Raw genomic sequence first — 144179 nt, 5'->3', positions numbered from 1 at the left:
TCATTTTTATCTATGTCTATTTTCACCATATTTCTTCTTTACTTGGCTATTAAAAGCATTATGATCCACTACTCCTTCACTAAACATTATGAAATAGATTTGCTTTAATTTAAAAAATATCTAAATAAAAATTCATCACATGTAGAGAGCGCATGTGTTGAAGCATAAATTACAGTAATCCAATAAGATTAGTATTATAAATCATGTTATTATTATGATTCAATTTTGATTTCTACTCATGGTCTCTCCTTATTGCAAAATATGATATGATTTCTAAGACTATTTTTGCCATATCTCCTTGTTCCGGCATCAAAATGCAGTGATCCAAGAGTCGTTCTTGGGGTTTTGAGGTGTGCCGAACGCATCTATGATATCAAAAACACTAAATTTCAATCATAAAACTATTGGAACAACATCATACAGTCCTAGAGTCTCTTGTACTCTTATCTTGAATGTAATATTATATTTTTGGACCAGTTCTTTAATTATTAATTAACATTTCAATGCATTCAAGCACTAAAATGACTAAAATGAGATTATTCTTAATTGGCCATAATAACACAATATGAGATATTAGACCCCATGGATGTCCTGTATCTCATTGTTATGGTCATTTTTATATAGAAATAATTATTATAAGATAAATGGTTAAAAGGTGGTTTCTTTAATGTAACTGGATTTTTTGAAGAGTGGTGTACATTCCTTTCAAATGATTGTACTCCAAATGTGTTGCAAAATTTAAGTCTTTTACAACTCTAGTTGATTTGCTTTGTGCAATGTAATAGCCAAGCAATCCTTGGTGACCATCTCCAACATATCTGATTGATGAGGTCAAATTAGAGAATGGAGATATGAAGAAGTCTAGAGGATTTATTGGATAAGCAATCCTTGGTGACCATCTCTAATATATTTGATCGATGAGATCGGATTAGAGAATGGAGGAGTGAATGAGTCTAGACAATTTATTGGATACATATATCCATTGCACCAAAGGTCTATATGCTTTGAACCTAAAACTCTTATTTCATTCTTTTCTCTTAAATTGATTGAAATGGGCTTATTTATTTTCTTCAAAGGGAGCATAATCTTCTTAAAGATCAATATGTATATGATATGGCTTCCTTTTCTCTTCCATGGAAACTTGATCAAATATGCAAGTAAGTGTAAAATGAAATGAGAATTTAATGGACATCAAGATTAGTGTGTTGGCTAAATGATAAAATTGCAATAGAATCGGAGAGAGAAAAATCACTTTAACAAAAATGCTTTACTAAAGAGGGAAAAATCTTTTCATGTAGTGCATTGATTGAGAGCTCGTTTCCCAATAGATACGTTGGAGTCTAATTATTCCTTGGATATTTATTACATACAAGGAACATTCTACAATAACAAAATATTCTCTTTTATTCTCAAGCATTTAAAAACACGCCGTCGGAGTAAGTATCAACTTGTTGATTCTCTCTCTACAAAAACACAAAAAAATGAGCCAAAATTTCTTCATTTTTTCTTTTTTTGACTCACAAAAATAGGATGACGTGGATTATCTTATAGGGCCTGAAAATGAGTCCTGTTTTTCCCTAATGCCACCCCTTTCTAGGACTGGTGGGCAAGGCCTTGGGCCCCTCTTGGCCCCTTGGGGTGGCTCAAAGCCTGCCCCATGCCCACTGCAAGAGAGGACTCCCTCTTATGGGGTAGCTTTCTACATGCAACCTACATGGTTCTAGACAGATGCATGGCATCTGGTTGCAAACCAAATACACAGGACACTTGACATCTTTCCAAAGGACGACTCAGAGTACGAACTGGCACTGCTTCACGTGCAGGACAATGCACAAGCGACCTCGGATGCGTAGAGTGGAACCTTGGCTGACTCATCCTGGATTGGGCTCATATGGGACCATTTTCCACTCCAGGTCCTGCACCTTCTTGCTGAGATATCTCTACGTGGCATCCAAGTGCGGGATGCACGCGACACTTTCATGTCATGACAAAGCACATTGAAGTGCTTTTTCCTGGCACACATGACAATGTGGCAAATCTTTCATGTCTCTCTTTGTCATGTCTTTCACGCCAAAACAAAGCACATGGAAGTGCATTACCACTATGTTAGAGAGAGGCTCCATGTAAGAGAGATCAATTTGACCTATTGCAGTACACATGACAATGTGGCAAATCTTTTCACTCTATATTTGTCGCACAAGGCTCAAAGATTGCATCTATCTGCTCTTGAAGAGAGTGACCATTCATAACCACATTCCACATTTTACCCAAACTCCCGAAACATTTTGCATGAAACGAGGATGGCTGGTCTACTATCTCAATACATCAACATTATGTTGCGAGAAAACCTCCCACCCAGTAGACCTGAGAACCATCGCATAGAGGTGGTTCTTGGTTCACATCCTCCCAACAAGTTCCCCTATCACCTTTCTAAGGCATTGGAGAGCAAGCTGGATCAGCAATTATCCCAGCTACTCTGAGCTAGATTTATCAATATCCTTATCTTTTGAGGGACCGTAGAGTCGCATTAGCGAGATGTGGCAAAAGTTTGACAACTCTTGTAGGACAATGAGTTATTTATCAATGCCAAAAGAGTGAGTTTGGAGTACTAGAAACACATTATCTGGGACACATCATTAGCTCATCACGTATTAGCCTCAACCTTGAAAAGATACATGCCATACTCAATTGGATATTCCTAAGCTAGACCAGGATATCCGCTCATTTGTGGGTCTTTGCCATGCCTACAACACCTATATGGACAAGTTTTTCTAACCTTGCAGCACCTCTCATTAGACTTGCTCAAGGACGTGAAGACTCATCGCCCAACAGTCTTAAAGTTGGTATCATGGGATGATCCTTTCAAGGTGATTACGGATGCTAGTAACCTAGCCATTAGAGATGTTTTTCAACAAGATGGTAGGCCAATGGCCAATTACAACCGCAATCTAAATGCCGCCAAAAAGAATTATTCGGTATATGACAGAGCTTTTAGGGGTGATGACAATACTTAAGCATTGGAAACATTTCTTTTACAAGAGAGATTTCACAATTAAGACAAATCACCAAGCACTTAAATGGTTGCAAAACATGCCCAGTGCCAATGGAGTGCTAGCCAATCCAAATGGAGTCAATTGTTCGAATAGTTTGGGAAAATGATTGAATACATCCCTGATAAGAATAACCCCGTTGCCAATGCTCTTAGTTGTAAAGGCACAGACATTGCAGGAGTCCATTGTGCTGGAAATTCAAGGAAAAGACTTGAAAAGCATAAAGACGCAGTATCAAGAACCGCTTATGTATACTCAAAGAAAATCGTCAAGTTTTTCTCCGTGATATCCATGATTCTCTTGTCAGAGGTCATGGAGGTATCAACATACCCTAGAGAAGTTCGAAATATCATTTTATTGGCCCAAAATGTGACAAGATGTCTACCAACACGTTCAAGCATGCCAGATATGTCAAAAAGTGAAACTTTCACATACAAAACAAGCAGGGTTACTTTCGCCTTTACCTATTCCAGAGGAATCTTTTCACAACATCAATATGGACTTCGTAGGCCCTCGTCTTGCACCATCTGGATCTAGAAACACACAGTGCATGACTATTGAATGCACATTCAATAAGTTATGCGTGCTCATTCCATGCAAGTAGATAGCCACAACTGAGGACATAGCTCATTTATTCATTCGATTTTGGTACCTCATTGGTGGTTTGCCACGAACAATCACATCAAACAGAAATCCTAAGTTCACGTCCCATTTTTGGAGAGCGTTGTTTAACAACTTTAGGACTAAGTTAGAGCTATCCACTACATTTCAATCCTCAGAGACAGATGACCAAACAGAAACATATAATCAATTGGCCTCTGACATTCTCAAATCATACGGCCATGACCAACAATCAAAATGGAAACAATATCTTCCATTGATACAGGCAATCCTAAGTGATACTCTCATTCATCGAGTATTGGTCGAACGTCGTATGAGGTAGCATTTGGTCGCTGCTTCTCATCTCTTTTGACAAGATAGGTATCACCATCCCTAGAGACCAACAAGACTACCACCGAACTCATTGAGTCACTTAAGGAGCGCCTTGCCAAAGCTCAAGAATCTTATACCCGGCAAGCCAACAAATCCAAACAAGATGTCAATTTTAAGGAAGGGAATTGGGTATATCCCCAGATCATGAAGCAACAGCTAAAACAAATGAGCAACTGTTGTCCTAAGTTTTCATCCTGTAGTTCCGGCACTTTTCCAATCATTTAGAAGTTTTGTGATGTCTCTTTAAAGTTTAGCCCAATGTCTTTCATGTTTCTTGGTTGAAGTAACATGTAGATCCAGCATTGCCAAATATATCGGAAGAGCAACAACCATATATGATCGACGAGACAGAAGCCATAGAACCAAAACAAATTCTCCTCCACAAATGGACGCATGGTTCCGGTCGAAGAATAAGACAATTTTATATGAAGTTCAAGGACCAAGGAACCCATGATGTAGTATGGCTCGATGAAGAGTTCTTTCAGGAGTACCCCCAATTATTGGCGGACTGCTTGGAAGCCCTGAACCTGCCGCCAAGCTAAGCAAGAGGAAATGTCACGTGCACCCTACACTGAGGTACCCAGTGAAGCGTTGGCATCATCATCAATGCAACATTTGTACAGAAGTAATACCTTTTTTAGAAATATATCTACCCCATTGTGAGCCCTCAATCCAACAACACTCAAGCACAAGCTACGTATGTCATTGATGTCAGTCTGGAGTCAGTCCTCTTAACCCACTTGGAGAATTCCTAAGGTAAGTGCATGTAGTAGTCAACCTTATAGCAGGAGGTGTGCATCAGAAGCATTAACAAAAGCATTGCATGCCTATGGGCCAGCCCATGGCTACAACAGCCTGTCCAAGGTTGTTCACAGCCCTAGACAGCATCTAGGGCCAGCCGACAGCAGTAGGGAGCACCATGCTCCAGTCGGCCAGCAGAGGACATCACAGGCAGCAGGTCAGGGTTAATAAAGCAGTGGGCCAAGTATAGAGAAGGATAGCCAAGCCTGCACAGCATTAAATGTTTTTTGCATTATTTGTCCACAGCAAAACTGGCTGACAGCCCTAAGATTGGCCGACCGGCAGCCTTTGTCCATATAAAAGCAGACACTGATATTCAGCTTCAGTGATAAAAATTCAGCATTCAGTTTTCCTACCTCTCCATGCAAAACCCTGAAGCTCTCTTCAGCATTTCAACCAGCATGTGCAGTCCTACAGCTATCCTGGACTTGCATAAGTGGCCCCGACGAGTCTTCTGCAGTGCCCTTGGATTGGTGGACACTCAACCAACGTATGGTCTTCCCCGTCCTTGCGTTGGGCAGTCATATCGCTTGTTCTCGAGCCTTGAACAGCAGTTCGCCAAAGAAGCAATATAAGCAAATACTCCTGCTTGCAAAGGGGGCCCTTCAATGGGTATTTGAGACCCAATACTGTGTTGTCTACTTTCTCTTCAACAGACATGGTGTCCCCGACACAGCCAAATGCCACTAAGACCACATTTTATAGAGAGCAATCCTCCATTTGACTGAAGATGGGTTCATCCGGCCACCAGGTTACCTATGAATTCATCTCACACAATTTGGTATCCATGGGCCAACTCCGAACATCATCTCATTAAATTGGACTAGAGATCAAGGCCACCTGACATCATCATGAGGTGAGACTGCACCTTATGCAACATGCAAGAGGTAGGGGTTTCAGGACATGCCTGTAGTCATTCACCACCAAGAGCAGCAATGCGCTACTCTCCTTGTGTTCGAGCCCATGCGTTTCAGACGCACACTCATGCAACCGGCACCTAACAGGAACATAGAAAACTCCTGTCTTGTTCCTCGGTCCTCACAAAAACCTGCAAATGTAAAGCACCTGCTCAAGCCCCTCCTCACAACTCATTTGCAACACATGAAATTCCTCAATGTGCAAAAACTCATTGAGAAACCTGTAGCCAGAAACACTCAGGTAGCCAGCGTGATATCTCTTAAAGATCATCTCTAGAAACTAAAAGCAATCCATGACATGAAGCCGTTTAGATGCTTCTCCTCAAAGCCTTGGGCTCATTTTTCCAGCCCCATCTCCAGACCCATTTTGCGCACCCTTCAAGCCCATTTTCACCACAGTTCAGTTTTTCTTGCTCATTTCCCCCACAATTTCGATCCAAATTTAAAACGACATTCCGGGGAGCGAAGAGTGTAATGGTTAAACAACCAAAGCGTCATTGCAACAATCAAGGAAATTAGAAAAAGACTTCAACATACATCAACTTCTTAACCTTCAAAAAAGGTTGTTAACAACTTCTAAAGAAACACAAAAATTTATGTGCGTACATATATACATGGCATCAATTTGTCTAATTTTAGTACATGCATTATAGGAGCCAGGTCCTCTAGTTGCCAAAGCAAACATATTTTGTGGAATGTAAGCCCAATCTCAGCACAGGGCAGTCTCCAAAGTTCACATTCATACAACAAAGAATTCTTTAAAGTGGCTCTCACTGAGTTACCTTGTGATCTGCTTACCTAAGATCTATCACAGAGGAGAAGCGCCTGCAGTTCTAATTTGCAAATGCCCCCCCTACCGCTTCCCTCTGTGAGCTGCAGTAATAAAAAAAATTACCCATAAACATTTTGGTGATTCACTCATGTCTGTGTTCTCACCTTCAGGAAAATCTCATCAACGTCAGTGCCCGAATCTTCATTTGGCTGCTTTGGTAGAGTTTTGTTTGTAACATCCCCGTGCAAAAGTGATCCATGGCTATTGGTGGAGCATCCCAACCCCATGGTCACTTCTTCACTGTTACTGCTTTCAGTTTCAATCGATGAGTTCAGCTCGTTCAGCTTAGGTGATTCAGAAATAGTGGCAGAAGTGGTTGGCGCATCATTTTCCCCCCTGCTCTTCCCACTTGGTTCAATAGAAACCCTCTCAAGGGCTCGAATCCAATTGGCACTCACTTCACGGGCACGTGCTCCAATATCATTCATAGCATTGTTTCGTGCTCGAAACTTCTCCTTGAATCCACGGGTTGTCTTTGAGAATGTTTCCTTGTACCTATGCAAATGGCCAAAACAGAACCAGTTTAACTCATTAAGAACGAAATGTTCAACCCTCAATCAATGTGGAAACTGCCCCACACCTGGATGAGGCTGCAGCCCAACGAGACTTCAGGGAGTCTGAGAAGGAAAGCAGCTCTGAAGGTCCCACTCCTTGTAGATTCTCTTCTGGAGACTCAAAACCTGTGTTATGCCTACTGTGGACAACACCCAACAACATAATTCCCAAACAACATTGGCTTATTAGCCACACAATTAAATCCATAGTGATAACTTGATATGATTTAAAAGAACAAATGATTGAAAACAAATACCTTCCCTGTTACATGTCCCATATTGACAGGCTTTTCCTAGGGATCGGTGCATATTTAGGGAAGACTACACCAGCAATTAAGGTAGTCAATGTGACGAGAAAAGGCCTAGGGAACTCCCAAAGTCATTAATTGAATAATTTAGGTGAAAGGCCCAAATGGGTTTAAACCATAGGGAATTTATTGGCCACATGGCAAGTTCTGAGCAAGGGGTATGTAGCCTAGCATGTGATACAAGCCACTGATTGTCAATTGGGGCCTTCAAGAGGAAGAGTCATGCAACAGAGAGGCCACACATCGTTGGAAGGTCAATTAAGAGAAGAGCCATGTGCATAATCTAGAGAACTAATTTTGTTTATCCTGCAATTGGCTGAGACTAGAGTTTGTGGGCTGCATACCGGTGAATAGGAGCTGGAATTGATGTTGCATTCTGTAAAATTCCCTGACTAATAAGGTCTGTCTCGCTGCTCATGATACGCCCAGTATGTGGTGAAGAAGCATCCATTGACCCAACCAGTTGTCCTAAGTGCTCCACTGGTTGAACTCCGCCTCCAAGAGGGGCAGACTGTGTTGGCATCATCATAAATTGCGGATGCTCTTGAACATTGGATGACCTGTTGCGCATCAACTCTCTCCTAGCAAGATGGCGTGCTCTGGCAGCAGCTGCCAGATGCTGCATAATCTGCTCCTCAAAGTCCATATCATCCGCATAGGAAGGGATCTAATCAAGTCAATAACTCCACCACATTGGTTTCAATCCTGCCAAAACTACATATGTAGTCTTGCTAGCTATCTGACTTGTCAAGACCAAGGGTAGCGTTGTTGTACCTGATGAAATTCGAACTCCTCCATTGAGCCTCTCGACATGAGTCGAGGCATCTGTCTATGGAATCGGTAGGGCCTCTCCCTCTCCACAGCGTCTAACAACTCTTGGCTGGCACATTTTCAAGGCATCAGAGGTGTCAAGGTGAGGGAAGGATACAATGAGGTCTGAGTGGAACAACGCAATACCTGGTGGGATCTTTTAAGCTGAGGGGTTGCCAACACATGGGGCAATCTTTGCTTCTTTGAGACCTGATGGACATGCAAAGTGTAAGGCAGAGGACGATTACCATGGCATTGGGAAGTAATACAGGAGGGCATGACGCTAACCATTCGAGGATGCATTGGACGTGGTATTCGTGTTTGCAGGATGTCACCTGAAAAATCAGAAGAAGAAGAGAATAGGTCAGGTTTCGCAGAGCACCCAGTTTGTTTGTCTGGATCTGGAGATGGAAAGGCGGGCGTGTCAACTTGAGAAGAGGAAACGTACCGTGGCAGGATTGCTGTCGCAGAAGGGCTCGAGGCAGATGCTGCACGAGTCCTCGCAAGCCTCCTGCACTCCCCCTTCCACGAAGGCAACCGCAGATGAAGAGTCCGAAGCTCCAAAGCTGCTGCTCTCCATGCTCACTCGCTCGTGCGCAACGACAGTAACCCCCACACAGATACACGCGCGGTTCCAGGAGACAGCAGCGATGCCGGCAACCAAGGGTAGCAACCTCGCAGAGGCAGAGGCAGAGGCAGAGGCAGGGTACTCTTTTTGGAAGATCACCCGGTCAAGACTACATTTGACTTGAGACCATTAATACTTAACAAACCCAAACTTAGATGAATTCATCAATGTTCACCTTACAACACTATCTATAGACTATAATAGGGGCAGATAACGAGCGGAAAAGGGTTATTCATTAATTAATGAAATAGAGGAACTCCCAAACCTTAGGAAAAAGGCTTGAAGGTTATAATGTTGAAAAAATTAATTTCATTAAGGTAAGGAATCGATGAGGAATAGCAACCGATGCCTCTGATTTTCGCTTTCTACATCGTCTCTCTGTCGACCTCCTTCGGCCTGTTCTGCACGCTAGTAATCCTTGCCGCCTCTGCACGATCTCCTCCTCTCTCTCTGTCTCTCTCTCCCTCAAGCCTCGGCTGGCGCGTAACTGAACAGCCTTCGCAAACATTCGCTAAAAAATCGCAGCCCTTGGATCTTACTTCATTGCCCTCCTCCGGCCTGTTCTGTTGCTTCATCATGATGGCCATGTGTTTGAGCGCCCCATCCACCTGGTCATTCGCGTTGATGGCCGCCCAAAACAAGGCAATGGCTCGATCCGGGTCTTTCTCCAACAGCTAATCAGCGCACTATCCACCCGATCATTCGCGTTAATGGCCGCCCAAAACAAGGCAATGGCTCGATCCTGGTCTTTCTCCAGCAGCTAATCAGACCACACCATTCATGATTAAGGCCTTACAATCAACATTAATTACGGTGTGCTGATCCCTCCATTACATTAATTAAGTATTATTAAATAATCTGATTTTCGAGGCTTGTCTGTGCTGCGTGAATGGCAGTTTTTGTTTGCTTATGCTGTCGTCTTCTTCTTATTTATTCGCCATCTCTCTATACTTACATTTTTCTATTTTCTTATTAAGATGACGAATTTGAAAAAAAAGGACACGAGAATTTGGTAAATTCATTCCCACTCAATCGAGCACAATTGAACAGTCTAATGATTCCCTGAAAAATGATCATGAAGTAAAAGCAAGAGGTCGCCCTAAGAAGAAGCTTCCGGTGAATGAAGAAACTAAGGAGAATAAAAACATTAAGCAATTTGTGTTTAGTGTAACTATATCTATTGGAGGATGTGATGTGGATGATAAGCTATTGGTAAATTTAAAAGATTTTATAGAGAAAGAGACAATCGCAACAGGTACATGCTCTCTAGAGAGAGGGGGAACAGTCTTTCATCTTCACTTTCAGATGGTGATCAGAATCCTAGCATCATCTATTATTCCGGTGAATAGAAAAATAAAGAATTACCTACAGGAATGTAAATGGTATTCCTCGCGCCCAATTTGGAGATGACTTCATCCCCCTATTTGAAAGACATAACTCGAAATTCATCATTAATTAATGTAGTAGAAGTTAGTCATGATTCAAGATGATTTTGAAAATTGTAAAACCAGTAGATTTTTCTTTGTCATAAATAAAAAATATATGTGGTTCTTGTTTGCTCAAATTCTTTTTCTCCTAGAAGGTGCATTTTTTTAAAGCATTAGGAGCCATTAGTCAATAGGGCTCTACGATGAGTGAAAAATGCAAAATCATAAATTACTTTTGCAAACAGGTGTTAAAGAGTTATTTGCTAAGGTTGAAAACCTTGGCTTTTTATCCATAAATTAACCACAGAGTCGTGCCTGTTTTGATGGTCTCTCATCGCAAAACTGCATCTCTCTCTCTCTCTCATATAAGCTAGTCTCAATATATGGGCTTTCCAATCCCAAGTACACCCAAGACTTTCCTATAAACTATCTATCGAGACTAAAATAAATGGTGAACTATCTTGAATCCTTAAGTATTTTGCACATTAATCTCATCTTCTCTTAGATTCCCCAATGCCCATAGTACTACCACTTTTGATGTGGTAGTAGGAGAGAGGGTAGCTCCCATGGACTTCTAAGTAATGAAACTTATTAACATATTAAATACTTTGGTGTTAGCACACAATGCTAACTTCATAGCCTAGCACAACCACTTTTAATAGCATAGTCCCATGAGTTTTTTTTTGGGTCATTTTCTCCCTAATGGGCAAGCATCATGTAGACGATTTGGGTTTGGTTCTTAAACTTAACTGCTTTCTTTGACTCTTTCTACTACTTAACTGCTTTCTTTGACTCTTTCTACTACTTTCTTTAACATTTTCTTGACATATCTTTTCTGGGGGAGTCAAGATGATTAGATTGGTGATGTAGGGTAGTTGGCTTTTCCCATAGCTATAATGGAGCTAGGTGGCCTTTGAGCTCAAGGGATTCGGCATTGTCAAGCACTTAAGATTGAGGCAGTGTGGAGCAGTGGTTGGTGTGGTCAAAGACGAAGTTACAGAAGATACCTACTAATTTTAGGAAGGTCTAGGTGATGGGTCATACCATGGGCCAGGCTTGCATCCGCCATGGTCCCCCCCATCTAAAAACATATTTGGAGAGTTGTCTCGGTGATGAGGCTTAATGCACGTTCTAAGTGAGTGGTGCCTATGTGTCTATTATTTATAGGTGTTATGCATGGACATCGGGCAAACAGTGGACCTGTGGTGAAGCTCCTTCTATGGAAAACTATAGCATACTGCTTTCTTCGACACTTTTGAATTCTAGTTTCTTCGACTCTTTTTTCATGCAGCTTGTGTGTGGCACCCCTGGATGAGGGTTTTGTACCGAATGTAGGCCCATAAAGAATGTGGAAAGTAGTAGACAGGGACTGGTAGGGATGAGACTTACCAACCTGCATATCGGTTCCAAAGATACCACTGATCTTATAGAAAGACGTGACAAAGGGCTTGCGGGAAAGACATCAACCAGATCGGCACATGATCTCAAAGGGCTTCCAAAAGCCAGTATCATGCTTTCAAAAGTGACCAATCTATGGGGCCGTGGAAGTATTTGACCATGCCGTAAAGGTCTATTTGCTGGTAGAAGTTTGGAACTTCATTAAGATCAAAGACCATCCACTCTTTGCTTGTTCATTGGTTCTTGGGCACCTCCTCAAGGATGAGGATGATGAGCTGAAAGAACCAGGATGTGGTGACAATAGCGAGGTCTAGCACCTTAGTGTAGTAAAGATCATTGAAGTTCTTTATTCGAAGCTGCATCTTTATGTGGTGAGGGGTGTGGGGCCATCTATGTATGGGAAGTTATAGGACCCTTTTCCTTTGCATAGGAACTTTTTCCAGGACCACCTTCTTTTGATTGTCATCTACTTGGGGTCAATGCAGACTTCTCTGGGTGCGCAACTATGTATTCCTACCACATTTGGTGATCACTAAGGAGATCAGGTGTGTGCCATTACAGATGGTTGATCTTCCACTCGATGATCCATGTATTGATTCATCATATGGATTTTGGCCATGTCGAAGGGTGTGTTTAGGTGATTATGGGGCTAATGAGGGTAAGGGTATCCATGAGAGATGGCTCATGGTTGGCAAAGTGTCGAGGTCAATAGCCCATGAGAGAAGCATGTCGAGCTTCCTTTGGTCGCACCCTTCTAGTGGAATATCATTTGAGGCAAAGGGTTTCCATCTTATGAATTTTAGCATGATCATGGGTGATGAGGGCTTCTTTGTGGTGGAGGAGGTCTTGGTAGACTACTTCCCGAGCGATCGTTTTGCTCACTGTGTGATTGTACTCCTCATGGAATGTTTGTTGGCCTCATCTGCTATTGTTGTGCGTGAGGGTAGCATCACACTCCTTTGCAAATTGATTAGCTCCATGGACCACTTGGGCCCCTGCTTTAGCTTAATTAAGCTCATCCAGGAGTTGGTCTTCTTTGGCCTTCATGTTCCTAGGTTGCCGCAATCTTGGTTGTCTTTAAGGCTTCATTTTATGTTCTTGGGCTACTGCTGCCACAATCTTGACGATATCTAGGACTTGGTGTATTGAAGTCGGAGGGCATCCATATCTTGCTTGTGAGTGTGTGGCTTCAGCTGCTCAACGAGCTCATTCTAAAGATGACAAATTTCTTGTGTGGCCTTCTTTAGCTCAGCTTTGAGCTTTGCATTCTTCTCATGGGCAGCCTAGAGAGCAATTATTGTGGGAATGGCTAAGCATTTAGCACTCTTCCAAGATGTATGAATCCTGGCTCTTGATCTCTTGGAAGTTTTGGCTACATGGCTAATAATCTCAACCCACCAATGAGTGTGCTGGTGTCTGATTGTGGGTTGCCTTCTGGTGAGTGTTGATGTCTGAAGTACTAGGGCAAAATCATGGGGGTCAGTTTCGATGGAATGAGATGGTCCATGAGAGTCAAATACATGGCATCCTTGAGTATGTTGCAGAGTGGGTATGGGATGGTATCAAGGGCGAAAGGCCGACTAAGCAGATGTGGTAGAGGTGTATGAGTTGGTGATGGATTTGGGAAGGGTGGTGGGAGCCGGCTCATGGGTCACTTGGTGACTCTCTTGATTAGCATCTTCAGAACACCTCTCCTGAATGTGGGCCAAGTGTGAATAAGTCCTGAGGGTGGTAGGAGTTAGCTCACGGGTCACTTGGTTACTCTCTTGATGGGCATCTTCAACTTGGGCCCCACACGCATATCACTTATGGAGCCGAGAGGATCTTCCTCTTGAGTGGACTAGGGAATGGGGATGGTGGTAGTAGGCAGGAGGTTTAGGTTGCAGTTGGGCTAGAGCCAACCACGTGTGTACGGTTGAAGGTTCCTCCATGTCTAGATTTGGATGGGTTGCGAGATATCTCTCATTTATGTTTCTTTGGAAGGGGTTAGGGCTTGGGGGTGAGACATTGCACCATAAGCCACAAATGGGGTGGGCGAGGCACAGGGGTGGAAACTCTTTGCCAATGGCATAATGAAAGATCTTTGTGAGCATATGTATGCAATGGACCTTGCTTTGGCAAGTCATGTTGTTGCAAAAGCTTTGGAGCTTAGTAGGGTGACGGCCCAATTTGTCGATTGGCTAGAAAGAAACTTGGCTATAGGATGGTGAGGAAGACCCTGTGTCCTAAGCCTTCTAGTGAATGAGCAAGGTGAGCACATGGGCTAGTGGCACCCATTCTAGGACTACTATGTTGATTGGCTCGAAAGTAGCTTGGTGGTGAGGAACACCCTATTTCCTAAGCTTTCTAGTGAGCAAGGTGAGCACACGGACCAATGGCACCCATTCTAGGACAATTATGTCCTCAAATTTATCCCCATAATTGAGGCCATCGTTTGGTGATCACGTGCCGAACCTTGGCTCCCTTCCCACTAGGGAATTTGGACGCATGGGCCGGGAGGTGAAAGGCTCGTTGCGCACGACATCCTCGGTGAGTGAGATCAGACAAAGTGGCCCATCCAACATCTCAACCTTAACTGCCCTTATTATGGTAGGACTCAATGTATTGTAGGCTAAGAGGGAATCCGGGCCCCATGGTGATTAGTTACAAAAGGCCATGAGTCTGATCTTGTTGAGGTAAGGGGCTCCTTCGAGTAACTGAAACATGTTAAGACATTCTCTACTGATCGGTAGGTGACCCTAAAGATGTTGCGAGGGTTTTTGACTTGGGCATGAATGAGGCATCCTTAGACAGTGCTAGCATTTTAGGATCAAGGGAGCAAGAATCATCCTGAATGGTAAGGGACATTTTGGAGAATGAATTTGGGAGATTTAGAGGTTCTTTCTAGGCTCTTTGTGCAGAGGGTGATGATGTGGATGTGGCTCCATCAGCCATGCTCCCTTCCCACCATGGAATTTAGATGCGTGGACTAAGAGTTGTAAGGCGTGTTACATGAGATTCTCAGTGAGAGTGAGATCAGACAAAGTGGCCCATTTATTGGCATCTCAACCTCAATTGTCCTTATTATGTGGTAGGACTCATTGTACTATAAGGTAAGAGGGAATCTGAGCCCCATGGTGATTAGTTACAGAAGGCTATGAGGCTGATCTTATCAAGGTAAGGGCCTACTTCGGATAAATGGAACACGCCAAGACATTCTCTCCTGAAGATGTTGCAAGGGTTTTGATGTCAGATAGAGCGGAGCATTTCAGGATCGAGGTAGCAAGAATAGTTCTGAATGGTGAGGGACATTTCAGAGAATGGATCTGGGAGATCCAAAGGTCACTTTCTAGGCTCCTTATATACAGATAATGTGGATGTGTCTCCATCAGCCATGACTCCCTTCCCACTATGGAATTTGGATGCATGGCCTGGGAGGTGTAAGGCTCATCGCATAAGATCTCCTCAATGAGCTCGATTGGACAAAGTGGCTCATCCAGCATCTCAACCTCCATTTTCCTTATTGTGGTAGGACTCAATGTACTATAGGGTAAAAGGGAGTCCGGGCCTCATGGTGATTAGTTAGAGAAGGCCATGAGGCTGATCTTATCAAGGTAAGGGGCTATGCGGGTGAATGGAACAAGTCAAGACATTCTGTACCAAGATGAGTAGGTGACCCCAAAGATGTTTGCAAGCGTTTTGACCTAGGCATGAATGAGGCATCCTCAAATAGTGCCAAGATCGAGGGATCCCAAATTGTGAGGGGCATTTTGGGGAATGGAGTTGGGAGATCTAGAGGTTTCATTCTAGGCTCCTGCATAGAGGGTCATGATGTGGATGTGATCCCATGAGCCATGGTGTGTGCATGAAGGTTCCTTGCGCAATGGATTAAAGTGCACGATTGTCTCGTGTGAGGCTTTATGCCGACGATGATAATTTTGCCTTATTGTTACAGGCATTCGGGTGTCGGGCCAGTTGGTCGCGTGCTTTTCCAGTTATCAGGAGATTCTTTTAGCTTGCCAGTGGATGCTTGTTTGTTGGGAAGGGTTGTTATTTTGTGCGTGCTTTGCCGATTGTCATGAAATGCTTTAAACTTGATGTGACCAATGCTTGTTTTGCAGCAGGGAGGGGTTGCCTGTTTCTTAGCGACCTTGTAGGTTCACCGGGGGCGGCGTTGTTTGTGAAGCCAAGGCCTTGGTTGGGATTTCTGGTGACCTTTCTTACCGGCCACACCGTTGGGGGGTGGTCATGGTGGTGGTGTTGGAGAGCCGTTGGGTGTTACAGGAGGTGTTGTCAACAAGGAAGGTCTCTCTCTCTCTCCTTGTCTCTCTCTCTCTCTCTCTCACTATGCTCCACACACACTACTCTCTCACACTTTAACATGGTACTCAAAAATTACATGCTATGGTCTTGTGTTAGGGCATGGTAGCCACACAACAAGCAGCATGTATTCTAGATCTATTAGATGGGATATATATACATCCAATCAATAGGGTCTCAAAGCAAGCAACATACATTCAGATTTGGACTAGCAAACCCTAGCTTTGGCTGTAGGATTTTGGAGAGAATAATGTAGATTAGTTCAAATATCTCTCTCTCTCTCTCTCTCTCTCTCTCTCTCTCTCTCTCTCTCACACACACACACACACACCCCACTCACTCTCTCTTGCTACCTCTCTCCCATGCTACTTGATGGCAATACGGTTGTGCCGATGGGCTTTACCATGCCTTTAAGCCTTGGGACCACACCAGCACACCCTCCATTCTCTCCATTGTGGCTAATGACTTTGCGCTATGGCCAAGAAGGCTCTAGATTTAGGGCCCAACCTAATCATGGTACCCATGGTGGAGACTGCCTCAAATGCGGCCAAGGCCCTCATAACCACCCCTCGCGCGAGGGCCTCGCAATTGAGGGGCCTTCGTGTCCACCCCCCGCTATTCGCCTACAGATCGAGGAGAGAAATCCATCTTGTTATGTGAGCCAAGGGCCTCGCGGGGCTAGCCCCCGCTATTCACCCTGCAAATTAAGGGGAGCAACCCATCTTGTTCTGTGAGCCGCCATGTATGACATTGTCATAGAGGGCTACCAGTAGAAATGCGAGAGGAATGAGCTTTTAATGATGTTGCAGATAGAGTTAAAGGGAGTTATGGAGCATATTCCAAAGGTTGTGGCAGTTGAGGGCCTGGACTAGGTGGGAGGGGAGGTGGTGACGAGAGCTACAGTAGGCAAGAATGGCTCAAATAGAGGGCCGGAGGGATTGCATGGCCATGAGGGGGTCTTGGGCCACCCAAAAGGGGAGGTGCCGTAGTGACCTGCATGGCCAAGGGCACCAATGGCCATGTGGTAATTTTGGCATTTTTTCCCCTTTTTTTAGAAACATGAAAAATAAGGAGGGGGTATATAAAAAAGAGGGGGGGGGGAATAGAGAAGAATTCTTTTTTTTTGGGGGGGGGGGGTGTTGGAGGGGTTTTGTGCATGCATATGTGGGTGGATAGATGCACATTGTGCAAATGAGTGTGCACATGCGTGTGGTGCACATTATGCAAATGTGTGTGCACATACAATGTGCAAATGTGTAGCATGTGCATGTGGAGCACACGAGCGATGTGTAAATATGTGTGCACATGTGTGGCATGCACGTGTGTTGTGTAAGTGTGTGTGCACATGCATGTGGTGAACACGCGATGCATAAATAAGTATGCACGTGCATGGGGTACACATGCAGTGTACAAGTGTGTATACACATACATGTGGTGTTGCACACGTTATGCAAGTGTATGTATGTGTGATGCACGTGTATTGTGTGTGTGTGGTGGCATGATGTGCAAATGCGTGTGCACGTCAGCAGATGTGCAAATCCATATGTGCATATGTGTGGGGTGCACATTGTCTGTGGGGTTGGCTGTGATTTTGATGAGCCTTGCTGTTCCTTTTTAGCCTCGACCTCGGTCTTCTTGCCCTTTTCTTTACCTTTCTCTTTCTCCTTCTCGACTTCTTTGTTTGTCTCAAGCTATCACCCAGACTCAACTGGTGATGTTTCCTTGCTCTCATCGATAGCCATTTTTTGCTTCTTGGGAGGTGGTTGTTCTTACTACTACTCCCCCTTGTCTTTCTTGTCCTTGGTTAGTGTCTTTAGTTGGGCACCAGCACCTGTTGCTGTTAAAGGTGGTGGAAGCTTATCCAGGGAGTCTGTGGCTTTATAGATTAGCTATTTTGAGGTATGGTTCTTTTTTGTTCCTCAATGCACACACTTGCTTAATATCTGCACAAATAAGCTCAACCCAGTTTTCTTTTGCTTGATTAGGATTTGGGCATAAATGAGCTCTGTTAAAATGCATGAGCAGCTAGCCCTACATCCACCTGCGTCGTGTGATGTGTCTTGTAAAAAGAGAGGTAGGTGGAGTATAACCTACAAGGCATGATGATATGTGGAAAATTTGCATCTTTGTGCTTGTCTATCTTGAAGCAAGATGCCTTTTCTGTAGGTTTATTGATTCTCTTGAAATCCCATTCCTTGGTGAAAATGGGTAAGTTGTCACCATTCCTTGGTGACAATGGGTAAATTGAAGGACTATCGAACTAATTCTTGTATGAGTTTGACAATCTTCCTTTCATTGTCTGGTGGTCCTAGTGGTTGTATAATGAATGACCCTGTGTTGTCAAATGAATGTATGGCTTGACAACATGTGACTAGGTCCATTCCCCATGTAGGTAATTCAGAAAAGGGCAGCAACCCAATTTTTTGCACCAACAGCCCTCCAATGCAAGCTTACGGCATTATGGGTGGGGACTACCACATAGTAATGTGTGACGATTAGTGGATTTGTTAAAACCCTAAGATCTCTCTAGATAATCATCATGCATAAACTAGGCATAAACTCATCCACCCGACCACCCCCGAGCCCAAGGGTGCACACATAAATACAATGAAGTACCACATACCTTACCTTGGTGTCCCTTCTTCTCCATTCCAACATTCTCTCTCTCTTCACCTCCTCCTTCTCTGTTTTAACAGAGAGGAGAATTAAGGTTTAATTGATTTTTGATCATAATTATAACTTAATTATGATTAACATCAATCAAAATATGCCTTTTAAGAGGTGTTCGCACACGCGGGAGAGAAAAATAGAAGAAAATTTCAGTTTTGAGAGGAGAAAAGAATCCCATGCACACGGGAGAGAACTCAATGCATCAATTGGCTGCTCCACACTGCATTTCAACAGAAATTTAGTAAAAAGTTGATAGCATCTCCACGGAAAACTCGCCAAAATGCATTAAAAATACATTTTTAACCATAAAAATGCTCCAAAATTTTCTAAATAATTAGAAAAATTTTCCAAAATTGTAGGAATTCAAGGAATTTGTTCTACCATGAATATCCACAATAAAATGTGCGGTATTTTGGTAAAAATATCATAAATGCTTATTTTAAACAAAAAAATTTAGAAAAAATAGCATTGAACTCACGAAATTCCCCCACAACATCGATTCGTCCATTGAATAGAAGAAACACGCGTTCCAACCACCATATCTATGATCCACGTGTGTAATCACAAAAATGAACCAACAAAATAACATTTTTATTTAGTAAATATTAAAATTTACTTTAAAAAATGCTAAGAATTGGAATAAGAAAGAAAAACAACAATTAACTAGAGATTGCTCTGATACCATTGTTAAAACCCTAAGATCTCTCTAGATAATCATCATGCATAAACATGCATAAACCAGGTATAAACTCATCCACCCGAGTCCCAAGGGTGCACACATAAATACGATGAAGTACCACCACATACCTTACCTTGGTGTCCCATACCACTAAGAGATATGATATTATTCTAGCAACACATAGCTCTAGTGTGAATTGGCAAGAGAGTAGATACCATGCTCTACACAAGAGGACATCCCTTGAGTGTGCCCCATATCCCTATTATATAGGAGGGTCCTCAAGTGACTTGACATCCCTTGAGTGTGCCCCATATCCCTATTATATAGGAGGGTCCTCAAGTGACTTGACTCTCCATTTCCCATGTGTGACCCTTGGATGCTTGACCCTAACCTCAACCCTTAAGGTTAGCCCTAACCCATGCTCCACTAGAGCTTGCTCCCATGCTCACAAGCCTAATGTGGGTTAGCCTCCTAGTATATGCACATATAATGTGCACATAACAAAAGTAAGATCTCTCTAGATAATCATCATGCATAAACATGCATAAACTAGACAAACTCATCCACCCGACCACCCCCGAGGCCAAGGGTGTACACATAAATACAATGAAGTACCACATACCTTACCTTGGTGTCCCATACTACCAAGAGATATGTATTATTCTAGCAGCACATAGCTCTATTGGGAATTGGCAAGAGAGTAAATACCATGCTCTACACAAGAGGACATCCCTTGAGTCAGCCCCATGCCCCTATTATATAGGACCCTCAAGTGACTCTTGACTCTCCATTTCCTATGTGTAAAACCCTAAGATCTCTCTAGATAATCATCATGTATAAACATGCATAAACCAAGCATAAACTTATCCACCCGACCACCCCCGAGCCTAAGGGTACACACATAAATACAATGAAGTACCACATACCTTACCTTGGTGTCCCATACCACCAAGAGATATGATATCATTCTAGCAGCACATAGCTCTAGTGTGAATTGGCTAGTGTGAATTGGCAAGAGAGTAGATACCATGCTCTACATAAGAGGACATCCCTTGAGTGTGCCCCATGCCCCTATTATATAGGAGGGCCCTCAAGTGACTCTTGAATCTCCATTTCCCATGTGTAACCCTTGGATGCCTGACCCTAACCTCAACCCTTAAGGTTAGCCCTAACCCATGTTCCACTAGAGCTTGTTCCCATGCTCTCATGCTCACAAGCCTAATGTGGGTTAGCCTCCTAGTATATGCACATATAATGTGCACATAACATATTTTCATGTTGATAAAGTTTGAGAGCCTTTAGGAACTTTTAAATAAACCAACGCTCCTGGTTTAAAAGACCGAGGTGAGTGTCCTCTATCAACATAAAACAGTGCCCTATCTTGAGCACTCATGATAGAATCTCAAGCTTCGATCAGCATTTCATGCATATCACGCAAGAAATCCCTCGATGCATCAAGCTCAATGTCTTTTAAGACTGACATCAATAGGTGCCCTAGGTTGATACCCATACATAAGCATGAACGGACTAAAACCAGTAGCCGTATGTTTAAAATTGTTATAGGCAAATTCTATCATTGGAAGATATTTTTCCTAACTCGATGGTTTTCCAGAGACATATGCTCGAAGCATATCCTCTACGATCTGATTCACATGCTCTGTTTGCCCATCACACTTCATCTCAAAGTAGTTTCCTCATTGTAAACCATTCAGAATAAAGTAGGAAGACATGGCATTATAACGGCAGGAACCAGGGATCCATCGGCGGCCCGATGTACCCACATTTGAATAGGGAATTATCAGCATCCCGAGTTACCCATATCAACATAGGGAGTCATTAACGTCTTGATAAGTCACATATGTACATTTGTAAACCATCAGGTGGACTCTATAAATCACCTAAAGGACGGAACTAGAGAAAGAAATGCCAACAAAGGAAGAATCAAAATTTCCTTATTCCAAACACAACAAGATAAACTCGTTCAACTCTAAAGAAAGAGATTTCAACAAGAGAAAATGCCGATGAGATTACACTCATCAAAATATGCAAGCTATAGATAAAAGAAGTTTATCTAGAGAACGCCTACACTACAACTTCAAGTGAAGTCAAAAAATGAGATTGTCTTTGAATGTTGGGGTCAACATGCCAAGTGATGTAAGTAAGACAATAATCCTGAGCCCAAATTATTCGATAAGATAATATATGTGAGGGATCACTAGCGTCCCATACCACCATGATACCACCCATACATACCTTACCAATTTGGAACTCCCTAGTATGCCGTCTAGGAAATACGAATAAAATCCTTCATAAACGGAATGAGATGGCCTTATCCCAGACTTTCACACACCACATGCCAATCACCAATCCCAAATTTTTTAAAAAATTAAAATAACCTGTCTAATTTTTCACTAATTTTTAATAATTTTTAAAAAAATTTAATTTATCCCGAATGCATTAGAATACGAATGGTCCAAAAATTTCAAAATCCCAATGGTCTTCCTGGAATACGAAAAGCCAACAGTTTTGGAAAAATAAAAAGACAAAAAAAATCAGAATGTTGAAGGTCAAAAGTTTCCGAAATCCGAAAGTTCAAAAGATCCCCGGAATTCGAAAGGTCAATAGGTTTCCAGAGAAAACGGAAAGCCAAAGGGCTCAAAGAAAAAAATTTCAGAGAAAAAAAAAATCAGATAAGAAAAAAAATCAAATCTCTTTTTCTCTTTTTTTCAAGCTTTTTTAAAAAAAGTTTTGAAAAAAACTCTTTTTAAAATATTTTAAAAGTTATTAAAGCTTATAAAAAAATTTAATGGGGGGGGCGTTTTTTCACCCGGTGGCTTGCAGCGTAGCCCCCCCTACGCACGCAAATTGTGAGAGAGAGGGAGTAGGGAAAGCCTCTCTCTCCTCTGTCCTCCATTCCACTTTCTCTCTCTCTCTCTCCACCCCCCCTTCTCTGTTAACAAAGAGGAGGTTGATTAAGATTTTAATTAAACTACTTTAATCATAAGATTTTAATTAAACTACTTTAATCATAAGTATAACTTAATTATGATTAATATTTAATCAAACTATGCTTTCTAAGAGGCGTTCACACATGCAAGAGAGAGAAATAGAAGAAAATTTCAGTTTTGAGAGGAGAAAAGAATCCCACGCACATGGGAGAGAACTCAATGCATCATTTGGCTGCCCCACACTACATTTCAATAGAAATTTGGCAAAAAGTTGATAGCATCATAGCGGAAAACCTGCCAAAATGCATAAAAAATATATTTTTAACCATAAAAATGCTCTAAAAATTTTTAAATAATTAGGAAAATTTTTCAAAAATTATAAAAATTCAGGTAATTCACTCTACCACAAATATCTGCAATAAAATGTGTAGTATTTTGGTAAAAATATCATAAATTATTTTAAACCAAATATAACCAAAATAAGTCATCAAAATAATATTTTTATTTAGTAAATATTAAAATTTACTTTTAAAAATGCTAAAAATTAGAATAAGAAAGAAAAAACAACAACAATTAACTAGAGATTACTCTGATACCACTGTTAAAACCCTAAGATCTCTCTAGATAATCATCATGCATAAACATGCATAAACCAGGTATAAACTCATCCACCCGAGTCCAAGGGTGCACACATAAATACAATGAAGTACCACATACCTTACCTTGGTGTCCCATACCACCAAGAGATATGATATCATTCTAGTAGCACGTAGCTCTAGTGTGAATTGGCAAGAGAGTAGATACCATGCTCTGCACAAGAGGACATCCCTTGAGTGTGCCCCATGCCCCTATTATATAGGAGGGCCCTCAAGTGACTCGACTCTCCATTTCCCATGTGTGACCTTTGGATGCCTTACCCTAACCTCAACCCTTAAGGTTAGCCCTAACCCATGCTTCATTAGAGCTTGTTCCCATGCTCTCATGCTCACAAGCCTAATGTGGGTTAGCCTCCTAGTATATACGCATATAATGTGCACATAACAAGATCCCATAATTGGAATTTGAGGATCGCGCCACCCACAAAATTCACTACCTCAGTGTTAGCATCAATTGTCATGCATTCCTCTTGGGCAAGTACAGTTTGCAAATAGACGACCAATCTTGCTCAATTAAGGTTCTGTTTTCTAGAATCGCTCGTGATTGTGAACTCAAATTGTGATGATCCTACCCTAGTCTAGCGATCCCACTTTGTCAACGATGCCACTTGATTAATCGATTTGACTAAGACTGTAATGTGCAAGGAGTATATTGCCTTTCCACCAAGATAACTTACTGCACCTTAAGGCTATCAATAAAATATGCAATCTTCTGTGCTTTTTGAACAAGAAGACTGCACACAATGTAAATGGAAAGAAATTTTGACAAACATGCAATGCAAGGACCACATCGTGGTGCCTACCTTGGATACAAGAAGAGTGCACGTAGTGTAAATGGAAAGAAGAAGACTGCACACAGTGTAAATGGAAAGAACTTTTGATAAACATACAATGCAAGGACCATAGTGTGTTGCCTACCTTGGATACATAAATTATAGTCGAGATGTGTGGCAGCTGAGAAGAGAATGTGATGGTTGTCTGCACCATGTCTTCAGTAAGCACTCAACCATGAGCTCTGAGTGTTGTACTGTAGGGTTGGATCAGTGTCGAGTTTTGTTTTATACCCACTTGAAGATGTGGCAAAGGTGGATTAAAGTAGGCTCGAGTGATCACACTAGTCAATCCCAAAATTATGCAATGTAGTGATTCAAGAAGTTGGATCATGGTGATTTGAAAGGTAGGATCATCAACCCGTGATCGAGATGATCCATGATGACAGTTCTAGACTTTGGCAATTTTATAAGATAGCAATCTTAGAGTTGATCATGATCCAAGAAGTTGAACATTGGATTAGCGATTCATGAAGTTGAATCGTTTCATTTCAAGAATTGAAGTAGGATTAGCGATTCATGAAGTAGAATCATCTTGAGAGTTGAATCGTTTCATTCCAAGAATTTGCTTTTGGAATTTTATAAGTGCTAGTGCATGGGTCACAACAACTTTTTGTGCCTAATGTTGCACCATGTAATGTCACTTTTGTCATGCTGTGTGAGACACTCAGTGAGGGTCCGTGAACTTTCGATACTAAGGTTTTGTAACCTACGTGTTCTATGCGTGAGGGACGTGATATTTCACAAGTTCTCAAGAGATCAGAGAGAATAGAAGTGTGCATGTTGCTTGTGTCAGTTAGGTGTGACACCTAAATGCTATGAAAAGAATGTTAAGAACAACCATGCAGCAATGCAAGCAAAGTTGTGAGCAAAGGGTCTTGGGCTTTTGATGTGGCAAGGTTCACTAAAAGTGTTCCTACTACGTCTCCTAATGTGTCTTTTGTGTATTTTAAGGACATAGCTTTGTCACTCCTCTCTTGAATTAGCTATGAACTTGAATCTTATGTCTACCGCATCTCGCATAGGTGACTCGACTAAACTTTTATACTTGTCTCTCTAGCACAAGCAACTTGACTTGTACAATATCAATTGTGTTTATGTGTATGAGTGAGGTGAACCTTTTTAGGAATTACACTTGGACGTGTTTTGGCCTTTTGCAATGCAGCTCTCGACTCTTATCCCTTGGTTTTTTTTGGACCTTAGCGACTTAACTTTTGAACTCTTATGCCATTGGCACATTTTGGCCTCCAGTTTGGCTCCCTTTTTTATTTGGTTTGATACAGGAGAGAGGAGAGATAAAAATATCACAATTTTTTTGAATTAAAAACCCTTCCACACATGTGAAATAGGCGCCTACCTCAAGATTCCCCCTCTCCTTACCAAGGTGTCAAAAATGCATCATTATTCCAAAATATCTCATTTTTTAGTAATACCTCATAAATTTTACCTAATAAACCTTGTACTTAGTCAACTCTTCAACTTATGTGAGTATTTACTCATTTTTGGATATTTTCTTTTATTCTCTTGGATTTATCTCATCCCAACACTTGGATTAATCCAATTGGCCCATTGGAACCTTAATTGGACCATAATCCAAAGATTTATGAAAATGTAGACCCTTAGGCTAAGGTCCATTATACACATTTTCAATTAATTCCAAATGCACATTGGAAAGTTCATTGGAGGATTTTTATATCCAAAGATATCTCAATTTTGGATTATCTCTCTAGGCCAAACAGGGTAAAACAAGATCTTTCTCCTATTTCAGAGAGGGGAATAATTTCAAGAACAGAAGGGGAGGTTCTTATACCTTTACTCCTCAAAAGCTGGAGGGAGGAATCTTACAACTAACATGCAACAATCCAATAGCTTACAAGTAAGCAACATTAGAGAAGAGAAGAGTTCACATAAGTGATCTATTCTAAGAAGGGAATGAATGTGTATTGCTTAATGTCACACTAGGTGGAATAAATCTTAAAAATGATCCATTGGCACTAGTTCGAGTCCTGAGCACTTACGTACACATGAAATAGATCACTTTCCCATTTCGCATTATGCCTAAGCAATATTATGCCTAAGCACTACTGGCTGCACGAGTAAGAAGGGAGTGATTGGAGTTTGAAATTTATCGATCTTGCCTTAGAAAGAGAGGCGAGCAACTTCTAGGTGAGAAACCTTAAGACAATCCTTGTTGCCAACTGTGCTGACGTACTTTGTAATAATATAAATAGGACACTCATTATCATTCATTGCTAGGCTTTTAGTTATTGAATCTCATGCCTTTACTCCATAATCATGAGATTCTTTGTAATATAGTTATATGCATCTTTCACAAGTAATATAATGAAATGTTATTCAATCTACAAACTTGTCTCTCGTGTGTGAATATTATCAAGCTTAATAATGTTAACCATGACATCTACGAATAGATTCTAAGTAGTGAACTACAATAACTCCATGAGTAGAGTAAACGTACCTGAGTAGTATAGGATTGGCATACTAGAGATGGTAGTTGCAAGCTACCCTAGAACCCTATCAGGTACGATGGGGTAACTCATAAAAATGGCTCCAACCAATTTGAAATATTTGAGAAAATTCATTTTGGAACAACTTATTTATCCCAAACAAACTCATCGAGCCTAATCAAGAAGTACCTAACTAATTTCCTAATGTAGAGTTGTTCACAATAAAAATAATTGATCCAAAATGGTAGGAGATAATGAGATAAAAGAATTGCCCCATAAGGTCTAACAAAGAACCTAAAAAAGCTATTATTATGCTAAAGTCATGGATATATACGGTGGTGGTAGGAGTGCTATGTTGCTCTAGAGCAAATATGGTACTCCAAAGATGCTTTATCATCATTGGCATTAATGCCCATCACCAAGGGATTTATTACCACCCAATGCCTTAGCTTGGAAATAAAGGAATGTAGATGTTTTTTTTGCTATGTTACTAGCATGGAAGAGAGTGTGCTTACTATGGTTTAGTCTGTCTTTAAAAGGGCAAAATCCTAGGCAATGTTACAACTACACAAGACCTTGACTCTCTTAATGATTAAGAATATTTCTTTGCTTATGAAATAAGAATTACTACGATCACATGCAACACTAAAAAACTTAAAACGATCAATATTCATCATCATAACTTTTATTCTAAGCCAAAGAACCTATACAAGAATCCCTAGATTTTGAAGGTATGATTATAAGTTCAAAGGGCCATGTGAACATATTGATCCTCATATCTTTATTCTAAACCAAATAACTTATACAAGAACCCCTAGATCTCAAAGGTATGATTATAAGTTCAAAGGACCATGTGATCCTAAACCATAAATCCTAATGTGCAGGACCCAAAAGACATTATGGTCGATGATGTTCTTCCAAACGGAGCAAGGTTAAAGAAAGGTTGCATAGAAAATTATAGCTCACGCTCTGGATTTAGGTGAATTAGGCAAGATGGAGCTAATGTTGAAATTTGGACATTATGGTCGATGATGTTCTTCCAAACGGAGCAAGGTTAAAGAAAGGTTGCATAGAAAATTATAGCTCACGCTCTGGACTAAGGTGAATTAGGCAAGATGGAGCTAGTGTTGAAATTTGGACCTTTTCCCATCGCATGCTTCAAATGTGGGGGCTTCGATCATATTGCTATAGGAACTATATTAAAGGGAGTCTGGTGAGAGCAAAGGCGAAAAACAAGATTAATCAAGGGGGAGGGATTAAAAGCGAGGAAAAGGAAGGCGATAAGGGTAAGGGGGTAGAGGATAAAGGTAAGAATATAGAAGAGAACATTGGGGACTCTGTTGGTGAAGGGGACTGGAAAACTGTAAAAGGGAAAATGAGTGTGAGGCAGGCCAAAGATGAAGCCAGAAAGAAGGCAAGTGGGGGGGTGTTGGGAATAATCAAGGGAGTAAACAGTCTCGTAGTTTAAGCTCAATAATGTACTCACACATGAGAGAGAGAGAGAGAGAGAGAGAGAGAGAGAGAGACTCTCTCTCTCTCTCTCTCTCTCTCATTCTTATACACACACACAAAATCTCTTTTCTTTATGCGAAAGCTATTGACTAGCCAAAATATACACATATATAAATATATATACATGAAATTCTATGTATACATACATTTGGAGACAAAAATATAGAGATGCATATACATATACACATACATGCATACTTTAAGAACTGGCACACACATCAACATTATATATACATGAAATTCTATGTATACATACATTTGGAGATAAAAATATAGAGATGCATATACATACACACATACATGCATACTTTAAGAACTGGCACACACATCAACATTATATATACATGAAATTCTGTGTATACATACATTTGGAGACAAAAATATAGAGATGCATACTTTAAGAACTGGCACACACATCAACATATATAACATATATAACATATATGCCTACATACACATACATATATTTATGTTTTTGTAAATATATATGTTCACATACAAATATACATTATATGGATGCATTTATGTGTGTGTGTGTGTGTGTACATACACACACATAACAATATACCTATACATCCATACGTATCCATGCATAGAAGCAATCAAGTATACATACATGTATATGCATATTTAACTTATCCTTATGTAAATGCGTATATAAGTGGGTAAAGAGTCTATATTTGCACATATATGTGTACATGATGGTACTCACATAGACTACCTATACATATGAACAACATCTATCTATCTATCTATCTCTAGACATACACAAGTACAAACATAGCATACCTATACCTACACACACAAACACACACACACACTTATTTACACACTCACACACAAAGATACACACATTGGCACATCACATAGATATAAGTGTATGAATGAATGTTGTAACCCTTTTTTGTCTCTGTCTCTTTGACCCTCTCTTTGTCACACACACACACACACAAATACATCCAAGTCTTCTCTCTCTCTCTCTCTCTCTCTCTCTCTCTCTCTCTCTCTCTCTCTCTCTCTATATATATATATATATATATATATATATATATATGGGTGTGTGTGTGTGTGTGTGTCTAGTAAACATGTGTTTTTGCTTGCCTCATGCACACAAGATACATATACTCTTATAGATACATACATACATACATACATATAATCTTATATCCTCTCTCTCTCTCTCTCTCTCTCTCTCTCTCTCTCCCCCGATACCATAAACACATTGACATATATGTCTCTTCTCTCTAGCTTCTCTCTCTCTCTCTCTCTTTCTCTCTCTCTTTGTTTACTACAAACTCTCTCTCTCTCTCTAGAAGGAATTAAGTTAGCATCCTCTCTCTCTATCTCTCCCTCTCCCTCTATACTACATTTCATAAGACCTTAGGTTTTGTATCAACTCTTTTGTTGACATGATGGTTAAGGGCCCTTGTTGGTAAAAGCTTAATGAAGAGAAAGCATTGAGGGAAGCGGTATGTGTGTGTGTGCGTGTGCGTGGTTAGGTGTGTGTGTGATTGGGTGTGTATGTACTTATATGTCAATGCAAGAGGAAGTATAAGTAGAGTTTGTGTGTGTGTACTGCAATGTTACCCTTGCCCCATGTGCACTTTAATTTGAACTTCAAACACTCTCTCTCTCTCTCTCTCTCTCTCTTTCTATGACTTCTTCCCCCTTTTTTTATTTTTTCACAAAATGTTTCAAATAGAGCCTCCCTTGATATATAGTAAGTGACAACTCTTTCTTGTCATTTGACTAGCAAATAAAGCGAGAGTATAGTGACCTACATGGCATATTGAAATGCCTAAAAATTTTGACATGTGGTAGCTAGAAAAGTCAATGCACCTTCTGCTATTATGTACAGTATTCTCACCTTCCTCATTGTTTCGATCGTGACAATATACCCCATCACAGAGAGAGAGAGAGAGAGAGAGAGAGAGAGAGAGAGAGAGCTTGCCCTTATTCATGGCAAAGATCGATAGAGCAAGTTGGGAGAGAACTTGGGTGAAATGTGTGATTATAACTCTTGTTGGTGGGTGGTTCTTAGAACCATCTCCAATGGGGTCATGGAAATCTCGTTGTGGTGGGATCCAGGGCTTAAAATCGGGTGGGTAAGATCTGGGCTGTTGGATCAAAAAAAAAGTCTACACGGCCCATTTTGAAAACATGACCCATTTTTGTTAACATGGCCACGGCCACACGAAATAAGGATCTATGCAAAGTTTGTATAGGGGACCCCACAAGACATACTTTGGCGTAGCAATATGGTTTGAGAGTCGCAACACCAGGTTCAAAGGCCGATTTGTAAGGCAGCAGGGCAATGATTGACAATGATTTTTTCTTTTCCTCAGGCCAAATTATCAGATAGCCCAGATTTGTCATAAGTCAAAGGGCCGTGATTCCATGGCTTTTGACCCTCTTTCTTCTCGTTATCCCTGGTCCCTTCTCCCATGAACCCTAACCTTTCCGCCGCTAAATGCTCTCTTTGCCCCTTCACCCTAATAACTTGGTCTCCCAAGCCCCCCCCCCCCCCCCTCCAAGCCCTACTCCTCCACACCCCTTTGCCTCTGACCTCCAAACCCTACTTTGAATCGTGTAAAGACACAATCTGCTCGCGAGGATCTCCATAACATGCATATGCAAAGAGAGAGAGAGAGAGAGAGAGAGAGAGAGATCAGGACTTCATTAGAATAGGGAGAAGGGCTACATGTCCTCTCCCTATACACAACACAGTGCCCTATCTCTTCCTATACACACTGCATAGCACAGTGCCCTTTCTCTTCTTGTATGCACTGCATACATGCAAAGCTTTACTGTAAAGAGAGAGGGGGGAAAATTCAACCTTAGGTGCAGATAATGCAAGCCTACTCAATATATTGTGATGGCAAGAGAAAAGAGAGAATGTGAGAGAGAGAGAGAGAGAGAGAGGGAGAGAGAGAGAGATGCTCAGTGCAAGGGGGGAAAGAGGTCTTGTGAGCCGCATGTGAGGCTCATGAGCTGCATTCAAGCTGCAGCCCTCATCGTCCATCACCAAAAAAATGCGTCTACCTACCAAGTTGCCTGTTGCAGCACCCCTTATAGCAATAAGCGTTCATATCAGGGTATGGGTAGTAAGGAGGGCTATGTGTTGGATCTAGTGTGAGTGGTTTTGCTTTGAAGGCAGCCATGGAGAAGGAGAAGGTACTATTAGCCTCTGAGTGGCCGAGTGTGTGGGCAGTAGAGGATGCAGGTTCCTTATCCTCAACTCCTTCCGAGTCCCCTGTTGTTTTGGCTGAGAGCGAAGAAGGTGCTCTTGCTGAGGGAGACTTGATGTCTATAGAGGAGGGCTCGATGGAGATCCACGGCCAACCACCAGTGATGAGAGGAGGGATTGAACCCTTGAGGGGAGAGGCGCAACTTACAGCTTACAGAGGAGGCAGTGAACTATGAGAGGCTAACGGCTACCATAACCACACACATATCAAGCAATATGCTGCAAAGCTGTAGAGAAAGTGGAAGGCACTCGGTAGTTGGGAGCATTGCAGTGATAGCACTTCACGTAGTTGTCTCCTTCTTCTGCACCTGCGGGTGACAACACTTCTCACATTGTTGTTGCCTCCTCTGTAGATGCTCTTGCTGAGGGAGACTTGATGTCTATATAGGAGGGCTCCATGACCAACCACCAGCGCGCTGAGAGGAGGGATCGAACCCCTCAGGGGAGAGGCGCAACTTACAGCTTGCAGAGGAGGCAGTGAAGAACTATGAGACGCACCTTACATTGGTGTCCTGAAGCCCTGAGGGGAGAGGCGCAGCTTACAGCTTGTTGCAGAGGAGGAAATGAACTATGAGAGGCTAATGACTACCATAATCACACTAGTTAGTATCAAGCAATACGCTACAAAGCTGCAGAGGAAGAAGTACTGGGCAGACGTCAGAGCCTGCACCGCCAAATTGGCTCAAGTGAGCCGAGTTAGCATATAAAGAGCGGGACCACTGGTCCTATCTTTCGCCTGTCCCCTCCCCTCCTTTTCATCCATTCACTCTTCCAACAGGTAGCCACATCCCCTTTTTCCATTTTCAAAATTCAAAACCTTCCCACTTAAGTGGGTGTAAAATGTTTCTTTTTGCAGAAGAAATCATTCAAACGTTCCTTTTTAAAAGAAGACTATATAGGGAAAGCATAGGGTGTGCCTAAAAAACTCTCCATGTGGCATCGCTAAAAGTTAACGTGTGTTCCCTGGCTAGATATAGAAAGATGAAAAAAATATTATATATTTTTTCCTACTCCTTTACATCATGTCTTCAATTTAATCTATATTGCTTGTTGTTAATCCCATTTTAGATTAACAAATATGCTCCTCCATTTAAGGACATTAATAAGTGTCATGCAAAGGCACTATAAAAGTTGTACATTATAAGATATTGGCCACCCAATGCCTTAGTTAAGTAAGTTTTGGGCGCCCAAGTATGAATAAGGTCCAATTGTATATAAGTGTCATGCAAAGGCACTATAAAAGTTGTACATTTTGAGATATTGGCCGCCTAAGGCCTTAGTTAAGTAAGTTTTGGGCGTCCAAGTATGAATAAGGTCCAATTGTATATAAGGTATTTTCTCATAAAAATGAATGGACACAATCCCCTTTTGTGCTATGAGAGCTCTTTCTTTTGTCTTGAGAGAGAGATTGAGAGAGAGCATTCTAGCTCTTGTGCCTTCTCTATACTTGTATGTTGCATGCTTGTATTGAGGAGTGAGAGAGAGTGATTCCCTTGTGTAGTGGTGTGAGAAACTCTTGATAGCGTGGAGGTGGAGCTTCTCAAGTGAGCTTGGAGACCTCAAGGGACACAAGTTCAAAGCATTGGTGAGTGTCCTACGACAGTTGTGTTCTATTGCTCTTCCCAAAGGTGAATTCATTGAGTTCCCTCTTAGAGGTGTGGTAGCTCATAACATTTTTGGCGCCGTTGCTGGGGAAACACCTTTGTTTCTTCCATCCTCTTTGAGTTTCAGCTCCCATTACATAAGATTCATCATTGCCTTTGTATTTTGGTAGTGCATTGTATATGGAATGAATGGATAAGATTTGAGTGGAAGTGAAAAATTGTGAGAAATTGGTTGTTTTTATTGTGTATTTGAGTGGTGGAGTGGTCTTAGAAGAAGGCTCCAATGTTTTTTCTAGTCAATTTTTATGTTTGTATCACCATAATCGTTAACGTGAATGAGCAGGGTGATGTTCTGTTTTTCTTTCCTTTGAAAAATTTATAAAAATCGTAAAAATAAGAGCCATTGATTGTCTTGAACTCGTATTACATTCCTTGTGTGTGGCACAATCATTTTTGGAAGCATCTGGATAGGTATTTTGTACCCAAATGCATCTCAATTGACGGTGGAGATACTCTGCTACCCATGGTGGCAAGTGATACCTAGACGTGGAAAATGTGTAATTGAACCTTCCTAGGTTGGAGGTCTAGATTCAAGACTATCGAGAGGTTGTGGACTTACACATCGTGAACCTTATGTGGACGTGATCTTGGGAATGTCTTGGTTTTTTGATAGGAGCAAACAATGATGTTAGATTACTGGTCTTATAGGCTCTATTTGTTCATGACCGTGGCATGAATCATTTTTATTTCACAACGTGAACCATTTGTATTTCACGACGTGAAACTATTTTCCTTCACGGCATGAACAATTTTTGTAATTTCACGCCTTAATCAAATCTAACTCACGAACTTGGTATCGTCGGATTAAGGTTAAGGAAGTTCTTGAGACCAGTAAAAATTATAACAAGGTAACGTGGATTTTTAAGTCCAAAGCAAAATTTTAAACACTTGAAAGTACAGAAAATCGTTCACGACGTGAAAAGTTTTCTAACATTTCACACCGTGAACTGCACTTTGCAATCTCACGGCGTCAGAAAATAAGTCGACAATATCTTACTAGAATTAAATTTGGGTAGCAAAATAGCTTTTCAAATCATCTTCACATGTACTTGAGATTTGGAAAGCTCATCGAAGACGACCTCACTCCTGTGATGATAGTGCATCAAATCAACCAGGATCTTCCTATCAAAAGAGTGTGGGTTCAGGTCACTCAGTAAGCACTCAATTGAGTGTCTTAAGGAATCTAACACCGTCAAAACTTATAGTGAAGAATCCATGGAAGAAGGGCTGCGATACTCTGGGTTTGGGGAAGAGGAGAAACCACCCTCCTCTACCAAATCTAGCGGTATCATTGATATAGCTTGGGGATTTTTTGGTCTCCAAACCAGTAAATGATGAAGAGACGCAATCTGCGGGTATGCATCCGTCAACTAGGCTAGACTTGGTCCAAGGTAAGACGTACCTATCCAACCTTCAAATTAAAGGCTGTCAAACACTAGCACCCCCTGAATGAGAAGAGACATGGAAAGTGCAGCCCAGGACAGGTCAAGTATTCTTCCCAACCTCAAAGGAAGTAGAATTAGATTGGAAGAGGATTGAAGTAGAATGATAGCTAAGAAATGAGCTTAAGGAAACAAGAGCTCGATACTCGAAGGGCTAGAGCCGAACAAAAGGAGATGGGAAGTGTGAACTTACTTCAATCACGTGGCAGAGAGACGAAAATAGTCATGGGCAGGAGTGAGGGAGAAATTTCAAACTTAGAACCCATTAATGAAGAGCTAAGAGAGTGGAGGAAGGGTTTGTAACCCTAGATAAAGGGGATAATCTACCAAGAGAAGAGCGGGTGAAGTGGAAGACTTCATAAGAAGGACATCGAGCAGATGATTAATCATCCCACCTTCTTACAGGACATGGAGCTCTTAATTCTACAAAGTCGTATAGAGGCGACTAATGATGAGCCATTCTAGAATGAAGTGGCCGGCGGACCGTCCTATAGACCACAAATATAAGGTTCCTCCTCAATCACTAAAAGATGTATAAGTTCTCCTCTTAGTCCCGTGCAATCATCCCCTAATTCAGAATGCAAGAAAACATTGTTTTCTCTTGTTTTTGGTTTTTTTAGAGAGAGAAAATACTCTAGAGAGAGATAATATAGTTTGGAGATATTTTTGGATATAAAGTTATCCCTTAAATTTAAGATGAATTCCCTTGAAACAGAAGTTTAAAAAGAATTTTCTAATATGCATTAGAAATTAATTGAATATGTGCATTAGACACCTTAGCCTAAGAGTACCCATTTTCAGAAAATTATGGATTAAGGTTCAAAGAGTGTTCTAAAGGGCCAATGGGGTTAATCCAAGTGTTTGAATAAGAAAAATGCAAGAATGAAAGAAAATCCACCAAAAATGAGTAAATTCTCACATAAGATGAAGAGTTGACTAGTACTGGGATTTATTAGTAAAAAAAATAAATTTTGATACCTTTGGAGGGTGAGTGGAGCTTATGAAGGAGGCGCCTAGAATCTTATCATTTTTCCTAATTTTTTAATTAAAAAATGAGATATTTCATCTCTCCTCTCTCCTCTCTCCTCTTTCAAACTAGATAAGAAAAGTGGGCCTAACTTATCCAATTTGAATCCAACTGAAGGTGGAAGCCTCTAGATCCCAGTTGGACTTGGTTTTGGTAGCCTCCCTCTTGTTATGTACACATTATTTGTGCATATACTAGGAGGCTAACAAACATTAGGCTTGTGAGCATGGGAGCATGGGAACAAGCTCTAGTGGAGCATGGGTTAGGACTAACCTTAAGGGTTAAGGTTAGGGTCAGGCATCCAAGGGTCACACATGGGCAATGGAGAGTCAAGAGTCACTTGAGGGCCCTCCTATATAATAGGGGCATGGGGCACACTCAAGGGATGTTCTCTTGTGTAGAGGATTGTATCTACATTCTTGCCATCAATGTGTTAGTGGGAGGATGATGATTTGGTGAGTGTCTATCTAAATGGGCTTGGCAAAGAGTACAAGCCATTCAAGACCTCCATCGCACTTAGGAAATATATTCCCAACTTTCGGGACTTGATATCTATGCTGATCATAGAAGAAAAGGCTTTAGGTGAGGATTCTTCTTCACAAAGCAAGAACACATTGGAACATGCCTTCTACTCTAATTTAGGTAGAAGCAGAGGTAGAGGCCGTGATCAAGGCCAAGGTGGTAGCCGACAAGGAAATCAAAATTCTGGACAACAACAGTCCAATGATTCACATCAACAATCATACACAGGTGGAAGAGGCCAGTCTAGAGGCAAGGGGAGCTACTTTTGAGAATGGTTATGGTTTCAATCAAGACCTCTAGCATGCTCTGAGGTTCCCTCCTAGGTTCTACGATTGTCTCTAGTATAAGGTTTGGGATATGCTTAGGTGGGGTCAGTGATTCATACTTGACCACTTGCTCAAGATTAAGCTCTAACTCATCTTGCATCTTCCTTACTAGCTCTTAAGCTTTGTAGGTTAACATGGTTTCACTCGTCTAACCTATAGTAAGGCACTTTGCCATCTTACCTGGTTGAATAGGTACTTATCTTCTTTTGTTAGATAGCATTAGAACATATAAAGTGGTCTTACCCCATGAGCTTAATTTCAAATAAATAAACTAGAGCTAGAGTCCTTAAGAAGAAGACCTCAAAGAGGAAACCAAAATAATGTAATACACAATTAGTTGTTAAGATGTTATGGCTCACCCTAATTCCCCTTGAAACACATCCAATAAGAGATTACCTGGTGAACCGCAACTATCGTGAGGATCTTTCCATTGGCCGAGCTCGTAACCCTTGAATTCTCTAAGCTCTATAACTCCTTGAGAAGCAATTCCACCATGTCTCCTGCGAGCATTGTCACACCATCGCATTGCACTACGGGTACTCGTCCCTCCTCTCACCTCACTTCACTTACACATACTCACTAGCATGCATTAAGGGAAGAGATTAGCAAGAGGATTAGCGAGAGAAATACTCTATTGTACAATGGGAGAGTATATTGTATTATGAGAGATATTCACTTATATACATGGCCATAAGTGTTCACACTCACTTAAACTGTGGCCAACCGGGCACTTTAGGCTCATAAGATGCCTAATGCTATTATAATGACTATCCTCATAATGTATCCATGAATTACATCACTTGGGACTTTATCCTACATGCTACCACATGCTCTTGAAGTGGAAATCGCCTTAAGTGCTCCATCGGACCATTACGGGCGCCCATCCAAGTTGTAGATTTAGGCACCATTGCTTCATATCTTGAATGTATGACCTTTTGGTGTATCTACCTTGACTCCTTGATATAAGATAATGGTAGTAGCTCTTGTTAACCCTAGGAATGGGTTAACATAAGAATAACGACATCATGGCCATTGAATGTGGTTTGGTGGATGAAAGCTCCAAAGTGTTGGCTCCCTTACAGAGGTAGGGTGTGACTTCCCACTCAAGTGGTTAACATACACCCCTTCCTACTAAAGGTGATCGTATTCTCGTGTCATCTATGTTAGTGCTATTGTCGGTTTGGAGAGATGCGGCCAATGGTCCAACATATATCATAAAGTTAATGTGCAAAGTTAAGTGGTAGATGTAGAACTTGTTGAGGCCTCATGCATGGTATATGAGATGTAAAAGTTCTTCATGTGAGGCCTCCTTCTATTGTGGAAGTGGCTTGGGCCCTTCAAATTCAAGCGGTTGTTTGGTAGAAGTGATATGCATATGATGATGCTTAGAACTCACAGCTTTTAATGCTTAGAGATTATAATTCTTTATGGCTGATACATTGGCCAAGGCAAGGTGTGGTTGTGTTGAATTGGAGTCAAAGTAGAGGTTACATGCATTAAAGCTCTTTTGAGGTACCTACAAGGTTGATGGTTGTCTAGGAAATGGGTGGTACCATGGGCTAGGCTTACGCCTACCATGGTCCCCCCATCCAAAGATGAACCTGGAGGGTAGGCATTGATGAGGTTAGTTGTAGGTGGGTAGGCATTGTGTACCTAAAGGGTAGGCATTAATGAGGTTAGTTGTAGGTGCATGAGACTGTGTGCATATTGTGAGGTGCAAGGTGTGAAAAAAACAGAATGTGATGCTCATAGATAGGTAACATGCATAGGTAATGGGCAAAAGGTGTACCATGTGTGTACCATAATTTGCCAACTTAACTACTTTTCTCAACTCTTTTTTTACTAAATTTTCCTTGACATTTACTCGACATTTCCTTTCTTAGGGAGTTAAGATCATTAGATGTTAATATGTGGTAGCAAACTTTGCCCAAATCTAGGCTACCTCTTTGTTGGCATTATCAACCTAGGGGTATAGTTTATTTAGATCAATGAGTGGCGTGGTCAAAGAAGAGACCACAATAGATTCTTTGCTAATTTGGGGAGAGGGTCCAACCAAAGGGGTATAGTCTATTTAGATCAATGAGTGGAAGATGCCACGCTAGATTCTTGTTGATTTGAGGAGAGGATCTAGGTGAAGGGTCATATGATGGGCCAAGATAACACCCCAATTTAGAAATACACCTAGATGGTTATGGATAATGAGGTAAGTATTATAGGATCTTGAGATAATGATTCTTATTATAGGATCTTGAGATAATGATAAAAAGTGACCACCCTATGGCTGTGGAAATATTTGACCATGCCATGAAGATCTATGTGCTGGTGGAAGTTGGGGCCTTCATTAAGGTTAAAGAACACTCTTTTCTTATCCATTGGTTCTTGGACACCTTCTCAAGGATGAGGTTGATGAGCTAGAAGAACCACCATGTGGCTACTATAGCAAGGTTGGGGACCTTGGTGTAGTAGAGGTCATTTTTATAATTCTTTATATTCAAAGCTGCATCTCCGTGGTGGTGTTGTGAGTAGTGTGAGTTTGTCAATGTATGGAAAGATGTAGATGTGCCCTTTTCCTTCCATGTGTAAAAACTTATGCCAAGACCACCTTCTTTTGATTGGTATGAACTCTAGGGTCAATGTAGACTTCTCTGGGTTTGACCATATACTCTCGCCACATTTGGTGGTTGTTAAGAAGATAAGGTGTGCACCACTTGGGTTGCACTCCTATGTGACCTATGAGATTGTGTGTAATCCTAGGGATCAACAAAGTGCTAGCCTCCTCTACTGGTGTGTTGTAGGTGGTCGATCTTGCATTAGGCAAATAGGTTCTTCATGTGGTGTGCTGATTCATCTACTAGACATATTTCATCAATGGCAAAGTGTGTAACAAGGCTATTATGGAGGTTGCCTTAAAATGTGAGGTCCCGCACATTAGGTGGGTGTCTAAAGAAACGATCGATATTCATGGAAATATACACCTACCCTTAGGTCCTTGTTGTCATCATCCCTAACGGATTCATCCTCTTGAGTGGTTTGCTAGTGGTACCTCATTGAGAGCCCCTCATGGAATGATTTGATAATGGGGGGCTCATGGAGGTAGTTGATGATGTGGTTAAGTTGAGGGAGAAGCTCTAGGACCTAGGTTTGAACAAAGTAGGTAATCCTGATAATCTCGAGGAGGGGATGATGTAGATGGATTAGTGATAGGGTTATGGGTAGGGTATAGATTTGGATTAGGTGTAGTGGCTCTCTGGGATTACTAATGACCTCCTATAACGTTAGGTTTGGCTCCTATGATTTACTTTATCGCACCCAAACCACCAGAAGAGGGAGCCTCAATGGCTTATGGATTTCTTCTTTAGAAAACTGGTCTCAACTTATTTGCCATCTCTGAGGAATCTTCAAGGTCATCCTCTTCATCTGCTGGCTTGTGGATTGCTTCTCTAAAAGACTGGAATCAACCTATTTACCATCTATGAGGAATATTCAAGGTCATCCTCTTCATCTGTAGGCTTATAGCTGGTGTAATTCTCCTATTCCTCATCAGCAAATATGTCTTATGGGGATAAGCCACATGGATAGTGTTAACCACTCCATTGGTTGACATGGTTTCACCCACTTGACCTACCATAAGGTGCTTTGCTATCTTACCCATGTGCGAACAGGCAATTAACTTATAAGATAATGTTATAATATATAAAATAGCCTTACCATCATATGCTTTAATGTCCATTAGGGAAATCCTATGCACTTAGTGTACTTATTTGCTTAAGACTTACTTAAGACTAGTAATATAGGCTAGACTACTTAAGCCTATGGACTTAGTGTACTTATTTTCTTAAGACTTACTTAAGACTAGTAATAGAGGTCGGACTATTTTTAATTTTGGTTGGCCTAGTGTGAAACTAGTCATTTGTATATGTCATTTTTTATAATAAGAAATACACAATCATTCCCTTGCAATAGTTTTCTTGTGAGCTCTCCTTCTTCCCTCTTTTTGCTTGTTTATATGCTATTGAATCTTGCTTAATTGATGAATGCATGTAGATAGGTCTCATTGTAGGCTTTATTTTTGTATTAGCTTATTCTTCTTCCCCCCACCTTTTATGAAGAGAACCATCATGAAGGGCCATCTCTTCTTGCCTCCATCTATGCATTGAGAGCTCTCCCTTCACCCCTTTGGATAAGGAGCGTTCTAGTGTGGTAAACAACAAAGTGAGGACGTGACAGCGAGGATGAGCTAGTGTACCCATGATTGAAGCTTGCATTTATATCTCAAAGGTAAAACCCAACGACACGTGCTTTGGCATGGCTAAGGTAAGCTCTCACCTTCAACATATTTGGCACCGCTATCAACCTAGGGCTTAGCTCCATTTTTCTATCCATTCCAAACTATTAGGGTTACCGAATATTACCCCTAATATCAATTAGGAGGTCACACCTCAAAAAAAATGATTTTAGAGCATTGGATGTGTTTTTTTCTTGATTTCAATTTAATTTTGATTTAAAGTTTACTACTAAGGCATTCTATGTTCATCTATTGATAGGGCGAAACCCTAGTTTTTACTGATTTACATAAAATTGGATCCCAAGAGGCTTAGATTTCATTGCTTTGAGCCAAGGATTAGCTTAGTAATTATGATTAAGAGTGGAATCCACTCCGAAAACATGAGCATTAAGCTCTACTAAGTTGAATTATAGTGGGATTGTCAAATTTTGTTCATGCATTTCATGTTTTTTCATAATTTATTCATGCATTGTTGGAATTGGTAGCTTAGATGCATGTTAAACCATCAAAAAATAGTTAATTAGTTACATCACAACCATTAATTAGGATTAAAATCATTAATCACATCCCATCAAGTCAAAAAAATCACAATAGACATGTGAGCCTATATACATGAGCTTGGATACGTAAGCCTGTATACATGAGTCTGAGAATGTAAGCCATGAGCTTGGAGCCTGGACATAGAGCCGTGATCGTGGAGCCTGGACACGCAAGTCGTGAGTTTGGACACGAGCAGTGAGTTTGGACACATGAACCTCTAGATGTTAGCCTAGAGACGTGAGTCTTTGGAGGTAGGTATACCTAATATAGTATAGTGACCATAAAGGTTCGTGCAACAAAAACACACCTTGGAAGATTTTCTTGTCATACAATATATACTAGAGCTATAAATTCTAAGAAAAAATATTATCCTTTGTAATTATTAGGGAATTAAGTATACTTATTGTACACAAATCCTATCATAGGCCTAGTGTGCTCATCTCATATACAAGCGAAGTATGTGAGAGCTAAGTTCGTATTAAAAAGGTAGCATGAGCCTATAGATGTAATTCTAGAGACGTGAGCTTACATAGGTGAACTTGGATATGTGAACCTTGACACATGAGCCTCTATATGTGAGCCTACAGACATGAGCTCCCTATCTAGGTTTATACTTCTAGACGTGAGTCTAGAGGCATGAACCTATATAGTGAACCAAAGATATGAGCCTAGAGACGTAAACTTAGACACATAAACCTACATGTGTGAACTTGTAGGCATGAGCCTGTAAACATAAGCCTAGAGAAATGAACCTGGACATGTGAGCCTAGCAGCACAAAAAATCAAAAAATAAAACAAAAAATATTTTTCTTAAGTGTGTTTAAAACCATTTTCAGACCTACACTAAAGACACCAGGGACCTTTGATGCGAACCTGATCTAGACTAATTGTTGGAAACGACAATATAATCAATTGTAGTGCATTAAACCACACCTTATCCAATCCTAGAAAATGACAAGCACTTAGTAGAGTGCTCCCCTATTAAGAAGGCTAGACTCCTTCAGATCCACCTCCACGAGACACTTTAGGAAGAAATGAGCTAACAAAACATAGACATGAATGGAGGAACAATAGAATCCCTAGAAATAGGAGATGGGCCTTCAAGCTTTAGATTCACCAACTAGCTTTGTTATAAAAGTGCCATAAATTTTATAAAGAAGGCATTTAATCGCCCTATCTTTGGGCATAGCTCTAGTGAGCGGGAGCAAGACTAGGACCCTTAAGGTTTTCTCCCATAGGAAGTAGTCAATCTATGTCTAATGCCATAGTGTTTCACACATTTGGTGTCGATCTTGAGCTAGTTTTATCCCAATTAGACCATGACCAACAAGCAACCCAACAATTGTGAACAAATTGGACATATCTCTTTTATTATACCATAATACACATAACAACAATCACACACGGCATAAGCAAAAGTTCCACTCTCCACAAGAGCTCATTATAGAAGCACCTTTACCATGGGTTTATCCCAAGTAGATCATGATCAACATATCTCTTTTTCTGTACTACCACGAATGAATACAAGCAAAAGTTCCACTCTCCACAAGGGCTCATTATAGAAGCACCTCTATCATGGAACCAAGCTCAAGTTCGTCTCCATTTGGATGAGGAATAATGAATGTGGGGAAGGGTAAAGGGCTAGTGTCATCATAAAGAGTTCCATGCAAGCATTCAGAGAATGTGTCCTTAGTCGCAGTGAGCCTATAGACTCAAGGCCAAGTCAACAAAAACTAAGTGCCATTGGAAAAACGTAACCTCAGAGGTTAAGATATCCTATTTCTTGAAACAAAGAGTTTTGAGAAACCACCTCCTTATGTCCCCTCCCCCACCACCACCATGTGAATATGTAGAAGGCCATTGAGGATGGCCTTGGAAGGTAAGAGATCTTGTATCTTGAAACAAAGGGTTTTGGAAAACCACCTCCTTAAGTCCCCCTTACCACATGAATACACAAAAGACATGTTGAGGATGGCATTTGAAATGGGAAAGGGGGTTACGATGACCAACATAGCACCTAGAGGCTTAAAGTTGGGCAAAACTAAGGTAATCCACATATCAAGGATGATTCTCGATTTGATGGAACTAGAGCTTGAGAAATTCGATTAAATTTGCGAGGCCCTAGGACGGATTGAAGATCTCACCAAGATCTACTCATTCGGACTTTGCCTTGAAGGCAAAGTAGGCCAGAGCTTTAGGTCACTAAACCCACTTGAAAAGGCCAACTATGAGGTCTTGAGACACACATTAATTGTGGGATTGTCACCTAATGGAGCCCAATTACACATATGTACAACCTCAAGCATGAGGAGGGAAAAACCATATAGGAATACATTGCTAGAACCAAGTATCTCCACATGAGATGCAGCATGTATGAAAGACTTGATGATCTTCCCAAGGCCTTAGACAACCCCATATTCATTCTTAAGAGGCCACAAACAAAACCAACTCCAAAGCATCTACCTCTGGAACCAATCCAACGAGGCCTCTACCTCTGGAAACAATCCAACCAAGGCTCACATTGTAGTGAGGGAGGACTTAATGGGAGAGGAAGTTGGCCTTCCATGGGTCAAGATCGCTAACGTAAAATTTTATTTGAGGTGATCAGTGATGATGAGTTTATCTTGTCCCTTTTAGAGGCACCGCCATCTAGGATTGGAGTAGTGCATAAACCTTACACATTAGCAGGTCCTAGCTCACCTCAAAGTTAGTACGAACCTAGTGAATGCAAATATCACTCGGCCACATGGCAAAACAAGTCTCACAACCTTCTTCGGAGGTCCAAGATCACCTAACAACATATAGCAAGCCTCACAACCTTCTTCGGAGTTCCAAGATCACCCACAAGATATAGCAAGCCTCACAACCTTCTTCGGAGGTCCAAGTTCTGATAAGTTCTCTTCTACAAGAAAATTCGTAACTTTGGAGACACTTATCAAAGTGGATAAATGGGAATTTAAGATCCCACATAGTTGAACCTAAACCTGGGCAAGAAGAGAATGAACCTTGCCCCGTTGAGTACCCTCTCTCCATTGCCAAAACCAAAGGACATCCAAAAGTGCCCATGTGTAAGCTAGGATACTATTTTTGAAAGTGACAAAATCAACCCAGTGTTACCTATCATGTACAAGAGACTCGTGATATTTGTGATCTTGGAAAGTGGTGTTGGTGTCAGTATAATCACCAAGGATTGTTTTGGGAGGCTTGGGGAAGCCTACCACTTATAGGCATTGTTGAAATTAGAGCAATGTGATGAGCTATGGTGGATCAAATACTAGAATCAACATCATTAACAAAGTGATTAGCAAATGATTAAGATGTAATTAAATAATTAAGATATAATTAGTGAGTAATTAGTAAATAATTAAGATGTAATTAGCAAATAGCATAATGTAGGCATGGATAATAAAAACCCAGCAAATTCTCATTAGGCTTGCTAATTAAGATGTAATTAGCAAATAGCATAATGTAGGCATGGATAATAAAAAACCAGCAAATTCTCATTAGGCCAATGCCTCAATTTATAGAGTTTACATCCAAGCATCAAATCCCACTGATTTCTCCTTGATTCACTCCACCTCTCCCATAGTATCTCCACCTCTTTTACTTGATTTTCTCCACCTCTCCCATAATATCTCCACCTCTTTTGCTTGATTTTCTCCACCTCTTCACTTTTCCCAGAATATCTCCACACTTCCTAAATCTTCTCATGCTACCCTTTATTCTCTCCCAGTAGATTCTTCTCACCTTTTCACAGGTTCTTTCACATTTACACATCCTCTTTTACAGCCTCTAACCAAGGGCTTGTTCCCGCACACACCCTATTCACTTGTATATTTCAACACCTCCCCTCAAGTGAATACTCCTAGAACACCTAGACTCTATACCAAGTTTCCCTTCTTACTTGATAGTCTACGAGACTAGTGTCTAGCACACCTCCCCTCAAGTTATCTTAGCACACCTGGACCCTATACCAAGTTTCTCTCTTACTTGATAGCCTACGACCAGTGCCTCAAGTCCCTAAACTCATAGTCCTTGACACACACTCTCTCTCTATGTGTCCAAGGCTTACTATAGTTGCCCGCGCCCTTGACTAAAGTGCTCACACATACATCTACCACGTGGCCTACATCATCGGTGGCTCAGAGGTAGTTTTACTTTGTTGGGGCAGGTTACATTGGGTTGTGGGGTCTCTCTCTCTCTCTATCTCTCTCTCAGAGATTTTCACATGGCTCCTCACTCTTTGGAGCCTCACATCTTCTCTTGTCTTCAGTCTTCTTGTTGTGGCAGCTTCTCTCCACGCGTCCGTCTCTTCTTTTAGTCCTCTTGTGGCAGCTTCTCTTCTTGTGGCAGCTTCTCTTCTCGTGTCCATGTCTTCCTTCAATGCTTCCTCTAGATCTTCTTGGTGTGGATCTTCTTCTTGGAAAGAGATATTCTTCTTCTTTCATGGAGCTGGGGCCATGAGCTTGTCCGTCAGGTCTTCTTGCTCCATATGAGCAACATGTTTCAATGTTTTGCTGACAGTTCCTTTGGGTTTTTGATGTTTATCTTATATCATTATGCAATGCAAACCCAAACTTATGCGGGAGGTCTTACCTCTTGCCTTATTCTGGACAAGGGTAGTGTCTGATCCCATATTTGCACTGATGTCATGTGCCCAATACATAATGCATATAGCATTCATTCTTATGCACATTCCCAAATGCAACTCTAGTTGTGAATAATCTTGAATTTGAGTGAGATTTACATGCATTAACCAAGGGTTAAATGCAAAATGATGATTATCACAATTTTATCAGCACAATTTTACCAGAAATTACATTAAATCAAGGGTAACCAATTTGTATGGGATGGTTAGAGTATCAAACCAACTCCGAATTGCAATATGAAGTTATAGGGATATGTATCAGATACCTAATGGTTAATTTGAACCCTCAATTGCACCAAAATATAGCGATTAGCACTGATTAATCACTAATTAGTAAATTAATCCACTGTTTTGTGTGCAAAAAATAGAGTATGAGGGGAGTCCAGATCTAGTGCCTTAGACTTCAAATGAGCTCAAATGCTTTCAAAGCCATCAATAGCAATGAGTCTAGTAGAGGAATAAGCCAATAAACACAAGATTTGACCAAATATTGAAAGCTTAATCTCTGTTTTACCAAAGTCACTTGCAGATTTGATGAAGAGCTTGGATCTCACTGTAGACTTGATGAAATTGAATTCTGACTTCACCAGCTTGTAGAGCATGCTTGAAAACCCCTGGAGCTATGAGGAATTAGAGCAATTTGATTGGATGAAGCAGCAATGTCAAAATCTCCTCAGAAAAATGGCGCCAGCAAAAATCGCGATTTCTCCTCCTCCCATCGGCGGTTTGCGCTTCTGATTTGAGTGGTTGGAGCTCCTATGAGTTGGCTATGTATGGTTAGAAGGGTTTGGCCTAATTTTATGTGTGCAAGGAGCTAGAGCTTCTCCACCAGCTGGGGGTACAGAGGTGAGTTGAAAACTAACTAAAATTTTGATTATTTTCTAATTATCTACTAATCCTAAAATTTTGATTATTTTCTAATTATCTACTAATCCTAATTAATTAGATAATGGGCTCATAAACCTGATGGATTCTAGGCATGGCTCTGATACCGTATTGAAATTAGAGCAATGTGATGAGCTATGGTGGATCAAATACTAGAATCAACATCATTAACAAAGTGATTAGTAAATAATTAGTGAGTAATTAGTAAATAATTAGTGAGTAATTAGCAAATAGCTTAATGTAATTAGTGAGTAATTAGCAAATAGCTTAATGTAATTAGTGAGTAACTAGCAAATAGCTTAATTAATGAGTAATTAGTGAGTAATTAGTAAATAGCTTAATGTAATTAGTGAGTAATTAGTAAATAGCTTAATGTAGGCATGGATAATCAAAAACCAGTAAATTCTCATTAGGCCAATGCCTCAATTTATAGAGTTTACATCCAAGCATTAAACCCCACTGATTTCTCCTTGATTCACTCCACCTCTCCCAAAATATCTCCACCTCTTTTGCTTGATTTTCTCCACCTCTTCACTTTTCCCAGAATATCTCTACACTTCCTAAATCTTTTCATGCTACCCTTTATTCTCTCCCAGTAGATTCTTCTCACCTTTTCACAGGTTCTTTCACATTTACACATCCTCTTTTATAGCCTCTAACCAAGGGCTTGTTCCCGCACATACCCTATTCACTTGTATATTTCAACAGGCATAAGCTCGTATAGTGAAGCATGTTGCTGCTATAACGGGAACACTGCCAAACCCATAAACATACATGATGTAAAAATTAAGACCTTTGGATTAAGCTTCCACCACTATACATTCATGGTGATGGATTTTCAAAGAAAAGGGTCATACACAATGATCCTTGCAAGGCCTTACATGAGAGAAGCAAGGCTGGTTTGTTATTGGGATATGTAAAGGCAACTAGTCCTCGAAGATAAACTTGCAAAATAGGAAAGACTCATCCCATGGGTCGAGGCATTCTCACCAATAAGTTTGACACAACTCTTTCCATTGGAATTCTTACCAATAAGTCTGACACAACTATCCGAATTGCTTCGATCAACATGTGTAAATGTAGCAACAAGCTGTTTGATAGTGAAGATGAGAACAAGGACTATGAATCTCTTTGGAATCCTAATAACTTTGAGAATTGGTTCCATGTCTTGGCAATCCGGACACTCTTCCACAAAAGCTTGGAACAGGGTTTGCACAACTAGATAAGATGGAAATCACCTCCCTGCCACCTCGTCCACCTTAATCTTTATCATTGTTTGCTACCTCACCACTTGTTTGCCCATCCCCCGCTATACCACTTCAAGCATGCCCAGAATCACCACCTGTAGCCTACCACCACCTCTCCACTATAGCCTGTTATCGTACATGTGCTTAGTTAGCCGCCTCTTCTGCCACGTCAACATCAGCACTCCTACTAGTCGTCACTTCTATTACTATTGTGCCCAACACCTCCACTGCTTCTCCTTAATCTCCACATGTGCTCAGTTAGCCGCCTCTTCTGCCACGTCAACATCAGCACTCCTACTAGTCGTCACTTCTATTACTATTGTGCCCAACACCTCCACTGCTTCTCCTTAATCTCCACATGTGTGGCTCTACTGGCAAGTTCCCCTATGATCATCACCAGCACCACAACTCTCTTGTAGCAACAATAGCTAAAGAGCCTTGCCATGTCATCAATGAGATTGGACTCTTTCACACATAAGGTAATCAAATTAATGTGTAACTAAACATCAAAGCATGTAAGTAATTATTCACATATGGACACCTATATGTGCTTGGCTTTTGGGCCCTTTTTCACTATATATGAGATCCATGGCATAATGGCACCCATCTTTTCAACTTTGGAATCTTCTTTAACAACTTGTGTATCATTTGTAGGTCTTGAGAAGTCTGTCTTTATGCATGTTCCAAGGCGTATGTGTCATGCATCAACGACTTTTACATTGATGAGAAGTGCATCACCCAATCATTACTTCTTCATCAAATTCCTCTAGCTTGAGAACCATGCTTAACCCGTAGGTCTCATTAGCATGGAAATGATGCCGCAAAAGGATCTACACTAGCATTGAGTGAGATTCTCCCTTCGTTTCTAGTTTGTTATCAAGGGTTCTCTATCTAAGTGGTCCCCCAAAATCTAAATATTTTGGATGTCTTTTTGTTGTAGAGCCTTAATGCTATATAAAAGGCAAAGATGTATTCTTATCCCAGTAATGAGTTAAGAGGGTGACTAAGCAATAATTCCAACTTTGGTCATAAGCTGATCGAGGGAATAGTTATGGCATAGGAGGTGCACATGTCTAGGTCACCCCTTTGTAGTGATGTGATCGAGTTGGAGGTTGGTTGCTTCTTTTACATTTGAGTCTCACCACCTTCACTCCACAAGGGGGGTGTTGGAATTATTTGAGCCTCACTGGTGTTGGTTGTGTTTAGGTTATTTAGGTGTGTAATCTCTCTCTCTCTCTCTCTCTCTCTCTCTCTCTCTCTCTCTCTCTCTCATTTGGTCTATGCAGTTAGGAGTAGTGGTCACCCACGAATTGTGGTAGATTTAACCTTCTTGAGGTTGACACACACTCTAACCTTTTTTTTTAAAGGTTAACAGACACTTTAATCTTTTTATTCTTTTACTCTAGTGACTCTTTCTAGCATCTAGTGTATGTGTGTATGTAGGGTAAGAGTAGTGGTCATGAACTGTGGTGGCAGTAAGCTTTTTAAGATTGACACATAGTCTAATCTTTTTATTCTTTTTGGTAGCGCTCACTATCGAATGACACCTACTTCATGTGCTTGATTTTATACACTAATCCCACATCAATCTACTTGTCTAGCTCTTCTTACCATTGCATGTACTTGGGATTCATGTGATAAACTCTCTATTTGAATGGTTTCGCACCTTCATAATGTAGACTGATGGTGTGTTTCACCATTTCCAAAGGAATTCCTTTCATGTCAATGTATTTCAAAGTAAACATATCTTAAAATTCCTTGAGCAAGGCTATCGATTTTCCCTCTTGCTCACGGGTGAGGTCAATAAATATTGGCTTCGGTTCCTTAATTGGGCTAGCAGGGTTTATTTCCTTGATCTCGATGGGATCATCATATAAATCATGTTACTCTCCACCTGGGCTTCTTTGAGCCTTCTCGTTGTTACACTCTATGACCCAATGTTGTAAGACTTAAAGTACTCGAGCACTTGTCTCAAATCTTCCTCTGGGAGGCTCAACGAGCTGTTTGAGTTTTGCTTCATTCTCTCCCTCGAACTTAACCTTATTGAGCTTCAAAGGTCTGGTAGCTCAGCACAGCTTGAGGCTTGCTCAAAGCTCATGGACTCCTCGTCACTTCTCCCTCGGCCTTAACCTGATTGAGCTTTGTCTAGTAGCTAGCAAAGCTTGGCTTTCTCGAAGCTCATGGGCTCCTCATCACTTTTATAGACCACTGTCTTAAGTCTGAATAAGGAGCTTATTTAGGTTAGCTTCCCATTGTTGGGGGTAGGTTTCATATGAATCCATGGTGTCAAGATAGCAAAGATAGTGATGATCCATCTCTACGGGGAGAAGATGCCTCTTAAGGCCTTCTATATACGATTTTCTACTTCTTGGTCGACAGGCAATGTAGAGGTTGACTAGATAGATCACTAGCTACTCCTAGCTAGAAATCACTATTGGCTCCCAAGAGGGATGCCCATGTTGGATTTACATGGAGAGAGAGAGAGAGAGAGAGAGAGAGAGAGAGAGAGAGAGAGAGAGAGAGAGAGACTTGAGCACAAGAGAGCAAAACATAATGATCGTATTATGAAGCACATAATACTCACACCATGTACAAGTATTTATAGGCACTAAGGCCTTTACCTTTTGACCTAACCCTTAATAAGAGGCTCTCACACCTAAGAGGCTCTCACACCTAAGAGGGCGTTCACACCTAAGAGAGTGCTCAAACCTAAGAGGATGTTTATCTTTTGACCTAACCCTTAATAAGGGGCATTCACACCTAAGAGGGTGTTTATCTTTTGACCTAATCCTTAATAAAAGGGGCATTCACACCTAAGAGGGTGTTACCGTTTGACCTAACCCTTAATAAGGGGCATTCACACCTAAGAGGGTGTTCACACCAAAATAACATAGACACAACCCACACCATTGAGGCTCTAATAATTCCACAACAAATGGCTTCTACAACCAAGTAACGATCGACCTAGCTGACTAATACAAGATGGCCTTTTACTAGGGAATGGGGAACCTATGTATATTGTATCATGCCATTCGGCCTGACCAATGCCCCCACCACCTTTCAGTGCTTGATGTTTACAACCTTAAGTATCTCCTTTGGAAGAACCTTGAGATATTCATTGAAGAACTATGCGTGCACTCCAAGTGTAAGGAGCATCTTGCTCATCTTTTTGACTAGTCTTTGAGAGAGCTGAAAGACTTTATTGTATCTCATTAAACCCACTTAAATGTCAATTTTGGGTTAGACACAGTATCGTCCTTAGACACATTATTTTTAACAATGATATCATAGTCCCTAAATTAGTGCCCCCGATCGCATGATACTTTCCTCACCCATTAAAAGGCTAGAGACTGTCACAAACAAGGTGTCACTTGTTGCCATCTTAGTTAAGGTTCTTTCATGCTAACCGACAAATTAGTTGAAGACTTTATAAGTGAACTCTAAGGCTTATGCAAGAACCCAAGAGGCAAAGTACATTGTGTTGATATGCTTATAAAGATCCTTTATCATATAACAAATTGTTGGATAATGAAGATGGGGACTAGGACTATGAGCTACTCCTTGAGACTAATGACTCTGATGATTAGATTCATGTTTTGGAAACCATGGACACTCTTCCCACATAAGCTTGATTTTATAAGATTGGTATGACTCATATAACTTCCATGAACCTTCTAAGTGCAACATTCATCATGGGAGCTCAAAGTGATTTGGAATCGAGGATTACAAGTGACTCGTCTATTCCTCCATGTAAGAATCAACTTTCACACTAGCCATAAACAATCATCCACATAAAAGTAAAACATGAAGGAGGCCCAAGAGGTATCTTCTTCCAATAAAGATGGACTTGGAGACGTAACCTTTGATGGACTTGGAGACCTTCCTTGTCTTTGCTATGTCAAGGCCATGGATCCACATGCAAAAGAAATGGAAAACTGACCTAAACAAGAACACCCTTCTAGCAAACAAGCTAATGGCCACACCACCAAAGAGGAAAAGTAAAAAAAGAACCGATAAGGCCATAGGGTCGGGAGTACAAATTTATACACATAGAGCCAACCTTCAAGGTGTGGTAAAAACAAAAACAGCAATGAAACTTGCTTGCCTTAAGCTAGATTTTCCCTAGAAAGACTAGTAGCCATGTGGCCAACCTTGGGCTAATCATAACTTATTATCATGGGAGACATGGCCCTCATCACTCAACCACCCACCCTTAACTCCTTCAACAAATATCATTAACGATAAATAATTCTCAAGCAATAATCACTGATTGTTTTGAAATAAAGTTTTACATTGGAACTAAGCCTATCTATTTTAAGTTTTATTACAAGTTTTATGTGACACCATTATGCACACCACTGTCAGTATAATGCAAGAGAGCAATATCCTCGAAAGAGGATGGATTCTGGGCACTAGTTGTACAATTATTTGGTGGAAGTGGATAGCAACCCTTGAGCTCCATGATGCAATAGTTCAATGGTGAATGAGGATAAACCAAACCTTTAAACATTCTAAGTCTTATCTTCCAAATAAATCATTTCTTCAACTAAATTAACCACTAAAACTCAACACTCCTCTCATCTCCCTCTCACCTCACCGTCACTAGCCCTCCCCTCCCCCCCCTCAGTCATTTGATGATCCAAAACCTCATTGGGTGGCCAAAGGCCTATCTCCCACACACCAAGCTTCACAACCCCCGAGGGAGACTCCTAGACCTTGGCTAGCAAAGAAACCTATGATGCCCAAGCAAAAAACTTGGTGGCCACCATCTACCAAGAACCCTATCTACAAGTGGAAGCATGCCAAATGGGGACCCTAAAGCACTAAAGCTTCATCCCCAAGCCAAACTCCACTAGATCCCCACCAAGCTGTTAGTAGTGCAAGGCTACTACAAAGGGAACCCTTCTATTTAGGTCCTTAAAACCAAGCTATCATCACCATAAACTCCTAAGCCAAAGCCAACTAATGCAGAAGGTCCAAGTTTCAAAACCAACACCCCACTATATTTCCAGAAAGCTATTAGTAGCCCAAATCTATAACAAAAAGGGAACCCTCATATTTGGGTCTTAAAGTAGAAGGAATACTCACCACGTCTCTATACTCAAGGTGAAGACTCTATTAAGTGCTAAACCAAAGTTGGAATGGAGACCAAAAGATGCACCTCCAACACCGAAAGCTTAAACAAGTGTGAAGAGTGGCCTTGAGCCTCAAGATCCAACACCATCCTTGAATGAGTTGGAAAGCTCCCTGAATACCAAGCAAGGTGAAGTAGTGCCAAGTTCTCAAGAGAAGTATCCCTACCCATCTGCACTCCCATAATTATTGATCTAATTGTGAACTGTGGTGCCAAAACCGCATAGTATGCCCAATGCCTCATCAACACCACCAAGGCTCTACAACACCTCGTGCCACACTGCAACACCAAGTTGCCAAACTGGAAGGCCAAAGCTCGATCAAAGTGCACCAGCAAAGTCAGTGGATGATAGTAGCTAAGGTAGCAATTTTTTGTTATTGGATTTATGAGCTCATAAGGTAGCCCCTAAAGCCCATGCTTTCACTCGTACATATGTAACATACCCAACCCCACCAAGTGTACATATAACATATGGCGCATAGGAGCAGGCTTCACCCTTCTTCGAATAGTTCGTTCACTCCTAGACCATAGCAAAATTAGCACTGAGCATCATACTTGAAGGTCATCCAAAGACTATCTTTGAGAAGCCTTGAAAGAGATAGTGGATTGATCCCTTGCCACACCAAAGAGAAGTTTAGACTGATCCCATGTACCTTTATATATAACAATGGTGGTCATGGCATAACTTCCAACATATGAAAGGCAAGGGTCCCTATAACTTTCCTTATTTCAATGGGCCCAAACCAATTACAACAATGAAGATGTGGCTTTGTTAATAAAGAACTTCCCCAACCCAATAATAGTAACCACTTGCCACTTCTTCAACTTGATAATCCTCATCCTCAAGAAGATGCTGATGAAGAACTAATGGACACACTAACAAGAAACCTTGGTCTCTTCAACCCTAATGGAGGGCCTACATTTTCAAAACCTTTATCATTAATTTCCATGAGACTAGCAACTTCTTCAACACCCATAGTCGATGACACGAGGACACGTTAACTTTAGGAAGGGGATTATGTTAACCACTCTGGTTAACATGACCTTACTTCACCATCTTACCTTTTTGTAGTGAAGACATATCTTTTTGTAGTGAAGACATATCTTTTTGTAAGGTGGTGCTGGATGATAGAAAGCACCATCCTACCTTTTTGTAGTGAAAACATATCTTTTTGTAAGATGGTGTTGGATGATATAAAGTACCATGATATAAAGCGAAGACATATCTTTTTGTATAGAGGGCCATGGACTATTTTTAAGTCATAGTAGCTGACCAAGAGTTAACACTAGATATCAATACATAATCATTCCCCTCGTAAATAAAGTAGTTATGATATCTCTCTCTCTTCTCCTCTCTCTATTTTTCTCTTGATCCTTTTTGCATTGCTTATTAATGGATGTATGATTGGATGGGAATGATAGTGGGCTCTCACTCTCACAAGCTTCCCTTGTTTTGCCACCTCTTGTGAGATTGAACCAAAGTGTAGGAATCCTTTTTCTTGACTCCATCAAGGCAATTCAAGATCTTCCTCCACACCCCATAGCTATGGAGCTCCCCGGTGTGACAATGGAGTGATGGTCCAAATGATGATCTAGTGCACCCATATTTGGGAAGTTGCATTTCGTAGCTATAAGGCAAGTTCCCAACGACACATTTTTCAATAAGGATAGGTAAGTAAGTTAAATCAATACAAATACTATATGGGTTAGTAATAAATCCTGTATGTTTCAGTAAGGTTAGATAAGCAAGTTGAAGCAATGTAAATACTATATGGGCTAGCAATAAATCCTAAGGTTCAATCCACAAATTCAATAAGAATGAGTTACTTAGCTATGTGAATTATTGATCATGGTGCATTTCAAGATATACAGATGCTCTTCCCATGAGCCATAGAGCAAGATAGCTTCCAAGCCTTTATAGTTGTTGCACATAATGTTGCACGGGCATTAGTAGGGGTGATGGCATCTCTTCCACTAACAAAGATAATGGTGTATATGATTAAGGGAAAAAATAGTGTATTTTAAAGGATCCTTGGTGGTGGTTGCCTTGTAGCACAACATTGACCTCAATGCCATGGTACCTCTCAACCATGCTTTACTGCTTCCTACATTGATGTGGACCATAATATATCACTAAGATTTACATAAAATATAACAAAGCTAATAAAAGCCTATGCGAAAAAATAAAGAGCATGAGGCAAGCAAGCGTTTAAAAAATAGGTTACTGAAAAATTAACAAGGTAGCTGTTTGAAAGTGATATAATGAGTAGAGCTACTTACAATGACCTCATTAAATAGCACAACTATTAAATTACGCTAAACTTCAAGCTGATATTTCAGTTGGCATGTGTATCTTACTCCTTGGTAGACCGAACAATGGGATTCTACGACTTCTTTATTATCAACTTGCTTAAAAAAGTTGGTAGTAAAAAAGTGCTATTGCCAAACCAAAAGAACACCTTAATTCCATTTGAAACTCAAGCATTTAAAACTCTATTAAAAAAAATCATGTTAAAATCTACGATTTGTAATCATTTTATCAGCTGGCACATCAAAAAGAAGAGAACAATACACAATCAAGTTGGTTAAATCTATGACATTAAGTTTTTAAAGAAGAATCTTAAGTTTTTAAGATGAAACAAATGAAAAAGTGAATGATCCAAAATGATTAATGTTGACCAAATTCTCTTTGATTAACCAAGAACTACCCTCTCCCCACTATATTTTAAATACGCTACTGGTCGAGCTCCCATTGAAATTGTCTATGGCAAGAAACTTCCCATTCCTATCTCTACCATGCAAGGTTATAAAGAAGAAGCATGTTCTTTTAGAGGGCCACAGAAGAAATATATATTCAGTAGTCACGCAACCTGGCAAGTTGAGCGATCGGCTTTCGTTGGCACCTACAATGCAATTGGTTTTCGTTTACTCTGGCGCTTTGCTTTCGTTTGCTTTGATGCTTCGTTACACTTCATTTTGTTTGCTCTGACGCTTCGTGTCAATATAAGATGTAATAGATAAGATGATGATCATCACAACAGCCACAACCATCACCATTGCCAACTATAGTGGAAGCAGCCTGAGCACCACCATCCAGACTCTCCTTTCTACTTTGCGAACCTACCATTTGAAGAAATCACACGCAACATTGCCTCCAAAACCAAAAGTAGGTTTTTTCATGCTCCCCCTCCACTTCCCCTCTTCCTCTCCCTTCAAACTCTGCTTTCAAGAAGCTGATCACGCTTATGCCAATTAAAATAAAATGTTTACACAACACATTGCTTTTAAGCTAATCACGTTTATGCCAATCAAAATAAAATGTTTACACAGCTTAGCTTTATCATGTTACACACACACACATTAAAACCTCTCCCTTCAAATGTTACTTTCAAGTTGATCACATTTATGCCAATCAAAAAATAAAATGTTTACACATCTTAGCTTTATCATGTTATATACATACATACATACATACATACAGACATACACACACACACACACACACACACACACACACACACACACACACACACACACACACACACACACAGAGCTTAGCCTATGGTCTTATGCCGCAGTCGATTGGGGATATTGGATTTCGAACTGCTCAGTAAAAATTAGGAGATGCTCCTTGTAAAAAATGTTGACGCTTAGATTTTTGGTTAGGAAATTTACACTTTCAATTATGAACACTTACTATTCTCAAATTCCCAAAAGCTATGGTTGCACTTATTTTTTTTTGTGTGTCATTAGCATTCTATTTGTATTTGTCCCACTCACTCACACGCGCGCTCTTGAACACACATACCATTGCAGTTACTTTATGTGTGTAAAAACACATAAATTGAACGCGATATATATGCCATTCTAAACAATGTCGCAGCATTGCGCGGGTCTCGTACTAGTTTTTTATATTGAGAGAGTTGGTACTTCATGAGGACATGCATTTGAAAAAAAAAATTGACGACTACCAGAAAGGAGCAAAGTACTCCGTGAGAACACCTCATATCCTCTACAAAGCGAGGTGCGTGGCTTGTAACGTGGAAGCACCGGGTTCTAGGACATGTATTTTTGTGTATTGAGAGAGTTGGTACTTAATGACAATGGCACTAATCCAATTGGAGATTTTGGCCTTTTTGAGCTACCACCAACGACAACGAACCTACATTATGACGAGACTCCTGCAGTCCCCTCTTCCTCTTCTATGATCGATACACATAACTAGGGCTAGGTCACGTCTCAGAGGTCAATGAAGTTTATGTCCGAAGTCAACGAATCTCACGAGGCACAATATGCGACCTCAACGAGCTAATGGATCTCTCTGAGCACCCTAACAAGAGTGTGAGCGAAAGAACCAAGAGATCGGATGTGGATGCCTGGCCAGGCTTCCACATACCCAGCCACAGCCAGCATTCCGAAGGGAACCTTCGTCTTTCAGATCACAAGAATGTTGAGCCCGTTTACGAATCCTTTGTTTGCCCCTTAACCAAGCAGGTCATGCAGGACCCTGTTGCCCTGGAGAATGGCCAGACCTACGAGAGAGTTGCCATCGAGCGGTGGTTCCAAGAGTGCAAGGACAACGGCCGGCCTCCGGCCTGCCCAGTCACTGGGATGGAACTCGATAGTACGGCATTAAAGCCCAGCATCGCACTTCGGAGCACCATCGAAGTGTGGATATCCCGGAATGAGGCGGCACAGATCGAGAATGCAAGGATTGCCGTGGCTTCCAATAGCTCGGATGAAGACATGCTGCATGCATTGAAGGATGTGCATGCTCTCTGCTCGAATAACAAAGTCAACCAACAGAAGATAAGAAGTGCTGGTCTTATACCCTCCATTGTCGAGCAGCTGAAGAATAGGGAGGAACTGCGGTGTGCAGCTCTTGCCACGCTTCGTATCCTATCCAAGGACGAGGATGATAACAAGGTATTACTGTTCATTATTCATGTGTCACTAAAATTTTGGAACCTGTTTTAGCACATGTGCGCTCATGGTTTCATATTGATACCTTTTTACCCGTTGACTATACAGCCTGTTTCTAGGCTGTAGCTTAGGTTCAAACCTGTTACTCGCTGGTCAGCTGATTGGGCTGAAAAGCACGTTGGCTAGAGTCCCCTGGACTTTTCAATGGGTATTGTCACATGTTTGGTCAGGCCATTAGCTAAAAAAAATTCCTATGCTCGATACTCTTTGAGCAAGGGTCCTTATATATTCTGTCCTATGCATGTCCTTCCCTACAATTGCCATGGCTACCCTCATGTTGCTCTGCTCGCTAGACACGCATTGATATCTATGTTGATGCATGCTCACATGGGTGTGGGTCATGTGACGGCCCATTTCAGTGCTTTGTGGGCCTCATGCACCTTCACCATGGCAAGTGTAGAATGCTTGTGCCTATGTGCTAGGGTTTTAAGAGATAGAAAGAGAGAAGAGAGGAGTGGATCTTAAACACAGCACACACAAGAACTTAGAAGTCCTAAACTACTGTATTCTATTACATACAAAAAAATACTGTATTCTATTATATACAAGAAAAATGTTACAACTGAATTTCTGAAGTACAAAAAACAATTGAAAGTGTTGATTACAATTCTCAGCCCAGTGCTCTGCTGTAGTTTCTCCTTGGGCAACCCTTACAGCAGAGAGTCGCTCTGTTGACTTGTGCGCTTGAGAGAATGCAGATGGAAATGATGAGGAATTTCCTACGCACGTGTATATAGCACCCACCATCAGTGCTGATCTGGTATTTTTCCCATATTTTTTGGTATTTATTTAGCATTTATTGTCATTTATAAATATAAACTTTATTAAATAAATGACCAGCCAACTTGACCAGCCTCTAGTTAGTATAAATAGGCTTGCATAGGGCTTAGTTTCTCATTCAGTCTTCAGTGTGCTAAGAGCTTTCCTCCTCAGCCCTAGGAGTTCCATTGCCTTCAGCCCTAGACTAATCCAGCCCTATTGGAGCTTCTGCGTTTGCTTCTCCAGCAAGGAGACCTTGCGTTTTGCTTCCAATCAGCCTCTATAGTTCAACGCAGCCCTTCAGACCCTAGGCGCCTGCATTCAGCATCTATTCAGGTCCAAATCAGCGGCAGATCTGCGTTTTCCTGCATAGTGACCAGCCGCCTGCAGATTCAGTCCTGCACAGTCCCCAAAACAGTACATCAGTCTGCGTTTTTCTGTCCAGCATCAGCCCAGCCATGCGTTGACAGTTTCCAGCAGTTCTTCCATGCGTTTTTCAGTCCTACAACAGTTTACATCAGTAACCAGCCTTCAGTACATCATCCAGGCATACACCAACCCTCTGGTAAAGATAACCAAGCATTCATAAGCATTTACAGCATTCTAGCATAGCTTAGAACAGTCCACCATCTCCTTTTCTCAGCCTCAGGTGTGCAGCCCTTCCTCATGCCCTTGGGAAGAGTGCATAGGCTCAAGATCAGTTCATCGAGGTGTTTCTACAACCGTGTACAGTTCAGCCAGGCTTCCAATCCTCCGAGATCTTGCGTTTGGCTTATCTACAGCCCACAGTCATTCTCTCTAAAGAAATAAAGCCAATACTATCTCGTTATCGGGATAGGGGGCCCTTCAGTGGGTAATTCGGGACCCAATCTGGTGTACAGTTCTCATATATCTCTCTCTCCTCTCTTTAAAGTTTGAAGTATTGAAATGGATTACTAAACTCACGAAACTCAGGATACAGAAGACGGTGTGAGCATTTGTGTGACAGGATCTTCCAATACAAAGACTTCCGCTGCATATCACATTGGTATCAGATTCAGATTGTCCACACACACCGTATCCTAGCGTGGGGTCATCCTTGGATGGTTAGATTGCGCTCCGGCACGACCACCGACTTCAGCATCATGTCTACAGAAGAGAGCTCAGAGTACTCATCAGCCGGAAGACGTCTCCCCCGAAGGAGACCATGTTCTTCCGCCTACAGCAGACACCATAGCTCTTCTTGGAGCTCAGAACCAGCTGCTCATGGAGCGTCTCCAACTCTTGGAGGCAGCAGCAGCACGTCCTTCTACACCTCCAGCAGCACCCGACTACATCTTCCTCTTCTTTCAGATGGAACAACAAAGGAGAGAGGATGAGGCCCGAAGGAAAAGAGAAAAAGCAGAAAGACGGGACTATGAGGAAGCCCAACGCAAGATCAACGAAGACCGGCGTCATGCTGAACTCGCCGCTCGAGAATAATACCGTGGGCTTGATCGAGAACGTATGTTACTCGAGCACCAATGGGAAAAGGAGGCCATACACTTGAGGCATCAGGAGCTCTTCTCAGTCTCCCCAGTCATAGGTGTCACCAGCCAGCATTCGCAACAGCATCAACCACCATCATTCGCAGTCAACCAAACTTCAGTAAGTATGATAGTAAGTGTGATCATTCATCAGTTAATCAATTTATTCATCAGTTTAATACTCATTTGCCATTAGCTACGATCATAGACCCTCAAGACAAAGTCCACTTAGCGGCTCCCCATCTCACTGGTGAGGCAGTCACTTGGTGGCAGCATTGGTCTAGTATTCATACAGACCATGCCACAGGTGTCAGAGCCTTTGACTGGGATATCTTTGTCCATGACCTGAAGACCAGATTTCCCTCGTCCCAGTACATGACCGGTCTGAAAGAAGTTTTATGGACTTAGACAGAATGGATCCTTAGTGCTTTAGTTTTCCGGTAAGGTTATTACTTTAGCACAACAGTTAGGGTTGTCTGAGTAGGCTAAGATGGAGCAATTCATTCGTGGATTGGACAACATTTAGTTCACAGTTCGTAACTTTGAACCAAGTACATATGACTGGGCTCTGACTCTCGCTCAGAATGAAAAAATGAAGCTTAATGGGGGCAAGCCCAAGCAGTCATCTCAGTCCAGTACCAAACCCCAGCTAATTGCTGCACAGACAGGGAAAGGTAACGCGTCTTCTAAAGATGCTAAGAAGGACAACAGTAATAGCTCTAGTTCAGGGGGTAAGAAAGATAAAGAACCTAAGAAAACCCCTGATGAAAAGGCTAAAACAGGCATTACTGGAGGTTATCTCCTTCAGAGGAGCAAAGGAAGTACCTGTCAGAAAATAGATGTTTTTTTTGTCATATTATAGGGCATGGTAAGAAGGATTGCCACAAATGGCAAGCGGCACAAGCCGCCAAAGCTTCTTCTGCCACAGTTGCCACAGCCTCCCCAGCTCCTCCAGCCCCGCCTACTACCTCAAATGCAGTTCAACTTTTACCTTTCATGCATCCTATGCCATCTGTGGTATTTGATGCTAAGGAGGAGGGTGAGAGCGATGCTGCTCAGAAGAGCCTCATCCGAGCTTATGGCTCTGCCCAGGGTCAACAGTTTGTAGTCCTTTTCGATATGGGTAGTTTTGAAGACGCCATCTCTCCCCAATTGGCTAATAAATTGAACTGCACATTAGTCCCATATCATCTGGATGTGGACGGGTTTACACCTGGTCTTCGCACCCACATTTCCCAGAAGGCACAGCAATTTGCCTTTGAAGTTCAGAAGGCCTCATTTCAACGAGATTTCATCGTCTCACCTCTGTTTGGTGTGACATGATCTTAGGAATTCAGTGGTTCCGTCAGTACGAGCCTATTCCCGATTGGGGGCAGGACACTTTTACTATTTGTAAAGGTTTTCCTGAGCCTGTCATGGTTCGTGGGGATAGAAGCATTCTTGGCATCCCATTGATTTCGCATCTCCAGGCCAGACGAGCTATCCGCAAGGGAGCAGAAGGAGCACTCCTTTATGTTTGTGCTCAAACAGTCCCTCCCTCATTAGTAGCATCTGTTACATCTTCAGTCCCTCAGTTAGCAGACCTCCTATCCAGACACCAGGACATTATGCTTAGGGATGATCTCCCGCCCAGTCTCCTACCCTTTGCCCTGAGGACCATCACATTGATTTGGTCCTTGGATCAGATCCTCCTAGCAGGTTTCCCTATCGTCTTTCCAAGACTTTAGAGGGCGAGTTAGAAAAGCAGGTATCTGAGCTTCTCCGAGCCGGATTCATTCGGCCTTCTTCCTCCCCATTTGCTGCACCTATCCTATTTGTCAAAAAGAAGAACAAGTCTTCATGCCTTTGTGTAGACTACAGGGCATTAAACAAACTCACTATCAAGAATAAGTTTCCTACGCCAAGGATAGAGTACATTTTGGAGCGTTTAGACGGTGCTAAGTTTTTCACTAAGATCGACCTCAAGAGTGGTTACCATCAGGTCCGCATTTTTGAAGCTGACATTCCAAAAACAGCTTTTCGGACAGAGCGTGGTCACTACGAGTTCGTAGTCATGCCTTTTGGGCTTAAAAATGCACCCGCAACGTGGCTGTGGTTTCTTGACCAGTTAGTGGCTGTGTTTTCCTTTGGCTCCTGCGTTTTCATCCTGAAGGCTGCGTTTTTAACATTGGTGGTTACGTTTTCTTCTGGGGTGCCGTGTTTCAGCTTTGGTGGCTGCGTTTTTGTGGTGGCAGCAGCACTTTCTCTCCTATGCGATCTTCTCCATCATTCGGTGTTGGTGGTGGTGTATGGGCTGCGTTTTCAGCCCTGGGCAGCAGTAGATGTTTTCTCGCTTGTGCTTCAGTGTTGCCTTTGCTTGAGAGGGGGCTGTCAGTCCTGTGCTTTCGCGGTGTTGGCATTTGGAGTAGAGTCCTGGACAACAGTTGATGGTCCTCTTCTTCGCGTGTGGAGCGTCATAGACTTATGGCATCTCCAACTTGCCTCTTGTTCGATGGATCTACCTCCTTTGTGGGTGTTTTCTGGCAAGTTTTGGTGGATTGTTTGCTACTGTCCAGCCCCTTTCTCTCTCAAGATCATCAGTGGCACAAAGGCTTGTGTTGGGGTAAAGGCATTATGCCCACCCTTATAGTGTGTACAAGCCCATAAGTTATAGTACATAGTACACTTAGTACTTTTAATGTACTAAGTGCACTATGTGTACTAGTGCAATATACATGTGTGATAGGGGAGTCACACACTCATCTCATTGAGTTGACTTATCCCCACAACTCTCTCTCTCTCTCTCCCTTCTTTCTCCGTGTGTATGTCTCCCACATGAAACCCTAATTCTTCTCCCATCAACTGGTATCAGAGCTTGGCACGTGCAGAGGAGCTTTCTGGAGCACATGCGCTGCAAACAGTGAAAGTCGACTGTTGAAGAGCTGGAGCGCTGGAAGTCACCTGTGTGCAGTGTTGGCCACGAGTTGCAGCAAGGCGTTGGCCCTACGTGGCAGGAGTTAGCGGAGCTGGAGGAGTCAGGCAGAAGTTTAGCGGCGCTCAGCTCATCGCTTGTAGCGTTGTCAGGGCAGGCGTGTCAGCGCTGGGCAGCACACGTAAGCAGGCGAACACGCTTGTAGGTGTACGCGTGCGTGCGCTTGTAGCAAAACGCGTAGATGTGGGCTGCCCAGCCAGCAGCGTGGGCAGCTCAGCTGCTGCCCAGCAGCAGCCACGCTGCCCAACCAGGCAGCGCAGAGGGCTGCCTAGCCATCTGTACCTGCACAGCAGCAGGCGCATCAGCATCAACACACGCACAGCAACGAGCAGCAGCATCATCGTGCAGCACCCTTTTCAGCAGCAGCAGCATCCGATTCAGCAACATCAGCAAGAAGCGTCCCCCCCTTTCTGCAACAGCATCAACACAAAGAAATTCAGCCTGCAAATTGTAGAAAATCAAAAAATTAAGAGGTATTTGCCTTCAATTTTGGGATTTTCCTTGTCAATTATCATCAATTGAGCAGGTACAGGTTGCAATGGCTCAAATTTGAGCACAATTGGCAAAATTGGTGACATTGGTCACATTCAGGATCAATTTGCAGGAAATTAGATGTCAAAATTTGGGGCTTTTGATGTAATTGTGCAATTAAGCATTCATACAGGCTGTATGGTGAGAAATCGCACATTCGGGCAAAATTGCAAGAAATTGATGTGCAAATCAAAGGGCTTTTGTGCCGATTGGGTTGATTTGCATGTAGGCACTCGCATTTGATGCTTTGGGCTATGTGTTGATGCTTGTCAAGCACTCAATGTGCCTGTAAATCAAGGGGCTTTTATGTGTTGGATGTATATGTTGCCAGGGGGAAGCACTGTGAAGACTCTGGATGCATTCATGTGCGTTTATGTACCATGTATGATCAGAAATTGATCTTAAATCAAGGGGCTTTTCAAGATTTTATGCTTGTTGAGCTTGGCAAAGCAGCAGGCAAGACTTTTATGCCTTGAATCCTCAGAAATCAGCTTGCAGTCAAGGGGCTTTTGCCCAATTTCTGTTCGGGACTGTTGTATGCAGTGGTCGGGACTGTAAAAGTCTGATTTTCACTCATTTGGACAGCCAGTAGAGCATTTATTGCTATTGTACCTGTTGGTACAGATTTGGTACAGCTTTGTACAAGTTTTGGCATGGCTGCACATTGATTTGAGTGACCAAAAGGCTCAATTTCAGCTGCTGTACTTGCCGGTACAGGTTTGGTACATCATTGGTGAGCACTTAGTACTGCTGTACAGTACTTTGGAAGGGCAACAGAGCACATTTAAGGTGCTGTCCTAAATCTGCAGCAACCAGATTTTGGTGATTTTATCACATACAATGGGAGTAGAGTTGCATTTGTGCTTCCGCAGTGGGAGATAAACTTTGGGAGAACAACTGTGAGCACTTTGTGTGCTTTTGGTGCAGTGTTTGCACATCTTGCAGGGAGTCAGGCATTGACAGGTTGCATATTGCTATGGCAACCACAAGTGAGAGCTCTTCATTGCTTCACATCAAGAAGCTTGAAGGCTCACATAACTATGACATTTGGCAAACCCAGTGCTATAATGTGTTGCTCCAGAAGAAGCAGCACAAGCCCATCAAAGAAAGGGGTGTAAAGCCCGCTTCTCTTACTGCTGAAGAGTGGGAAGATATGGATGAGCTGGCAAGATCTACTATCATGTTGTCTGTGTCAGACTCTTTACTTTTCAGCATTCGTGAAGAGAAGACAGCTTGGGGAATGTGGCAGAGATTGCAGGACTTGTATGCCCAACAAAGTGCCTCAAGCAAAGTGTATTCGTTGAAGAAACTCATAGGTCTTCAAATGAAGGAAGGGGCGTCTATGGCAGCCCATCTAAATGAGTTTAATGGTATTGTCAGCCAAGTTATAAATCAAAAGTTGGCAATGGACGATGAGTTCAAAGCCACCTTTCTCTTATGCACTTTGCCAGAGAGTTGGGACAAATTTAAGATAGCCATTAGCAATTCGAATGCTATGCTGTCATATGCAGATGTTGAGGGTGCTCTTCTTCAAGAAGAGATGAACAGGAAAAACAACTCTGTTGGAAAGTCCAATGCAATGAATGCACGTGGGAGATCCCAGCAAAGGGGTAAAAGCCAAGAACGGGGAAGGAGCAAGTCCCGCTCCAAAAAGGACTTGGAATGTCATTATTGTGGCAAGAAGGGACACATCAAAAAGCAATGCTACAAATGGAAAAATGATCAAAAGGAAAAGGGAAAAGGCAAAGACAATGACAAAGATGTAAAGCCAAAGGGCAAAAGTGGAGTCAAGATTGAAGAAGTCAATGTGTCACATGCAGGTGACAGTGAGGATGAAGTCCTATTCACGTCTTCACTTGATGCCCATTCACTTCTTACAGGAGATGGTCATGGTATGCACTCATGGATCATTGATTCAGGTGCCTCCTTTCATGTCACAAGTTGCAGAGACTTGTTTGTCAGGTATACTGCTGGCAATGAAGGAGTAGTTTATTTGGGTGATAACCATGCATGCAAGATTCTTGGCAGAGGTGATGTGAGGCTTGTGTTTTCAGATGGCTCACAGCTTATGCTCCATGATGTCAAGCATGTGCCTGAGATCAAGAAGAACCTGCTTTCTACTGGACAGCTTGATGATGCTGATTATGTTACCACATTTGGTCGTGGAAAGTGGAAGATTAGTAAGGGCTCACTGGTTGTTGCCAGAGGCTCTAAGGTGGACACTCTTTACTTCATGCATGCAGGTGTTTGTCACCATGCTAATGTAAATGCAACCGAGCTGCCGGAAATTTCTATGTGGCATAGCCGGTTGGGACACATGAGTGTCAAAGGAATGGAGCAATTGTCTCGTTTTGGTTACTTGCCTTCTCTAAAGTTTTCAAGTTTTCAGTTTTGAGCATTGTATATATGGCAGGCAACTCCAGTGCCCCCACAAGAAAGCTCTTGGACAGAAAGATGCTCAATTAGAGCTTGTGCATACAGATGTATGTGAGATGCCTCAGCTTTCTTTGGGAGGGGCAAAATATTTTGTGTCATTTATTGATGATGCCACACGCAAGGTGTGGGTCTATCCTCTTCGTTTGAAGAGTGATACATTCTCAGTGTTTCAGAAGTTTGTTGCTCATGTTGAGAATCAAACAGGCAAAACACTGAAGGCTTTGCGTTTCGACAATGGTGGAGAGTATATGTCCAAACAGTTTCAGGACTTTTGTGATGCTAAAGGCATCAAGAGGGAGCTCTCTACTCCTTATGATCCTCCACAAAACGGGACAGCAGAGAGGATGAACAGGACCATTCAGGAGAAGGTCCGTTCTATGTTTTCACATGCTGCGTTACCTCATGGTTTTTGGGCTGAAGGTGTTATGACAGTCGTTCATCTTATAAACAGGTCACCTAACACGAGGCTTGGTGGGAAAGTGCCAGAGGAAGTATGGACAGGGAAGCCTCCGTCCTACAAGCACTTGAGAGTGTTTGGTTGCGTTGCGTACGTGCACATACGCAGGGAAATGCGCACCAAACTTGATCCTAAGTCTCACAAATGCATATTCCTAGGATATGGTGACAGAGGTGAAATGGGGTATAGACTTTGGGATCCAGTGAATAGAAAGATTATACGCAGCAATGATGTCATTTTTGATGAAACATGCATGTATAAGGAGCTGCAAGGCAACAGGAGCCTGGCAGAGTCATCTTTGATGATGATGGACATCATGGACAACAACCAAGGGCTGTAAATCAGCCATTACAGCAGCAAAACCAGCCCTTAAATGGTGCTGAAAATGGTCCAAATGGACAGCCAGAGGTGGCAGAAGATATCCCTATGGATATACCACAGTTAGAGGAGATACCGGGCATGATATTTCAGCCTTATGGCATGGAACAGGAGCCACCATTAGGTGATATGCAGGCTGGACAGCAACCTGCAAATGATGGTCATTGGGTACGGAGGTCCACAAGACCCTCCAGAGCCCCTGACAGGTTTGTTCCAGGGGTTGACTACTTGATGCTCACTGACTGTGGGGAGCCCTCATGTTACAAGGAGGCTTTACAGAGGGTAGACAAGGCTCTTTGGGAGCGTGCTATGAAGTCAGAGATGGATTCTCTGCACAAAAATGGAACATGGAAGTTGGTGCATTTGCCTGCAGGCAAGAAGGTTTTGCCATGCAAGTGGGTTTACAGGCTCAAAGTTGCACCAGATGCAAAGCCAAGATACAAAGCCAGGTTAGTGGCTAAGGGCTTCAAGCAGGAGTATGGTGTGGACTTTGATGAGATCTTCTCTCCAGTGGTCAAAATGACCACACTTAGAGCTGTATTAGCTTTGGTTGCTCATGATGATCTGGATTTGATTCAGATGGATGTGAAGACTGCTTTTCTTCACGGTGATCTCCATGAGGAGATATATACGCTACAGCCAGAGGGTTATGCAGTAAATGGAAAGGAGAAGCTTGTATGCAAGCTGAAAAAGAGTCTTTATGGGCTCAAACAGGCACCAAGGGAATGGTATCATAAATTGGATACATTCATGAAAACACAGGATTTCAGGAGAAGTGACATAGATCACTGCTTATACACCAAGAAAGCTTTGGATGGCAGTCTATTGATCCTCATCTTATATGTTGATGATATGTTGATTGCCGGGAAATCTTGTAAAGAGATGGATGCCTTGAAGAAGAGGCTGCATCAAACCTTTGATATGAAGGATTTGGGTGATGCAAATCACATTTTGGGTATGCGGATACTTCGAGACAGAAATCAGCATGTGTTGTATTTGTCTCAGAAGGAATACATTGGCAAAGTTTTGCAGAGGTTCAATATGGACGGGGGGAAGAAGACTAGTACTCCTTTGCCTCCATATGTGAAACTCAGTGCTATGGACAGCCCACAGTCGGATAGTGACAAGGCATTTTGGCATAGATGCTATCAAATTTCTGCTGAAATGCAGTGTGGGGCAGCCAATTGATGCATTGAGTTCTCTTCCATGTGCATGGGATTCTTTTCTCCTCTCAAAAATGAAATTTTCTTCAATTTTTCTTCTCTCGCGTGAACACCTCTTATGAGAAACATTTAAGGGATATTCCATTGTTGCATTGTGACAGTCAAAGTGCCATCCAGTTGGCAAAGAACCCTGTCTTTCATGCAAAGACGAAGCATGTGGATGTGAAGTATCACTTCATCAGAGAGGTGATAGAGAACAAGCAAATTCAGCTTGTTAAGATTCATACGGATGACAACCCGGCTGATCTGTTGACAAAGAGTTTGCCTCCGGAGCGGTTTGCTCATTGCAGACACTTGATGGGCATTGGATGAGGCCAGTTTCAGCCTTGATATGGCCTTGTATATTATCATGTACATGCTGATTTTGTTTTCCTTCATTTAAGGGCACTTTGCCTTTAAGTGGGAGGTTGTTGGGGTAAAGGCATTATGCCCACCCTTATAGTGTGTACAAGCCCATAAGTTATAGTACATAGTACACTTAGTACTTTTAATGTACTAAGTGCACTATGTGTACTAGTGCAATATACATGTGTGATAGGGGAGTCACACACTCATCTCATTGAGTTGACTTATCCCCACAACTCTCTCTCTCTCTCTCTCTCTCTCTCCCTTCTTTCTCCGTGTGTATGTCTCCCACATGAAACCCTAATTCTTCTCCCATCAGCTTGCTTGCAGAGATGTGCTATTGCCGTGGATTTGGGTTCCCCCTTGGAGGAGGCATCTATCCTTGTTTCTCTAGAGCAGGTAAGGTTCCCTCCCAATGTATAGGATTAGGCGCTTGCTACAGTGCATTAGACACGACGGTGTCATTGCTACTCTTGTGGAAAGCAGCTTCATTTGGCCAAGGATTGCAAGACCAAAGGTACAACCTAGGCCAGGACCAAGTTTTCAAAGATGGGCAATGATCATATACAGGATGATGACTCTGGTACTTCTAGTGTCCCCAAGGTTGCACAAGCCAAGGAGGACTTGGATGATCAGCTTCTATAGTTATAATATAGATAGTTCTCCCCCATGTGCTTCCAGCCAGAGGAGGCTTGTGGGTGGGAGAGGGGGCTGTTAGTAGCTCCATTTTTGGTGCATGGGATCCGTGAGTCGGAGTTCCAAGCATTAAAAATATTTGGTGAGACAAGTTCATTTTGGAGCTATGAGCTAGATGTGTTCCAGGTCTATTGCTTGGTGTAGCAGAGTTTATGGACTGGATGTGTTCCTAGTTCATTGTTTCAGGCTTTTGGGATGTGATGTGTTCACAGTCCACTGTTGGGGAATAATGGGCGCGGTGTGTCCAGTAAATCATCATTTTATTCTTGGAGTTTACCACACTCTTGTGTGGGAATTCGGAGCCAAGCAAAGTTCCTTGCTATTCGTGGTGGCAATTTGTTTCGAGGAAACATGTTGGCAAGTGCTCTTTCTGCGGTGTATCCGGTACTGCGCAATATTGGAGTGTCCATGGTTGCATCTTCATCAGCTTATTTTCTTTAGACCTTTGTTTTTTGTAGAGTATGAGCTGCAGAGGGGATGTTAGAAATTGTGCATCTCAGTGTATTTGGGGAAGGCCTATTTATGGGTTTTATCCATTTATTCTCCTCTTTAGTAGGTTGTAGGTTGTCTGCCAGCTTCCCAACACCACTATAAAAGGGGCCTCCCATATTCACTTGTTCATCATCTAACCTATTCATAGGCACATGTTCTGCACCATTTGCTGGCCGGCATTGCCATTGTAAAAGCCTCTTGCTACATAACATGATGTTCATTGTCTAATGTCTCTCTCTCTCCTTTGCTCTCCCTCTCTCCTATGTTTTTCTTCCGTATTGTGCAACTTTTTCAAAGAGGACACAGTATTGGGTCCCGAATACCCTATGTAGGGCCCCCACCACAAATGGTGTATTTGCTTTATTAGAATGATGTAAATCTGAAAATAAAGACTGGTTCTTGACCTGCACTTCTTCACCGTAGTTGAACACTTCCCCTTGGCCGTCCTGGCCCTTGGAGCGCAGCAACACTTGTGAATAATCAGATGCTTTGACTGAATTCTGCTCTGGGTATGTATACCCCGCTACAGGGGTTGGCTTGTTTGCTAAAACCCGACGACCAGGTCTTTTTGCAATAAATGCTGTATTAAATCAGCTGTTTCGCATGAGCTGGGCTGCTGGGCAGCCCTGCGCAGACTGTGTGGGCTGCCCCCACACTTGGCCGACTGGCTGGGCAAGGCCCTAGAGCCTGTCTGCTGCCCTTGGGCTGGCCGACAGCCTGCTCAGCCCCATTCTAGGGCTGGTGGGCAAAGCGTGGGGCCCTCCTAGCCCCTTAGGGTGGCTCAAAAGTCTACCCCATGTCCATTGCAAGAGATTACTCGCTTTTTTGGGGTAGCCCTAAGGGCTGGCCCCTTTCTACATGCAACCTACATGCTTCTATACAGATGCTTGGCATCTGGTTGCAAACCAAATACACAGGACACCTTATATCATTCCAGAGGGAGACTCACATTACAGATTGGCACTGCTTCATGTGCAGGACAATGCACACCTGACCTCGGACCCGTAGAGTGGAACCGTGGTTGACTTGTCCTCCCGAATTGGGCTCACATGGGACTAGTTTCCACTCGAGATCCTGCACCTTTTTATTTAGATATGTCTACGTGGCATCCAAGTGTGGGATGCACGTGACATGCCTTGATTGCTCTCTCGTGTAAACGGCAAGTCATACCTCATATCTGTTCATGTACTCCTTCTAAAAGTGCATGGGATATACTTACCTCTTTATATCAGATCCGCAATGAAGCTCGAGCTTATCTACGGAAAAGCGTGACTTGGAGCATATGACTAAGGGTGATTCGATGGATGGATTTCTCACTCGTGCTAAGGATTTGCGAGAGTAGTTAATCAATATTGATGAGGTGATACCTGACAGTTCAGCTGTCGCTACGGTTCTCAATGGTTTGCTTGAATCCTATAATGGATTTGCTACCACTCTTCATCTCTTGACGAAGAGAAATACAGATTTGTACACATTTGATGATTTGGTAGCTCTCTTGTTACAGGAAGAGCAACCTTGGTCCAACCGGAACAGCATGATTGCTGCAGATCAGGCTTTTGCTGCCTCCTAGCATGGCAAAGGAAAATACTGGTTCTAGTGCCAAACCTAAGGGCAAAGCACAAGCCCATTCAGATCCTCCTAAGTCTAAAGAGGAGAAGACGAGAAGAAGAAGAGATACAACTATTGTCGGAAACCTGGTCATGTAATTGAGGAATGCAGGAAGCTTAAAGAGAGTGAGAATAAGAAGCAGCAGCAAGGTCTTGTTAGAAGTCATCTCCTGTCTTTATTGAGACACCAGGGCCTCTGTTGTGGGTGTGCCCGCCGTATTAGGTGTTTTCTCATTTTTCCCCACTCTCCATATTTTTTTCCCTTTTTTTTCCTATTTTTACCAGGTGTGGGAGGCAGTTCTGTGGCTCTTGGTTGATGCAGACACTGGCCGACTGCTCCTTCTGGTCCCCAACCGACTGTGTACAGCTGGCCGACTGTGTACAACTGGCCGACTGGTGGATATAGCTGGTCGTGGACATGTAGGTCCAGTTGGCTGCCTTTTCTACAGGCCGACTGCATGTTTGGGGCCATATAAAATGGCCCCATGGCCCCCACACCATTGTATCTTGTATATTCCGGGATCTTGTGTATATAGAGCAGAGTTACACGCCTCTCTCTCTCTCATTCTCTTGTGTTGTTTATTTTCTGCACTGTTCTTGCTCTAGTGTTCTCAGATTTGGTTATCATCTCCGTTGCATTCTGACATGGTATCAGAGCCCTAGGCTCTTGATAGATCTTGGGAGTTGTGTGAGCAAGAGGGGGACTGTTGCATTGCTGATTGGTGGACTGTTCGGGACTATTTGGGAAGAGGAGAAGCAAGAGGAGGGTGGGCTGATTTGCTGGACAGCCACTTGCAGGTATATTTTTTTTTTCCCACCCACCCTTTTCAGTAACATCCCTGCAATGGCAGATTTATTAGAGATGGCTGAGAAGCATGTGAAGATCCCAACTCTCCCCACGTTCCCGGTGGACCGTCAGTTGGACGGGAATAACTACGGCATATGGAAGGTGATGATGGAATCTGTTCTGGAGTGCAAAGTCGTCTACGATGCAGGAACATATTAACAAGCTGCAAGCCCTGTAGTAGCAGGAAGTCCTTCAGGCTGGGAAGGAGATATCATTAGAAGATATGGCCATCACTTTGCTGTCCCACTTGCCTTCTCAGTATTCCGCTTTCTACTCTTCTTTGATTACCAGTGGTGGCAGGCTCAGCACCATTACATGGGAGGAGCTTGTTGTTGGGTGTTGGACTCACACACTCACACACACAAACCTGCACATTAGGGTTAGGTGCAAGGTTGAGAAGCTCACACACAGAAATGAGAGAGAGAGAGAGAGAGAGCCAAAAGTGTGGTATCCACAAAATGCAAGTCAACCCTTGCATGCCACATCCATATAATATAGAAGTACAAAATATTATCCTGTCCAAGGGGAAAAACCACATGGGAAGATAGTGCCCTTGGTTAAGCCCTGTTCACACATAGCACTACCATAAGTGAGCATATGCCTACAAATCCCCCCTGTAGTGGAAGTGTGAACCTGTACAAGGTAGCAGATCACTCTCTGTATGAGAGTAAGCCCAAAGCTTTGCGGAAAGCTTCAAACTTTTCTCGAGGTAAAGCCTTTGTGAATAGATCTGCAACATTATCCTGTGTAGGGCAATAAGATAAACTGATCTCCCCTGCATGTAGCCTCTCTCTGACATAGTGATAATGAATCTCTATGTGCTTGGTACGTGCATGAAATACTGGATTTCGTGCCACGGCCATAGCACTCTGGCTATCAGTGAAAATGGTGGTGGGTGTCTGCTGACACTCACGAAGATCAGCCAATAGTCTTCTCAACCATACACAATCTACTGTAGCTGTAAAGACTGCCCTGTACTCAGCCTCACAAGTAGATGTAGCAACAGTGGGTTGCTTTTTACTCAACCAAGATATGCATGAGCTGCCAAGAAAAAAACAATTCCCACTGGTGGATTGCCTGGTATCGTAATCACCAGCCCAATCAGAATCACTGTATGCATAAAGCTGCAAGCTGCCCCCCCGGGATAAAATAAACCAAGATCCAGGGTACCCTTAAGATAACGAAAGATGCGTTTGACTGCTTGCCAATGCTTTGTGCCTGGGCTGTGCATGAATTTGCTCAACAAAGACACCCCAAAAGATATGTCTGGCCTCGTGTTACACAAGTAAATGAGGCATCCCACTGCCTGGCTATAAAGGCCGGCCTCAAAAGGCTCTCCAATATCATGCATAGTAAGCCGTACACCTGATTCTACCGGAGTAGAAATGGGCTTACATTCATCCATGTGAAACCTTTTTAGCAAACTTTTTATGTACTTAGTTTGCTGCATAACAATGCCATCATCTGTATGCATAAACTGTATGCCGAGATAGTAGTGTAAAGGCCCCAAATCTGACATATCAAATTCAGCTTTCAAATCAGCTTTGAAATCTGAAATTTGTGCTTTGCTTGTACCTGTAATGAGCATGTCATCTACATACAAGATGACTATGAGAATATCGGCATTGGTTTTCTTCACATATAATGTGCTTTCAGCTGGACTATTCTCATAACCTTGGCTGGTTAGATGAGCATGTATCTTATCATATTAAGCTCTTGAAGCTTGCTTTAACCCATACAATGCTTTGTGCAACCTGCATACTTTATGTTCCTCACCAGGAACTACAAAACCAATGGGCTGATTTACATATACTTCCTCTTGTAAATCCCCATTTAAGAATGCAGTTTTGATATCCAATCGATGCACTTTCCATCCTTTATGGGCAGCCAATGCAATCACAGATCTTATTGTGGTCATTCTCGAAGTAGGAGCAAAAGTCTCTTCATAATCTATTCCCTTTTTCTGGTAGTAGCCTTTAGCCACAAGTCTTGCTTTGTACCTGTCAATAGTACCATCAGACTTTCTTTTGACTTTGTACACCCACTTTGTTCCAATTACATGCTTGCCTTTAGGCAATTCCACAAGATCCCATGTATTGTTCTTCATGATAGAAGAAATTTCAGCTTGCATAGCTTGCAACCAATGCTCATTCTCATGTGCTTCTTCATAAGAAGAAGGCTCTTCTGAATCAAAGAGACCACCCATTGCGAATGCAGACTCCCCACGATATACATTCAAAGCATGGCTGGAACTAGCCCTTGTTCTACCTGTGAGTGGAGCTGCAAGTTTGCTTTCTTGCAAAGTTTTCAGCAACCATCTTGGCACTGACTTGGCTGTGTCTATGGCTGTTTGCTCTTCCCTGACAAGATCTTCCACTTCTTCCACAGAAGGGGGCTGAATGGTTGGCTGTTCCACATGTTCTACATGTGTATTTTCTTGTGTAGGGGCTGGCTGATCTGAATATCGCCTAATTGCGATGGGTAAAAGTCCATCAAACATGTCTTGTAAGCCTGTATCATTGCTTTTATACAAGCTGACCATGGGCTGTTCTGAATTTTCAGCAAATACCGCATCTCTACTCACAAAAATCCTACGTGTAGTTGGATTATAAAGACGGTATCCTTTGCTTTCATTGCTGTAGCCCACAAAAATGCATTTAATTGCTTTGTCATCAAGCTTTGTTCGGAGTTGTTCTGGCACATGTGCATATGCCAAACACCCAAATGTACGCATATAATCCACTGTTGGCTTTCGGCTATACCAAGCCTCAAATGGTGTTATGGTTTTCAAAGCTTTTGTTGGACACCTGTTCAACACATGAGTTGCACACATTATAGCTTCCATCCAAAATTTGTGAGGCAACTTTTGTGCTTTCACCATGCATCTTGCCATCTCCATGAGAGATCTATTTTTCCTCTCAGCTACACCATTCTGCTGCGGTGTATAAGGCACAGTACATTGGTGTTTGATGCCCTTTTGAAGCATATAATCCTTGAATGCATTTGACATGTATTCTCCACCTCTATCTGAGCGAAGTGTTTGGACTTTACATGCACACATATTTTCAGCCATTGCTACAAGGTGTCGAAAGCATGTAAACACATCTTCTTTTGCTTTCAAAGGGTAAGCCCAAGCAAACCTGGAGTAGTCATCAATGAATGTGACAAAGTAAAGATGCCCCCCTATGGATGGTGTCCGCATTGGACCACATACATCACTATGTATGAGCTGTAATTTACTTTCAGCTCTAACAGCTCCATCTTTGGGGAATGGTTTTCGTTGCATCTTTCCCAAAATACACCCCTCACATACATGTCTTGGTGGAGACTCAAGAGGCGGCATATTATCAACCATATGATGCTTCTGCAAAAGCATCAAACTCTGAAAATTTACATGCCCAAAACGAGCATGCTTTAGCTCTGCATCATGCATAGCAGGAGTGTGGGCAGCCACTGTATTTGCATCATAAGTGCGCTTGTCATAGCTGTCCAGCTTATACAAGCCTTTGTATCGTGTTCCAGAAGTGACTATTTCATAACCCTTTGATGGGTCTTTTACCAAACACTTCCCATCTTCAAATTCAACCTTTAAACCTTGGTCGTTTATGGCTGAGACGGGGAGTAGATTTTTCTTTATTCCTGGAACATACAATACATTTCTCATACATATATTGGCACCATTGGCTGCAATAAGTATGACATTACCAATTCCCTTTACTGGATATGTGGTATGATCTGCACATGATACAGTGCGGCCATTTGAAGCATAAACCAAGTGCTGAAATACATCTTTGCATGAAGTGATGTGGCTCGAAGCACCACTATCAAAATACCATGATGCATTCTCTCTGTCAGATGCAATGCAAGACATACCAGTGTCTGAAGCACCTGGTGTGTCACTAGTGCATGTGACCAAAAAAGTGTACTCTTCTTGGATTACATTAGCTGATTGCTTTGCTTTGTCATCGTCATCCGAAGAGTCTGCTACTGCATTGCCTGCTTCTTTCTTTTTCTCTTTTGCAATCCTTTTCCTACATTCACTAATGTAGTGTCCAGGCTTATGGCAGTAGTGACATTTGCCCTTCTTTTTGGGCTTGTTTGCATCCCCTTTGTCAGACTTTTCACCACTAGAAGAGGGTTGTCCATGACCAGCCTTGCTAGACTGTTGTCCCCCATGCTTAAAGCTCTTTGCTTTACCCTTATCCTTGGCTGTAAATGCCTTTTCTCCATCACGGTTGCTCGATATGTTTGCTCTTGTTTGCTCTTCCTGCAAGAGTAAACCCACGAGCTCTTCAAAAGTGACGGGATCACCACCTCCTCTCATTGAGAGGTTGAGAGAGGTGTGAAAACCCAAGTAGGAAGGCGATAAAGAATGTAGAGTGTTGGTGACCATCTGTCTGTCTGGGATAACCTCATCAATGTTGAGCAATTGTTCCTGCAAATCTTTCACTTTGGTGAGATGATCTGCCATGGAGTCACCCTCATCCATAGAAAGAAGATCCAATTGCCTCTTCAAGTAGGCAACTCTTGCCTCGTTGCGTACCTGATACATTGCTTCCAATGTGTCCCATGCAAGCTTCGATGTCTTGCATGAACGAATGTGCGGAATAATAGTCCTTTTCACTGAAAGGGCTATCAATAACATGGCTTGTGCATCTCTAGAGTCCCATCTCTTCTGCTCTTGTGTGGGAGCAGGATCTACATCAGGAGCTCTTTGAGCACCTCCCCTTTGAGGCGTGGCTGGCTGAATGGTATGTGGGCGTGTGTCATCACCACACACGATGCCCCAAAGCCCTTTGGCTACCAGCAAATTACGGATCATAAAACTCCAGAGGGAGTAATTAGATCCATCCAGCTTGTCCTCCTGGGTGAGCACACCAAATACATCTGCAGCATTCTGTGCCATGTCAACAAAATATATCTGCAAGCAAACCAAGCACCAATGTGCACTGCCAGGCAACCAAATGTCCTGTGCAAATGTATGCCTGCAAACCAAAGCAAGTGTAAACCTGCACCAAATTGTCCAATTACACTCAATGTGTATACATACGCGACAAATCGCAGCTGTAATGCCCAATTACATGCTCCAATCAGAAAATCCCCAATTTTTATACACTCCAATCGCTTCAATGTGCATCTAATTGGCCAATTTTCACAGAAGCCCCAAATTTCTGCAAATGTAAGAGCTCCAATTTGCCAATTTTGACCTCAATTTTGAAAACCCCCAAATTTCTGCAAATAAGAGAGGTTCAATTTGCTGATTTTGACCTCAATTTCAAAAACCCCCAAATTTCATCTGCAATTTTCCTTTCAATCTGACTTGCACAGCATTCCTTGTCTGCAAAATCGGCATATGACCTGCACTGCAATGGCTGCAGATTTTGTATTTGGGTTTGATAAAAAATTTTGACAGAGAAATACCTTCAGGCTTGCAGAGTGTAGGCTGGGAGTACACAGTCGAGTGGCCTGCTAGGCACACGGAGGCAGCTGGACGGCGGATGGCTGAGGGCGTGTAGGGTGAGCAGCACGGCGGAAGCTGGAGTCGGGTAGGCGAGCATGTGTGCCGTGGGCCAGCACGAATTCCCACTAGTGAGTCGTCAGTCGGGTAGGCGCTTCAGAACAAGGCGAGAAGGCGTGCTGTGTTGGCCAGGCGAGCTGGTGGCGGGCAGCAGTGGAGCCGGAGTCGCTTGCGATGGGCTAGGCGAAGGCGGCGAACAAAGACCACGAGGCAGTCGTGGGTAGCGCTGGGAGCGAACAGAGTTGATGATGCGCTGGCGTCGAACAAAGGCCACGGGGTAGCGCGCAGGGAGGCCGGAGCAGACGGCGAGTACTGGGTAGACGGACGGAACAGCGACGGGTCCCCGTCGACGTAGCAGAGACGGCGGGGCAACACACGGTGGGCCGGCGGCTGCTTCGACGGGTCGGAGGCGCACGTGGGCGTCGTCAAAGCTGGGCGACGGCGGGCGTCAGTCGGGAGCAGAACGATTGTCGACGGCCGGCGGCGGCTGCTGTGGCGGAGACGGCGGACGGGGACTGGAACGGAACGTCGACGGAGCTGTTCGGCGCCGGCTGCAAAGGAAGTGCCGCCCGGGAGCCTGGGCGGAGGTGGTGGGCTCCCCACTAGTGCCGCCCGCGAGCTGGGCGGTGGTGGTGGGCTCCCCACTAGTGCCGCCCGTATTTGGCGGCCGAATGGTGGAGCAGCTGGACGGAACTGGCGGACGGACGCCGACGGAAAAACACAGTGTCGACGGAAATTCGCAGTCGACGGAAAAAACACAGCGTCGACGGAATTTTGCAGTTTTTTTAGCAGATTCTGCACAGCCACCACTCCAGGGCCAGCTCCCAGCTCTGATACCAAATGTTGGGTGTTGGACTCACACACTCACACACACAAACCTGCACATTAGGGTTAGGTGCAAGGTTGAGAAGCTCACACACAGAAATGAGAGAGAGAGAGAGAGAGCCAAAAGTGTGGTATCCAGAAAATGCAAGTCAACCCTTGCATGTGTGCCACATCCATATAATATAGAAGTACAAAATATTATATGGAGTGTCCTTTCACACTTGATGTCCAAGGGGAAAAACCACATGGGAAAAAGTGCCCTTGGTTAAGCCCTGTTCACACATAGCACTACCATAAGTGAGCATATGCCTACACTTGTGCCCATGGTCTTGGACCAGGAGGAACAATTCACGAACCCTCCTCACAGTGGAGGTTCAGAGGCCTTAACTCGCCAACGGTCGAAAGGCCGGAATAACAACAAGGGCAAAGGGAAGGCTTCATCGGAGAAGTCTTCTGAGAAGAAGCTTGACACGGATCGAGAGAAACTGAAGGCCGAGAGGTCCTGCAATGATTGTGGCGAGAAAGGCCACTATTGGAGAAAGTGTCCAAAGTGGACTGGAAAGAGTGCTAATTCTTCAGCCTCACTTGCAAAGACTCCAGCATTTGTGCACTTAGAGATGATGGACTGAGATGCTTCATTATCTTCGAGCGAGGAGGCAGTTGGCTTCACCGCAAAGGATACCTGGGAGTGGATTCTTGACAGTGGTGCTTCCAGGCACATGACTCCTTCTCGAGACTTTTTTTTGGATCTGAAACGGTAGTCAGGTCACATCTTCATTGGCGACAACTCCACCATTCCGATACACAGTGAGGGCCGGATGGAGATTATTTTCGACGGCAAGGGGGGTAAGCATTTCTCCCGTGTTCTTTACGTCCTTGCTCTTGGTTTTCATCTTCTGTCAGTGCATGAAGTATGCAAGAGTGACTTTCGGGTGGAATTTGAGGAGCATTCAATTGCTCTACGGGACCGTGAGACTGGCCAGGTTGTTTGGGAAGGCGGTGTGGAGAATGGTATCTACAAGCTCTCTGCACTCTCCTCATTGACAGGTTCTCAGGTTGGAGATCTATGGCACTTTCAGTGTGGCCACTTAAATGTGCATGCAGTGCGGCGAGCTTTCCGGGACCAGATTGTGGTCGGCTTGCCAAATGTAGGCAGCAGGCAAGGACGTTGCAGTTCTTGCATACGTGGTAAGCAGCACAAGGAATTCTTTCCAAAGTAGGCTTTCAGGCGGGCTTCAAAACCATTGGAGTTGATTCACACTGACTTGTGTGGAACTCAGCAGACACCATCATTGGGAGGTTCTCTATATTCATGCTGCCAGGCGGGCTTCAAAACCATTGGAGTTGATTCACACTGACTTGTGTGGAACTCAGCAGACACCATCATTGGGAGGTTCTCTATATTCATGCTACTTGTTGATGACAGTTCCAGATTCACATGGGTCTACTTTCTTTCACAGAAGGACCAAGCTTTTTCACGGTTCAAGGATTGGCATGTGATGGTGGAGAAAGAGTCTGGATTGCAGGTAAAGACTCTTAGGGCTAACAAAGGAGGTGAATTCTCTTCGAATGCTTTTGTCACATTTTGTGTAGACCATGGCATCAAGTGGGAACTAGCCAATACAGGATTGCCTTCCAAGAATGGAGTTGTCGAACGCAAAAACAGGACTGTGGTGGAGATGGCGAGGATGATGCTGGAGCATCGTGATCTTCCTCGTCCACTTTGGGGAGAGGCTGTGGCGACGGCTGTCCATACCCTCAACCGATCTCCAACGACTTCAGTACCTCACATGACTCCTTTTGAGGCATACTTTGGCAAGAAACCTGATGTCTCCCACTTCCGTGTATTTGGGAGCGATGCGTATGTACATATTCCGAAGAAGCAAAGAGGGAAGCTTGACTCCAAGTCCCATAAGCTTATTTTTGTGGGGTATAATTCTCTTTCCAAGGGATACAGATTGTATGATCCAGAGAGGGATGAGATTATTGTCAGCCGGGATGTGGTTTTTGATGAGCATGTTCCAATATCCACTGTCGAGAAGGCGCCACTTCTTGGAGACCCAGAGGAGTCTGATGATGATTCCCAGTCCATTGCTCCAGATGGACAACCACAGTCAGTACAGGAGGTTAAGTTTAGCTGGAGTAGAGTCCCCGCAACAGCAGGTTGCTCCGCGGTCTGTTCGAGTACCCAGGTGGTTGATAGACACCCTTCGGGAGCCGGGTGTCACGGAGCTTCCCTCCGAATGGACCACAGAGGACGGCCCTCGAAGAGCGCACAGAGTCCGAGACAAAAGTCATTCAACGGAGCTTCTTCAGGTAAACTATGCTTTGATGTCTTGTATCATGCGGGACAGGGAACCCACTTCCGTCAAGGAAGCCCTTTCACAGGATACTTGGAGGAAAGCCATGCAGGTGGAACTTGATGCCATCGAGAAGAACAACACATGGGAGTTGGTACCGAGGCCGTCGAAACGGTCAGTAATTGGTGTGAAATGGGTCTTTAAGACCAAATATGCGTCAGATGGGTCGGTGGACAAACACAAAGCCAGGCTTGTGGCTAAGGGTTATGCTCAGTGGCCCGGCATCGACTACGAGGATACCTTTGCACCGACAGCAAGGATGACCACGATTCGGACCGTTCTTGCCCTTGCTTCTTCTCAGAGGTGGCTTGTGTATCAAATGGATGTAAAATCTGCGGTCCTTGATGGTGAACTGCAGGAGGAGGTGTATGTTGAGCAGCCTCCAGGCTTTGTTGTTCCAGGATCAGAAGGAATGGTTTACAGGTTACATAAGGCCTTGTATGGTCTTAAACAGGCTCCTAAGGCTTGGAATCAGAAGATTGATTCCTTCTTTGTTCGGATTGGTTTTCAGAGATCGGTTGCAGATCCCAACCTATATCTCTTTCGGGAACGCGGCATGGTTACGATTATCATCCTTTATCTGGATGATCTCATTCTCACCGGCGGTCATGTGGAGCACATTGGCGTGACGAAGGCTGCCTTGTCAAAGGAATTTGAGATGACCGACCTAGGCTTACTCCACTTCTTTTTGGGATTGGAGATTTGGCAGACCCAGAGGGGGTTTTGGGTCTCTCAGCAGCGGTATGTTCATGAGTTGCTTGAGGCCTTTGGGATGGAGAATTGCAAGCCTATTACTTCGCCGATGGACCCAGATACAAAGCTAACTGTTAATGATCCTTGTGAGCTAGTTGATGCCTGGCAGTATCGGAAGCTGGCCGGTTCATTGATCTGGTCGCTGAACACCAGATTGGACTTGAGCTTCTCCGTGGGGCTATTGAGCTCTTTTATGCAGACACCATTGAAGTCTCATTGGGACGCAGGATTGCGGATCTTGCGGTATCTACAGAGTATGAAGGATCTAGGACTCTTCTACACAGGAGGGGATGGAGTCAGACTCCAAGGTTGGAGTGACCCAGATTTGGGAGGAGATCCAGACACGAGGAGATCTACTTCAGGTTACAGTTTTACCCCCAGCTCAGGAGCAATTTCTTGGAGCAGTAAGAGGCAGCCAACTATTGCCCTATCTTCGACAGAGGCAGAGTACCGGGCTGCTTGTGGTGCTGCTTGCGAGGTTGTGTGGCTGCGGAGGCTGCTAGGCGAGATTGGGTTTCCACAAAAGGAGCCCACAGTCATCCAGTGTGATAACCAGAGTTGTATAGCTATTGCTCGGAACCCGGTCTTCCATGCCCGGACCAAGCACATAGAGATACAATATCACTTTGTACGTGAGAAGATCTTGGCTGGTGACATCTTGCTACTTTATTGTTCGACGGAGGACAATGCGGCGGATCTCTTCACGAAGTCTCTACCTCAGGCTATGCTCAAGCAGCACTCCAACTCACTGGGGTTGGTTTCATAGCTAGGAGCTGAGAGGGGGTGTTAGAAGTCATCTCTTGTCTTTATTGAGACACCAGGGCCTCTGTTGTGGGTGTGCCTGCCCGTATTAGGTGTTTTCTCATTTTTCCCCACTCTCCATATTTTTTCCCATTTTTTTCCTATTTTTGCCAGGAGTGGGAGGCAGTTCTGTGGCTCCTGGCTGATCCAGACACTGGCCGACTACTTGTCAGGGTGTCCTGGATGCTGGCCGATTGCTCCTTCTGGTCCCCGACCTCTCATGTATGCTGGTCGACTGTTTACAGCTGGCCGACTGGTGGATATAGCTGGTCGTGGACATTTAGGTCCAGTCGGCTGCCTTTTCTACAGGCCGACTGCATGTTTGGGGCCATATAAAATGGCCCCATGGCCCCCACACCATTGTATCTTGTATATTTCGGGATCTTGTGTATATAGAGCAGAGTTACACGCCTCTCTCTCTCATTCTCTTGTGCTGTTTATTTTTTGCACTGTTCTTGCTCTAGTGTTCTCAGATTTGGTTATCATCTCCGTTGCGTTTTGACAGGTCTTGCTGCAACTACAAGTGACAGTGCTGAGGAAGCAAATTTTGCACATGATGGCTATGCCTTAACAGTCACATGTAGTGATTTGTTTGCTTCTTGTTTGTCATTGCCGGATGTTGATTGGTATTTTGATTCAGGTGCTACAAAGGACATCACTTTGTGCAAGAAGTTGTTTACTACCTTGAGAGATGCACCATCAGGTGGTATAGTTCTGTGTGCTAATAATGCATCATATGCCACTAAAGGCATTGCAATGTGGAGTTGACGTCATGGAGTGGGAACACATTTACTCTTGTAGATATTTTGTATGTACTTGGAATTCGCAAGAATCTTAGTTCTGTCTCAACACTTGCAAAAGATGGTCTCAAAATCCAATTTTCTGATCATTGTTGCTCCGTTTATGACAGAATAGATTCTGATGCGCTTATTCTCTCTGGTACATTGCACAATGGCCTTAACAGGCTTAACATGTACGACAGGAGTAGTGATTCTCATCATGATGCTATGGTTACTTCCACATCACAGGTTATGCATGACATTGAGCTATGGCGTGCTTGGTTTGGTCACCTTAATTTCCCTTCTCTTATGCGTTTACAGCGCCAGTCTAGGGTTCATGAGTTGCCACCTATGCAACTCCCACACAAGCATGTATGCGAGGGATGTATATTGAGAAAGATGCATCGTTAGTCCTTTCCAAAGGATGGCACTGTGCGAGCTATCGACCATTGCAACTTGTACATAGTGATTTATGTGGCCCTATGAGAGAATTAACTTTTGCAGGACATTTGTACTTTATGACTTTCATTGATGATTACACTCGTTTTTGTTGGGTGTATGGTTTAAAAGCTAAACACAAGTTTACAGCTTTTATGTAGTCACGTGGTATTTCTCATAAGTGTACTACTCCTTGTACACCACAACAGAATGGTGTGATTGAGCGCCGTACTTGTACACTTAAAGAAATGGCGAGATGTATGCTTAAAAGCAAGAATTTTGTTAGAATCAATGCATCTCAATGTATTTGGGCAGAGCCTTTTTATTGGGCATTTTATGTAATTTCTCCTTGATTTATGAAGTCGTGGGCAGTCGGCCTATCCCTAGAGGCAGTCGGCCAGTTCACTCATGCACTATATAAGGAGGCCTCCCATTTCTCTCTTTTTTTTTTCCATTCCCTTGCACAAGTGCAGCATTCTCTTCCTGGGTATCGCCATTGTAAAGCTTCAAGCTATTATAAAAGGTGATCTTGTCCACAAGCTCTCTCTAGTTTTGTTTATGCTTCCGCATGTGCATTATCCGACATGGTATCATTCACTTAGGTTCAGGCTGCTCCATCTTTGCATTCGACTCGCCGTTTTCTTCATCTGTGCCTTGAGTTTTCTTCCATAGCTCCTTCTGGCTGCAGATCAGTCCCAAACAGTGGCTGCATTTTCTGGTCCAGCCAGCCCTCTTCTTGCTGTCGGCCAGTCTTCTTGGCTGCGTTTTCTCTACAAAGGCAAGCGGTGAAGTTTCTTGGCTGTGCTTTCTTCTACAGAGGCAAGCGTTGGAGTTTTGGCTGTGTTTTTAGCTCCGACATCAGTTGTTGGTGAGTTTTTTTGCATGTGGTGCTGCCAGACAAGTGGCACTACATCTCCATCTTCCTCCATGAGTCCTTGCCCTTCCAGGAGGAGGTTCCTGGTGGTTTCTTGGACTGTTTTTTTGCTGTCCAGCCTCCTCCTCTCTCAGGTTTGAGAGGGGGCTGATTGGTTCTGGAGCCTCGCTTCGTTGGAAAGTACTTGAGAGGAGTCTTTGAGAGCTGAGATTTGTGTTTCTTGTTGTTGTGGATATGGCTCCCCCCTGTATGAACAAGGATGAAGCTTCAAAGGCGGATCTGGTTCATCCACAAGGGTTTGTGGGATATTGTTCAGGGCACTGAGAGGAAGCCCGAGCATCCTCAGAACTCTAGGAGGTGGATTTAGGATCAGGAGGATGAATTTGTTGCGGAATTACAAGACTGGGAGAATCAGGAATCGAAGGCGCATTGTGTGTTTGTACGGATCATCACAGAGGTGGTCTCACTGGCCGTGCAAAATCTCACCAGTGCTCATCAGGTATGGTCTAAATTGGAGGATCTCTTTGCTCGAGATTCGTCGATGAGGGTAGTTACCTTGCAAGGGCAACTCTACGGTTTGTTATTTCCTGAAGGCAGTTCCATGCAGTCATTTCTTATGAAGGCCAAGGTTATCCATGACCAGTTTACTGGCTATGGGTGCTACTTTGTCCTCTGCCCAGCTGGCTGCACTTATCCTCACCAAGCTTCCCCCGGACTATGATGTGATTTCTCGATCTTTGCGGTGCCAGGTCACATCCATTCAGTTGGATTATGATGATCTTTGCGGTGCCAGGTCACATCCATTCAGTTGGATTATGATGATCTTAGCTCCCTACTATTGGATGAATAGTCCGTTCTTGTCTCACAGGGTAAGTTGAAGGTGTCTATCAACAGTTCTGACTAGGCACTTTTCTCAATTCAGAAGAAAGGTCGGAGTTGCTGCTTCTCTTGTGGGAAAACAAGACATCTGTCCAAGGATTGTTTGTCCAAGAAGTAGGACAAGACCAAGGGCAAGGCTTCATCTCAGAGAGAAAGGGCAAAGACATGACACACCACAGTGATACAGATTCTAGTACCACTTCTAGGGCTCCCAGGGTGCTTCCGGCTGAGGAGGACCCAGATGGTGTACTTCTCTAGTATACATGTAGTTTCCTCCATGTGCTTTCAGTCAGATGAGGCTTGTGGGCGGGAGAGGGGGCTAATTGTAGTTCCACTTTTTGGTGCATGGGGACTGTGATTCGGAGTCTCACCATTAGACATCTGGCAGGACATGGTTATCTTTGGTATAGCAGAGATTATGAACTGGATCTGTTCCAAGTTCATTGTTTGAGGCTTTTGGGACGTGATGTGTTTTCCGTCCACTGTTGGGGATTATGGGTGCGGTGTGTCCAGTTGCCCATCATCTATTCTTGGAGTTCACTGCACACTTGTGTGGGAATTCGTAACCAAGCAAAGTTCCTTGCTGTTCGTGGTGGCATTTTGTTTCGAGGAAACAGGTTGGCGGGTGCTCTCTTTGAGGTGATTCCAGTATTCGCGGTGTTGGAGGGTCTATGGTTGCATCTTCATCAGCTTATCTTCTTCAGACTCTTGCACACTATGAGCTGCAGAGGGGTGTTAGAATCAGTGCATCTCAGTGTATTTGGGCAGAGCCTATTTATTGGGCATTTTATGTAATTTCTCCTTGATTTATGAAGTCGTGGGCAGTCGGCCTGTCCCTAGAGGCAGTCGGCCAGTTCACTTATGCACTATATAAGGAGGCCTCCCATTTCTCACTTTTTTATCCATTCCCTTGCACAAGTTCAACATTCTCTTGCTGGCTATTGCCATTGTAAAGCTTCAAGCTATTATAAAAGGTGATCTTGTCCACAAGCTCTCTCTACTCTCTCTCTAGTTTTGTTTATGCTTCTGCTTGTGCATTCTCCAACAGATTTGCCATCTAGATTTTGGCTTGAAGCGATCATGTGCGCCAACTATGTGCTGAACTGCTATCCCATTAAAGCATTGAAATCTATGATAGCTTATGAGGCTTGGAATGGCAGAATCCCTGGAGTCACTCATATGTGTGTTTTTGGATGTCTGGCTTACCTACATATACCAGCACAACAGAGACATAAACTTGAAGCAAAAGCATTGAAATGTATTTTCGTGGGGTATAGCAGTGAGAGCAAGGGATACAGGCTGTATGTACCTTCCACCAGGACAATTATTGTGTCCAGAGATTTCATCTTTGATGAATATGCATCTCAACCCTTGCTTTCATGTAGGCTACAACCATCAATTGATGCCCTAGATGTCTTTGATACATTGTTGCCATTATTTGGTATAGGTGCTGAACCTATTGAGCCTGCTTTGGCTCCAAATCAGCCTCCTGTTGTTGCTGAAAATCAGCAGTCCAACATTCCCCATACTGCTCCAGATGTGCCACACGTTGATCAGGATGCCATGGGTGATGCATTGGTTGAAGAGGATGCAACCATTCATGACTCACAGAGAGTTCCTTGCTGGCTCATTGACACCTTGCGTGATAGCAAGCTGCCTACACTTATGCCAGGTCGTACACGCATTGCCTCTTGACATGCATCTCATTTTGTTGACGGAGCTCTTGTTGCTACTTCATGTAATGAGGAGCCACTTTCTCATTTTCATGTGTTGGAGAATGATAATTGGGTTACAGCCATGCGTTCGGAGTTAGCCTCCATTGAAATGAATGCTACATTGGAGTTATGCGACTTGCGTGCAGGCAAGCATGCTATCGGCACAAAGTGGGGGCAAAATTTGAAACGCAAGCCATCATGATGGCTCCATTGATCGCTATAAGGCTCGCTTAGTGGCCAAAGAGTATGCCTAGAGAGAGAGCATTGACTATGAGGAGACTTTTGCACCTACTTCCCGTATGACCACCATACGCACTATTGTTGCATTGGCTGCGCATAAAGGTTGGAATGTGCATCAGTTGGATGTCAAAACTGCTTTTTTGAATGGTGATTTGTAGGAAGAGGTTTATGTATCACAACCTCCTGGTTTTGTTTAGAAAGGTGCAAAGCATAAAGTATGCAGATTGCGTAAAGCACTTTATGGCCTTAAAACAGACTTCTCGTGCTTGGTATCAAAAAATTCATGTGTACTTGCTCTCTCATATTTTCCAGAATAGCCCTGTTGAGAGTATCTTCTATGTTCGCAAACAATGGGATGATTTCATAATCTTGAACCTTTATTTGGATGATTTGCTAGTGACTAGCGCTAATGAAGGACAAATTTCAGCTTTCATAGCCGAATTGAAGCATGCATTTGATGTTATGACATGGGGCTTTTGCATTACTATTTGGGTATCCGGTTTATACCAGTTGAGGGGGGCATCATGCTGTCTTAGAGAAGATACTTTGAGTAGCTCTTAGAAAGGTTCCAAATGACAAATTGCAAACTTATTTCTATTCCTATGGAACCAGGCTTACGACTATCACTTGAGGACTCTTCCGAGCCATTCGATGTTGCCACATATTAGCAGGCTGTGGGATGCCTTATTTACCTATGCTCTACCCGTCTTGATATTCAGTATGGAGCATCATAGTTGAGCAGATTTATGCATTGCCTTGGCACTAGGCAATGGCAAGCAGTGAATTCTTTCGTTATCTTAAAGGCACTTAGGACTTTGCATTGTTTTATGGCAATGCGTCTTCTTTATCTACACTGATAGTGATTGGGCAGGATATTATGACACTAGGATGTCAACCAGTGGTAACTGTTTCTTTCTTGAAAGTTCATGCATTTCATGGCTCAGCAAGAAGCAGTCGACAGTAGCCACTTCTAGTTGTGAGGTTGAGTACATGGCATAATTCATAACTGTTGTGGAGTGTGTATGGCTCCGCTGTCTATTGGAAGATCTTAGTATTAGATAGCCGTCTTCTACCACCATTTTCACTGACAACTGGAGTGCATTGGCAGCGGTGCAGAATCCGATTTTTCATGCATGGACAAAGCACATTGAGGTGCATTATCATTATGTCAGGGAGAGGTTCCGTGGAGGAGAGAGAGTCGTGACTTACGTGCCTACACAGGCCAATGTGGCAGATGGGTTTACCAAGTCTCTTTCGAGAGAGAAGTTTGAAGCTTTTCGTAAAGCTTTAAACTTATTACTTGTACCAAGGTAGTCTACTACACCCTGTACACGTTCACACCATTCACTTCAAGGGGGTTTGTTAGCCTTTGGCCTCCGGGAAGTCTTGGTGTGAACAGTCTTACACACGGGAACTTTTTGCCCTGTGCTGGCAAGGGTTTTTTTCCTTGTGTGAACACACTCTAGTGTGTTGGGCACTTTAGCCCTAGGACTATTAGTACTTTGTACTTTAGCCCTAGGACTATTAGTACTTTGTACTCTACACATTATCATTGACATAGAGTGCTTCCGGCTATCACATCACGTCTCTCTTTGAGCTTTATATGACTGTGTGTGTGTGCAGAGCATCTTCTCCCCCATCCAACACTAAGTATGTAATGCTCCTTAGACTTGATCTTCCCAATACTACATAGCCTGCATATCTGTCTGCGTGTTTTGGGATGCCCTCTACTCTTCATGTCAACCCGAAGGCGGTGTGACAACACCCTCAGCTGGCCGACAGCAATCCTCATAGTGTGGAACATGTGTCTCGAGAGATAATTGGGCCTCTTAATGAATCCATCACAAGTGACCCTCAGGAAGTGCTCTTTGTATGCATATCTGTCTGTGTTTTGGGATGCCCTCTACACTTCATGTCAACCCAAAGGCGGTGTGACAACACCCTCAGCTGACCTGTCTGTAGAGATAATTGGGCCACTTAATGAATCCATCACAAGTGACCGTTAGGAAGTGCCCTTTGTTGGACTGAAGCTTCAGCGAAGCTTGGCCACAGAGAGAGAGAGAGAGAGAGAGAGAGAGAGAGAGAGAGTTATATTAATCATCTTCAAAAGACCCATAGGGCCTATGAGACCAAAATATTACATCATAGTCGATGTTATATCTCGCCATGGAACAAAAGAAAGGAAAGAGAAAATGAAAATGAAACTGAAAATATAACCAACTAATGAAAAACGAGAAACAGCTGCCTAGATCCTGCTATGAAAATACGTCATCAGAGCTGGTATGATCATCCTCCCCGGGTGGGTAGAGGGCCATCTAGGATATCTAGCATGGGTGATACGAGTAGATCAGATATCCGTGACCTATTCACTGGGTCGGAAGGGGTTGATCGGTATTAGTGGAGTATACTCTGTATTTGCAGCTGATGGGTAGATGGTGGGCGTCTAGCCCGCTGTAAAGTATTGGCTCAGGCGAGGATGACTTCCCGTGGTGGTGTGGGATCTGTATTAGGAAGGGCTGTAGCTGGTGGCTGTGTGGTGGGATCCAGCCTCTCATCATCCTCAGCCTGTCTCTGGAAGAAACTGGTAATGGGCTGCTTGCGAGGTCCAAGGGGTGCTCGTGGGCAAGGCTCTCTGAGAAGACTCTGTGTCTGTGGAGCTCAAGTAGAAAGAGCCCTAAGCATCCCTTGTCAGAGTAATCAATAATCTGAGTCAATGGACCGAATCTCTCTCTGAAGAGGCGATGGAATCACCCTTGTATCTCATAATAAACCGGACAATGGCAGATATGGTGCTCCTCAGTCTTGACTCCAGTGAGGCAGAGTCTGCAAATCTGGCTCTCCCTAGGTATGCCCTCTGCTCTACCAGTCTCAACTCTGAGGCAGACGTATTTGGCCAATCGCTATCTGCATATGTGACATGTGAACATTGAGGTAGTGTGCTCTCTGTATAAACCCATCATGTGTGAGCCTCAAGAAGTGATCTGTGTAGAACTGCACCTTCGTAGGTAACTCTGAAGGTGCAATCCATGTAGCATGAATGTGCAAACTGAGGATATCTCTCTGGACCACTTGGATCATCTGCTATAAATGTATCCTGAACAATACGGCCACTCCTTCGGATCCTCATACCCCTCCTGATGTGCGGGTCTCTCCTCTGTATGCCGACTCCCACTGGTATCCAGCGATGTGTGGTAAGCCTCTTTTGGGACTCTGATGTGTCTCTGTGTAGAAGATGATATCTCTGCCTGTAATAACCTCCTGCATCTCCCCTGGGTCGGACCAAAGTGCACCATTGCAGTTCCAAACCGCTAACTGCAGGCATTGGGTCCCACAGGCCCCACATCCTTATTTGGGATGCCGCTTGGTAATGATAACACGGCCGTCTCTATAGACAACTGGCTTACTTGCCTTGCGGACCTTGTGTACCTGGACTATGCTCGCCGATGAGCTACCTCTGTGGGAGTGAGAACATCGTCTAGGTAGATGATTTCTCCTTTCAAGGCTATGTGCCTTTCAAGGAAAGACTGTCTACTAGCTGAATTTGGGAACCTCGAGCAAAGGACGCTCTCGAGTAGTATCCTTCCCTGCCCTCCGAACATCTGTAAAGGGAGGGGGTCCCTCCACTCCTAGCTTGTGGCACAAGGCTATAGCATCATCTTTTGCTGAGGCCCCTTCCTTCATGCCAGACACCTGTATGTTGAGTGCCCACATTTGTTGTTTCTTCTCATGGATGATGGTAGGGGTGGGGTGGGTTGGTGCTTTTTAGTCAATTCAGTCCACCCTTTCTCGACCTCTTGTTTAACCACATTCGCTCATCCCTTTTCCATCTCCTTTTGTGGCTATAAGACCCTCTTGTAGCTTGATCATCTGGCCTTCCACTTCTTCCAAGAGGTGTGTGAGCTCCCCTTCCTCCTGAATACCATTTTTGCAATCATTACATTCTTTCCGGAGGGTTATCCACCTCCCCCCCGGAGCTCCTCGGATGCCAACTGGAGTTTGGCATTTACATCCTTCAGTTGTGCAATCTCCATGGAGAAAGCCTCGGGCATATACCATTCCCTTTCCTCCTTCTCCTTAGTCTCCCTGAGAGCCAATAGTTCTTCCCTGTATGCCTGTAGTTCCAGCTCCATAGTTTTTATTCCATCCCCCTTTACCTCTCTAAGAGCTGTGAGCTCTACTTTACAGTTCTGTATCTCAACTCCAGGGCTTGGATTGTGCAATCCCTGTCTTGCAATTCCTTCTTGAGGCTATGCATCTCCTTTGTAAAGTCATTCCACATATCATCCAGCTTCTTATTAAGCTTCTGTACATCTTTTTTATCTGCCGCATTGCTATCCAGACGATTCAACCGAGCTTCCACGGATTTCGACATGGCCTATCTACTGCAGTGGTGACATGCAGTAGCTTGATTGCAGCTCTTCAAACAGCACGAGTAAGAGAGAGGCGGCTGAACTGTCACAATAGCAGGAAAGAGAGAGAAGAGGGGTATTTCCCCCATGGGGCCCAAAGAGGCCTGCCTTGCTGCCTTGGGGGCCTGAGGTAAGGGTGGGTGGGCAGCACCAAGAGAGAGAGAGAGAGGGCGAAGCAGCGAGCGTAAAGCGAAGTGGGCAGCGCAAAGAGAGAAAAGATGGCAAAGAGGAGCCACCTGCGTGAAGCTCGATCAGCAATGAGGCTGAGGGTCACGCGCGAGAGAGAGAGAGAGAGAGAGAGAGAGAGAGAGAGAGAGAGAGAGAGAGAGAGAGATTAACGTTGTGGAAGGCCAAAATGACCTATGAGACCCAATACATATCATATAGACCTGTCGGTAAATCTGTGGTCTAGCAAAAAGGTGAAAACATCCTAGTAATTAGCTAGTAGTTCTATGACAGAAGCATCAAAAACAATCATCTGGGTGTGCTGTTTGTGTCGTTTTGGTATCGGTCTATGTTTAGATTTTTGAAAATCTACTATGATAGCTGTTCACTCACTCATTCATTCATTCATTGAGAGAGAGAGAGATATTTTAAACACGTGAATTCATTCATTCATTGAGAGAGAGAGATATTTTAAACACGTGAATTTGTTCTAGGAGGCAATTGGAGAGACAGATGCAATCCGCAGCTGTTTCAAATGCCTTTCACGCAAGCTGTCAAAGGAAAGAGAGGAGGCTATTCATCTTTTGTCAGAACTGTCAAAATATCCCCCTATTTGTGAAAAAATTGGTGCTGTGAATGGGTCCATACTTATGCTTGTTGGGATGACGAGTAGTACATCTGAAAATGTGTTCATTGTTGAAAAAGCAGAGGAGACCTTGGATAATCTTGAAGGTAGTGATCAGAATATGAAACAAATGGCAGAAAATGGGAGGCTACAGCCATTATTGAGACATTTAGTCCGAGGTAATCTCAAGGCATTACTTCAAAAATGGAATATTCTAATCTAGGAAAGAGATTTGAATGTCATGATCTCCTCCAGCTGTTGCTTAAGCTCTTTGAGCTCAAGTCCGCTCATCTGATATGTACCTTTGGAAGCTCTGTACGCAGAATAAGCTCACTATGCTGATCCTTCTGTCTAGAAGGTTGATTGGATGCTTCTCAAGAGGAACATTCTAGAAAAAGGAACGACCATGTTCTTTTGTGAACATCTTATGATTCTTTGGCAAATCCTCCAACTCCACTTGGCCAAAGACCTAACATGCACCACACTATAATGGTTGCCTCGATATTGGCACTGTGCTACTGGCCCATCAAGGGATGGCAACAACTCAACATGGACCACCGAATGCATGGAGTCATCATGGAAAGCCTATTTGAAAAGAATTCCCAGATGATGATGTTTCAATAGATTTGGCCCTAAGATTTTATAGTTAACTCAATCAAAACATCATGCATGAAGAGTTTGTGGACAAGCATACACATGGATGCTATGATTTCTTTTCTGTTTAGTGCACGATGGAGCAAAGATTGGGCAACACTCTTCCCCCTTGTCTCCTTTTTAATTTTCTCCGGTCAGGGTGTCGTTTTAAATTGTCAATTCCTGGCACAATGCTTTGTGAAATCTTGGCGACAGAGCCTTAGATGTGATGTAAATGAAGCACACAAAAGCAAATTAGATGGAAGTTTCTTTTCCTATGCTGATGAAGCCTTCATGCCCTGGAGTTTTTTCCTATGCAAAAGCACAGGCCTCTACAACCCGCTTGTGTTGTTTCTTGACAGCAAATACCCTGGGTACCACTTTTGTACAGATGTTGGAATGCACCAGCTTGTGGGGTTTCTTGGCCCTGTAATTGGCCTCCTTGGGAAGTATCTCCTGATGTTTCTTGCCTTTCATGCAAGACTTACAAATGGAGAGGAGAACCGGTATATGATTTTGAGTAGCCCCTCAACCAAAGAATCAGAGTATGGAGTAGCTCAATAGTTGACTTAAAGTTTTAGGTTTACTGGGTGTTTGATCGTGGAGCTGGAGCTCCCCCCCTGCGCGACTGCACCTTTCTGCCATCACCCCCCCTTCTCTTGTGTGCAGCCCCCCCCTCCCTCACCTCGCTCCAGCACCCCCCCTTCCCCTCCCTGCTCCTCTGCGCAGCCCTCTCTCCATCTCCTCCTGCCTGCCTGCTCACCCCCGCCCCCCCCTCCCCTCCTCCTCTGCCTCCTCCTCCTCCTCTAGCTGCCTCCCCCCCCTTCCTCTTCGCCTTCACTTCCCCCTCCCCCTCCCGCTTCGCTCTGTTGTCCCTCCTCCCCACCCCCCACCCCCCCTCCCCGCCTCAGCTTTGTTCCTTTTCTGCCTCAGTCCCCGCCTGTGCCTCCCTCACCTAAGTCCTCACTTCCTTTTCTTCTCCTCACTGCCTGTTTTCCTTGCCTCCCGGCGCAGCCTGCTAGGACGTGTGCTGTCGCCTTGCCACCTTATCCCTCCTTCCTTCCGCGCTTCCACCTGCTTTCCCCCCTCCTTACCCTCTTCTCCGTCTTCCTGATAAGGTGCAGCTTTCGGGCATTTTTCTTTGTGGCAAGATTCGGCAACTTCTGGTCTTGAACCTCCGCAGCCACTCCGTCATCCCCGACTGAGGATGACGTTCCTTGCCTCTCTTTTTCTGAAGCGGACCTTGAGCTCCTCGCTTCGACAGTCACTTCTTTGGAGACCTCCACCTTGGTATGCAAGATTGTGGGTAGCCGCCCAACGCGTGGATAGTTCAGGGATCTGTTACAGGCAAGCCTTCTTGGCACGCGTGGAAAGATCACCGATATTCATCCCTTGGGGCGTGGCTACTATCAGGTTCAGTCCGATTCGCTTGCAGCTTAAGACGGAGTCATGTAGCCAAACCCCGTCACATTGCGTACGGCCCAGGCCTTCTTTGTGAGGTGGCAGCATGGCTTCGACTTGGCGTCTGACCCTTTGGCTAGCGTCTCAGGTTTTCCTGTGAGAGACTGCTTTCCAGGTCTTAGTGAGGAATACCTTCCTCTCCTCCCGGTGATAGGTGGTGCTATCGGGAGAGTGATGGAACTCCGCCCCCCCCCCCCCCCCCCCATTGTTGCTTCGGTTCTTGCTCGAACGTCTGGGATTCCATCCCTTCGTATCTGTATAGCCTCTTTGGAGTAAGTGCCTCATGCCATATGGCTTCCTTGCCTACGGGAGGGGACCCTATTTTGCAGAGAGTTGAGTATCATGGCCTCCCAAGTCAGTGTTTCATCCGCCGACAGATGGAACACCTCTCTAGAGCTTGTCCTCATCGGTAGTCCAGGAGGATGCCTCCAGTGGTCCCCCCCCCCCCCCCCTTCTGCCCCTAGTTCAAATCCTCCTTAGGGTGGTGGGAGGGACATAGGCCTAGCACCAGAACCCGACATCGGTTGAGCCCGGTGTAGGAGAGTGGTAGACCGTTGGCTTGAGGCGGAATCGTCAGTTGACTTCCAAAGCGGAGCGCCGCCGCCAGGCTGGCAAAACACAGGAGGATACAATTGTGTCAAAGAACCGTTATGAGCATTTATCTGCACGGTACGATACCATACGATGCCGTACGGACTCATGGATTTTTCAAAAAATATTTTTTTCGGGGGTAATGGTCTTGTTTTTGCTTGTCTATGGCTATTCGAGCTTCCTCTACACTACAATGCTTCCCTCATTTTTTAAAATAGTCCATATCTCGAAATTGGAAATACCTAAGTTTATAAATATTTTTTTTAAACACCGTATTTTATCATACGATAAGAAATTTTGAATATCATACCATATTTTTCTGTACCGTACATGACAACTATGCAGCCAAGTGATCACCAGTATCGTGTCGACATGTCGTCGGGTACACGGTTTTGGGATCGAAGGGTGTCTCAGTTTCCTGTAACTATACAGAGCTTCTCAGAGCCACTAGATTTCATGATTATGAATTTGGATAGAGTAGATATTATTATAGGAAAAGAGTGGTTTCATAACCACAATGTACAGATAGATTGGAATGGTCATGAGCTATCTTTCGTCATGGATGGTGTCTAGTTTTGTTTACAGGGTGCTTTGATGTCCCATCCACTACTCTTGTAAACTCAATGTTGAACTTTGTAATATAGTAAAGGATTCTAATTATGAAGTGTTTCAATGTGTTCTAGATACCATGTCATTTGATGCTGATTGTGAGTTTAATTCAGTTAGTTTTGATGTATGGGAGACACAAGCACAGTTTGTGTTCTAGATACCATGTCATTTGATGCTAATTGTGAGTTTAAGTCAGTTAGTTTTGATGTATGGGAGACACAAGCACAGTTTGTCGGTTTCGCCCAGCCGATCGGTTGATCATAAGATCGATTTAGTTCTAGGGTCTTAGTCTATGAGCATTGTGCCTTTGTCACATGCACTTTGCACTCAGTGCATGGTGACAAGATGGCTCATCATCAGAAGTGCAGCAGTTGTACAGTTTTAGAACCCAATACAAAGACTTCCGCTGCATATCACATTGGTATCAGATTCAGATAGTCCACACACACCGTATCCTAGCGTAGGGGCATCCTTGAATGGTTAGATTGCGTTCCGGCACGACCACCGACTTCAGCATCATGTCTACAGGAGAGAGTACTCATCAGCCGGAAGACGTCTCCCCCGAAGGAGACCTCGTTCTTCCGCCTACAGCAGACACCATAGCTCTTCTTAGAGCTCAGAACCAGCTACTCATGGAGCGTCTGCAACTCTTGGAGGCAGCAGCAGCACGTCCTTCTACACCTCCAGCAGCACCCGACTACATCTCCCTCTTCTTTCAGATGGAACAACGAGGAGAAGAGAAAAAGAAGAAAGACGAGACTATGAGGAAGCCCAACGCAGGATCGACGAAGACCGGCGTCAGGCTGACCTCGCCGCTCGGGAACACCAACGTGAGCTTGATCGAGAACGTATGTTACTCGAACACCAACGGAAAAAGGAGGCCATACACGTGAGGTATCAACAGCTCTCCTCAGTCTTCCCAGTCATAGGTGTCACCAGCCAGCAGCCCGCAGCAGCATCAACCACCATCATTCGTAGTCAACCAAATTTCAGTAAGTATGATGGTAAGTGTGATCATTCTTCAGTTAATCAATTTATTCATCAGTTTAATGCTCATTTTCCTTTAGCTAAGATCACAGACCCACAAGACAAAGTCCACTTAGCGGCTCCTCATCTCACTGGTGAGGCAGTCACTTGGTGGCAGCATTGGTCTAGTATTCATACAGACCAGGCCACAGGTGTCACAGCCTTTGACTGGGACATCTTTGTCCATGACCTGAAGACCAGATTTCTCCCGCCCCAGTACATGACCGGTCTGAAAGACGAGTTCTATGGACTCAGACAGAACGGATCCCCAGTGCTTCAGTTTTCCGGTAAGGTTATTACTTTAGCACAGCAGTTAGGGCTATCTGAGCAGGCCAAGATGGAGCAATTTATTCGTGGATTGGACTCCAACATTCGGTTCACAGTTCGTAACTTTGAACCAAGTACATATGACCGGGCTCTGACTCTCGCTCAGAATGAAGAAATGAAGCTTAAGGGGGCAAGCCCAAGCAGGCATCTCAGTCCAGTACCAAACCCCAGCAGCAGCAATCAGCTGCACAGACAGGGAAAGGTAACGCATCTTCTAAAGATGCTAAGAAGGACATCAGTAATAGCTCCAGTTCAGGGGGTAAGAAGGAAAAAGAACCTAAGAAAACCCCTGATGAAAAGGCTAAAGCAGGCATTACTGGAGGTTATCTTCCTCCAGAGGAGCAAAGGAAGTACCAGTCAGAAAATAGATGTTTTTTCTGTCATATTATAGGGCATGGTAAGAAGGATTGCCACAAATGGCAAGCGGCACAAGCTGCCAAAGCTCCTTCTGCCACAGTTGCCACAGCCTCCCCAGCTCCTCCAGCCCCGCCTACTACCTCAAATGCAGTTCAACTTTTACCTTCCATGCATCCTTTGCCATCCGTGGTATTTGATGCTAAGCAGGAGGGTGAGAGCGATGCTGCTCAGAAGAGCCTCATCCAAGCTTATGGCTCTGCCCAGGGCCGACAGTTTGTAGTCCTTTTCGATATGGGTAGTTTTGAAGACGCCATCTCTTCCCAGTTGGCTAATAAATTGAACTGCACATTAGTCCCATATCATCTGGATGTGGACGGGTTTACACCTAGTCTTCGCACCCACATTTCCCAGAAGGCACAGCAGTTTGCCTTTGAAGTTCAGAAGGCCTCATTTCAACGAGATTTCATCGTCTCCCCTCTGTTAGGGTGTGACATGATCTTAGGAATTCAGTGGTTCAGTCAGTATGAGCCTATTCCCAATTGGGGGCAGGACACTTTTACTATTTGTAAAGGTTTTCCTGAGCCTGTCATGATTCGGGGGATAGAAGCATTCTTGGCATCCCATTGATTTCACATCTCTAGGCCAGACGAGCTATCCGCAAGGGAGCAGAAGGAGCACTCCTTTATGTTCGTGCTCAAACAGCCCCTCCCTCAGTAGTAGCATCCCTTACATCTTCAGTCCCTTAGTTAGCAGACCTCCTATCCAGACACCAGGACATTATGCTTAGGGACGATCTCCCGCCCAGTCTCCCACCCTCTCGCCTTGAGGACCATCACATTGATTTGGTCCCTGGATCAGATCCTCCTAGCAGGTTTTCCTATCGTCTTTCCAAGACTTTAGAGGGCGAGTTGGAAAAGTAGTTCTCTGAGCTTCTTCGAGCCGGATTCATTCGGCCTTCTTCCTCCCCATTTGCTGCACCTATCCTATTTGTCCAAAAGAAGGACAAGTCTGCACGCCTTTGTGTAGACTACAGGGCATTAAACAAACTCACTATCAAGGATAAGTTTCCGATGCCCAGGATAGAGTACATGTTGGAGCGTTTAGACGGTGCTAAGTTTTTCACTAAGATCGACCTCAAGAGTGGTTACCATCAGGTCCGCATTTTTGAAGCTGACATTCCAAAAACAGCTTTCAGGACAGAGCCTGGTCACTACGAGTTCGTAGTCATGCCTTTTGGGCTTACAAATGCACCCGCAACGTTCAATAAGATGACGTCTAGTATTTTCGCAGTCCATATTGGGAAGTGTGTTTTCATATTCCTTGATGACATACTAGTCTTCTCAGCCACTACGGAGCAGCATGAGAAAGATGTGAAGAAAGTCTTGCAACTTTTGCGAGATAATCAGCTCTACATAAATGCCAAAAAGTCTATCTTTGGTGTTAAGGAAGTTCAGTATTTGGGCTACATCATCGGTTCCAATGGGATTAGATTGGACCCATCAAAGGTTTAGGAGATCTTAGATTGGGACATTCCTAAGACCGCCCAAGAAATCTGTTCATTCGTAGGTCTTTGTCAGGCCTATAGCACACGTCCATCAGTTTTCCAACCTTGCAGCACCTCTTACCGACTTGCTCAAGGGGGTGAAGACTCGCAAGCAGAAAGTCTCAGTTACAAGTAAGGCACTTGATGCATTCCGTGCACTCCAGAAAGCTGCCTCAGAAGCACCTGTATTAAAGTTAGCATCATGGGACGAACCTTTCGAGGTCATCACCGATGCCAGCAATGTAGCCATAGGTGCAGTCCTCCAGCAGGACAATAGACCCGTGGCATATTACAGCAGAAAGTTGGATGTCGCCGAAAAGAATTATTCGGTATATGACAAAGAGCTTTTGGGTGTGATCACAGCGCTCAAACATTGGAAGCCTTTTCTTTATGGACAGGCTTTCACAGTGAAAACAGACCACCAAGCACTTAAGTGGCTTCAGACTATGCCAAGTGCCCAGTGGAGTGATCGACAGGCCAGGTGGAGTCAAATCTTCCAACAGTTTGGAGGTATGATTGAATACATCCCTGGTAAGCATAACCCAGTAGCAGATGCTCTCAGTCGAAAGTCCAGCATCCAGGCAGTCCAAGAAGCTACCATTCTCGAAATCACGGGGAAGGACTTGGATAGTATGAAAGACCAATATGTCGACTCCCCTGAGTTTGGTACTCAGTATAGTTTGGCCCTCACTTCAGCCTGGCCACTATTCAGTACAGAACGGTTGGTTGTTCTACAAGAACCGTCTCTGTGTTACTCGGGAAAAGCGTTCTGCTCTTCTCCACGATGCCCATGACTCCTTAGTTGGAGGACATAGACCATATCAACAGTACCCTCGAGAAATTAGAACGGTCCTTTTATTGGCCAAAGATGAGGCGTGATGTCTATGCACATGTACAAGCCTATAAGATTTGTCAAAAAGTCAAGGTTCCCCATACAAAGAAGGCAGGTTTACTTCAACCTTTGCCTATCCCCGACGGACCTTTCATCGACATATCTATGGACTTTGTAGGGCCTCTACCAGCATCCACTGGATCCCGTAACACTCAGTGTTTTACCATTGTGGATCGCTTTAGTAAGTTCTGCATGCTCATCCCATGCAAGCATACGGCCACAGCCGAGGACGTAGCCCGTCTGTTTCTCAAGCATTGGTATCCAATTTGTGGTTTGCCTAGCACCATAACATCAGACAAAGATTCCAAGTTTACCTCGCATTTCTGGAGGGCATTATTTGAAAACTTTGGAACTAAGTTGCAGTTGTCTAGTGCATTCCATCCCCAGACAGATGGCCAGACAGAAATTTATAACCAGTTGGCCTTTGATGTCCTCAAGTCATATTGTCATGACCAACAGTCCAAATGGGAGCACTATCTTCCGTTGGTCCAAGCTATCTTGAACGACATGCATTCATCCAGTGTCGGACGGACTCCATATGAAGCAGCCTTTGGTCGTCGTTTTTCTTCTCTTTTGGCGAGAATGGTGTCTCCATCTTTAGAGGCTAATAAAACCATGGAGGCATTTTCCGAGATCATTGAGTCAGTCAAGGACCGCTTGACCAAAGCTCAGGAAGCATATAGCAGACATGCAAATAAGTCTAGACGAGATGTCCACTTCAAGGAAGGGGATTGGGTCTATTTGCGTATCATGAAGCAGAGATTGAAACAAGTGGGCAAACGTTGTCCCAAGCTTTCATTCCGTAGTTTTGGCCCTTTTCCAATAGTTAAGAAGATAAGTGATGTCTCAATGAAGTTAAAGTTGCCTGCCAGTTGGACAATGCATGATGTTTTCCATGTTTCTTGGCTAAAACCATATGTTGGTCCAGAAGTGTTTGATGTTTCAGATGAACAGCAGCCAGACGTGGTAGACGAGGCAGAAGTGATTGAGCCTGAGCAGATCCTTCTTCATCGATGGAAGCATGGTTCCGGTCGACGGATTCGTCAGTTCTATACGAAATTCCGAGATCGAGGCACCCACGAAGCCGTATGGCTCGACGAGGAGTTCTTCTAGGAGTACCCCCAGTTGTTGGCGGACTACTTGGAAGCCATGAACCTGCCGCCAAGCTAATCAGGAGGGAATGCCACATGCACTCTGCACTCAGTGCATGGTGACAAGATGGCTCATCATCAGAAGTGCAGCAGTTGTACAGTTTTAGAACCCAATACAAAGACTTCCGCTGCATATCACAGCCTTACATGATGAGCGAGCCGGAAGAGGATGAGATTGCCCGACAGTTGTTAGAATATCTTAGGATGGAACAGATTCTAAGAGCAAATCTCCTTTGGGGGCATTGGTACTTGAGAAGGACGAAAGTTGGAGAATGTGTTTCAACTATAAAAAGTTGAATAAAGTTACGATCTAGAATAGATATTCCCTTCCCAGAACGGATGATTTGATTGATAGGTTGCAAGGAGGTTCCTATTTTACGAAGATTGACCTTCATTACCAGTTATCACCAAATATGGATAGCTGAGGAAGACATCTTTAAGATGGGATTGCGAGTTTCTCATGTTACCTTTTGAGCTCACGAATGCTCTTGCTACTTTCTTGCAGATGATGAATGATCTCTCTCTCTCTCTCTCAGAGCATGTCGAACATCTCGAGATCATCTTGAAGATTTTGGGAGTTGTATGCTAAGTATATGAAGTGATTAAAAGAGAACTCATATATCTAGAACATCGGATTTCTCGAGATGGGATGAGCATAAATCTTGAGTGGATACATAAAGTTTTACATTGCTGGTTCCTCAGATTGTGAGGCAACTTGGGGCGTTTTTGGGATTCATTGTCTTTCTTAAGAAGTCGGTGAGGAATTATTCACAGTTAACCATACCATTCACATACCTTCTGGATAGAGGACATAAGTCCAATAGCCCGATCTCTTGGAACAAGAAGCTTAATGAGGCTTTTCGAGCTCTCAAGCTTAAGGTGAAGGAAGCACTTGTATTGGCCTTGCTGGAGACCATTTGTGGTAGAGATAGATGCTAGTGATTTCATGATAGGTGCAACATTGTTCCAAGATGGCTGAGGTGTGGCATTCGAAAGCCAGAAGCTTGACGATACCCAAGTTAGATGACACACGTAGGAGAAAGAGCTATATGCAGTTGGTTATACACGTGTTGAAAACTTGGTGACATTATCTTTATGTAACCAAGTTTGTCGTGCTGATTGAGCATGAGCCAATTAAGTATATATGTGATAGACTTGAGTTGAGGGAGAGGAAGGCACGGTGGGCCGAGTTGATGCAAGACTTTGATATGGAAATAAAGTATCAAAACGGTAGCTTGAATAGAGTGGCGGATGACTTGAGTAGAATTGGGGAGGTGAACACTTTGAGCTTCACTGAGATTAGGACTGACCTTATGATTCTTTGAGAGGGCTATTGTGGGTGCCAGCAGAGCGGCTGAGCATCTACAGAGGCAGCTTACCCATCTCGGAGGACGAGAGAGAGAGAGAGAGAGAGAGAGAGAGAGAGAGAGAGAGAGAGAGTTGCACGACTCAAAGAGGGTTTGATTGAATTATAAAATGAAGTACAATCTTTTGATATATAGGCCTTTCTGAGTACCAAACAATTTGACCTTATTTAATGCATGCTTGTCCACTTACTAAGAGGTGGTTCACATGCAACTATACACAAACACACTAACAACCTTTTATGGGGCTGTTCACACATGGTTTACACACATACAAAAGCTCTGACTTATCCCAACAATCTGTTGGGGTAAAGGCACTAATGCCACCCTGGTACAGTTAGTACACTTAAGTACAGTTAGTACTTTTATTGCTAAGTACACTAAGTATTGTGTACTTAGTGTTGTAACCTTATCCATTAATATAAAAGGTTGACTGTGTGCTTGGGGAGGTACACACATACTCATTATCCCCAAACTCTTGATTCTCTACTGTGTGTGTCGTTGTGCTCTCACTCCTTCCTCTCAACTGGTATTAGAGCGAGATTGCACATCTCTCCCCCCCACTCGCTGGACTATAGTAGCTTGGTCTTGCTCTCGTCTTCGCGGTGCCCAAACGTGGGTCTTAGCTGTAGCATTCAGCGCAGCAGTCAAGCAGCAGCCAAGCAGCGTGCTGCTCAGCCAGCGAGCGCCAGCAGCGAGCAGCAGCAGCTACTGCTCCAGCCAGCGACACCAGGTCGCCCAGCCAGGCGACACCCAGCAGAGCGGCGCCAGGCCGCCCAGCAGGCAGCAGGCGACACCAGTTCAAGCCGCCAGCGTCGCCCACAGGCGACGCCAGCAGCAGCGGCGCCTACATCGCCACCAAGGCGACACCAGCACCATTAGCTCGCAGCACGCGAGTGGTCCTCCAGGAGCACGCTGCGACACGCAGCCTCTAAGCTCCGACAGTGACAGCCCTCTCTCTCTTCTTTTTTACGAATCAAGGGGCTTTTGTAGCCAGTGCCAAGAATTGGCCTGTACACGCACGCATTGCGTTTATACTCCCGATTGGAGTTTGATTCTTGCAGATTTCGTATGCATTTGTGACCTACGGGGAGTGGAAGATGCATTGAGTACCACATTGCAGATTTAAGCACTGAATGTGCTAGTCAGATTGGGGCTTTTGCAAGGTGGATGCATATCAGTGCTGGGGGAAGCAAGGAAATGCCTAACAGTTGTCAGTGAAGCAGTTATGCACTCGAAATTCTGAGTTTTTTGTCTCCAGTTAAGGGGCTTTTGCCCAATTTCTGTTCTAAACTGTTGTATACAGTTTTAGAAGTGTCTGGAAGCTTGAAATCGACAACATTGAACAGTCCAACAGTAAATTACTGATTCTGTACTTTCTGGTACAGTTGGGGACTGTTCTTTGTCAACAGTTTGACTGAATTCAGTCACGGTACAAGGGTACAAAGTGCAAAGTACACTGCTGTTTTTTTCACTGTGTATGCAGGGCAGATGCTTCTGTAAATTCAGAATATTGCTGGTTGTACAACGGTGCATTAAATGATGCAAACAAAGTTGCTGTTCGGAAACTGCAGCAAGCAGTAAACAGTGATAAATCTCTGTTTAAGTGGGAGATACAGTGCAAGTGCAGTTCCTGTTTGTTCCGCTGCAGGAATTGATCTTTGAGCACAGTTCAAGTGCAATCTTGCACTTGGTTTGCAGGGAGTCAGGCACCCATATTACTCAGTTTGCTGATTGTAATGGCTTCATCATCGGAGTCCTCACTGTTGAACATCAAGAAGTTGCAGGGTGCTGCAAATTATCCTATGTGGAAGAAGATGGTCCTAAATGTGCTTATACTCAGGCAGTTTCATGCTCCTATAGTACACGAAGGTGTAAAGCCCGAAGGCATGTCTGATGATGCTTGGGCATTGGCTGATCTGTCAGCGAAGTCCATAATTGAACTGTCACTCCATGAGAGTGTTGTTTGGAATGTGGACAGTGAAACTACCGCCTGGGGTGTTTGGAAAAAGCTACGGGACACATATGAGCAGCAGAGTGCAGCCTCTAAGATATATTGGTTGCGCAAGTTCTTCAACTTGAAGATGAAGGAGGGGACTTCCATGGATGCACATCTTAATGAGTTCAATTCTATTGTTACTCAGCTTGCGAATCAGAAGTACGTGGTGGATGATGAAACCAAGGGTATGGCACTCTTGATATCTCTTCCAGAGAGTTGGGATACTTTCACCACAGCTGTGACGAATGCAAATGCCTTCATAGGCTTCTCAGATATCACAGGACTGATTTTGCAGGAGGAGCAAAAGCTGAAAGCTCAAGATGCAGTGAAGCCTAACAATGCCTTGAATGCAAGAGGCAGAAGTCAGCAGAGAGGCAAATCCCAGGAAAGGGGAAAAGGTAGGAGCAAGTCCCGCTCCAACAAGGATGTTGAGTGCTACTACTGTGGCAAGAAGGGACATACCAAGAAGCAGTGTTTCAAGCTTAAGAATGATAAGAAGGACAAAGCCAAGGAGAATGATGCAGATGCAAAGGCAATAGTACCAGTAAGCAAGGGCAAGAGCAGTGTGAAGATTGAGGAACTTCATTCTACACACGGTTATGACAGTGAGGGAGATGTCTTATTTCTCTCTACCTTGGATGCTCATGCTCTCCATGCAGGTGGTCTTGCAGACATGCACTCTTGGATTATTGACTCAGGTGCCTCGTTTCATGTCACACCTTACAGAGAGTTGTTTGTGAGGTATGCAGGGGGCAGTAATGGAGTCGTTTTTCTGGGAGATAATCATGCATGCAGTATTGTTGGCATTGGAGATGTCAGGCTTGTGTTTGCTGATGGTACTCAGCTCATGCTCCATAATGTCAGGCATGTACCGGAAGTCAAGAAAAATCTGATTTCCACTGGTATGTTGGATGATGAGGGATTTGTGACCAGCTTTGGTCATGGTTGTTGGAAGGTCACCAAAGGTGCCCTGGTTATTGCCAGAGGGCCCAAGGTAGACACAATGTATACCCTTCATGCCAAAGTGTGTAATCATACTGATATTCATGCCACCGAGCTGCCGAATATTTCAATGTGGCATAGCCGGTTGGGACATATGAGCATAAGTGGAATGGAGCAATTGGCTCGTCTTGGCTATTTACTGTCTCTTAAATTTTCTGATCTTAAGTTTTGTGAGCATTGCATATATGGTAGACAATTACAGTGCCCTCATAAGAGGAGAATAGGACATAAGGATGCTCAGCTTGAGCTTGTACATACAGATGTGTGTGAGATGCCTAGTCCATCACTTGGAGGTGCACGGTATTTTGTCTCCTTTATTGATGATTCCACACGTAAGGTGTGGGTGTACCCTCTTCGGTTGAAGAGCGATGTCTTTACAGTGTTTCAGAAATGGCTTGCTTTGGTTGAGAACCAGACAGGCAAAACACTGAAGGCTTTGCGGTCAGATAATGGTGGGGAGTATATGTCTAAAGCATTCAATGACTTTTGTGATGCTAGAGGTATTCAAAGGGAACTCCCTGCTCCTTACAGTCCACCGCAAAATGGCACTGCAGAGCGCATGAATAGAACCATACAGGAAAAGGTCCGCTCTATGATGTCACATGCTGCTTTATCTTATGGATTTTGGGCTGAAGCTGTAAAGACAGCAGTACACCTCATAAATAGGTCACCGAATAAGAGACTGGATGGCGGAGTGCCAGAAGAGCTTTGGACAGGAAAACCTCCGTCCTATAAGCACTTAAGGGTTTTTGGTTGCACTGCGTACGTGCACATACGCAGAGAAGAACGAACCAAGTTAGATCCTAAGTCTCTAAAATGCATATTTCTTGGATATGGTGACAAAGGTGAGATGGGTTACCGCCTATGGGATCCAGTAAATAAGAAGCTTATACGCAGCAATGATGTCTTGTTTGACGAGTCATGCATGTTTAAGGCAGACAGTAAGTCTTCTGATGCTTCAGACATTGATGTTGATGACTTGGAACACCCTGTACAATTCAGGCAGCCTGCTAATCAGCCACTACAGCAGCGTAATCAGCCTTTAAATGATGCTGCAGCAGGTCAAAATAATCAGCCAGCAGTGGCAGAAGATGTCCTACAGGACATGCCACCTTTGGAAGATCTCCCAGGCATTATTTTGCCACCAGATTTGATGGAACAGCCACCTGTTTTAGGTGACCAGCAGGCTGGACAGCAAGACCCATGGGTCCGTAGGTCCACACGACAAAGGAGGCAGCCAGCCCGATTTGTTCCAGGAGCAGATTTTATAATGCTTACAGACTGTGGAGAGCCTTCCTGTTATAAGGAGGCAGTGCAAATGCATGATAAGAGGCTATGGGAACTAGCCATGAAGTCCGAAATGGACAGTCTCCATAAAAATGGCACTTGGGAATTGGTGCAGCTGCCAAAGGGCATGAAGACATTGCCATGCAAGTGGGTATACAGACTAAAAGTCACACCTGGAGCTAGACCACGGTATAAAGCCAGATTAGTTGCCAAGGGTTTTAAGCAGGAATACGGTGTAGACTTTGATGAAATCTTTTCTCCCGTGGTCAAGATGACCACACTCAGGACTGTACTTGCTTTGGTTGCATGTGAAGATTTGGAATTATGCCAAATGGATGTGAAAACGGCTTTCCTTCACGGTGATCTTCATGAGGAGATCTACATGCAGCAGCCAGAGGGTTTTGCAGTCAAGGGCAAGGAGTCACTTGTATGCAAGTTGAAAAAGAGCCTTTATGGGCTGAAACAGGCACCAAGAGAATGGTATAAGAAATTTGATACCTTCATGAGGTCCCAAGGTTTCAGGAGAAGTGATACCGATCACTGCTTGTACACAAAGAAAGCTGCAAATGGCAGCTTAATCATTCTCATTTTATATGTGGATGATATGCTTATTGCCGGTAAGGCTCGTAAGGAGCTTGATGATCTAAAAGGGAGATTGCATGAGGCCTTTGATATGAAGGACCTTGGTGATGCAAATCACATACTGGGCATGCGGATACGGAGAGACAGGGGACAGCGTCTGTTGTATTTGTCTCAGACAGAATATATTGGCAAGGTGTTGCAAAGGTTTCACATGGAGGGGGGGAAGACTCTTAGTTCTCCATTGCCTCCATATGTGAAACTCAGTGCAATGGACAGCCCACAGTCAGATGCTGACAGGGCTGAGATGGCCAAGATTCCGTATGCTTCAGCTTGTGGCAGTCTTATGTATGCTATGGTTGCTACCAGGCCTGATATTGCGTTTGCAGTGGGAGTGGTTAGCAGGTATATGGCAAATCCAGGCAAGAAGCATTGGGATGCAGTGAAAGGTATTATGAGATACCTGAAGGGCACACAGGAGTTGTGCATATGCTTTGGCAAGCAGGATGCAAAAGTGCATGGTTATGTTGATTCAGATTATGCTGGTCATCCAGATAACCGGAAGTCTACTACCGGTTATGTTTATACATTCACAGGAGGTGCAGTGTCGTGGGTATCAAGGATGCAGCAGTGCATAGCCTTGTCCACCACAGAAGCTGAATATATTGCAGCCACAGAGGCATGCAAGGAAGCCTTATGGCTATCTCGGCTAGTGGGAGACTTGGGCATTACAGGAGATATCCCATTGTTGCATTGTGACAGTCAGAGTGCTATTCAGTTGGCACACAATCCTGTCTTTCATGCAAAGACGAAGCACATAGATGTGAAGTATCACTTCATTAGAGAGGTGATAGATGATAAGCTGATTCAGCTTGTCAAGATTCATACGGATGACAATCCAGCCGATTTGTTGACAAAAGGCTTGCCTGCAGAGCGGTTTGCACACTGCCGACAGTTGATGGGTATAGGATGAGCCTCATTTGGCCATGTACTCCATTGTGTATATGCTGTACTTTCTCATTTTTTTATACTTGAGGGCATATTGCCTTTAAGTGGGAGGTTGTTGGGGTAAAGGCACTAATGCCACCCTGGTACAGTTAGTACACTTAAGTACAGTTAGTACTTTTATTGCTAAGTACACTAAGTATTGTGTACTTAGTGTTGTAACCTTATCCATTAATATAAAAGGTTGACTGTGTGCTTGGGGAGGTACACACATACTCATTATCCCCAAACTCTTGATTCTCTACTGTGTGTGTCGTTGTGCTCTCACTCCTTCCTCTCACAATCCTCCCTTCGGAGCGAAGGTGGTGAGACCCGAACACAAAAGAAAGATACTACCTTCTAACCCCATCACATATTGTGTCAGAGTCAAGTCATCATGCACACCTCCTAGGTCATGATAGCTCTCCAATCACATAATGCGACCGAGGTAGCTAGGCTAGCACTTTAGTCACCCCCTTGGCTCTTAACTGGAATAAATGAGAAAAGGAGCCTTTTATAGCATCAAGGCTTTACAAAGATAGGTACAATCAGATTTTCCGGAGACTACCCAGGGCAGAGAATCCTTATTGACTCACACATACATAAAGACAGCTAGAACACCCACTCATCGTCTATCTCATCAAGGGAGACTTGGGCTCTTGCTGCAAAATATCTTCTCCTCTTTAGTAGGTTCCTCTTCATCTTTACCAGCAAGATTTGCATGGTGTTTCTCTTGCTCTTTCTTTAGTTTTTTGAAGCAGTTGGCCTCCTTATGTCCCATTCTCTTGTAGTACTTGCATCGAATCTTCTTGTTGGTCCTCCACTTTTGTTCTCCCACAAAAGCTTTGTTATAATCCACACTGCCGCTTGCTTGACTTTCCTTGTTTTTTGTGTCTTTCAACAATCTGCAAGAGAGCACGTAAGACAAGAGAACACTACACAGGGTATGTGATCTTGTAATCCGGTTCCTCCCTCCTACTACTTGCTTTCATATTTAAGCATAAAAGCTTACCAATTGCAAATAGAGTCGATGACAGTGAAAGTCTTCGCGATGGAAATGCATGGAGTGTTGCTACCATGTGTTGGTGGAACAATAGAGAGGAAGGAACGTGGGCACTTGAGAGGGTAGTGTTGCAAGTCTACACCGACAACCACTTGTTTGCAATACTGTATTCATATGCATTGGTATGGAAACCTGGTCGGAAATGCCCATGACACTATGTACTTGATTCTCCCAAGATCAATATACTTTATTTGAGGGAGGGGTCGGTCTCTTGTCAATTCAGCAAATTACTTCTTATATTGAGCATGTGTCCATCAAATCTTAGTGTATTTAAGTGTATTGATTAGCATTGTGTTCAACCAAGTTACACAGTAAGGCTACCATATCTTCAAATGATGTTGAAGGCTTGAAGCTATATGCATTACTTCAATGTTTTGCTGAAACGTGGTAACATCTTGCATACTTTTTGTGAGAACTACCACCTTGTCTTCATCATCAGGCTCACACTTTAAGGTTAGTGAGCTGTTGAACTAGTGAGTAGAACTTGGCAAGGTTAGCACTTAATTCTTCATTATCTAGCATTTTCAAATCATAGAACTTCAACTTCAAGAAAACCTTAGAGTTAGTGCTTTTGTTACCTAAAAGTCTCTAGTTTGTCCCAAATTTGCTTGGCGGTTTGGTGTGAAGTCTATGTGATGAACAAGAGTGTCTGCCAAACTGAGGCCAATTAGTGCAATAGCTCTCTCATTGCGTTGTCGCCCACAGCTTCGGCTTTTTTTGGCTTGTTGGTTCCTGGTATTCGTCATCTTCGGAGTTTTTGCTCCTCCCTCATCAAGAGGAGCTACATCTTGGTCTGCCAAGTAGGGAACCCCGCACTAGAGAACTTGTCGATTGTACTTGTTGATAGAGCCATACTATTGAAGGATGGTAGTTCAATTTTGGTTTTGGAAGTCAATTTGGGAAAACCCCCAAATTTTTGTTAAGTGCAAGAGCTTCAATTTTTACCAATTTTGCTGATTTTGTTAAAAATAAAAAATGCCCCAATTTTTGTTAACATAGCAGCTTTAATTTGATGAGTTTTACCAAATTATGGAAAAGCCTTAATTTTGATGTTGTCGTGGAGATTTGCAGGCACAACACTAGGTGGCTAGTCGAAATCGGCAGAGGTGACATAGAAGAAGATGATGAGTTGGCACGTATGACGGCATCTGCCGGCAACTATCGAAGACCTCTTTTTTAATAAGGCTTGATAAGCCTTAATATAAGGCTTTATTTAAGTCCTTAATAAGGACTTGAGCCTTAAATCCACCGTGACTTGAGCCTTAAATCCACACGGTGGAGATAGCTGAGTGCGTGCTGAAGGCGGCGTGGACAGCGCGATTCATGCGGGCGGGAGGCATCGCAATTGACGAGCTGAGGCAGGTGTGCTTGCGTTGATGGTGGTCGTCAGCAGAAGCTTCACCGGTGCTATAGGGTTGACAACATGAAACGGGAAGCAGAGAGCAGAGGATGATGGTGACGGATGCAGAAATCCCAAAAAAAACAACCCTAATAACTAAGCTCTGATACCACTTGTGGGCACACTGAGCATCTACGGAGGCTGCTTACCCATCACGGAGGAAGAGAGAGAGAGAGAGAGATTGTAGTGCAGAGAGAAAGTTGCACGAAATCCTTTGATATACAGGCCTTTCCTGGTACCAAACCATTTGACCTTGTTTAATGCGTGCTTATCCACTTCGAATTGGCGGTGGAAACGCACACATCAATATTTGTGAGAGAGAGATTTATTAACTAAAGTAAAAGCCCCTAAATCCCAAAGGGGTTCAACCATAATGTGCCACGTGTCCTCAAAAGGTGTTAGTGACTCCAAGGTTTAAAATCCAATCAAACTAAAATGCTACAAATGTGCATCTCTCCTACAAACCCCCCCTAGTGGAAATGTATATGTATAGAGTAGATTAATCCCCAAGCCCAAAGCTTTGGGAAAAGCTTCGAACTTCTCACGAGAGGAAGCGCTTTGGTGAAGAGATCTGCAAGTTATTTTTATGATGGACAATAGGTGAGGCTAATATCACTTGCATGAAGCTTCTCCTGCACATAATGATAATGTACCTCTTATGTGCTTGGTATGTGCGTGGAAAAGTGGATTTTGTGCAATTGCCATAGCACTCTGACTATCTGTAAGTCAAGGAGTAACATCCTACTGATTGCATGCGTACATGTCATCAAGTAACCTCTTTAGCCATATGCACTCAACCGTGGCTATGAAGACTTCACTGTACTCAGCTTCACATGAAGATGTCACCATTGTAGGTTGCTTTTTGCTAAGCCATCAGATGGAAGAATTCCCCAACAAAAAGTAAAAATCACTGTCCGGACTCCGACTGTCGTGTATCAAAGTTATCGAAGCTGCACGCCTAGTCTAAATCATTGTAAGCGCATGCGGTTGACAACCTGCCAATATGTAGTCCCTAGGCTATGCATAAATTTGCTCAGTAGGGAAACACCATAAGCTATATCTGTCCGTGTCGAACACAAATATATAAGGCATCCCACAACCTGGCTATACATGGTAGCATCAAAAGGCTCACCTGCATCAAAGCTACTGAGCTTAATACCTCTCAACCGGTGTGGCAATAGGCTTGCAATCCTCCATGCAAAACCTTTTCAAAAGCCCTCGAACATACTTTGATTGAGACATAGCAATGCCACCATCCTGCTGCATAAACTGACCGCACCTCATCATTCACATATAGGATGACTAAGACAATGTCTAAACCATCTCTCTGCACATAAAGAGTACTCTCAGTGGGACTATTCTGGAATCCCTGGCTGGCCAAAGGTGCATGAATCTTCTCATACCAAGCTCGAGGAGCTTGCTTGAAACCATAGAGTGCCTTCTTTAAAAGACTCACTTAGCTTTCATGTCCTGCAACCATAAAGCCTAGAGGTTGTTGTACATACTTCTCTTCCAAAAGACCCCCATTCAAGAATGCAGCCTTTATTTCCAACTAATGCATACTCTAACCATGGTGAGCTACCAATGCAGTGACTGCTCAAATGGTTGTCATGTTTGAAGTTGGGGCAAAGGTTTCATCATAGTCTTTTGGGAATAGCCTTGAACAACCAAGCTTGCTTCTTTCAGTTCTTCTAATGTTAGGTCTTTATTGAGATGAGAAGTCATGTGCATAATGGCCTAACTATGCAGGTCGTGCTTTCGTGCGGCGTCTCGCTTTGTGCCGTTTTGTCGAGCGTTGGTGGCCCTTGTCCATGTGGCGTCACGTGCCTCTGTGACGATCCATTTGGTTTGCGTTTGATCTTATACAGCCACTTCGTACCAATCACATTCTTGCTTGGAGGCAAGTCAACTAGTTCCAATGTATTGTTACTCCGTATGGAACTTTACTCTTCCTACATGGCTGTCTCCCAATGCTCATTGCCATGAGCTTGCTCATAAGAGGACGGTTCCTGAGAATCAACCATGCTACCCATGCAAGCATAATCCACTTCATTGCCATGAGCTTGCTCATAAGAGGACGGTTCCTGAGAATCAACCATGCTACCCATGCAAGCATAATCCACTTCATGCCTGCCAGATTTACCTCTTCTTGCTGCCCTTGTCCTGCTCTCAAAAGGAGCACCAAGCTTGCTTTCTTCAAGGGTACAGATCAGCCATCTAGGGACTGTTCTAGCCTCTTGTATGGCTGTCCCTTACGGGTTCATCAACACCTATATGTCCAAAGGGCTCATTTATGGGCTGATTTCCAAGCTCATCCAGAGGTGTTTGTTGTCCCAAACCATGCTGTCCAGAAATTTCAGAACGTGGGAATGTCACATGATGATGAAACAATTCATCCGGGTCACCAAAATCTTGCTTATGTGAAGAGGTGAGAGGCTGAACCAAATGTTCAGCAAATATGACATCTCTACTTATGACAATCTTGTGAATAGAGAGATCATAAAGTCTGTAACCCTTACTCTCATGATTGTAGCCCACAAAAATGCATTTCAATGCCTTATCATCCAACTTGGTCCTTTTCTCTTGGGGTACATACTACATGTGCATATGCCAAAGTACCAAGCACAGGAAAGTAATCAATTTTGGGCTTCCACTCATACCAAGCCTCAAACGGTGTGATGGTCTTCAAGGCTTTCATGGGCATCTATTTGGTACATGAGCTGCGCACAAGATGGCCTCAAGACAAAACTTGTGTGGCAACTCTTTATTTTTTATCATGCACCTAGCCATTTCCATCAAAGATCTGTTGTTCCTCTCTGCTACACCATTTTGTTGTGGTGTATATGGCACCGTGCATTGATGTTTAATGCCTTTTCCTTGCAAGTGTGCCTTGAAAGCATTGGACATATATTCACCTCCTCTATCTGCACAAAGAGTGTGAATTTTAGAACCCACAACATTCTCAACCATTGCTTGGAAGTACTGAAAATGCATAAACACCTCGGATTTCTCCCTTCATTGGATACACCCATGTGAATCTTGACTAGTCATCAATGAAAGTGACAAACTAGAAGTGTCCTCCTAAGGATGGAGTCCTCATTGGACCACAAACGTCACTTTCAGCTCTCACCTCCCCATCATGCGGCCGGGCTTTCGATGCATTTTCTGAGAATGCAGCCTGTCATGTGCACAGTGGGTATCTACCGTGTGCTATACGCATGCAAGACTAGTTTCGAGGCTTGGGGAAGCTTGGAACTAGGCAGGCTGATTGACGAGCTGAGTTAGGGATATACTAACGGGCGGGCACCCAAGTATGGACGGGCGGGCGGCCAAGTGTAGACGCCCGATGACCGGCCAAGAGCCTATAAAAGGGTGGCCAAGGTTAGTTATTGGAACATAGAGAGTCTCGCGAGTTTGTGAGAGCTCTATGGTCTTGGAGCCTGGATCTAGTGCAGACGTGCACCTGCTTTATGCAGCCAAGGCCGGCAGCAGTCTCGAGGCCCGCGAGGGCAGCTTTGTGGCGGTATGGGACGTCGCGAGGAGGAGATTGGTCGGTACATCAACCTAGTTAGCTCAGCTCGTAGCTCGGTGGGGACAGCCAAGACTGTGGGCTTGCCCACGGCTGTCATGGTTGGGAGGTGAGTCAGGCCTGCACCCCCTTGCTTGTTTGTTGTTCGTTTGTTTGCAGGATTCGAGTTTCGAACCAAGATCGATCACGAGGGAAGATCCGTGTGGATTTGACAGTGGACTAAGCGCACCTCCAGCGACGTCAGCCAGATTGACGACTGCAACCAGCCGACGGCGGCTAATCCTGGAGGGGAAAAAAAAAAGAGGTGAAAGCACACGTTTTTTTTTTTATGGGCTTTCGCTTTTTGGGGAGTTAATTTTTTTTTAAATTTTTTTTTTTAAAAGAACCCCCCCTCTCTCTAAGGTTTCCAAGGTTTTTATTTTTTTAAGACTTTAGAATATATATATCCATATATATATATATATTAAATATATATATATATATATATATATATATATATATATATATATATATATATATATATATATATATATATATATATATATTTATTCAAGAAAAAAAAAACAAAAAACACAAAAGCTAAAGCAAAAGCTAAGCATAGCTTTTCGAGTTTTTTTGGCTTTTGGGAAACCTTTATAAACCCCCTCACGTGGGCTTCTTGCCACACATCTCTCGAGTTCTCAAGTTCTCAAGTTTTCAAGCTCTCAAGCTCTCGAGTTCGCTCGCACTTTTGTTGTGCAAAGACCAAATTTTCTCTCCACGTACCCTCTTCACGATGTCGACCCAAGAATCAGAGTTGGAGTCCCTCGTGGAACGCGAAGGCTTGCCGGCTACGGAAGGCACTGATGCCGATCTTTTTGACGAGTTTGTGTCAAAATCAGATTTCCAAGAGTTCAAAGTAGCTCTCGAAGCTTCTTCAGCGGAACGTCAGGCACAAATCGCAGCCCAGATGCAGGCTTTGCAGAACTCCATCGCTCTATTGACCACTACCCTCTCTACTTTTTCGGGAATGGATACCTTGGCTTCTGCCTTAGGCCCCAATATTACTCCGGAACCATTTGGGGGCGAGCAAAAGCAGAGAACCAAGGAGATCGTGGACACTTGGCTACATAAGTGGCAAGTTCACTTTCAGTTTCATCCATATGATGATGGAAAGAAGATACAGTTAGCAGCAGGTTTCCTGTCCGGCAAAGCTTTGCTTTGGTGGAAGGAACTAAATCCAAAGCCAACGACTTGGGCACAATTCGAAGACATTTTCAAGAAAGAATTCCTCAAGAAAGAGGATGATTATGATGTTGTTGCCCGGTTTTCAGCTTTGACCATGACCTCGCAGCACCTCACTTATGAGGTCTACCTCCAGAAGTTTCGTGACTTGCAGATGAAAGCTACAAAGATGGATCCCACTACTCTTTTGGGGTTTTTCGTAGCTGGTTTACCAGACTCGTACCGATTACAGGTTAAAAATAACAAATGTAAAACATTGGACGAGGCCATTCATTCAGCTCGTATCTATGATGATACGATGGTCTCTTCCAAGTCAAAACCCGTTACTGAGCAGGGGAACAAGCATAAAAGAAAGTTCTCCGCACCTATGGCTAACACGACTGAAGGCAAGTCTTCGGACCAACCTTCGAAGAATACAAGTTCGACACCAGCGAAGAAGAAACGACTACTTCGGGCTTTGAAGCTCAAGAAGGAAGGACGTTGTTTTATCTGCGAAGAAAAAGGACACATGCGTAATGAGTGCCCAAAGCAAAAGGGTACCAAGTCAAACGCAGGACCCAAGTCAAAGGCAGCTAACCAGTTGTCTTTGACAGGTACGTCAATTACTGTACTTTCTCGCCCTAGTACTTGTTCTGATTGTCTGTTTAATTCTAAGGTATTTGGCATGCATGATCTTCTCCGAGTTTATGGAGAAGTGAATGGCCATAAAATTCACATTCTTTTAGACCCTGGCAGTTCGCATAATTTTGTTAACTACAAACTTGTGCAGAAATTGAGTCTTGACACGACACTCAGCGACCATACCTATGAGGTACGTCTACCTGCGGGCAGACAAGTTTGGGATCGCAAGGTCGAGATGCTTCCAATCCAGATTCAGGACTACAAAGATACTCTGGAATGCTATGTCATGCATCTGGAAAATGTAGACTTGTTATTAGGGATTGAGTGGTTTAAGACTCTTGATGTTCAGATAGATTGGTCTAGTCATATTTTTTCTTTTCAGCATAGGGACACCAAGTATAGTATTTTAGGTGATTGTATCCATCCCTCTCAGGGACCTCTTGTAAATACAATTGATTTCGGAAATATAATGAATTCTTCTTTGTACACCGCTTTCCATTGTGTATTGATTCCACTTTCTTCTTTTCTCATCCCTTCCATGGATGTGAATGAATTAAGTGTGTTTGAAAGCAAAGAATTACAGAAGATACTTGATTCATTTCAAGATGTATTTCCTAAGGAATTGCCATCGGGTTTACCACCTGAACGGGCAGTAGATCATCGTATTGACTTGATCCCTGGTGCTCATCCTGTGAGTATTCCACCTTATAGGATGAGCCAAGCTGAGGAAGATGAGTTGGCTAAACAACTCGAAGATTATTTAAGGATGGGCCAGATCCGTCCAAGTAAATCACCTTGGGGTGCACCTGTGTTGCTTAGGAGAAAGAAGGACAATACTTGGAGAATGTGTATAGATTACAAAAGATTGAACAAGCTGACAATTAAGAACCGTTATCCTCTCCCTAGATCAGATGACCTAATTGACCGGTTAGCAGGAGCGAAATATTTCACGAAGATAGATTTGCGTACTGGCTATCACCAGGTACGTATTCATGAAAGGCATGTCGAAAGAACCGCCTTTCGGACTAGGTATGGCCATTACGAGTTTCTCGTATTACCTTTTGGGTTAACCAATGCTCCAGCCACTTTCCAGCAAATGATGAACGATCTTTTTCGTGAACATTTGGGAAAATTTGTGGTGGTGTTCCTGGATGATATTTTGATTTATAGTCGTACTCTTGAGGATCATGTCAGACACCTCACGATTGTCTTATCTATTTTAAGACAGAATCGACTATATGCTAAATTCAGTAAATGTGAGTTCTTTATGACCGACATCATTTACTTGGGACACAAGATCACTAGAGATGGATTGAGCATTGACTATGACCGAGTTCAGAAGGTTTTGGACTGGCCCATACCACGAACAGTGAAACAACTTCGTTCTTTTCTCGGTTTTGTTGTTTTTCTTAGGAAATCTGTACGGGAGTACTCTCAGCTCACACTACCGATGACCGACTTATTGAAAGGTCGTGGACGTAAGTCCAATCAGCCTATCACTTGGAATAACGATTTGGATATGGCCTTCAGACTTTTGAAAGATAAAGTCAAGGAAGCACCTATCTTAGCACTACCTGATCCTAGTCGGCCTTATGTTCTTGAAACTGATGCCAGTGACTATGCTATCGGGGCTGCTTTATTTCAAGATGGTAGACCGGTTGCTTTTGAAAGTAAAAAGCTAGACGACACTCAATCTCGTTGGCCAACCCTTGAGAAGGAGCTTTATGCTGTGATTCATGCTCTCAAGGTTTGGAGACATTATTTATATGGCTCCAAGTTTGTGGTATTGACTGATCATCAGTCAATCAAGTATGTGTGTGATGCGGATGATTTGAGAGGCAGGAAAGCTCGTTGGGCAGAGTTAATGCAAGATTTTGATTTTGAGATCCGTTATCGGAAAGGGTCCATGAATAATATTGCAGATGCGCTTAGTCGGATTAGAGAGGTGAATACTTTGTCGTTCACCGAGATTTCTACTGACTTATTTCAGTCATTGAGAGGGCTTTGCAGGACTGATAGTTATTTTGGTCCATTTTGGCAGAAGATCCAGGACGGGAGCTCATTGATTGACCAAGACTCGGTGACTGAGCAGTCTACTATTCAGGCTGCAGGAGGTCAGTGGATGATTCGGAATGGTTTACTATTCCGTAATGACAAAATTTGTGTACCACAGATCCCGGACATTAGGTCCAAGATTCTGAGGGAGTGTCATGACGCCCCTTCTGCTGGACACCCTGGGGTACATAGGACACTATCATTAGTGAAACACACTTTTTATTGGCCGAAGATGAAAGGGTATGTAGAAGATTATGTTCTCAAGTGTCAGATTTGTCAGGCAAATAAAGCTGAACGCTTTAGACAGGCTGGGTTGTTGCATCCTTTGCAAATCCCAGGTAATAAATGGGAATGTATTTCCATGGATTTTATTACCGGATTGCCAAGAACACATCAAGGCCACGATTCTATTTGGGTTGTGGTAGATCGCTTGACAAAGATGGCTAGATTTTTACCGACCCGGAAGACTATTACAGCTACGCAATTAGCTCGGCAGTTTATCGAGCAATTGTTTAGACTGTACGGGTTACCGCAGGACATAGTCAGTGATAGGGACTCTAAGTTTACGAGTGACTTTTGGAAACTTGTTTTCGAGAAGTTGGAAACAACTTTGAATTTGAGTTCCTCAGATCATCCTCAATCTGATGGCCAGACTGAAAGAGTGAATCAGATTTTGGAGGATATGCTTCGAGCATATGTATCCAAAAGACAAAGTTCATGGGAGGATTATCTTCCTATGTTAGAATTTGCATATAACAGTACTAAGCATACGAGTACAGGGTTTAGTCCTTTCATGCTTATGTACGGTTTTCAACCAAGATCACCTGTTACAGTAGGATTCTCAGGACTTCAGCATGATGCAGCACGTAATTTTTTGCAAGATATGCAGGAAATGTTACAAGTTGCGAAGGAATCTATTAGAAGTGCTCAAGACCGAGACAGGTTTTATTCTAATAGACATCGTTCACCTAGAGAGTTCTCTGAAGGAACGATGGTGTATTTGCGAGTTCCGAAAGATTCCGAGACTTTACGGACAGGTAGATCTCCGAAATTATCCCCTAGATACTGTGGACCATTTCGTGTTACACGACGGATTGGTTCAGTTGCATATGAATTGGATTTGCCATCTCATGTGAAAGTTCATCCTGTATTTCATGTCAGTAGACTTAAGGAAGTACTGGGTGGAGCAGATCAGTTAGTTACTCCTCAAGAAATTATAGATGTCCAGGACATGACATTTGTTCCTCACGAACCTGAAAAGATTCTTGGCTTTCGTGAACGAAGATTGCGTCATACGCTTATCACGGAATACAAGATCAAGTGGAAGGATCGTGTTGAGGAGGACGCTACATGGGAGACATTGACTTCTCTTCAGAGAGATTACCCTGGCTTTTTAGTGAGCTCAGGAGTGAGCTCTTAGAGGAAGGGGAGTATGTCATGTGCACAGTGGGTATCTACCGTGTGCTATACGCATGCAAGACTAGTTTCGAGGCTTGGGGAAGCTTGGAACTAGGCAGGCTGATTGACGAGCTGAGTTAGGGATATACTAACGGGCGGGCACCCAAGTATGGACGGGCGGACGGCCAAGTGTAGACGCCCGATGACCGGCCAAGAGCCTATAAAAGGGTGGCCAAGGTTAGTTATTGGAACATAGAGAGTCTCGCGAGTTTGTGAGAGCTCTATGGTCTTGGAGCCTGGATCTAGTGCAGACGTGCACCTGCTTTATGCAGCCAAGGCCGGCAGCAGTCTCGAGGCCCGCGAGGGCAGCTTCGTGGCGGTATGGGACGTCGCGAGGAGGAGATTGGTCGGTACGTCAACCTAGTTAGCTCAGCTCGTGGCTCGGTGGGGACAGCCAAGACTGTGGGCTTGCCCACGGCTGTCATGGTTGGGAGGTGAGTCAGGCCTGCACCCCCTTGCTTGTTTGTTGTTCGTTTGTTTGCAGGATTCGAGTTTCGAACCAAGATCGATCACGAGGGAAGATCCGTGTGGATTTGACACAGCCCTCACATTAGGCATACATTCAACCATACTATGCTTCTGTAGAAGCATCAAACTTCCAAAGTTAACATGCCGAAAGCGTGCATGCCACAATTCAGCTGCCTGCATAGAGGAAGTATCACCTGAAACATTATGTGCGTGCAAATCATAGGTATCCAACCTATATAACCCATTGCATAATGTACCAGTAGAGACAATCTGAAACCCATTGGAATGGTCTTTGATGAGACACTTTTCACCCTTGAACTCCACATGCAAACCTTGCATAGCAATAGAAGACACTAACACCAAGTTCTTCTTTATGCTTGGCACATAAAGCACATCTTTCATTTGATTTTGCTTGCCATTGGCAAGCACCAACGGCACCTTGCCTATGCCTTTTACACGGTATGAAGAGTGATCTAGACATGAGACACTCCTTCCATTATCCACAACCTGCATGGAGCTGAAAACATCGTGTGTGGAAGTGATATGCCTAGAAGCTCCACTGTCTATGTACCAAACAAGTTGACTCATCTTAGAGACAACTCATCATTGACCTCTATGGTCCAAAACATCCAATCATCCTCCACAAGGTTGGCTGAATTCTCGTTTTTGTCATTCGAAGAATCCACCACATTGCCTAACTCCTTGCCTACATCCTTCTTCTCCTCTTTATCTAATCCTCTTGTTGCACTCATTGATATAGTGCTCTGGCTTATGGCAGAAGTGGCATTTCCCTTTCTTCTTCTTGCTCTTTGAGGCCATCACCCTTGGAAGAAATATCACCCTTGGTAACCGATTTTCTTATGTTTGCCTTTGTTTTGCCTTTATCCTTCAGTGCAAAAGCGTGTTCACCACCATGAGAGCGATTAGCCCTAGTTAGCTCCTCTTGTAGAAGCAAGCCCACAAGCTCATCAAAAGAGACTGAATCTCTACCACCCCTCATGGAGAGATTAAGAAAGGTGTGAAACCCAAGGTAAGGAGGCCGCAAAGAATTCTAAGTATTTGTAACAAGATGCTATATTCAATAGTTGTTCTTTGAAGTCGTAAGATGCTCTATCATGGAGTCTCCCTCATGCATCTCAAGAATGTCAAGCTACCTCTTGAGATAGGCAACCCTTGCCTATTTGATACATGTTATCCAGTGTTGTGACTCCCATGCTTGTTTTGCTGATCCAGATGACCGTATGTCACAAGAGGGCACGCGAACACAGAAATTCAGTGGCCCCAAATCACAACATACATTCAACATCCATCGCATGAATCAATACATCTATCACAGGCATCATAAACATATACATCTTGGAACCACATAAGATAATCTTGCACATGACATAGCACTAGGGACTGAAGTTGGGCCCGCCTCCCCGCCCCCCCCCCCCCAGGTAACTTTTTTTTTCTTCTGAGAAATAGATCCTTCTGTTAGTTAATGAGAAACAGCCACAATGGGCTAAATACAACCACAAAGGGCTAGATGCAACCTCGCCTCATGTATAGGGTGGGGGTCAGGTAATTAAAAGGGGTTGAGAAAGATGCACTTCTCCTCCGGCTGGCCGTTCTATGAGGAGAAGGCTATCTCATACAGGGGGAGGAGGGGGAAATAACCACTCGGGTGGTCTCTAATGCCTAGTGGGATCACCTCCGCTATCTGTGAGAAAAGGGCTAGGCCGCCAGAGCCTCATAGAAAGCTTCTCGCCGCTTCTGCATGCAATAAGAGCCACCCTGCAACTTTCCCCACTCACTGCAGAGGGTATGAATGATGTTGAGCCAAATGCTCCTGATGGACTCCGCAGGCGGAGTGTGGGTACCCTCGATGGCTTCGTTGCATCTAGCCCGCCATATGTGCTAGGCTGCAATACTACTGCAAATCTCCCATCTTTGACATGAGCTTGGTCTCTAGTGGTCTCTGTAGATGGGGTTGGGACTGGTACTGTTGAAATGCGGAGCTGAGAGACCTGAAGGGCTAGCCCCCTATCATCCTCCTCGTAAGCCTTGGCCACCCTAGCCTCTGGGGCCCAAGCGATGGTGTTCAAGTAATGATCCGGGTCAAGGCCCTATCCATCATGAAGATGCGGAGAATCCGCTGCCAAACCTGCTGAGCCTTCGGGAAATCCCAAAGACAATGTCGTTGAGACTCTTGAGGGTGATTGTACCTCGTGCAAGTTGCTAGTCGACCTCCAATGGCCAACCACGTGCCCACCGCCAAGCTTCTTTGTGCCATCAACTGGAGAAAGAGGGTGATCTTTCGAGGCCGAAAACTATCCAGAGCCTCTTCCAAAAATCGGAGAGAAAGCACTGTGAGAGGCCTTGTGACTGCCAATGTACTGCTGCTACTGGGGTGCCATCAATCTCTGGCATATGGATCCTGCGGCCTAGCCGCGTTGCATACGCAAAGAAGGGGACATCCCAAGCCTCCTCCCAATCAACGGGATCATGCCAAGTCCACTCGCTCGGGTCCCACTGGTGGAGGCGCGTGAGAGGTCGACACTCCCATATCCATAGCCGCCAGAATCTCTCCTTGGCCACCTTGGCTGGTGGTGGGTCTATGTGCCACTTTTGTGCTTGAAATCCATTCACCCTCACCCTTTGTAAGGTGCAGGCTCCGAAATCCTCCAAGGGGGGCTCAGATCTCTCTAATCTACCATGGGATCCAGTAGAAAAAGTGAGCAGACACTGCCCTCAGCCGCTCTGTGGACTGTCACAAGAATATCATGCCTGGTAAACACGCCTAGCCACATTGGGGGAGTCGGGTCTGGGATAAGAGTCAGCCATTCTTGAGGGATAGCATAGTCGATGTCGATGCTGAGTCTGTCTCTACCGCGGATCCCTGTCAGGCCTCTCTTGCACCTCTCGGGGTAACTGCCCGTGTGCAATCCAATCTCCAAAGGAACTAGCTGGTCCTATGCTCAATGCGACCCATGATACATGAGGTCGGGTCCCCAACATGTGGCCACTGGGTAAATGGGTCACGGGGTTCCAGACCAATGGTTGCCGAGGCCGCTCCTTTGAGGCTACCGGAGCTATGTGCCTAAGGGCTGGCTTAAGGTGATCCCAAGCTCAAAGTAAACTGGCTGCAAATCTGTCCTCAAAGGCTGGGCTAAAACCGTGGGCCGCATCTATGTGAAGATCCATTTGGTACTCTACGGCCAAGGGCCCCCTAGACTCGGGGTGCAGGCTGAAATCCGGGCCAAGAGGAAGTCCTTCCAAGGCTCACCACCGGGAAGGAGTCCTCTTAACAATCAGCTTGCCCAGCAAGGCACGACTCTGAATAGTAGGGTCAATGATGCCTAGCCCCCCTCTACGTCATGGTTGAATGATCACTTTCCATGCCACCTTGGCCCTGGCAAGCCTCCTGTCTCACTGCCGGCCCATAAGAAGTTCCGGATCAACCGTTGTACTTGGCCAATACACGCTCGAGAGAAGGCCGAGCATGAAGTGATGTACCACATGGTGGCAAGAAGAACCTGGTTTGCCACCACCACTCTACCAGCTAGGGAGAGCCTCGTAGAACTCCAGTGCAAAAGCTTCTTCCGAATACTCAGAAGAAGAGGGGCGAGTTGTTGCTCAGGAGAGATGTCGATGCCCACCTGGCATCCAAGATAGCGAACTGGAGTGTCCCTCGGGATCCACTGGAAAGCCCGCCAAGTGGTGCAGAGTGCTGGGGCCGGACAACCGGACAAGTGGACAAACAGACAGGTCGGAACACCACAATCGTGGCCAATCGGGCACTTGTAACGAACTCGTCGTCTTTTTGTATCTACGCCTTTAGCAGTATAAACTTGTAATGGAAATTAGAACAATGGCTGTTGTTGTCTAGCCAGTATGATCAATCAAGTCCTTTGTCCCCCACATGGGGTTATAAAAGGGAAACTTCAAGATTAGTGTCCCCAAGTGTGAACATATAACCATTGTCCTACACACTTGTGTCCTGCGCACTGTCCACCATGCTCACACCTCCGCTGCACAAATTCACAGGGCCGTGACACATAACCAGTGAAAACTCAGTAGATTATTGAGCAGCGGTCACCAGATAACACTTTCGCAACCACATGCGTCTTCCTTGTTCTGCCTGTTTTGCTGTCTATGTAATTTTCTTTTATTTTGATTCCATTATTCCTTGCATGGCCAAGAGAGCCCATGTTAGCACGTGAGTAGCGCTATTTAGCGTGTCTACATGCTTAGGCACTTCCGTTTGCCAAATCCAGCTGTGAATTATCACATGTGGAGGAGGACGAAGAGTCTGTAACTCGTCCATCCTCTCCGGACGTCGGGAATAACCTGCCACGCAAACCCACCACAACCCCCGTCCCTACCACCCCCTCCTCAATTTCATCACTACAACATGCCACGACCAGTTGACACGCTAAAGTATCCAAAATTCTTCGGGAAATCCTCGGAGGATGCGGATGCACGCATTCTTCTTTTTGACAGTGCTTGGCTTGTGAATATCCCCGGGCCGATTGATCAGAATCTGAAGAAAGCAACTTTTGTACCAACCTTACAAAAGAGTGCAGCACTGTGGGTTGCGCACTGTGAGTATGCTCACTTTCCGACCTATGACACAATCGCGGATGCATTTCTCTAGAGATTTTGGGAGGACGAGACCTCCATGCATGTGTTGGATAAGCTATGTCGGATGAATCAGAAGAAGTTGATGGTGGAAGACCATGCAGCAAAGTTTCAGAAGCTCCTCCGAAAACTGGATGCGGTGAATTGGCCAGCAGGAGAGATCCTCAATTCCTACATCATAAAGGGATTGAGTAAGCAACTAAAAAGGACAGTTGCTGGTGCGGATCTCACAACTCTGACTCTGAAGCAGCTGGTGGACTGAGCACTCAGGGCGGAGAGAGTGTTACTGACATTTGTCAAAGGCGGCAAAGGCAAGGGCAAGGGCAAGGGCAAGGGCAAGGGAGATTTTGATGTTTGAGATTCAAGTGAAAAATCGGAGGATGAGAAGGAAAACCGCAAGACATGGTCAAAGAGCAAGAAGGCAGGGAAAGCGGTCAAGGAACTGGGTGCGGCCATGGCTCAGTTGTCCAGTGAAGGAGCGAAGTCCCCTCAAGAAGTCCGATTGGGAACTTGGTGTGTGAGATGTCAGAATCACGGCCAGGAATGCAGCTTAAATGCGCTCTGGTGTGCCATTTTCAGAACTGCCACGCACCACACTGATGCTTGCAGATACAATGGAAGGAGATTATCTCAACCAATTGCTATAGTGGCCCCAGTGGTGGCGGCAATTCAACACAGATGGCTCCGCAGGAACCATACAGAAGGCCTCCATTTCGCCCAAGAAGAAATTTTGCTTCCATGGATGTCCCAGGTGCACAGCGCCCTACTCTGAATTTTCGCGTGTTTCTATTGCCATGCACCGGTTCATCGAAAGTCTGACTGTGAAATTTGGAAGAAACATAGAGCCGAGGTGGACCCTCCAACCCACCGGTGGTGAATGTCGTGGGAATTACAGCTCTGAAGAAGCAGGCAGTAGATAGCCCGACCATAGAGGAGGCTGAATCGTTAGCCATGGCGGTGACAAGGTCAATGCAACCCGAGACTCCAAAGGTGGAGAAAGATCCGACCTCGAATAAGAAAGGGAAGCAAAAGGTGGTCACATGGCAGGATCAGCAGACGCAGGTGTCCGATTGGATACAGAAGTAGCAAGCTTGAGAAGCGCTTCGGAAGAAGGTGCCGGAAAGGCCATGGCCGATAAATCAGCAAGAAGCTAAGGTCATAGTACAATTTGATGATCCTATCCAACAAGTCACGGATTAGGGGGGAGAAGTGTCAAAGACACGGGACATAGTAAGCCCTCGGGCACCAAGGAGGGAAGAAAGGTTGATTAGGGTCGCGGAGGGAGAAACTCTACCGTATGATCAATGGGAAGATCTAAAGAAACAACAGATCCATATGTCGGTGGAGTAGTTTCTAACCCTAGTGCCGAATTTCAGAGAGTAGTTCATATGCCAACTAATGCCCCAAGAGGAGAGGACTAGCCCATCCTAGGTTTTGGAAACCAAGCACATTGATGAAACGGAGTCTGAAAATCCAACTCCGCTGAAAGGAAGCTCCAATCTACATCCTGATGATTGAGGTCAAGCTGTCTGGAATGGACATAGCAAGGTGAAAGTATGATAAGGTGGACTGAAAACCTGTGTTCTGGACAATGGTATACAACTGGTTGTGAAACACTTTTATGCAGAGTTAGAGAATTAAGACATGGTTGTTTAATCTTGTTTCACATTTATTATATCTAAAAGGCACTAGATAAATTGCTAAATACATCTTATGATGATATTAAATCCACTAATATTGGTTGTCTTCAAGTGTGGTAGCAACCAATACAATTGGTAGAAAGTGTACCACCTTATCATGCTTTCACCCAGCAGAGGTACTGTTGGATGGAGGATTAGGAGTCAACATTGTGTCGGATACGACATGCTGAAAATTGGGATTGAGTAGCTGGGATCTAGTCCCATTCGTGGTAAAAATGGCAGATCAGCGTAGAGTACAGCCGCTCAGATTGATCCGCGAGCTGATAATGGAAGCCTTGGGATTCACCTTCCAAAGAGCAGTAGTGGTGCTCAGGATGGATGACATCAAAGGTGTCTACCCGATGTTACTAGGCAGACCATGGCTCCGGTAGGCACGGATTAAGCAAGATTGGGATGTGGATAAGATCACCATCCGGAGAGGTAAGAAGAAGGTCAGGCTGTCAGTGGCCAGCCGCAAGAAATTGGAGAACCCAACTCGGCTGGTCGACATCTTCTCTTGTTAATCTACTGGCTGGCTGTGCTAATTTACAGCGAAATTCAGCAAGGTACCAAGGGTTTTCTTGGGATGGAGCCGATACAGTTTGTGCCTGGCTTTAACCCTACTCTCTGGCTGCCAAGCGATTTGGCTTAAGTGCTGTTTGGGCCTATTTGGGGCTGATGTATTGCACAATTGTGTGGACAGCCGAGAAATCAAGGAAACAGTTGGTGATTGTTTGGCCCTGGTTGGTGCCCGTGCGCTTGGTTTCATTGGAAAGCAATTGGTGACTGCTTTGGCCCTGGTTGGTGACCGAGGGCTTGCTTTCTTTATTGAGCTGTTGGTGACTGCTTTGCTCTGGTTGGTGACCAAGAGCTTGGATTACTTTGTTTTTCATAGATTTGGATAAATCTGATGCTGGCAGAGGAGTGGAACTCCTAGGCACCTGCATCTTATACAAGAGATTACTCTGTTGGTAATAAAGTTACCTCAGGGGGGAAAGCCGTAGTGCGATCTGCTCTCTACCTCCCTTTTGAGTTTTGTGCCTCCGACCCCCGCCCCCCCCTCCCCGGCCGCCTCTGCCCCTCCCCCCCTTGCCTTCCTCATTGCCACCCCGCCTCCTCCGTCGTCTTGAGGCAGTCTTCTCAGTTCTAGGGGCTTTCTCCTATCGGCAAGCCTTGGCTTTTTCTGGTCTTCACCCTCAGGAGGACTCTATGGCAGCCGCTCCGTCAACCCCGACCGAGATTGCCGTAACTTGCTTATGATTTTCTGAAGTGGGCCTTCAGCTTCTCGCTACCACTGTTGCATCATTAGAGGCATCCACTCTAGTATGCAAGATTGTTGGTAGCTGCCCAGCGCGCGGACAACTCAGAGATCTTTTGTAGGCGAGCCTCAACTTGCCATCTTGTACACCAAAACAGTCGCGACCATGGGCACCACTCATGCTGGATCCAAATACTGGACTCAGTAGAGCAACTGCCCTTCCATGAGTCCAGTTAACTCACTAGGGTCACCAACCCTTCCATGAGTTCACATACTCATTGAACAGAGTCACCAACTCTTTCATGAGTTTACACACTCACTAGGGTCACTAACCCTTCCATGAGTTTACATTCTCACTGAATAGAGTCGCCAACTCTTTCATGAGTTAACACACTCACTAGGTCACCAACCCTTGCATGAGTGCATAAATTGAGTAGTCAGAGTCACCAACTCTTCTTACTGACTTAGAGTCACCAACCCTAATGACTCATTAGAGTCACAAGCTCTTATATGAGTGAATCCATCATGCTCCAAGAAATCCTATGGGTGAATTCATCATGCTCAAGGAAATCCTTCTGCATGTCACAGATCTCTGGAGGATTGTGACATCCCCCTCGGTTTCTAATCAGTTGTTCGCAACTGAAAAGCATCCATATATGCAGTAAGGAGATCCGGGTACTTCTTAAAAGATTCTTCCTCAACCCACTTTGCATCAACTACCGAGTAGTTTTTGAATTTGACCAGATATCTCCGAACAAGCTTGCCAGGAGGCGCTTTTCGTTCTTTGTGAAAGACAATCTGCTCAGGCTACAAGATTTCTTCTAGTTCATCAATCTTAGGTTGGTCCTCGACTATCGGTTCCAGAGGATCAGGACCAACATATGGTTTCAAGAGACTGACATAAAAGGCATTATGTGTCCGCCGATGATCTGGTAATACCAATCGAAAAGCTACCTCATTGATCTTCTCCAAGATGTGAAATGGTCCATAATACCTGCAAGATAGCTTGGCATACATTTGCTCTTTGCCAGTCTTCTTACGTAGGCGAGCTTTTTTAAATTTCAATAAAACCCAATCACCCTCCTTAAATTGCAATTGTTTCCGATGTTTATCTGCAGCTTTCTTATGCTTTTCCTGGGATCTCTCTATGGCTGTTGTGACCTGCGAAAAGGCAGTATCTAGATCCCTGACATACTCATTTGCTGCAAATCTTTCATCCTTTGTGTGTAGGATAGAAGGCAAAACAACTTTGCCATAAACAATTTCAAAGGGTGCCTTACCCATAGAAGTATACATTGTATTGTTGTAGGTAAACTCAACACGTCGTAGATACTTCTCCCAGTTTGAGATGCGATCAGAGACAAGGTTTCAGCAAATCAAGCATTGTTGAATTTCACTTTGCCCATTCGTTTGTGGATGAATGCCGAAGAGAAATTCAGCTTGGTTCCCATATTATCAAATATTGCGCGCCAAAAAAGACTAGTGGCGTGAGGATCACGATCCCCCACAATTGTCTTTGGCATGCCATGATGCTTGAAGATTTGGGCCAAAAATATCTTTGCCATATGCTTTGGCTTTATGGTCTTCCGCACAGGAATGAAATGTGTTTGTTTATTGAACCTGTCCACAATAGTCCAAATAGTATCATTCTCTTGTTGCGTTTTTCGAAGATCCATGATAAAATCCATGGCAATACTTTCCCAAGGCTGATTCGGAATCAGCAAGGGTTGGAGCAACCCTGGAGTCTTATGCCTGTCAAATTTGACCTTTTGGCAAATCAAACATTGGTGTACATAATCATCAATGTCTTTACGCATCTGAGGCCAAAAGAAATACTTCTCCAAAGCTTGCATAGTGGCAAGAATGCCTCTATGTCTTGCATAAGGCGGTATATGGCATTCCTCCCAACACTTGCCTTAAGTTCTTACGCACACAAAGGCGGTTGTGCATCATTAAATACCCATCACGTATGAAATAATTCGGGGCTGAGTTACCTTGCTGTAAATCAGCCCATATATGGTGAAAATCATCATATGTGTGGTAGGGGTCATGCATATCTGAGAGATCTTAATGATAGGCCACGGTAATGGCATGAACTTGAGGCCTTCGGGAAAGCACTTCAGCCACTACTTTCTTCTTTCCAGGAGTGTGTAGAGTTTGAAAATTAAACACATAGAGGAAATTTGCCCATCTCATATGCTGCAAATCTTTCATCCTTCGTGCGTAGGATAGGAGGCAAAACAACTTTGCCATAAACAATTTCAAAGGGTGCCTTACCCATAGAAGTATACATTGTATTGTTGTAGGTAAACTCAACAAGTGGTAGATACTCAGCGGTCAGAGACATGATTTTAGCAAATCAAGCATTGCTGAATTTGCAATTTCACTTTGCCCATCCGTTTGTGGATGATATGCCGAAGAGAAATTCAGCTGGATTCCCATATTATCAAATAGTGCGCATGCCAAAAAAGACTAATGGTGCGAGGATCACGGTCCCCCACAATTGTCTTTGGCATGCCATGATGCTTGAAGATTTGGGCCAAAAATATCTTTGCCATATGTTCTGGCTTTATGGTCTTCCGCACAGGAATGAAATGTGTCTGTTTATTGAACCTAACCATAATAGTCCAAATAGCATCATTCCCTTGCTGCGTTTTTGGAAGATCCATGATAAAATCCATGGCAATGATTCGAAATCGGCAACGGTTGGAGCAACCCTGGAGTCTTATGCCTGTCAAATTTGATCTTCAGGCAAATCAAACATTGGTGTACATAATCATCAATGTCTACACACATATGAGGCCAAAAGAAATACTTCTCCAAAGCTTGCGTAGTGGCAAGAATGCCTCTATGTCCTGCATAAGGTGGTATATGGCATTCCTCCCAACACTTTTTGCCTTAAGTTTTTATGCACACAAAGGCGGTTGTGCATCATCAAATACCCATCACGTATGGAATAATTCGGGGCTTAGTTACCTTGCTATAAATCAGCCCATATATGCTGAAAATTTTAATCTGTGTGATAGGCGTCACGCATATCTGAGAGATCTTAATGATAGGCCACGGTAATGGCATGAACTTTGAGGCTTTCGGGAAAGCGCTTCAGCCACTACATTCTTCTTTTAGGGAGTCTGAAAATGAAACATAGAGAGGAAATTTGCCCATCTCATATGCTTTTCAGACACCTTCGTTTACATAAGAAAGTACCGAAGACTTTGACGATCAGTCTTAACAGTAAATTCAGCTCCCAATAAATAATGCTTCCACATTGTGAGAGCATGAATGACTGCTAGAAGCTCTTTCGCATAAACCTACATCCTAACTCCTACATACAATTCGTATCTCCTACATCTGGCCTCAGCAATAAGGAGGATAGCATTCAGCTTAGGCCACCTCAAAGTTACCACCATTGATATACAACATGTCCTTCAGTCCCGGTAGGATCCTTCTCATTGAAAGAGGATGAGTATTCACTATAAGAGGTGTTTGAGGGCGTTGTCCTTGATTTGGCAGAGGCGGTCAGTGCCAATTCCCAAATGAACTAATCTCATCATACGCTCAGAGGCTGAAGCCTGATGGTAAGTATAGGTGAACATTGTCCAATTTTCACCTAGTCTCTTAAACTCAAATCGAACATTATATTGAAACAAATCTTTCCTTTGGTGCCAAAAAAGGAAACCTGGTAAAACAATGCAGGAGGAGGGTTGATGGTAAGGAACAGGCACGCGAAAGATGCGAGACTGATTGCTGCTAAAGATCCCGAGACCCAGAGGGAAATATTAGAAGTTTGGTAACAGGTGGTTCATAAATGTGCAAAAACCTGGGTGATTTGAGGTTTAATTCACTCCTTTCGTTTTTAGGCATGCCCCTTATTGCTTCTATGTCCAGTTTTTGTTCCTTTTTATCCTAAGTATATGTATAGGAGCTATGTTCCCTGACTTTTCACTCAACCCCAATTTGATTTTTGAAGTAAATAAATGTAGTTGTTCTTAAGGTTGCTGTTGAAATGCCATGTTATCAATGCTTAGCCTCTTTAGCTTTCTTGTTCATTAGGCTGTTGATAGTTTTGGTTACTGGTCACAGGTAGCAACGAGGAACGCTTGGAGATGACGAGTTATCTCGCAGAAATTGTTCTAAGCAAGGAGGGGAAGACACTTGTAGCAGAAGTTGCAGGCAAGTCACTGGTGGAAATGCTTGATTGCGAGAGCCTTCTGGGTAAGGAGGCCGCTCTCAAGTGCTTGTCTCAGCTCTCCACTCTCTGTGAGAATGGGAAAGTTTTAGTTGAAGCAGGAGTCCTTCCACGTGTGATCAGAGATCTCTTTTTGATCGGGTCTGTCAATCAACTGCCCATGAAGTTAAAGGAGGTCACAGCAACAGTTCTTGCAAATATAGTGAATTCTGGAGTGGACTTGCTTTCCATACCAGTAAACTTGACATCGGAGGAGGTGATTCATAGTCTGTTGCATTTGATTAGCAACACAGGCCCTGCCATTGAGGGCAAGCTGCTTCAAGTGTTGGTAGGGCTGGCAGCATCAGCTGGTGTAGTTGAAAGTCTAGTGGATTCTATTTTGAGTGCTGGTGCCACTAGCAGTCTCATACAGTTTTTAGAGGCTTCACAGAAGGAGATTCGTTTGAACTCAGTAAAGCTGCTAAACCTCATCTCACCTTACATGGGGCAGGTGCTTGCAGATGGGCTTCGTGGCACTACAGGACAGCTGGGAGTGCTTGTAAGATTAATAGAATTGAGTGGAATCAAAGAGGAGCAAGCAGCTGCAGCAGGCCTTTTGGCCAACCTCCCGAATCTGGATGTCAATCTCACTCATGCATTGCTCAAAGAAGGAGCTCTTCCTGTTGTTGTGAGGCGCATCCTTGAGCTCTACCAAGGATCTGCACCAGTAGGTGGTGGTGGCCGCTATGCCAGTGATTTCAAGATTAGCCTGGTTGCCATTCTATGCAGGTTCACATTCATATTGGATGATCCAGCTGGGATATCTCTTGCCCAAGAGCAGAATCTGACCTCCTTATTCACAGATCTTCTCAAGTTCGGAGAGCTGGATGAAATAAAACGTCAATCTACCTTAGCTTTGGAGAACCTTTCTAACTGTTCTAAGCATCTGTCTGATGTTCCAGAGGACACAAGCAAAGGGGGATGTTGGACGTGTTTTAAATTATCATCTAGGTCGGCAATAAAGCTGTGCACAGTGCATGGTGGAATATGTACTGCGAAGGCTACCTTCTGCCTTGTTGAAGCTGAGGCGGTGGCTCATCTGGGTTCAAATTTGGATCACAAAAATTTGGGGGTAGTGGAGGCGTCGTTAGGGGCCCTTGCCACCCTTGTTCATGAGGCGACTTCTGACGTCGAGAGAGGGATTCAGGTGTTGAACACAGCAGGTGTCATTCCGGCAGTTTTGGACATAATGAAGGATCACAAAACCGATGTGCTTTGGCAACGGTCAGTCTGGATGGTAGAGAAGTTCCTTAGCAGTCGGGATATGACTCATTTCCTCTCTCTCGACCCTAATGTGCACTCTGGGCTGGTGGAAGCCTTCCGCTATGGAAACTTGAGCACGAAACAAACGGCAGAGAGAGCCCTCAAGCAGCTCAACAAAATCCCGAACTTCTCTGCCTATGCTAGATGAGGGTTGTGTACACTAAGAGTGAATGGCTTTGTCTGTTGTATCATGATGTCTTCTTTTATTTTGAGTTTTTTTTCCAAAGGCCAAGGAAGCCAACATCTGTGAAACGAAATTCATTCATTGTACTATTGGAGCTTTTATTTGGGATGCGTTTGTGACACTTGAATGGCACTCCTCCTCTCCCTAATTCTCCAAGTAATCTCTAACATTAAAGTCCTAAACCCTAAATCTTACACACACTACTATCATGGATGTTATGTCTATCCAAATCATCAAGATACAAAAAACACTTGTTAAAACACCGACTGAAAGACCAAGAGAAGAAAAGGCACCTTCTGAATTATAAAAAACTTTGTCAAATTTATTCACGCACAAAGCATATGTCAAAAACAAATTATTTTTCTTCCTTTCAAATCTTTTGATCTTGATTGCTAGATTTAATCTGCGGTAAAGATTCAATCTATGGTTAGACTTTTACATGCACTAGGGTGAGGGCAGCCCTGAATTTTGTGAGTTTTATGGACTCTATATAGACTTCTATTAATGTAAAAAATTATGGTGGGTTTTAATCAATGCTTTTCACTCAAAAACATTGTAGTGATGTTCCCGATCTTTTCCTCAAGTCCATCTATCAAGTTCTGCCTAAGCATGATTAAACATGAACACAATATCAAAAGAGTGCAGACACTTGGCATGGAATTTCACATGATACAAACAATTGAGATGAGGCTCACCATGGAATGTGCATTTCTTGCATGCTCAAAAAAGAACTGCTTTCGCGGTTCAAACAAAATCCCTCATTAGTCCGATTGGCAATTTTTAAAGGTGGGTGATCCCACATCACCGGATTCGAGGTTGGATGATATGGCGGTTATCTTATTTCCTTCAAACCATGCCACATCATTCTTGTAGAGATTATAGCATGTTAGCTGCACATGTCACTGCACCTCATTTTAGGATTCAGTTACAACCTACATAAAATTCATCATTGTAGTATTCAATTACTAGATACATAGAGTTCATCATTTCGGAAACGGGGCAAAGGGCACACAATGGCTCCGATTGTTGACATTGTCTCCATCCATGCATTTGTCTTTACAGAGAGTAGATAACTCTTGGTATGCCAAAGCATCAAGATGGATGATAACACATGCTATTTCAGTGGGAAAGGCAACTACATGCCTAGAACTCCAAAGAGTTACAAAGGTGAAACAAGACATGAATACACAACTAGAAACCTCACCTAAAGGATGATCCTATACCAAGATATACTCATTATGCTCACAATAGATCGATTATCAAGGTATTGGGGGACTCACACATCACGTGCAGTTTTAATCTCTAGGGGTCAAGCTAGAGCGTTATCACAGAGGCTTCACATTGAATTTGGGAGAGAGAAAGCAATTACGCAAGAGAACCAAGGTCTAAAGCAAGCCAAGTTTTTGTGATATGCAAGAGGTTGAGGCTGAGGAGCATGCTATCCTTGGATGCCATGCCTACTATGAAATTAGACGTTGATTGCACTGCCTTCTTAGAGTAGGGTCTGGCCTTCCAAAATTTCATAGAATATAAGGATAAAAGACGTTATTCAAAGAGTAAGGCAGAACATCACGAGGGTCTACAAACGATGCTACTCTTGCCAGCAATCCTACCCACCAAGCTTTTTAACGAGTCCACTCACCAAGGCATACCCTAGGCTTGATCAAAAAACACCATCATACTTTTCCATATTGAATCCTAAGAAGTGCCATTTGGGGGAGAGCAAAGTGAAGTTCTTGGGATGCATTGTGTCAGTGCAAGGAATAGAAATGAATCTAGAGAAGGTAGCAATGATATTGGCATTTGATACCATCGTAATTCATTCAGTTACTCTTGAAAAAGGAGAAATTCACTGCATCCGAAAACATATAAAAGCTGGATGATAAATGTCAAAGTAGCGTTGGAAGATGAAGGATTTGATGGCATATGGACTAATCATAATGTAAAACCGTGAAATTGCGATGAGGAATATTTTGTGAATCTTAGTTATAGATGCATTAGCCGCTACTTTGATGCAAAAAGGTCCCAATGGTTTTATGCAGCCTAAATATTTTGCAGGAAGGCAAATATTAGACCATGAAAAGAAACATACAAAAGTGGAATTGAATTGGGATTGGCTATGATTTATGCTTTGAGAAAGTAAAGGCCTTATTTATTGCCTAATTTTAAAACCATTTGTGTTTATGCTGACATCAGCATTTATGCCCTATTAATTTTGGCCTAGAGAGAAACACCTTGTGGGAAGCTGGTGAGCCGAATTACAGGAATTAATTCGAGTTCTTATAGCAGGATCAACCAGGGATTTTCTTACACAGGGAAAGAAATCATGGAAATGATATAGCTAATAAAATACCAAAAGAAGGGAATCCAAGTCAAGAGGAAGTGGATTAATACTCGCTTATTGTAGGCGCTATCAAAGAGCGAGTCGAGGTACTGTACTGATGATTGATCATGAAGGTGATTTGATTTAGACAGAAGCAAAGGGTATTAATGTTGATGCTAAAATATCCAATGCTGAAGCTGATGAACACATGGGCTCTTCTTTTTGGAGCCAACTTGGCGGCTTCGCTTGTAGTGCGAGGCGCCTGTTGCAAAGGAATCTGAATTGAAGGTAGAAAAGCGACATGAGACAGTTTTAGCAGCAGCAGCAGCAGCAGCAGCAGGGTTTCAATTTGAGAGAACATGCATATATTCCCAAGGTAAGAGAATTCTAAGCAAAAGACTAATATAATCAGCAGCTAGCCTCAAAATGCCAAGAGCACGACAATTCCTCCTCTCTCTCTCTCTCTCTAGTGTGGACCAGGAGGGAGAAACAAACAACGAGATTCCCTCAACAGCAGGCGGTGCCCCATGCAGCTTACACATTCCTCATCAAAACATACCATAGTTTTTTCTTTCCAAGGACAATGCTTGTAGAAGAGGGTATTAATAGCCCACCAATGTAGATCGAATAGGGTGCCTCCATCAAATCAAATCATTGAGCGTCAGGTTTTATGAACATTTAGACTAATCCAGTGACCCCACCGGTGACATATTCATGAACTAAGCTAACTCCATAGAGGAAGACTTGCCAGAAACCCTTGAATTTGCTATATAAACCTACGAAGGTAAGGTTGCCACCCACCATCCTCCCCTTCTTGTTACTAGTCATGTCCTTTTGTAATGGTGTCACATGCCATAGTTGGGTGTTTCCCTCGTGGAAGTTTTGAGCTTCGATTAGATGTTTGGGCACCCAATGATGTTAAGGTTGCGGCATCCTTGGTCTTTGTGGTTTATGTGACGTCTTTTGGGGATTTGTTAGGGGGTAAGGGCATGTGACATTTTCGATTAGCTAAAATGTTAGTGTTACTCTCATACTATCTTTGGGCTTATGGAAACCCAACCAATGTTGAAGGTTTGGCTTGGCACAAACTTTACCTTTCTTGTTTGTTTTCCTTGATGGCCATATAGGTATTGGATTTTTACCTCTCCCCTTCTTCCTAAAGGAGAAATTTTTACCTTGCCCATGGGAGTTGTATGTTTTTTGTGTTGTTTATCGAGTGATCATGCATTTACTCACCCAACTTACTCCAAGGATGATTTCCTATAGGGACTACATGGAACTTGAAAACTAGGGGATTAGTTGTAATACTATACTTACTTTGTTATACATACATAAGAAACATGATTCAACTTTATTGTAAAAGATTTACAAGTAAGCATTGCATTACGCGAGGATCATCATGATAATGTCATTTTAAGGTTCCAACATTAATCATGCAATGGCAAGCTTATGCTTTTTAGTTTACAAACTAGCACTCACACCTAGCAAGGACACAATGAGAGGTGTTAAAAGTCTGTAACTTTTGTATTTATAATTTGCATACATGATGATGCTTATACTCTATGTATTTCAACTTCTTATGAATACCCAATTCGGAAAGATGCTTCATATCTCTCTCTCTCTCTCTCTCTCTCTCTATATATATATATATATATGATATATATATCTATATATCATATATATATGATATATATATATATATATATATATATATATATATATATATATATCTATATATATATATATCTATATATATATATATATATATGATATATATATATATATATATATATATATATATATCTATATATATATATATCTATATATATATATATCTATATATATATATATCTATATATATATATGAGATATATATATATATATATATATATATATATATATATCTATATATATATATCTATCTATCTATATATATATATATATATCTATCTATCTATATATCTATATATATATATATATATATCATATATATATATAGAGAGAGAGAGTGAGAGAGAATTGGAGCGTGAAGCACCCTAAGATTTGGACTTTTTAATTATTAGCCAACTTGAACATTAATAGAGAGCTTGCCATCTTTATGTGTTTTGGCCACATTCTAGCCACACTTTGATAGATGGGGGTTAAGGTGAGAATTCATCTCTCACACTCAAGTTTTCAAGTGATTCATATGGTTAGTATTTACTGTGGTTTGAATCTATATATTGAGTTTCTATGGTTTGAGAGTCTCTCACAACACTCAAGTTGTCAAGTGATGCATATGGTTAGTATCTATTGTGGTTTGAATCTATATATTGAGTGTCTACGGTTTTAGAAAAGGGCACAGGGACATCAATCATTGCTATGATTTTTACATAATAGTTGGCATTATTGTGATTGAGAAAAGGTGTCCATGGATCTTTTTTTTTGCTCATCCTTTAGATATCAAAATCTTTGTCAGCACACATGAAGTAGACACACGTGATAGGTGGTCTCAGATGTAGCCTCCCTTCCCTCGATCCTATGTTTCCAACCATAAAGTTGGGGGATAGAAGGATACAAGGGCTTATTAGCCCTTTATACTAAGGGTATTTTTACCCTTTACATCATATATGGGATATATGATATTCACACATGGCGCTAGAGAAGGAACACTCACGTGGCTGTAGCTCAATGAGATGGCTTCGCTCATAGGAAATGAATGCTTGGCTTAGCTCTACAACTTGGATCAAGAGGCACATGGTAGGTAAGAGGCACATGGGCTTGGCTTGGCCACCCTATAGCTTGATCTCACGAGGCAAGAGCTTGATGGCTCAAAGGCACATGGCAGGCTCAAAGGTGCATGTGCTTGGCTTGGCCACCCTACAATTTGATCCGAGGTAGGATCTTGATGGCAATGATAGAGATCAAGGTGGAACCCGCTCTGATATACCATGTAAGAAATTGAGCGCACACAAAGTACACACACGAGGACAAGTAGCCTCAGACGTGGCCGGGAGGCCCCCCCTTCCCCGATACCATGTTTCCAACCATAAGGTTGGGGGATAGAGGGGGAAAAGGGCATAATTAGCCCTTTATACTAAGGATATTTTTACCCTTTACATTATATATGGGATATATGATATCCACCTAGCAACTAGAGAAGGAACGCCAACAAGCTTCAAGTACAAGTTACAAGTTTGACTCCTTTCCATCATGATTATTTCATCTGGCAAGAATTATCTATGCATGGGGTGCCTTTTTCATTTGGAGATTGACCTTTAACATTTCTCTCCCTTTTTTCAAATGTGGATATGGTTAGAACAAATCAATCAAGACTCTCACATCATGTAGGGATGGTGGCCTAAGATGATGTCATACACACTTGACTACTTGTTGTTAAAGCTCATTACCATAAATGTTCATTTGAAACTTAACCCAAATGCCTTAATTTTGAGGTCTCAAATGAAACCTAAGGGTTTTGTGGTTGTTCCATCCAAAGGTTTCCACAACAAAGTGGTTTTCTCCAAGGGTGGTTAACCCCATTGGTTTCGATAATGCTTATTTAGGGTGCTAACACCACCATCTTAGATGGTGCTACTAACTCTAGCACCACAATCTAAGATGGTCATGCTAAATCTAGCACCACCATCTAAGACGGTGATGCTAAATCTAGTACCACCATCATCTAAGATGGATCGGAACGCTACACTTTTGGGCATCTAAGATGGTGATGTTAACTCTAGCACCACCATCTAAGATGGCTTGGAACTACACTTTTCTCCAAGGGAGGTTGACCCCATTGGTCTCAATAATGCTTATTCAAGGTGCTAAAACCACCATCTTAGATGGTGTTGCTAAGCTTCTAACTTTAGCACCACCATTTAATATTGGTGCTTCAGAGGCCATGGAAAATCCGGGCCTTCCCCATACCATCGTACCCAAACATACTCCGATTGTGACCAAACTTTACAAGCGTGTGGGGGGGACCCACCCCCACATGCTTGCAGAGTTTGGTTACAATCGGAGCATGTTTGGATTGGTAATTAGTGGCCAGTGTGGATTTTTTAAGTCTCTTGGTACTTAAGAGGCCATGGAAAATCCGGGCATCCCCATACCATCATACCCAAACATACTCCGATGGGGACCAAACTTTGTAAGCATATGGGGGGGACCCACCCCCACATGCTTGCAAACTTTAGTCATAATCGGAGCATGTTTGGATTGGTAATTAGCGGCCAGTGTGGATTTTTCAAGTCTCTGGGTGCTTAAGAGGCCATGGAAAGTCCAGGCCTTCCCCATACCATCGTACCCAAACATGCTCCGATGGGAACCAAAATTTGCAAGCACGTGGGAGGGGCCAACCCCAACAGGCTTGCAAAGTTTGATCACAATCGGAGCATGTTTGGATTGGTAATAATTAGTGGCCAATGCAGATTTTTAGGGTCTCTTGGTGCTTAAGAGGCCATGGAAAATCCGGGCCTTTCCCATATCATCGTACCCAAACATGCTCCGATGGGGATCAAACTTTGCAAGCATGTGGGAGGGGCCAACCCCCACATGCTTACAGAGGTTGATCACAATCGGAGCATGTTTGGATTGGTAATTAGCGGCGAGTGCGGATGTTTCAAGTCTCTTAGTGCTTAAGAGGCCATGGAAAATCCAGGGCTTTCCCATACCATCGTAGCAAAACATGCTCCGATGGGAACCAAACTTTGCAAGCATGTGGGAGGGACCCACCCCCATAGGCTTGCAAAGTTTGGTCACAATCGGAGCATGTTTAGATTGCTCGGCCAGTCTGGATTTTTCAAGTCTCTTGGTGCTTAACAGGCCATGGAAAATCCAGGCCTTCCCCATACCATCGTACCCAAACATGCTCCGATGGGGACCAAAATTTGCAAGCATGTGGGGGGGACAAACCCCCACAAGTTTGCAAAGTTTGGTCACAATCGGTGGATTGGTGATTAACGGCCAGTGAGGATTTTTCAAGTCTCTTGGTGCTTAAGAGGCCATGGAAAATCCGGGCCAAACATGCTCTGATGGTTGGGGACCAAACTTTGCAAGCATGTGGGGGGGACCCACCCCCACATGCTTGCAGAGTTTGATCACAATCAGAGCATGTTTGGATTGGTAATTAGTGGCTAGTGTGTGGATTTTTCAAGTCTCTTGGTGCTTAAGAGGCCATGAAAATCCGAGCCTTCCCCATACCATCATACCCAAAAATGCTCCTGATGGGGACCAAACTTTGCAAGCATGTGGGGGGGGACCCATAACAACACTTTTTGGACTTTATACATCTAGAAAGATTTCATTTGTGTCATCAATTTCAAAATAATTCCCTGGTTTATTGTTTGATAGTTTTCATACTTATGTTGCTTGAGGCAACTGTGGTTTTGTTCTTAATTGGGTGTTGGTTCTTCAAGGCCTTAAATATATTTTTATATTTTTCCTTCCATCCAATCATAAAGATCCTTCCAACGTCTTAGGCTAGCACTTAGTAATGTGCGTATGGAATTCTAATAAGGACAGAAAAGAAGAGAGACCAATTGTGTCCCTTGGTGTGTATTCTTCTTTGCTAGTTGCATAATGATTTAGGCATTGATACTATGTGTATAGGCCTCTTGACTCATTAATGATAGGTCTCGTAGTCCTTGTCAATGGCTTTAAGCACTTTTAATGTTACTGAGCGGGCTTTATAAGCATGGTCTTGGTAGATTTTCTTCAACCTCGAGATAAGTGTTGAGAAAGGGTTAATTATTTCAAACTTGGGTGCATGCGAAAGGTTTAATTTAGGTTTTGGGGTGATGGTGTGTGGGCACCACTTACTGTGGGATAGGTTTAAGCTTTGCTTGGACTTGCTTCACCAAAGAATTGAGCTTCCTCAAGTTGGCTTTTCTTTTGAACTTTTCTCCTAAACTAGGTGTAGGTGTTTAGCAAATCATTTAGGTAGTTGATTTAAATGTATAAGAGTTATCAAACCTCTTCCTTTGTTAACCCACTAGCGTAAGATTGTTTTGTAATCATGAGTCTAAAGGTGATAAGTCTAGTATTGATTCAGAGACACTCTATATGGTGGCTCTAAAACACCTTATCGAGGTGTTTTGCACACTTAATTTTTGCCACTTTATGCTTGTTGGCCCTTTAATAGGTTTTGATGGAGAAGCATTTACAACTTCTTTCTTTTACTTTACACTTGAAAATGTGTACTATGCAAGGGAATTATGGTTGTCTTGCCAAGGCAATTATGGTTATCTTGCTAAGGCCTACATAGTGGAGTTTATAGTTGTTTGAAGGGGGTAGTCTTTGTAGAAGTGGTCTACTCCATAACCATGGCACAATTTTGTGAGCGTATTAAAGGGAATTATGGTTATCTTTCCAAGCCTTACATAGTGGAGTTCATAGTCAAGGGGTAGTCTTTGTAGAAGTGATCTACTCCACAACTATAGCATATTGATGTGACAAGATGGTGTTTTTAGTGTGTCCTTTGAGGAATTCAGAGTGTTATTTGTAGGGCACTTGATGAGGTCATTAGCTGAAAGTTACAAGGGTGGTTTTCTTATGCAAGGGCACATATGCTATGACCTATCCATTTGGGTTTGAATTGAGGCATGTGTGGCTAAAGTTTTCAAGTTTGTGTCTCCTTAGTTTATGTTTTGCCCCGTGGGTGGAGATGTAGTGTGATCTTTAACATGGCAAAGCATAATGGCCCAAAGTTTAGTTCCAACAATGTAGGGAAATGTGCTTGGGTTAGGGACATGTCCCTTAGGGTCTACTTGGTACACTAGTACTCTCACACCATCTACCATGACATGTGTTATCACTTTATAGGCTATAAGGTTTTACTTGTCCATCCTATTATAGGGAACTTTGCTATCTTACCCGCTTAGACGGCTAACTATCTTTTGTAAGACTATGTTGGAGCATATAAAGCATAGCCTTAACATGAGCTTAATGTCAAATAGTGCAAATATAAGGATTTTCATGTACATACCTGCTTAAGACTAGTAATATTGCCTAAACCATTTTTAAGTTTTTTCCGGCCTAGTGTGAAAACTAGTCACTTGTATATAAGTTAATTTTAACAAATAACATTATATATTCATTCCCTTGCAATAGAATAATTGTGAGCTCTTCTCTTCTCTATTCTTTCTGGTATGTGGTCTATTGGATTCTTGCATGCTAGAATATTTATGAGCTCTTCTCTTCTCTATTCTTGTTTGCATGTGTTCTAGTGGATTCTTGCATGCCAGATGGTCTGCTTGCTTGAATAGTTTTGGTTGTAGGTTTCTCCCTCTTATTAGCTTCTTCTTGATCCACTTTTTGTGAGAGAGAACCACCGTGAATGTCATGCTCTTCTTGCCTCCATCTAGGCATATAAAGGTCTTCCTTCACCCCTCATAACCATGGAGCATTCCAATGTGACAACGGAGTGAGGATGCGATGGACGAGCTAGCGCATATGCATCGAGGAGTTACATTGTAGCTCAAAGGAAAGACCTAATGAGACTTGATTTGGTAGGGCTAAGGTAAGTAGGTTACATTAAAAAGACTAGGGTAGAGGGTTCATCACTGGCAAGCACTAAGGATGCGTTACTGTAGAAGGTAAAATGTGGAAGGTACACCTTGCACTTGTAGAAGGGGTGGAAGAACTCCCTAGTTTCCCCTCACATCTTCTCCCCTTCTTATTATTAATATTTATGGAAGATAAAACGTGGAGGGTATACCTTGTAGTTATGGAAGGCTTACCTTGTTGCCCCTTGCATCTTCTCCCCTTCCTATAGCTATAGGATTTCCATGTTATTGAGATTGAGGTTATCATGCATTTAGCTTTACTCACACTGCGAGCTTTCTCTCTACGCTTGATTTCCTTTTTGATCACCCCTATAGGGAGGAGGACTGCATGGAACTTGTAAAACTAAGGGATTAACTATAGTATGCACAATTTGAGTGAAACACCCTAAGCTTTGGACTTTCCACTTATTAGTCACTTGAACATTTGTGTTTACATTATTAAGAGAGGGTTGATGGCCAAAGTATACTCTCATTTCCCATTATGATAAGATATTATGTGCTTTTTCCATTCAAAAAGTATAGCCACACTTTGTGAGTTGGGGTTTTAGGTGAGGAGTCATCTCTCACACTCAAGTTGTCAAGTGATATATATGGGTAGTATCTATTGTGGTTTGAATCCACACATTGAATGTCTATAGTTCTAGCAAAGGGGATGTCAATGCTCATATTTTCATCTTGTAATAATTAGCATTGTCTTGATGTGCAAAGGTTCCAATGGATCTTTATCTTGCTCATCCTCTAGGTAGTATTAGCAATTGCAAGTTTGATAAATATTAATAGTGTGAGTCCTTGTTGTGATCATGTGATAGACTTATCTCACAAGAATTGTTTACCTTGGGGTGTATGTATGGAGATTGACCTTTAATGTTTCTCTCTTGTTTTAAATGTAGATGTTGTTAGAGCCCCAGTCATGAATCAATAAAGACTCTCGCATATGTGGATGGCCGAAGATGATATTATACATGTTCACTGCTTTTGCTAAAGTTCATTACCATAAAGGTTTATTTGAAACTTAAACCAATTTAATTTGAGGTCTCAATTTAGAATGGTTAGCTGATATTTAAGGAGCAAAGTTAGATGATAAAGTGACGTGAAAA

At 43.4% G+C, this 144179-nt stretch overlaps 2 protein-coding genes across 4 annotated transcripts; one reads left to right on the top strand and one right to left on the bottom strand.

Moving 5' to 3' along the window:
* Positions 1–6259: 6259 nt before the first annotated feature.
* On the bottom strand, positions 6260–9009 carry LOC147616839 (E3 ubiquitin-protein ligase RHF2A-like). Of its 2 annotated transcripts, none has more exons than XM_086776473.1 (7): positions 8714–9009; positions 8554–8600; positions 8413–8475; positions 8230–8335; positions 7800–8122; positions 7174–7287; positions 6260–7088 (listed from the first exon to the last, which is right to left on the bottom strand). In XM_086776473.1, exons 1-7 carry the CDS (start codon positions 8843–8845, stop codon positions 6680–6682), a joined length of 1194 nt encoding a protein of 397 aa, XP_086632599.1. In that variant the 5' UTR covers positions 8846–9009; the 3' UTR covers positions 6260–6679. The 2 variants fall into 2 exon arrangements, with proteins under 2 accessions (XP_086632599.1, XP_086632598.1); XM_086776472.1 differs by having other exon boundaries at positions 7174–7284; positions 8714–8988.
* Positions 9010–56859: 47850 nt separating this feature from the next.
* Positions 56860–133320, top strand: LOC147616838 (U-box domain-containing protein 44-like). 2 transcript variants are annotated; one of them, XM_086776475.1, is made up of 3 exons: positions 56860–57670; positions 92225–92534; positions 131621–133320. In XM_086776475.1, exons 1-3 carry the CDS (start codon positions 57056–57058, stop codon positions 133174–133176), a joined length of 2481 nt encoding a protein of 826 aa, XP_086632601.1. In that variant the 5' UTR covers positions 56860–57055; the 3' UTR covers positions 133177–133320. The 2 variants fall into 2 exon arrangements, with proteins under 2 accessions (XP_086632601.1, XP_086632602.1); XM_086776476.1 differs by lacking the exon at positions 92225–92534 and having other exon boundaries at positions 56872–57670; positions 131602–133320.
* The last annotated feature ends 10859 nt before the right edge of the window (positions 133321–144179 follow it).

The sequence above is a fragment of the Cibotium barometz genome, chromosome 37 (assembly GCF_041138505.1).
Source record: "Cibotium barometz isolate CiBa-2024 chromosome 37, ASM4113850v1, whole genome shotgun sequence".
NCBI lineage: Eukaryota > Viridiplantae > Streptophyta > Polypodiopsida > Cyatheales > Cibotiaceae > Cibotium > Cibotium barometz.
Note: the sequence above shows the minus strand (reverse complement) of the source record. Positions and strands in the feature narration are given on the sequence as shown.

What these genes read in the sequence shown, in the direction of transcription:
- LOC147616838 (XM_086776475.1), top strand. Translation starts at nt 57,056, where the DNA reads ATGGATCTCTCTGAGCACCCTAACAAGAGTGTGAGCGAAAGAACCAAG. An exon ending in AGGACGAGGATGATAACAAG is followed by an intron (nt 57,671 to 92,224) that starts GTATTACTGTTC and finishes AATTTGTTCTAG; the next exon opens with GAGGCAATTGGAGAGACAGA. An exon ending in ATTGAGACATTTAGTCCGAG is followed by an intron (nt 92,535 to 131,620) that starts GTAATCTCAAGG and finishes TACTGGTCACAG; the next exon opens with GTAGCAACGAGGAACGCTTG.
- LOC147616839 (XM_086776473.1), bottom strand. Translation starts at nt 8,845, where the DNA reads ATGGAGAGCAGCAGCTTTGGAGCTTCGGACTCTTCATCTGCGGTTGCC. An exon ending in GCGACAGCAATCCTGCCACG is followed by an intron (nt 8,601 to 8,713) that starts GTACGTTTCCTC and finishes CTGATTTTTCAG; the next exon opens with GTGACATCCTGCAAACACGA. An exon ending in AGGAGTTCGAATTTCATCAG is followed by an intron (nt 8,123 to 8,229) that starts GTACAACAACGC and finishes TGACTTGATTAG; the next exon opens with ATCCCTTCCTATGCGGATGA.